This window comes from Schistocerca nitens, chromosome 1 (genome assembly GCF_023898315.1).
Source record: "Schistocerca nitens isolate TAMUIC-IGC-003100 chromosome 1, iqSchNite1.1, whole genome shotgun sequence".
Classification (NCBI taxonomy): Eukaryota; Metazoa; Arthropoda; class Insecta; order Orthoptera; family Acrididae; genus Schistocerca; species Schistocerca nitens.
Window position 1 is genome coordinate 428,723,356 of NC_064614.1, and position 144,179 is coordinate 428,867,534.

At 38.6% G+C, this 144,179-nt stretch overlaps 1 protein-coding gene and 1 non-coding gene across 2 annotated transcripts; both read right to left on the reverse strand.

Annotated features, from left to right (window-relative positions):
• Window positions 1-2,192: 2,192 nt before the first annotated feature.
• LOC126251973 (cilia- and flagella-associated protein 251-like) lies at window positions 2,193-67,679 on the reverse strand. Its single transcript, XM_049952779.1, has 3 exons — window positions 67,457-67,679; window positions 28,787-28,938; window positions 2,193-2,308 (listed from the first exon to the last, which is right to left on the reverse strand). Exons 1-3 carry the CDS (start codon window positions 67,677-67,679, stop codon window positions 2,273-2,275), a joined length of 411 nt encoding a protein of 136 aa, XP_049808736.1. The 3' UTR covers window positions 2,193-2,272.
• Window positions 56,992-57,066, reverse strand: Trnak-uuu (transfer RNA lysine (anticodon UUU)). Its single transcript has one exon. It is a non-coding gene; the product is annotated as a tRNA-Lys (tRNA).
• Window positions 67,680-144,179: the final 76,500 nt, after the last annotated feature.

The following is a 144,179-nucleotide window of genomic DNA, read 5'->3' on the forward strand; positions in this document are numbered from 1 at the left end:
TTTCCCCCATTACTGTCAATTGTTCCATTATGCTCTACCTGAAACTCTGTACAACCTCTGGTTTAGTCAGTTTATCCAGGTCCCATCTCCTTAAATTCCCACCTTTTTGCAGTTTCTTCAGTTTTAATCTACAGTTCATAACCAATAGATTGTGGTCAGAATCCACATCTGCCCCTGGAAATGTCTTACAATTTAAAACTTGGTTCCTGAGTCTCTGTCTTACCATATAGCATAAGTAAACAGAATTATTTACAAATATATTATTTTTTATGTATTAATATTATCTTCTGTTAGTCGTAAGGAAGGTGACATGTTTTTCTTTTTTTCTTCATGAAAAGTGCAGGATAATTCTTGTGGAATTACTTTGTAACAGCAATGATGATGAATTTGTGAGATGTTTCTCTGAGTCTGAACATGATACAGTTGAAAAAAGTGAATATGATACTTATTCAGATATTATTATCACACATTTACTTGGAGCTAAGGTGAACAAGAACACAGATGTGAAAAGCAGCACTGAGCCGCCTGTGTGGCCCGCCAAGGACCTTAGCCTTGATTGCTTGGTGAGCCCCAACTCAGGTTGCCCTGTCAGCTGGTCATGCCACACCAGGGCCCACCAGTCAGTGCAGTGCCCTGCCAGAACCCAGTCCACCCAGGCACTTGTGCGGCTTGACTGCTCGTCAAATCGTGTGCCTGCCAGGCATCACACAGTTGTGGGCACAAAACGAAATCTCTGTGGCCCATTTTGAGGCAGTTGTTTACTTCTTACAGTATTCACCGACACGGTACTTCACCTCTGGTCTTATATTAAAATAACTAACAGCTGTAACATCAGCAACAAGATGGTTACTTAAATCTCCACCATTGCTTCAAATTATAAATCAACTTATTTTAGGTGCATGTGAAAAACCTATTTACCTTATAATGCAGTGAAAATAGTTAATTTTATTAATTAACGAATTTTTGTAATACGAACCTAAGTACTTAAAAGTTTTTATGGACTAAGACAGATGTAAGATTGTTATATCACAGCAGAATTGTTCTCATATTGTATGATGTTTATCTTTTTCTCAACAGGTATACTTTTCCATAGGTAAAGTCTGACTTCTGACTGTAGCTTATTTAACAGAAAATGTGATAGAAAATCAACAGCTGAAATTTATTACTTCACGAACCAAACACAAACCTGTATATGTGCAAGACCATACGAATTGTTTATTAAAAGCCTTTCAGTTTGGGAAATCTCTCTAAATTCCAATAAAATTGAGCACTTCAACACCCTTCATGATTTCCTAGTAGAAATTTATCTCACTTCAGACGAAGATGTCAAGAATAAAATTAAGGAACATTTGAAGGGATGTGGGAAATTTCAAATGCTATTTCCCTGCTGTGTATAGTAATAACAACTGAACGCAATCACTTGGAAAAAGACAATAATTTTGGAATCCAAATGAAGTATAAATTGAAATGAGCAGCTACTCGAAACTCCCAGTGACTAAGTTACAGAAAATAAATCTTTATCACCAATAAGTTTCTTGTCAAGCTTAAAGACAGAGTTTCCAATGCTATCAAATAAAGTGGTAACAAGTCTATTACCTTCCTTGTCCATATATATGTGCAAAAGGTATTTCCTTCTTACATGTATATAAAAAATAAATCCATAAACAAACTTCACAGCAAAAGTAATTTGAAACTGTCTACCTTCTGTTGTTCCTGATTTCAAAGTTATATCACATGAAAAGCAGGTAGATCCTCCTCAACAAATTCTGAGGAAGGGTTGAGCCAGTCAGTTCCATAATGAAAACTTGTAGATTTACAGAAAAGTGTAAGATACTTTAATATTGCATATTCTAGCCATTAAGCAAAAGCTTCATCAGCACTTTTGATGTGGTACAGGTGAAATGTAAAGCATTATAAAAGCATTAGGGCTATTAAACCATTTGCTTTGAATTCAATTACTTCCATGTTACAGTCAGTACTTTTTTGTGTTACATCCAACATTTTTTACACTACGCATTATTTTTCTTTGAAAAGCATCAAGAACACCCTGTTCCTAGCAAATCAATTCTTCACCATTCTCAAAGGAGTGCAGACGATTCAGCAAACAATTCCTCATGTGTGTTGTCTGTCAATCCCTCTTTCTCAGAACTGCCTGTTTCCTGGTTGTACTGAGCCTTGTTGACACCTGAGCTCAGCCAGGTACCCGACGAGGCTCGGGCCTCAACAGCACATTGCAGGTTGCACACTCCTTTGCCAGTACAGTTCAGCTCGACTACCCGTGATGCAGGCAACAGGACGGAGCACTCAGCTGTAACCAGGTTCGGGCAGGAAAATGTAGTGCAATGCAAGGCTCTGGGTACAAATGTGCTATGTTATATTGTTAATGTAAAGATAAGATACTGGAAATTTCAAGAAAATACAGTGTAAGTCAATTATTTAATGCAACAATAATATCTTTAATGCAACAATAATGACAAATAGTGAGGTCACTCAGTATTTACATTTTAAGCGCATGATTATGAGGTAATTGCCTGTTGTTTTATGAATTTCTTATCATTATAGTAAAAGAAAATACACAAAAGTATATACCCCTGCAGAATATCTGACAATTGGTAAGTAAATGATTCCATTTCAGGGGGCATTGTACATTTAAGCATTGTTTGCCTAAAATCCATAGAAATTTGGAATAACGAGTGGTTGTTACATTACGAGGGGCAGTCAAATGAAAACCAGACACACACCACAGCAAGACCATACCCAGTGAGGTGATGCAGTTGTTGCCACACTGGACTCACATTTGGAAGGACGAAAGTTCAAACTCACTTTCAACCATCCTGATTTAGGTTTTTCATGATTTCCCTACATTCCATCAGGCAAATGCCAAGATGGTGCCTTTGAAAGAGCCCAGCCAATTTCCTTCCCCATACTTCTCTGATCCAAACTTGTGCTCAGTCTCTAATGACATTGTTGTCGGCTGGACATTAAACACAAATCTCCTCACAGTAGGATCATGAAATGGTTCCATTTAAAGCTAACGAACACCCCCATTAAGACATTTAGCCCACTGGGCCATGAGACAATCAATTCCTGTTTCATAGAGTGTGGTCAACTGCTGGTGGATCCACAACTGCATCTGCTCTTGCACTTCCTCATGGCAGCCACCCAAAGGGGGAATGGTGGCGACCCAGAGGGGGAATAGTGACTCTCTAGAGGGAGTGGTACTGACATCACATTCATGTTCTGTCAGAGGTATGTGTATGGGCATGTGAATAATGTAATGTGACATCATTTTTTATGCTGCTAACAATGAATATCTTTGATTTTTGAGGATATAATGAATATCTTTGACTTTCAAGTGACGGTTACATAATTTTTACTTCATATCTGGCACATCATTTTAATATTATGCTCTGATTGGTTGGAAATAGGAGAGGAATGTGATATAAAGCACACAATTAGTCTATTTGTGTCATCTTGGATTTTAATACTGCTTCATACTAAACAAATCCACCACAGTTGTAAAACACTTTATTGACCAAAGTCTTAAATAACAAGTCGCTAAACACTACCACAATATTGAGGTCTTAGCCCCATCATCAGGTGTATCTGAAATCTGAAGTAAAACAACAGTTGTAACCTACTACATTGGCTTGTAGCATTACTGCTCAGTCCACTTGCTGTAGCCACATGGTCAACACAGGTGCACTGTATCAGTGTTTGGCAAGTGTTGGCCTTGAATGCAGGTGTGTTTGCTTAGTTTGCAGTGTAGTTATTAAGTTTAACTTTAGTTTAGCACATGATTTCCACCTAATGTTTTGGGACAAGAGGAATTTTCCCAGTCTGCAACTGAAAGTTGGAGTTCACTGCAGCCACAATTTGAGATGTTATTTGATGGTCCACCTGTGGCAGATGTTTGCTTATTAGTTGTTAGGGCATGGGCATAAGGCCATACTACTGCTAGGTAGGCTACTGTTCAATCATTATATCTGTTTTTCAGTTTCTAAATGTCAATCTTTAATTTTTCAAAAATTTCTTAATTGCTTAATGAGTAGTTTACAACTGTTGTTTTACTTCAGATTTCGGATACACCTAATGATGGGGCTAAGACCCTGAAACTGTGTTAATGTATAGCAACATCTATCATGCAAGACTTTGGTCAAAAAGTACTTCACAATGTTGGCAGATATGTTTACCATGAATAGTTGCAGAACAGGTTTGGATGTCCCACAATACTGTGCTATGATTGCCTGGAGATAAGGAGGTGAGGGCATGGGAGAAAGGCAAGGGAGGAGGTGTTCTTTTTTACTTCATTTTATTTTTTTATCAGTAACACAATTGGTCTATTTCTACATCTTGGATTTTCAGTACTGCACTATGACTGGCTGGAGGTATAGAGGGGAGAGGGTTTTTAATTTTATATTAACACAACCGAACCATTTCCACCATTTTGAAAATTTTCACCAGTTGGTTAAAGATAAGGTGGGGAGGAGGAAAAAGTGACATGGTTTCCCACTGATAAGGATGATGATTAGTCACAGGAAAGAGCAATGATATGAGTTCGAGATCCTTAATGATGTCATGCATGACCCTCATGAATATGTGATTATCTTGGAGGTTAAAAGTGTGTCAAAAGTGGCCTGGAGCCACCATAACATTACTACTCATATCAGATATTAGACACTTGTCCTACCATGTGTTGAAATATTAATAGTCGATGACCAGTCAGGTTTCACAGTTCTCCTCCAAATGCAGGTAAAGGAACATTACATACAACACTTACTTAAAGTTCAGTCTATTCAGTGATAGTGTAGTAGAGGTATCCTCAGTGAAACATTTAGCAGTTGTTTAGTGTGGCAAAAGGACAATCAACACAACAACACTTTGTTGGTTGGGTGGCAGAATAACTTCATCAGGATAACACACTGTTTTTCAAGTAGAGCAAAAAATACCATAAAGAAATGAGTTTGCATGGTGAAACTATGTTCACACTAGTTAACACTGTCTGCTGCATAGGACTGTTATCGTAGGAGTATACCATTCTCGAAGTTAATCATGGTCAGTAAAGTTGAAGGAAGATTCACAAAGAAAATTAATTATGAGATATTGTCACTGAGTTAATAAATGACACATAACAGCACATGAGATCTGACTCGAATATGGTACATTTTTTGAACTGTTGCCCCTACTGGATCAACTGCATTGAACTTTCTATACCGACTGACATAAATGTTTCTTCTATGATTTCTGGCTGCAGACTCTGTGGCTCAAATGGTCTTGTAAATGCTGGCATAAGAACAAACCATTATTTTGTAAACTACATCATACCCTGAAATTCAGCTAAGTTGAATTGGCTGTTTTGAATGAACTGCTTGCAGTTAAAATTTGGCTTCCAAAAAAGTTACTGGTTACAAATTTAGAAAAATATATGTCTATGATACTATTTTGCTTTTGCCATGTGATTCCCATTGTTTACAAGTATGAACACCATACTGAATATGATGGTAAATTACATGAAATTATTATTTAGTCAGTTAATTAATATGTGCTTTATGTCATATTGTCCAGAAAAATTAAGGTAACAAAAGTAGTCAAAGGAAAGCATTTAATACTGGGTAACGCAGAATCTGAAATGAAAACTGGTAGTAGCTCAGAACTTCAAGATTAATTATTTCAGAATATAATTAGTTTAAGGTAATTTAAAATACAAACTGCCTGTTGGCTTCTGTTGTGGATTCTTAGGCCGATGCTTGTTTGATCATTTTTCTGGCAGTTCACCAGCAGAAGTGGCTGGCATTGTCAAAGTTTCAACCTCCAATGCTGGTGATGGACTGGAGTTGAGCTCACAGCCGCATATTATATGTACGTGGCATGCCAATGTCCAAGGGCTTCTCCGTGGCCATTTCCAGTGCAGTTCTCCTCTTTCTACCTGCAACGGTCATTCACTGCCACATGGGAATCCAAGATCCATTCACCTTGAGGCCTTCTGTTTTCTTGTTGAACCTATTCTCATGTTTACGTATTTCTATAGCTTCTCTGAATTAGTGGATGTGATAGCTCTTCTCTACAGTTATAATTTCTGTATCAGTGAATTTTACGATGAGGTTGGCCTCACACAGTGTGCGCTCTGCCACAGCCGATTTCTGCAACTGCTCCAACCTGCAGTGCCACTTATGTTCTGTGATCCTGTTGTTGATTGATCATCCAGTCATTCGAGCATAAACTTTTCTGCATGCGCATGGTATTCAATATATTCCCGACATTGTAAGTAGGCCCCTTCTCTACATTGCTGATCTGAGATGCTCTTTGATCTTCTTTGCCTGTTTATAAATAGTCTTTATGCCCTGTATGCACAGTATCTGGCTGATTCTGCCATTGCTCTGGGAATGTATGGCAGAAAGACCGTACCTGACATTTCTTTTTCTGATGTGTCACTTTGTCGAGTGTTTGACTCTGTTACACTTCTTATATAACTGATGGAAACCCATTGCTCCTCAGAATGCTTTCCAGATGTTGCATCTTGCATCTGAGGTGCTGCAGCTCCCATATTCATCTTGCTTGCATTATGCGCATATTAATCGTGCCTCTTTTCTGGTTCGGGTGGTGATCAGACAGTTTGTGCAGATATCAGTCCATGTGTTTTGGTTTCTGATACATGGTGTGCCCCAGGTTTCCAACATCCCTTGTGACCATCACTTCTAGAAAGGGCAGTTGTTTCTCGTTTTCTACTTCCATGGTAAATTTTGCAGATTGTATTGATGCCTTGACCAACAATGGCAGAAAAAAGTGCAACTGATGTCCTCTCTTGCCTTTCTGTCATGGTGCCGGGATGAAGGAGCTACACCTAAGTTTTTGAAATGTAACCACAAATTTACCACTGCCAAAGCTTTTCTTCATGAGCAGACCCATGCAACACGGAGGTACTTGGCAAGAACAGATGAGGAACTTTTGGACATTTTCTATTTACCAAACAGTAGAATGCATTGAGATAACAGGAACATGATCAACAGCATCACTCACAGGAGCATCCAGAACAAACTCAAATGCTGCACTGAGTAACAGTAGAAAGAGTTTGCAAGATGCTGGATGCAGACCAATAAGGTGATTCCAGACATGTCACACACAATGGTCAACCTTACTGAATGACAATTGACCAAAGAGGAACAGTTTGTCCTTCAAAAAGGAGGAAATTTCACTGTCATCTCAAGAACTAATCTGTGAAGCACATCCCTGCTAATTGCAAAATGGCCATTTGGACACTTCCTCATGAAGAGCTGAGGAAATATGCATGGAAACAACCAGCATACTGCACTGAGCAAAACCACCAGCTTGCAACCTGAAGAAAGAAGAGGTACAAGCTATCAAGAGTCTTAATGCTGACAAGAGTATACTGATACTGCCTGCTAATAAGGGAAATAATGCCATCATAATGAAGACTGAAGATTATGGGAAAAATATCCGGGTCCTATTAGATACAATGACATACTGAAAAATAAGCAGAGATCTGATGCAGTGGATTAAATGGAATATGAATCAGTTAATCAAGGCATCTTCTCTCTTGGAAGATGTGCAGAGGAACTTGTGCAACACAGAAACCCTACCAATTTGGCTGTGTGGATTGCCAAAGATCCATAAGAATAATGTTCTATTAAGAATGATTGTTAGAGCTCCTGGCCTACCAACACATAAACTGGCAAAACACTTGGCCTCTCTGCTCCAGCCATATGTGGAGAAGACTGACACATACTGAAATTGCTCAGGACATTTCACTGAGAAGCTGAAGAAACTAAAACTGGCACCAAACAACATCCTGGTCTCCTTTGATGTTATTTCTTATTTGTTTACCAAAATGCCACTAGGTGACTCTCTGGAGCATATTGATTCCATTTTGCAACAAGACATCACCAAGCTCTATCATGCATGTCTCATCATGAGCTGTTTCACGTGGAATGGCAGCTTCTACAAACAACTGGAAGGCATCACCATGTGTAGTCCTCTTAGTTCAGTGGTGGCCAACTTCTTCATGGAACATTTTGAGACATAGGCACTGGACTTGGCACCTTGTAAACCTATTGTTTGGTACAGATACATTGATGATGTCTTCATTGTGTTCATTGTGTGGAGACATGGTGAGGAACAGCTCAGTTGACTTCCTAAAACACTTCATAAAATTTACTGTGGAAGTAGAAAAGAACAAACAGCTACTCGTCTGGGATGTGCTGGTCACAAGGGACGGTGAAAACCTGGGACACAGTGTGTATCAGAACCTGGCACACATGGAGCAATACCTGCAGAAGCTGTCTAATCACCACCTGAGCCAGAGAAGAGGCATGATTAATATGTCTGTGATGCAAGCAAGATGAATATGTGAGCCACAGCACCTCAGTTGTAAGATGCAACATCTGAAAACCATTCTGAAGAGTTATGGGCACCCCAACAGTTATATAAGAAGTGTAACAAAGTCAACAACTTAAAAAAATGACACATCGGAAAAAGAAATGTGACAGACAGAATCAGCCATGTATTACCCAAACATAGCATAAAAACTATTTACAAACAGACAAAGAAGAACAAAGAGTGTCTTAGATCAGCACAGGAGAAAAAAAGGGACCCACTTGCAATTTTGGGAATATGCTGCATACCATGCACACGTGGAAAAATTTATGTCAGAATGACTGGATTACAGAGCGTAAGTGGCATTGCAGGTTGAGGCAGATGGAGAAACTGGCTGCAGCTAACCACATAGTAAAATTTGCCAACACATAAGTTCTGGCTGTAGAGGAGAGCTATCACACCTGCTTGTTCAGAGAAGCTGTAGAAATACACAAACATGAGAATAGGTTCAACAAGAAAGAAGAAAGCCTCAAAGTGAACAGATCCTGGATTCCTGTGATGCAGTGAATGATCACTGCAGGTAGCAAGAGGAGAACTGCACCAGAAATGACCACAGAAAAGCCCTTGGACATTTGCCAGGTACATATCATCTGCAGCCATGAGTCTGATTGCAGTCCACCATCAGCAATGGAAGGTGAAGATTTGACAATGCCAGCCACTCATGCTGGCGAAATGTCCAAAAAATCATCCAAACAAATGTTGGCTGAAGAACCCAAGACAGAGGCCAACAGGCAATTTGTCAACAAGTGGCCAAGAAAGTCTTAATAATTTTAATTTAAAATACATTACTGGAAACTCAGCATGCTCAGTTTAAAATGGCGTTGGTCATTACATTGATTCTGTGAACTAGCTCAAAGGTTTCTTTGACTTATCCAACTGTAGTATCAGCTCCAGTTAACTATACCTTTTGATTAATATAATCTATGGTCAAAGTAATGGTATCAATGGAATAAGTACAATGAGGGAAACAAACTGGATTATAGATTTAAATTAAGCTTTGTCTGATAACTGACTTGCAGATTTTATAAACCTATCATATGCTACATAAACAACTGTATCAGACATACAACAAACTTGAAAAATAAATCTTTGATTATTGGCAGCTGATGACATAACAGATGGGGAGTACTTAGTTGTTATATCTCACACTGCCACCGGGGACTGCTTGCTGTGTCCACTTAACTGTTTGCAAATGTATCATTCTGCTGCCATTCACAGATAAAAGGTGGCTGTACAACTTTGCTCGGTTAGTTGTCGCAGTTGCCTTAGATCAGGAATTGCCCCAGTTGCCGTTGCTGAACAGCTATCTACAGCTGCTGCTATAGCACAGCAGCTATCAACATGTGATCATTAGACAGTGAACACTGAGTACAAAGTGTTTATCTTTATATGAGTGTGATGTATAAACTGTTTACAGCAGACCTAACTGAACAGCTATTAGATTAGTTTGCCACTGGACACAGAGTTAGGCTAGACCAGTTTATCATAAAGGTAAAAGTGGGTAATTTATCTTGTATATGTTTTTAATAAAGGATTGTCAGTTTTTACTTATGGCCTTGTGATGAATCTAGCTGCAAGTGTGCAAGCATGCCACGTAAACAAAGCAAATACATTTCTACATTATGGGGTTCACTTCCTGTTACTTTTATGTTGTGCACCAAACTTATTTGGTGAATACAACACTTAATGAAATTTATCTTTGTTTGATTATTATTGTTGACCTGATGGACACTATGGAGGACTAGCCATTTTCACAGTGGATGATATAGAAGTTACTTATTAGATTAGCTTCCCCCATAAACCATGGACCTTGCCGTTGGTGGGGAGGCTTGCGTGCCTCAGCGATACAGATGGCCGTACCGTAGGTGCAACCACAACGGAGGGGTACTGTTGAGAGGCCAGACAAACATGTGGTTCCTGAACAGGGGCAGCACTCTTTTCAGTAGTTGCAGGGGCAACAGTCTGGATGATTGACTGATCTGGCCTTGTAACATTAACCAAAACGGCCTTGCTGTGCTGGTACTGCGAACGGCTGAAAGCAAGGGGAAACTACAGCTGTAATTTTTCCAGAGGACATGCAGCTTTACTGTATGATTAAATGATGATGGCGTCCTCTTGGGTAAAATATTCCGGAGGTAAAATAGTCCCCCATTCGGATCTCCGGGAGGGGACTACTCAAGAGGACGTCGTTATCAGGAGAAAGAAAACTGGCATTCTACGGATCGGAGTGTGGAATGTCAGATCCCTTAATCGGGCAGGTAGGTTAGAAAATTTAAAAACGGAAATGGATAGGTTAAAGTTAGATATAGCGGGAATTAGTGAAGTTCGGTGGCAGGAGGAACAAGACTTTTGGTCAGGTGATTACAGGGTTATAAATATAAAATCAAATAGCGGTAATGCAGGAGTAGGTTTAATAATGAATAAAAAAATAGGAGTGCGGGTTAGCTACTACAAACAGCATAGTGAACGCATTATTGTGGCCAAGATAGACACAAAGCCCATGCCTACTACAGTAGTACAAGTTTATATGCCAACTAGCTCCGCAGATGATGAAGAAATTGATGAAATGTATGATGAGATAAAAGAAATTATTCGCGTAGTGAAGGGAGACGAAAATTTTGATAGTCATGGGTGACTGGAATTCATCAGTAGGAAAAGGGAGAGAAGGAAACATAGTAGGTGAATATGGATTGGGGGGAAGAAATGAAAGAGGAAGCCGCCTTGTAGAATTTTGCACAGAGCATAACCTAATCATAGCTAACACTTGGTTCAAGAATCATAAAAGAAGGTTGTATACCTGGAAGAATCCTGGAGATACTAAAAGGTATCAAATAGATTATATAATGGTAAGACAGAGATTTAGGAACCAGGTTTTAAATTGTAAGACATTTCCAGGGGCAGATGTGGATTCTGACCACAATCTATTGGTTATGAACTGCAGATTCAAACTGAAGAAACTGCAAAAAGGTGGGAATTTAAGGAGATGGGACCTGGATAAACTGAAAGAACAGAGGTTGTAGAGAGTTTCAGGGAGACCATAAGGTAACAATTGACAGGAATGGGGGAAAGAAATACAGTAGAAGAAGAATGGGTAGCTCTGAGGGATGAAGTAGTGAAGGCAGCAGAGGATCAAGTAGGTAAAAAGATGAGGGCTAATAGAAATCCTTGGGTAACAGAAGAAATATTGAATTTAATTGATGAAAGGAGAAAATATAAAAATGCAGTAAATGAAGCAGGCAAAAAGGAATAGAAACGTCTCAAAAATGAGATCGACAGGAAGTGCAAAATGGCTAAGCAGGGATGGCTAGAGGACAAATGTAAGGATGTAGAGGCTTGTCTCACTTGGGGTAAGATAGATACTGTCTACAGACCTTTGGAGAGAAGAGAACCACTTGTATGAATATCAAGAGCTCAGATGGCAACCCAGTTCTAAGAGGGTTTATACAAGGGCGATGTACTTGAGGACAATATTATGGAAATGGAAGAGGATGTAGATGAAGACGAAATGAGAGATAAGATACTGCGTGAAGAGTTTGACAGAGCACTGAAAGACCTGAATCGAAACAAGGCCCCGGGAGTAGACAACATTCCATTAGAACTACTGATGGCCTTGGGAGAGCCAGTCATGACAAAACTCTACCATCTGGTGAGCAAGATGTATGAGACAGGCGAAATACCCACAGACTTCAAGAAGAATATAATAATTCCAATCCCAAAGAAAGCAGGTGTTGACAGATGTGAAAATTACCGAACTATCAGTTTAATAAGTCACAGCTGCAAAATACTAACGCGAATTCTTTACAGACGAATGGAAAAACTGGTAGAAGCGGACCTCGTGGAAGATCAGTTTGGATTCCGTAGAAATGTTGGAACACGTGAGGCAATACTAACCTTACGATTTATCTTAGAAGAAAGATTAAGAAAAGGCAAACCTACGTTTCTAGAATTTGTAGACCTAGAGAAAGCTTTTGACAATGTTAACAGGAATACTCTCTTTCAAATTCTTAAGGTGGCAGGGGTAAAACACAAGGAGCGAAAGGCTATTTACAATTTGTACAGAAACCAGATGACAGTTATAAGAGTCGAGGGGCATGAAAGGGAAGCAGTGGTTGGGAAAGGAGTGAGACAGGGTTGTAACCTCCACCTGTCCAATGGCCAGCTTCACACGTCCATCCACATCAAACCCACCAACAAACAACAGTACCTCCATTATGACAGCTGCCACCCATTCCACATCAAACGGTCCCTCCCCTACAGCCTAGGTCTTCGTGGCAAACGAATCTGCTCCAGTCCGGAATCCCTGAACCATTACACCAACAACCTGAAAACAGCTTTCGCATCCCGCAACTACCCTCCCGACCTGGTACAGAAGCAAATAACCAGAGCCACTTCCTCATCCCCTCAAACCCAGAACCTCCCACAGAAGAACCCCAAAAGTGCCCCACTTGTGATAGGATACTTTCCGGGACTGGATCAGACTCTGAATGTGGCTCTCCAGCAGGGATACGACTTCCTCAAATCCTGCCCTGAAATGAGATCCATCCTTCATGAAATCCTCCCCACTCCATCAAGAGTGTCTTTCCGCCATCCACCTAACCTTCGTAACCTGTTAGTTCATCCCTATGAAATCCCCAAACCATCTCCCCTACCCTCTGGCTCCTACCCTTGCAACCGCCCCCGGTGTAAAACCTGTCCCATGCACCCTCCCACCACCACCTACCCCAGTCCTGTAACCCTGAAGTTGTACACGATCAAAGGCAGAGCCACGTGTGAAAGCACCCACGTGATTTACCAACTGACCTGCCTACATGGTGAAGCTTTCTATGTGGGAATGACCAGCAACAAACTGTCCATTCGCATGAATGGACACAGGCAGACAGTGTTTGTTGGTGATGAGGATCACCCTGTGGCTAAACATGCCTTGGTGCACAGCCAGCACATCTTGGCACAGTGTTACACCGTCCGGGTTATCTGGATACTTCCCACTAACACCAACCTGTCAGAACTCCAGAGATGGGAATTTGCCCTTTAGTATATCCTCTCTTCTCGTTAATCGCCAGGCCTCAACCTCCGCTAATTTCAAGTTGCCGCCGCTCATACCTCACCTGTCATTCAACAACATCTTTGCCTTTGTACTTCCGCCTCGACTGACATCTCTGCCCAAACTCTTTGCCTTTACAAATGTCTGCTTGTGTCTGTGTATGTGCGGATGGATATGTGTGTGTATGCAAGTGTATACCTGCCCTCCTTTCCTCCTAAGGTAAGTCTTTCTGCTCCAGGGACTGGAATGACTCCTTACACTCTCCCTTAAAACCCACATCCTTTCGTCTTTCCCTCTCCTTCCCTCTTTCCTGATGAAGCAACCATTGGTTGCAAAACCTTGAATTTTGTGTGTATGTTTGTGTTTGTTTGTGTGTCTATCAACCTGCCAGCACTTTCGTTTGGTAAGTCACATCTTCTTTGTTTTTAGATATAAGAAGATAATATGACGTGTGATGTGAAGAAGGTACTGAACAGCATATTTAGTACGCAAATCAGTGTTTTGGGATTGGATGTGAATGCTAGACAGGAAGTTACTTATTCGTTGGAGTGTGTGATGAGAACTCTAGGAAGGGAACTGAAAGATGTGGGTGGATCCACTCCCCCAGCTGCTGTATGGCTGTACCCTGCTGTAGCAGTTGACTTACAAGAGATCATAGGTGCTTGGTAATGTACTTGAAGCGGGAACGTGTTGTATCTCCACTTACAGTTACTCATGTGCAGTGAACCGGCTTTATCGCCGCGCCCACGCACTATGCTCAAGGGAGAGGCTTTCTAGCAATAAACGACTAGAGCGGTTTCGAGACTGGACACATTTATTTTTCCTACAGCTACAATAAATGTCACATAACAATCTTCGCTGATGTTCGTCTATACGGGTGCATTGCACTGGCGGCACGGCTCGGTCACCGATCCCGGAGGGTGTACACTCCAGTGATGAGCCGTGGCGTGACCGCATGGACCGAGCAAGGCAAAAGGCCGCGTCACCGAATGTTCTGCTCCTGGCGCGACAGGAGGCGCCATAACGTCCACGAAGAAACGAAGGACAATTGGACGGCGACTGCGTTTGCGACTAGCATTTGTAGACTTAGAGAAAGCTTTTGACAATGTTGACTGGAATACTCTCTTTCAAATTCTAAAGGTGGCAGGGGTAAAATACAGGGAGCGAAAGGCTATTTACAATTTGTACAGAAACCAGATGGCAGTTATAAGAGTCGAGGGACATGAAAGGGAAGCAGTGGTTGGGAAGGGCGTAAGACAGGGCTGTAGCCTCTCCCCGATGTTATTCAATCTGTATATTGAGCAAGCAGTAAAGGAAACAAAAGAAAAATTCGGAGTAGGTATTAAAATCCATGGAGAAGAAATAAAAACTTTGAGGTTCGCCGATGACATTGTAATTCTGTCAGAGACAGCAAAGGACTTGGAAGAGCAGTTGGACGGAATGGATGGTGTCTTGAAGGGAGGATATAAGATGAACATCAACAAAAGCAAAACGAGGATAATGGAATGTAGTCGAATTAAGTCGGGTGATGTTGAGGGTATTAGATTAGGAAATGAGACACTTAAAGTAGTAAAGGAGTTTTGCTATTTGGGGAGCAAAATAACTGATGATGGTCGAAGTAGAGAGGATATAAAATGTAGACTGGCAATGGCAAGGAAAGCGTTTCTGAAGAAGAGAAATTTGTTAACATCGAGTATAGATTTAAGTGTGAGGAAGTCTTTTCTGAAAGTATTTGTATGGAGTGTAGCCATGTATGGAAGTGAAACATGGACGATAAATAGTTTGGACAAGAAGAGAATAGAAGCTTTCGAAATGTGGTGCTACAGAAGAATGCTGAAGATTAGATGGGTAGATCACATAACTAATGAGGAGGTACTGAATAGGATTGGGGAGAAGAGGAGTTTGTGGCACAACTTGACCAGAAGAAGGGATCGGTTGGTAGGACATGTTCTGAGGCATCAAGGGATCACCAATTTAGTATTGGAGGGCAGCGTGGAGGGTAAAAATCGTAGGGGGAGACCAAGAGATGCATACACTAAGCAGATTCAGAAGGATGTAGGTTGCAGTAGGTACTGGGAGATGAAGAAGCTTGCACAGGATAGAGTAGCATGGAGAGCTGCATCAAACCAGTCTCAGGACTGAAGACCACAACAACAACAACATATGATTATGCTAAAGTAAGCCTGCTCCATAATTTATGTTTCTGTAATTTTTAGTCTATCACATTTTTCTATATCACACTGTCTTTACAATTTCCACTTTAAACCAGAAAATTACATTGTTATTGCCAAACATAAAAACACACCCAATCACATCAGAGGCATGCCCATGACTAACTCATTCTGCAATACTAACTATTTCCCAAAGAGTTTACAAATTTTCTTGACAAATGACTTTCTATTAATCCATACCATTCTTTTATAAATGAATCCAGAAATAAATATATCAGATTGTGCAATTAATAATATGAATTTTAAGTGTACCAGATATTTTGTAATTTCAAATATTTCTAAAAAAAAAGTAATTTTAACTGTACATAAGGGGCTAGTACATATTGATTGTAACAATGAAAATAAAGTAATTTATTTTTAAACATTTTAGCCTGAAACATAATACATTGTATACAAATTCATATGAAATTCTTTTAGAGAAACAGATGAGATAATATTAACCTGTTTAAATGATAGAAAGTATTTTTGGTATTGATAACATCTGTTGCAGAAAGGAGAGTGTTCGTTTACAAGCAAAATGGCAACAATCTGCACAGTGTCAGGTGTGATGTGGCAAGTAGTATTCTGTATCAGCATGGGAACAGGAAAGTGGGGGCTGGTTGATATCACGTGAAAGTCATTGCTCCAGCCGGGTGAAGTGATGTCACAGTCAGAAGTTATCAGGCGAAGTTGATCAGGCTCAGCTGCTGCATGGAAATATGCATGTTGAAGCTGATGCTGCAGTGCATGGCAGTCATTTATCATTAACACTGTGAATACATTTTTGGCGTTCCATGGAATGTTCTTGATGCAACTGTTCATTTGTGATGCCAATTGTTACAAATCTGTCATTGACAAACACAGACCAGGCTTGTCATAAGTCTGGGTGAAATTGATTCTGTCTGAGATCTCTGTGACACTCCAGGGCATGAATGATCAAAATCCTGACAGCCCACAGCAGCAAAGGTGGGTCAAATAAATTCACTTCTATTGTGGCTGATGCGTTGACTGTGGTGAACTAGCATGAATCCCAGCAGCTGGAATGTTGCACTTCAGCTGCTGCATAATATTTCTGCAGGGCTGCATTGGCAATGAGGTATCACAATAGTTTGTTTCTTGCTTTTGATTGTTTGGCATGATTGTCAGAAGTCAGTACACAACACTGAAGCACATCACTTGCAGAATTGATTGCTGTAGGTGGTTGAAGAGTCGGTTCAGAAGCACTGCACTGTCCATAATGGAAAACTTCAGCATGATGTGCAAATTTCAGCACAAGATGTTATGTGTGAATCACATTCTCATAATGTAGTATCCAGTCTGGACATATTTGGTGTAATTCGCAGCTGTCACATGTCACCAGTCTATGGGGTACATGGGATGGTACAATGTAACTGGATATGACATATTACAGAATGATGATAATGCGTTATTGTACAAATATTTATATGGTAAACTCTGTACATATGTTATGCTTAGAAGATAAGAATGCACTACAGTCTGTGGTCAAATTAGAGATATTCCAGTTATCGTATGACAGTGGTGTGTGTTTTGCAGGTAAAAATCCCTACACCATGAATACTCTAGCTTATTACTAGAAGAGCCAAAATGGCACAGGCCAGTGATAAAGGGAAGATGACAAAATTCAATTTTATTTTTTTGAGGTGACAATTAAATCTTTATTACTCCTCCTCATAGCAATAGGACAGAAAGTTGGTGATTGGAATTTCGCGAGAAGATTCCGTCGCAATGAAAAATGCCTTTCTTTCAATGATGTCCAGCCCAAATCCTGTATAATTTCTATGACACTCTCTCCCATATTTCATTATAATACAAAACGTGCTGCCCTTCTTTGAATTTTTTCGATGTACTCCGTCAGTCCTATCTGGTAAGGATCCCACACCGCGCAGTAGTATTCCAAAAGAGGATGGACAAGGGTAGTGTAGGCAGACTCCTTAGTAGGTCTGTTACGTTTTCTAAGTGTCCTGCCAATGCAGTCTTTGGTTAGCCTTCCCCACAACGTTTTCTATGTGTTCCTTCCAATTTAAGTTGTTCATAATTGTAATACCTAGGTATTTAGTTGAATTTATGGCTTTTAGATTAGACCAATTTATCGCATAACCGAAGTTTAACAAATTTCTTTTAGCACTCATGCGGGTGACCTCACATTTTTCATGATTTAGGATCAACTACCAATTTTCACACCATTCAGATATCTTTTCTAAATCATTTTGGGGTGCGTCTTGATCTTCTGATGACTTTATTAGTTGATAAATGACAGTGTCATCTGCAAACAACCTAAGACAACTGCTCAGATTGTCTCCTACATCATTTATATAGATAAGGAACAGCAAAGGGCTTATAACACTACCTTGGGGAACACCAGAAATCACTTCTGTTTTACTCAATGACTTTCCATAAATTATTACGAACTGTGACCTTCCTGACAGGAAATCACAAATCCAGTCACATAACTGAGACGATATTCCATAAGCACGCAATTTCACTACAAGCCGCTTGTGTGGTACAGTGTCAAAAGTCTTCCAGAAATCCAGAATTGATCTGAGATCCCTTGTCAATAGCACTCAACACTTCATGTGAATAAAGAGCTAGTTGTCCTTCACAGGAATGATGTTTTCTAAACCCATGTTGACTGTGTGTCAATAGACCACTTTCTTCGAGGTAATTCATAATGTTCGAACACAATATATGTTCCAGAATCCTGCTGCATATTGATGTTAACGATATGGACCTGTAATTTAGTGGATTACTCCTACTACCCTTCTTGAATATTGATGTGACCTGTGCAACTTTCCAGTCTTTGGGTACCAATCTTTCATCGAGCGAACAGTTATATATGATTATTAAGTATGGAGCTGATGCATCAGCATACTCTGAAAGGAACATAACTGGTATACAGTATGGACCAGAAGACTTGATTTTATTAAGCGATTTAAGTTGCTTCACTACTCTGAGGATATTTACTTCTATGTTACTCATGTTGGCAGCTGTTCTCGATTTGAATTCCGGAATATTTACTACATCTTCTTTACTGAAGGCATTTTGGAAGGCTGTGTTTAGTAACTCTGCTTTGGCAGTACTGTCTTTGATAGTATCTCCATTACTATCATGCAGAAAAGGCATTGATTGTTTCTTGCTGATAACATATTTCACACACAACCAGAATCTCTTTGGGTTTTCTGCCAGGTTTCGAGACAAAGTTTCATTGTGGAAACTGTTATAAGCATCTCGCATTGAAGTCCGTGCTCAATTACAAGCATCTGTAAAAGACTGCCAATCTTTGGGATTTTGCATCTGTTTAAATTTGGGATGTTTGTTTCGTTGTTTCTGCAACAGTGTTCTAACCCATTTTGTGTACCAAGGAGTATCAGCTCTGTCATTTGTTAATTTATTTGGTATAAATCTCTCAATTGCTGCCGATACTATTTGTTTGAATTCAAGCCACATCTGGTCTACACTTATATTATTAATTTGGAATGAGTGGAGATTGTCTCTCAGGAAGGTGTCAAGTGAATTTTTATCTGCTTTTTTGAATAGGTATATATTTTGCTTATTTTTGGAGGATTTGGGGATTACAATATTCAATCTCGCTAAGACAACCCTGTGTTCACTAATCCCTGTATCCGTTTTGATGCTTGTTATTAACTCAGGATTATTTGTTGCTAAGAGGTCAAGTGTGTTTTCACAACCGTTTACTATTCGCGTGAGCTCATGAAATAACTGCTAAGATAAGATAAGATAAGACACTTTATTGTCACATTAACATGTTTTTATACAATCATTTGATTGAGAACATTGGTGACTCGTCAGTCTTTAACCTAAGTTGTTAAAGTATTTTACATACTACAGGAAATACGTCATACATACATTGCTTATTATAATAAAAATACAACATTATATTTTAAATCTTTTTGTAACTCATTGAATCATTACTATAGCCTTCACACATCTATACGAAGTATGGATGTACTGAACGGGATACAAACTGCCATATAATTCTATATATAAACATGAATATACAGTGAACTTGTATACTTTGTATCTATATGGCTTCGAAAGTATACCATTTGTACTTGCATCTTTACTCCCTATTCCTATTTATAAATTTGGGATGTTTGTTTCGTTGTTTCTGCAACAGTGTTCTAACCCATTTTGTGTACCAAGGAGTATCAGCTCCATCATTTGTTAATTTATTTGGTATAAATCTCTCAATATTGACCTTATCTTATTTCTGATCTTCAGAGCCATGCAATATGGAGTATTTTCATATACTGTGAGTCGGTGACAAGGTAGCATGTATTTCAATTTATGTCTAGTTTCATAGGCATGTGTGAATGTATTTCCTTCAAACAGACGTGAGTTTATCTGTTCAAAGAGAAGTATTTCATATATGAAGATGGAAGGGATTGTCATGAAGTCCAGGCTTTTGAATAGTGGTTTGCATGAATGTCTACTATTGGTTCCTGTCATTGCTCTGAATATATATATATATATATATATATATATATATATATATATATATATATATATATATATATATATAAGGTGGGTAGATCACGTAACTAATGAGGAGGTATTGAATAGGATTGGGGAGAAGAGAAGTTTGTGGCACAACTTGACTAGAAGAAGGGATCGGTTGGTAGGACATGTTTTGAGGCATCAAGGGATCACAAATTGAGCATTGGAGGGCAGCGTGGAGGGTAAAAATCGTAGAGGGAGACCAAGAGATCAATACACTAAGCAGATTCAGAAGGATGTAGGTTGCAGTAGGTACTGGGAGATGAAGAAGCTTGCTCAGGATAGAGTAGCATGGAGAGCTGCATCAAACCAGTCTCAGGACTGAAGACCACAACAACAATATATATATATATATATATATATATATATATATATATATATATATATATAAAACAAAGATGATGTGACTTACCAAACGAAAGCGCTGGCACGTCGATAGACACACAAACAAACACAAACATACACACAAAATTCAAGCTTTCGCAACAAACTGTTGCCTCATCAGGAAAGAGGGAAGGAGAGGGAAAGACGAAAGGATGTGGGTTTTAAGGGAGAGGGTAAGGAGTCATTCCAATCCCGGGAGCGGAAAGACTTACCTTAGGGGGAAAAAAGGACGGGTATACACTCGCACACACACACACACACATATCCCTCCACACATATGTGTGGATGGATATGTGTGTGTGTGCGAGTGTATACCCGTCCTTTTTTCCCCCTAAGGTATATATATATATTTTTTTGTGGTTTGAAGATTCGAAGGAGGTTTGTCTTTTCAGCACCCCAAAATATTATTCCATATCTTATAAGTGTTATGAAATACGTGTGGTATACAGTTTTCTTCACTGTTAAATCCGTTACTTTGTGTAGTACCCTGATTGCATAAACTAAACTATTTAATCTCTTCAGTAAACTGTCCACATGGTCGGTCCATTGCAAGTTTTTATTTAAAGTTATCCCAAGAAATTTTACAGAATCAACTGTGGTCAGTTCTTTACCTGAATATTCTATTTGTGATATACATTCAGTGGTTTGTTTGGTCCTAAAGTGTATGATTTGGGTTTTTTCAAGATTTAATTTCACAGCATTATCTTTTATCCATTGTTCAAGTTCTTGTAGAGTTTGTTCAGTGGTCCTTACTAATTCATCAGTGTTTTTGCAGCAGACTACAGCAGTTGAGTCATCTGCGTAAAGTATTGTATCTGTATTTACTTTGCTAGGCATGTCATTTATGAAATATAAGAACAGAAGTGGTCCTAATATCGAGCCCTGGGGCACGCATGCTTGAATTTCTTTCCAGCTAGAGCAAGTTTTCTCTCCCTTTTGATGTATCACCACCTTTTGGTATCTGTTTTTGAGATAAGATGAAAACCATCTTATAGATTTTTTCCATGGAAGCCATAGGTACCCAATTTTTGGAGCAGTAGCTTATGGTTTACTGTGTCAAATGCCTTTGAGAGGTCACAGAAAATACCACATACACTTTGTTTCTTGTCAAGGCATTTACTTACTTTGGAGATTAGTTCATTTACAGCTTGTAAAGTGTTTCATCCCTTCCTAAACCCATATTGGTTATTGAGAATAATATTACCTTCCTTATTGTACTTTTCTAATTGATTACATACTATTTGTTCAACTATTTTAGAGAAAACTGGGAGTATAGACACTGGGCGGAAATTTACTAAATCATCTTGTTTTCCCTTTTTGTAGACTGGACAGACTTCAGCATATTTCAGTCTGTCTGGAAAGCAGCCCTCATCAAATGATTGGTTTATCATTTTACAGAGTTGAGGTGCAATGCTGTCACTTCCTGCCTTTATGATATTTGTTGGAACTTCATCCCATCCCATAGATTTAAGATTTTTTTAGGGATTGTATGATGTTAGCTACTTCATGACATGATACTGCAGTAAATTTAAACTCTCTTGATTCCTGCAGTACTGCATCAGGTCTTATTTGCAGAAGTAAGAAGTTATGAATTTTGTTTGTGGTTATGAAGTACTTATTAAATTCTTCACAGATATGCCGAGTGTTAGTAACAGTATTCCCACCAATTTCTAGTTTGTAATTAAAATGTTTTGTTTCTTCAGTACCTGTTTCTTTCTTGACAACCTGCCATACTGCTTTTGATTTATTTGAGGCATTAGCTATATATTTACTGTTTGCCAATTGTTTTGCTTGTTTAACTACCCAATCAAATATTTTATATCTAAAAACAAAGATGATGTGACTTACCAAATGAAAGTGCTGGCAGGTCGACAGACACACAAACAAACATGAACATACACACAGAATTCAAGCTTTCGCAACAAACTGTTGCCTCATCAGGAAAGAGGGAAGGAGAGGGAAAGACAAAAGGATGTGGGTTTTAAGGGAGAGGATAAGGAGTCATTCCAATCCCGGGAGCAGAAAGACTTACCTTACGGGGAAAAAAGGACGGGTATACACTCGCACACACACACACACACACACACACACACATCCATCCACACATTGCAGACACAAGCAGACATCAAATATTTTTTTGTATTTGATTTTGTACCTAAGAAATTCAGCATCACGGTTGGTTTTTGCTTCCTTATGCATTTCCCTCTTTCTAATACTAGAGATCCTGATACCTTCCTAATCCATGTCTTACTTTTATTGTATTTATCATTTGTTGATATGAGGGGAAAGCATTCATTGAAAATGTTCTTGAATTCAGATATGAAAGTGTTGTAATTATTGTTTACTGTTTGCTGAAGGTCCAATGGGTTTCCTTTAATTTCAAGATAAATGTGTTTATATTTGGCTGGCTGAAATTTCTGACCAATTTCACTGTGAGCCTATATGTTTTGTCTATGTATGGCAATGACATAAAAAGTGCTGAGTGATCAGATATTCCTAAGTCTAATACATGTTTTTGTGTATTCCCATAATTTTTGCTGCTCACTATATTATCAATGCTTGTGGCAGAAGTGGCTGTTACCCTGGTGTACTCAGTAAAATTTAGTGTTAAGCCATTTGTAGCCAACAAATCCTTCAGGGTGGTAACAAATCTGTTTTTGTCTCTTATATCTATATTAAAATCAGAACAAATTACAATCTTTTTATATGGTTTCCCTACCTGCAACCTACTTAGCAGAGTTTCAAATTTCTCTAGAAATGCCCTAGTAGCCCAATATTCCGGGACATGATATATGCTTATGATTAGTAAACCGTATTCAGACAGCTCAATGCAACAGCTTTCGAATACCTGTTCCTCATTTAAACAATCGAATGTCGTTTTGGCTTCGAAGTTTAGTGTCTGTTCAACTAATATACATGGTCCCCCATACCCCTTTTTTCTGCAAAAACTAGATGCTAACTTGTATCCTGAGAGTGAATTTATTAGCTTGACATTGTCCCATTTAAGCCAATGTTCATTCAAACATATGACTTTTACAGAGTTGATTTGCCCTAAGAGTATTTCTAAGTCATATAGTTTGTTCATCAATTCTCCCGACACACCACCTATGTTTAAGTGCATTATGAAGCTATTTTTACCGACTAAAGAATTTACAATATCTATTAAACTGTCGGCAAAGTTTACACCGATGTGAGTTTTTACTGCAAATTTACGGTCCCTCGCTTTGTTAGTTCTTTCGGACCTAATTCCATAGGAATTGGTCCGCTGTATTCGTTTTCCTGTGAAGGAGCTTCCATTGCAATAACAGGTCTGTTTACATTATCATGAGATATCAGTTCAAGTACATCGTCAATATTCGCAGCTAATCTTTCCCTACCATGTTTGTTGTGATGCATTCCATGGCGTGTAAAACAGTTCCTTTCATAAGTATCTATATCTATGAGCTTTACATTTACAAATTTGGCACAAAAACTTTTTAACTTATAATTCGTTCATCGAATTTCTTTTTTAACACACGACCAGTCCGGAAGATCATACCTTTGTGGGAGTGTTGTTACAATTACGTTTGTAAAATGCAGGAACCGCAGCACTGTGATCAGCTTCTTAACAAAGGCCGTGGCTTCATTTCTGTAAACATTGCTTGCACCTCCTACTATCACCACACTGTCTTTTTTTGTGAGTTTTGAGCAATCTTCGTTAACACTTTTAACCACATTGTCAAAACTGGCACCAGGCTTTATAATACCTGAGATTTGAACATCGTTATTTACACTGTTTGTCAAGAGTTCCCGAATGTTGTATCTTCTTTGTAGAATCATTTTTACACAACGCTGAGAAGACTTCTTCCGATGTTTCTTTGTGTCCATAATCTTCCTTTGACGAGAAATCCTCTTCTCTTACCGAGAAGGAGTCTGGTTTGTTAACACTTGTTTCCTTGTATTGAAGATGTACCTTTGTACCACATGTACACTTATTCCTCAGAATAGCGTATTTGTTGTTTAGAGTAAGTAAATCACTTTGAAGTACTCTGATTTTTTCGTCTTTTCCCATGATGGTGTTCCTAAATTTGTTTTCTACAGCATCACTAACACACGTGGAACAAGTCCATATGTAGTCCTCATTTACAAATTTTATGCTTAATTTAGCGCACTTCTCGTGGAACCAGCGGTGGCAGCCTTTACACCGAATACCTTTAATCACTTTTTTGTTGCACATCTTACAATTGTTAACGCTTTTATAGTCACATTTATCGGAGCCGTCCTCATTTACTGTTTTACCGTGCGGCGCCATCTTGGTAGAGATGGTAATTTTCAGAGAATGCATTTAGCACAGTTATGGATGATATTTTATGCATACCTCCGGAATTAAACATGTATTTTCGCCAACATATCTAGGGTAAATTAAAGTCACCACCGACTATTATCGTATGAGTTGGGTATGTGATTGAAATCAAACTCAAGTTTTCTTTGAACCTTTCAGCAACTGTATCATCTGAACTGAGAGGTCTGTAAAAGGATCATTTTATTATTTTATTCTCTTTGCCATTGTTACCATAATTAAAAATAATGGACCTTATCATTCTACATAGGTACCACACAAGGAGGGGGGAAAGAGGAGTCATTTGTGTCTACCCCTCCCTCACACCCAATCTGTGGAATCTGGAGTGCAGAATTTTCATTCATTACATAAGTCTTAATACACTTCTAGAAGAGACTTCCTATGATTCTGCTAAGCCTCTTATTTAACCAATTAAAGCATTACTTGGCTTAATTGCAGTGAAACAATACTATGGCTTTAGCAACACTCTCCCCCTCTTAGAGAAATTTCTGCCCGTGGTTGTCTGACATTTGAAGGAAGTGGTTTTTGTGTTGAACATATAAAAACAATAACAGCAATATATAAAATAAGAAAATGGGAACCACTCCCTTATGTTGGATCAATGAATGAAATACAGAAAAACATAACAGAAAACAGCATTCAAACTAGCCTTCAAGCGTTAGCTCTTTTTTTAACAGTAGTACACACATTCTCACACACAACCACACCTATGGCCATAACAAGCCAGCAAACTGATTGTACTTTGAGCCCTCATTCAAGCTTATTTAAACTAGGTAATACACTTGTTTATACTGTGGGAATGGAACTCTGTGGAGTTGCCTGGAATAATATCACTGCCTTGAGGTAGCTCAGCTAACCTCTCTGGACATGCAGTTAGTTGACTCCAGTGGCAGATACATACGCCCCCCCCCCACCCCCCACCCCCCTTTACTGGGCCACCCGCATTGTCACCTGCACTGCCCCACCAGTCAGCCCACAAGCTATTCATTCATTTCTTTCATCAGTCAACTCAACTGAATCGAGTTATCAAGTAGTTGTACCTTCCTATGTAACACGCGTGTCCATATCATCGTATTTTATACATTTCTGTCTGGCACATAGATAGCTAACACATATCTACGAGAAAAGTTGTGGCCATTCTAGTGATCTTGGTACTGTATTCTGTCTGGCATTTGTTTGAGAAAAGTCACAAATATTCTACTGTTTTCTTGTACAAAGAACCTTCAGTACATAGAGACTAATGGAAGAGATTCTCCAATACAAGCAAATGAACATAAACGCCCTTAATGATCATGATTCTGTTATGTAAGCTTTGTCTCTTTGTCCTAGATCTGACTATCTTACTTTGCACACGATGTACAAAATATTTGCTTGTCTACCTGCATCTATTGCTACAGTAGAAAGAAGTTTTGACCATTGCAGCATACAAAGACATGGCTGAGGTCGACAATGAAGAAAGATTGACTAACTGGCTTAGCTCTGTTGACTCATTCTGACATTGATTGTCCTATTGACAATGTAATTAACCAATTTGCCAGGAAGAATAGGCACAAAGAATCCATCATTTAAGGAAGAGAACCACAAGTGTAAGTTTTTTATATCATAAGATGGCATTGTCTTGTATGTGTGTATAATCAGTTTAAATAAAATTTCCTTAAATTTTGCATGATATCCTTAGCATCCCCTTCTTGAGGTTTCTCTGTATCCACTGCTGGTTTGCTCTGACAGATGTTTGTGACAACAAGCTTTGTACCTGGTAAGACAATAAAATTTTGTTTCTATGGAATTGTACAACCTGTTAGTTGTTTTCAGCACTGATGAAACTGGTGTCATTTATAAATTACTTCCTGCAAAATCATAATTCATTAAGGGAATAAAATGCCATGAATGTAAATAAAGACAAGATGTCAGTGCTTTTGTGTAAATAATGAGAGTGGTGAAAAGAAGGAAAATTTAAAATTCCCTTTTTTGAAAACAAAAACATTAATTTGTACTTATGACTATGTACAACAACAGTCCTTGGATGACATGAGAAATCTTCATGAGACTTTTCAGGAATTTTTATGCCAAGATGGGTGTAGCAGGCAGGGATATTGTACTTATTGTTGACCAGTGCCAATTACATTCTGAGGAAACATAATTTGTAAGCAATGTAAATATTGTGTTCCTTTCTCTAAACTGCACAAGTCAACTGTAGCCTCTGGACCTGAGCATAATACACTCTTTCAGAATAACAAATGTGCAGTAGTCAATTTCATTTCTTAAGGGGAAATAAGTGATGATACATTTCATTTTACAAACTATGCATATGTTTGTTAATTTCATTTCTTGAAAGTGATGATACATTGTGTTTTACAGACTATGCATAAGTTTATTAACATGACAGATTGTGTTAAATTGTTTCACAAAGGCTAGTTGTGGAACATTGGTTGCTGTTCAGGTTGATAATGTTTCTGAAGAAGAATGAAGTATCACTGTTATTTTTTGAAATGTAACATTTCAGGACTTTGTTTGCTGTGGTTATGGCTTCCTGAGTTCCACATCTGAGACTTTTGCAAGTGAAATGTGTGAAATGCTTGTGAAGGAACACTGAGGTAGGAGCTGGTGTTAACAGTGATGACAATGAATGAAGAAGGAGGTTATTGCATCAAGTTTCAGTGCTGCTGTGCAAGAAATTGATACCGTCAGCAATTTACTGTCCTCTTTTAATGTAGATAAATCATTTCTTTTATCAGCCATCTGGAATGACAACTTCTTTCATTACAAACACTGAAAGGACAAAACAAACAAGTCATATATATATATATATATATATATATATATATATATATATATATATATATATATATATATATATATATATAAATTGTTCTGAGAACAGTGTAATAATTATATACTTACTGCATTTAAATTTATAGCACAGAATATTGCTAATGTTGTAATTAAATATCACCTACATCACCAAAACATGCTTGAATTATGATTCTGGGTCCTCCTTCCACACACACAGGCAAAACCCCCATTTCAGGAAAATCCTTGTTTAAGAAAAAAGTATTTGGGCCTCAGAGCTTCATTAAAAAGGGGTTTTCTGTATTCTCTCTACAGTCCAATGACTGTGTAGTTCTTTCTTATGAAGAACAGAATAAAGATGAGTTTTTCAGCAAGGAGAATGTTACAAAATTGTAAGATAATGAGTTCACCTATATATGTGAAGGAATATAGAGTAAATTTGAGGATACTGTCTGTGAGTTAGAAGGATATCATTTTGTAATATTTAAAATAAGTCAGGCAATGAATACAGTTGTTTTTGATAATTTGTCACACTGAGGTCAGTGTATATGACTTTCTCTCACAAATTTATATGGTCTTTTATGTGAAACAATGTAGGTAACTGTTAATTGAAGCAACTAGAATTATGAGCTTAACTACTGCCAAGTTTTTAGTGTTAACAGGAATTTATGTCCCTGTATTCATAGAAATATACATTATGACATATGTATATAAAAACTATGTTCAGGTAAATAAGGAGTCCATCATGGCCAACTTCAGAAAAAGCTACTGTTAATACAAACTATGAAGAGAACATACTGAGATTTTAGTCAGACTTTGTACAGAACTGCTAAGGGTAAAAATGTGGACCACACTTCACTCTATCAGAGAGAGAGAGAGAGAGAGAGAGAGAGAGAGAGAGAGAGAGAGAGAGAGAGAGAGAGAGGTGGAAATTATAACTTGACACTACCACAATTGCTACTAATTTTTTTCTCTTTTTTATGACATGCATTAATGTACTTGAAAGAACAGTGTTGAAATAAAATCATCAAAGTCAGACAAAAATAAAAGATAATTACATATAAATCTGTCACAAGAGTTTTATACGTAGTTTACCTCTGGAATTTCTACAACAGCTGTGTCCGTTGTCTGGTGGGTTGTTTCTGTGATTGAAATGTCCGAATGTGAGAGTTCTGTCATTGGGGGACACTTCTGATGCCACAACACTCTGAGATATTCATGTATCTCATTAACAGACAGACCTTCACCTGGAAATCAAAATAAGTAACAAAGTTGTAACCTGAGTTAATTTCATAAAAGTGACATCAGATAGTTATAAAAATTTATATTATGACATAAATCAAATAATGGAAAATCCAGGATGGAATGTAACAATACCAGAGAAGGAAAGTTGCTACTCACCATACAGCGGAAATGATGAGTTGCGATAGGCACAATAAAAAGATTCACACAATCATAGCTTTTGGCCATTAAGGCCTTTGTCAGCAGTAGACACACAGACACTGCAGTGTAGTTTCAGCTCTCTGAGACTGCAGAGCTCTCTGACACAGCCATGTAGTTTCAGTTCTCTGAGACTGCAGACATGTGTGCAAGTTGCATTCGCGTGAGTGTGCATGTGAGTGTGTATATAGCATCTCTGCTATATGATGAGTAGCAACTTTCCTGCTCTGGTATTATTATATTATGACATATATAGGTGAGAACTGGTGTTCTTCAAAAATGCAATAAAATACAAAATTTATATGGGACTGAACAATCCTGTGTTATGTGATCATTTTTTCAAAGCTGTTCCATACCTAGTATAAAATCAAAATATAAAGACCCATTAGATTGGATTAATTAATCAACACCAAGAAGTGATGGTGAATAGGTAATTATCTTAATGCACATTTTTATTTGGATTTGCATGGTGTGTATAAGTATGAAGCCATCTGGAAGCACTCTGAAATGAGCTGCCAGCCCTTGGGTGAGCAGCAAGGGTCCTTAGCCAGATAGAGGGAGAATCCCCAAGTGAACTCTCAGAAGGGTACACCAGATGGGCCATGGGTCAATGCCAATCGCTTGACCAGGCTTTCCTTTTGAGATGCAAAAACTGGGCACTGGGCTCTCCACAGGCAACATAGATATGACCTGCCATGGTCTAAGGCTTGAAGCAGTGATTGTGTTATAATACGAAGGTGGAAAGAGACAAATTACTGTTTTTTGCCTTCTCCAGGAAACTGAGACGTAACTTTTTTTAAAAATTATTAGGAATGAGTTGATACAAACTTGCTGAAAATGTCTTGTCAAAATTATATGGTTTGTATGAGCATCATTAAAAAATACTTAACTTCTTATTCAGTACCTGGTGATCTTGACAAGAGTAGGTTTGGCAGAATTACCCTCGGTGTGCAATATGGCTTGACCACATTTAAACATTTTTAAAGATATTTTATAACTCAGAGCAACACAGATGGTCCATTGTAAATAACAGCCCAATAGTGAACTTCAAACTTCCCAACAAACATCCTTATGAAACTTCCTGGCAGATTAAAACTGTGTGCCCGACCGAGACTCGAACTCGGGACCTTTGCCTCGAGTCTCGGTCGGGCACACAGTTTTAATCTGCCAGGAAGTTTCATATCAGCACACACTCCGCTGCAGAGTGAAAATCTCATTCTGGACACATCCTTATATACACTTTTAAACAATTACCCAATTGTTGATTTTACAGTTTTCAGTAATTACAACTGAAAAGTATCTCATCAAGTCAATCTGACATGGGAAGCAACAGTATAAACATTACTATGTGTTTCACAGAAACAAATTAGCCAAGAAACAATGATAAATTTTGTTTTTACATCTGATAAGCAGAATTAACAATGATCTGACAATTTCATTAATTACACAATAACAAAATTAAATTCAGTGTTCCTATCATATTTTTGACATACATTTTAACAGACCTTTGAGATAACATTAGAGTAATTTTGTATTTTACACAGAAAGTAACTTTTGACAATTTGTTTACATATGCTAGGTTTTGTTATTTCATTAAACTCACATAATTTTTGAATATCAGTAAAATTTGATATATATGAAGTTTATAAAGATGGGTAATATTAGTTATTATACTATAGTAAACAATGCTTTATGAATTTTGTTCAATAAACAAAAATGAGCAACTGGATACAATAAGTTTTCATTATATGTTGATTAAAACAAAATATAAAAGTTTTAGTTGTTGCTAACAGTTGACTGAGTTTGATGGGTTTGTGATATGTTAGTAATTTACAATCATTTACACATTACATTATCCACTGGGTGGAGATGACTACTTTGGTTGATGTTTCTGAAATTATGATTATTTTGTTATTTGTCTAATTTGGAATGTTTGCATCTGATGTAAATGGCATACTTAAGTAATAAACAAAATAGATACATTACATTCTTAAAACAGTATTTGAATTTGGGTAGTGGCTAGCCCTTAGTGAACTAAGAGTTGTGGTAATGATCAATTGAATATGCTTTCCATTCTGGTCTGTTATGCTTCAATACCCCCTGAAGAGTATTGCACATTGCCAGAATGTGTAAGACTCTTCCAGGCAATTTGTGTAACAGAGAGCTAATAGGGAATAATAATTCTGAGACACAATAAAATTTGTGAACATATGTGTATTCAGGGTGTCCCATTTATCTTGACCATCCTAAATAACTGTTTGTCCAGATGCAAAATACAAAATCCCCCGAAAGGCAAAGGTCCCGAGTTCGAGTCTCGGTCGGGCACACAGTTTTAATCTGCCAGGAAGTTTCATATCAGCGCACACTCCGCTGCAGAGTGAAAATCTCATTCTGGAAACATCCCCCAGGCTGTGGCTAAGCAATGTCTCCGCAGTATCATTTCTTTCAGGAGTGCTAGTTCTGCAAGGTTTGCAGGAGAGCTTCTGTAAAGTTTGGAAGGTAGGAGACGAGATACTAGCAGAAGTAAAGCTGTGAGGACCGGGCGTGAGTCGTGTATCGGTAGCTCAGATGGTAGAGCACTTGCCCGCGAAAGGCAAAGGTCCCGAATTCAAGTCTCGGTCAGGCACACAGTTTTAATCTGCCAGGAAGTTTCATATCAACGCACACTCTGCTGCAGAGTGAAAATCTCATTCTGGAAACATCCCCCAGGCTGTGGCTAAGCCATGTCTCTGCAGTATCCTTTCTTTCAGGAGTGCTAGTTCTGCAAGGTTTGCAGGAGAGCTTCTGTAAAGTTTGGAAGGTAGGAGACGAGATACTTGCAGAAGTAAAGCTGTGAGGAGCAGGTGTGAGTCATGCTTCGGTAGCTCAGATGGTAGAGCACTTGCCCGCGAAAGGCAAAGGTCCCGAGTTCGAGTCTCGGTCAGGCACACAGTTTTAATCTGCCAGGAAGTTTCAAAATACAAAATGTTTCAACAAAGGTTCTTTTGCCATCAGGGGGACAGCATGTTTGCCTTCATTGTAGCTTTGTTTTTTTACAAAGATATGAACAGCGGTATGACTTTTTTAAATGGCACCCTGCATTTTTTATTTGGTTGTTAATTTCCTCTCCTAAAGACATATTAAAACATGTATCACAGTGTGCCATTCACTAAAACAGTGTTATTAATTACATAACACAATATAGACATTGACGCTCCCAGCGCTTAGTGCAGGTACTCGGGGTTATGGAACACATCCACGTGCTGATGTTGACAGAGGACAAATGTAAACATAAGTAGAATGCACACCCGTCATTCTGTCAACCATTGTCAACTGAAGAGTTGTGGTGAGTAGAATGTACATCAACAAAGACAAGGTAGAAATGCTACTCATCTATGGGAAATGTAAGTTAGCAGAACAATAATTGAAATACTGTTTTCTTATGTATGAGGACATTTAGTACAGTACTTTAGTCCTTTTAAATACTGTTGTGTAGTGTAGGCATACAGTAAGGCTGTCCTTCCTACAAACCGCATCAACATAACATTTCTTTTATTGTTGTTGTTGAAGGTAGACAAAATGCTACACAGGCAGCGGAACTGTACAGAGAGTGATATGCTGACAAGAACCCACCTTCCCGACGGATGTTTTTTCATCTTGTTATGATGCTTCAGGAAATGGGAAGTTTCAACCTACGACAATGCAATCATCATAGTACTCGCACAGATGAAGCTGCTGAAGTTACTGTTCTCGCTTCCGTTGGTATGAATCCACATGTTAGCACATGACAGCTTGAACACGAGATTGGCATTCCTAAAACCAGTGTACATCATATTCTTACACGTCACCAGTTCCATCCTTACCATGTACACCTACATCAAGAACTGCATGGGAATGATTTCCAGAATCGTGTACAGTTCTGTCAGTGGGTACTGCAGCAAATCCTCGCCAACCCAAACTTCTTCTCCAATGTTCTGTTTTCCGATGAATTTTCCTTCCCAAACAAAGGGCAGGTAAATACAAGATACATGCATTATTGGTCCAGCTGCAACCCACGATGGCTTAGACAGGTGGAACATCAGTGTCAATTGATAGTTGATGTCTGGTATGGGATGCTTGGTACTACAATTATTGGCCCTTATTTCATCAATGTTAGTCTAAATGGTATAGTGTACGCCAACTTCCTCAGTAGAATTTTTCCTTCTCTTCTGGGTGAAGTGCTGCTAAGAACCAGAATGCCTATATGGTATCGACACGATGGATGTCCAGCATATTATGATGCCTTGCGTGCACATCGTGTTCTGAACCAAAGGTATCTTGCCAGATGGATTGCTCAAGGAGGAACAGTTACTTGGCCTGCTAGGTCTCCTGATTTAAATTCTCTTGACTTTTTTCTTTGGGGATGCATTAAAGACATTGTCTATCACGATATTCCAACAACTCCAGAGGACATGCAGGAACGTATCATGTTTGCTTGTAATTCTTTCATTCAAAGAGACCACCAGTGTATCAGTGTCCAGGGTCACCACTTTGAGCACCTTTGAATCTTCTACTCGTGGGCAATGGTACAGGAGAGTCAAAGTCGATTTTGTGTTATGTTTTTACTTGGTTTTCATTTGTTTTCTGACAACTCCAGCATTTGGATGAGTTTGTGATCCCAGGCTCATAGTCAATGTTTTGTTATGTAAGTAATGACATTTTGTTTCAGTGAATGGTACACTGTGATACATTTTTTGAATAGATCTTTAGGAGAGGAAATGAATTACCAAATAAAAAATACAGGGTGCCATTTAAAAAAGTCATACCACTGTTCATATATTTGTTAAAAACAAAGCTACAATGAAGGCAATCATGCTGATTGATGTCCCCTGATGGCTAAAGAACATTTGCTTGAAATATTTTGTAATTTGCACCTAGACAAACAGTTATTTAGGGAGGTCAAGATACATGGGACACTCTGTCCAAAGAAATGATGTGAAAAGTATTACACAGTTACTTAGTAATGAACATCTTAGTTTTACATTAAATCTGCAAAGAATAATGTATTTTATACATGCATGGCTTTAACGTTTTTCGACAGTCTATCATTCAGAGTAGACTCCTCTTCAATACAGTTTCTTTTCTTTCATAGCACCAGGTATCTGTCTCCTCTAACATATCATTTACTCCTCAAAAAATCACAATGAGAAACTTCAAGTAGAGAACATATAATGAACTGCATAAAGATAAAATGATAAACATCTGTTCAAATTACATTGTACATTAAAGGTAAAATCACTTACTTCCTGACCCAGTACTATTGATGCATTTCCCTTCATACAGTTAGTTAGTTGCATGAGAATATTTACAAGTATATAAATAATGCTTTTTATAATGTACAGTGTTTAGTTTTGCAATATAGAACCAATTTTTTCCTTTTCTCCTGATAAAAGTTCGGTAAAAGTTCAAGACCTTGTATATAGCAATTATGTCCATCAAAGATGAAAAAGTACATATATTTGTTGTAGTTATCTTTCCATCCTTGTCACTTCTTCCTAATGATTTCTGGTGTCATATTGGGTGCAATGACAGGCACAAAATATAGAGTCATACTGGGTACAATCACAAGTACAATACGCAGTGTCAACAAATCAACGATAATCCATCATGCCTTCTTTTCCAAAGCAAGAATATACATATTTTCATCACCAATCATACAAAGTAAGTGTACTAATAAAAAAAAAAAAAAACATAACCACAATGAGACTACATACCAGTAGCAATGCAATTGATAATCTAGAGAACCTTCTGAATAAGCCTGCAAATCAAGGACCTCAAATGATAGTTATAGTTGAGGTGATAAGTTAACAAACATAGTCCAGATTACTCATATATCTGTTCCATGATCATATCAAATGAAAAGTACTATACAACACTGAATTAAAACTTTAAAAAAATTGCTTTTTGGTAATAATACATTATTTACATTGCATGTGAGGATTTCGTATCTTATTAGCTGAACATAAAATGGGTATAAATTTATTTATTTATTCTCCATGGACAAATACAAGGATTTGTTTTGGATGGTTTACACATTGATCATTTCCCCTTATAACATTGTGGGAAATGATTATATACAATAGGCCTACAGATAAAATCTTATGTTGCTTTTATGGTACACGTAAATACTATTTATAAAAATGAAAGTATTCTACTCCTCTGAGAGGAATTCATTAATACTATAAAAACACTTATTGCTGAGGAACTCCTTCAAGGCAATTTCAAAGCAGCTTCCACTTAAGTTTTTTAATTTTTTTGGTACATGTAAATACTATTTATACAAATGAAAGTATACTACTCCTCTGAGAGGAATTCCTTAATACTATAAAAACACTTATTGCTGAGGAACTCCTTCAAGGCAATTTCAAAGCAGCGTCCACTTAAGATTTTTAATTTTTTTGGAAGTTTGTTATAAAATTTGATCCTCATGTAATAGGGGCTCATGTCTGCACTTTTTGTATTATTTCTTTCCAGGTGATAATCATCGTCCCTCCTAGTATTGTACATGTGTACTTCCCTATTTAGATGATTCTACTGCTTGTATTTTAGCATCAGCTGAACAGTTTTATAGATACTGGTATCTAGTGATGGGTGTGTTAGTGGTTTCTTAATTTTGAAAATTGCTTTGCAGGACTCATTATATCTAAGCTTACACACGATCCTAACTGCCTTTTTTTCAACAATGAATACCCTATTTACATGCTTGGCAGCAGCACATCCCTATACTACAATTCCATATATGAGGTATAGATACACTAAAGCATAGTAGATTATACTCATTTGCTCATATTTAAGAAATTGTGACATTGTCCACATTGCATAAATTGATTTGCTTAGTTTTTGTCATAAGAAATCGATATGATGCTCCCAAGAGGGATGCTGATCTAACATTACACCAAGGAAGGAAGTTTCATCTTTCAGTTTTATTTCTGTGCCATCATCAGACACAACACTCCATTGCATTTCATCTTGTGTGTGGTTAACAACGGTTGTGTCATACACATAGTTAAGTATCTTGCTGTTGTGTTCTGTGGGCAGATCATTAACATATACGTAGTATGAACAATAAAGGGCCCAGAACTGACCCTTGGGGCACACCATACTTTACTATAGCTGGACTGGAGTTGTACTTCTTAGTAACGTTGCCCACTTTGTGTGTGACTTGTGTGACCTGATATCTGTCTTGTAGGTATGACTGTATGAGACTTTTGGCTATTCCTCTCATACCATAAGTTTCCAGTTTCTCAAGTATCAGCTCATGAGATACTGTGTCGAATGCATGTGATAAATCTAGGAACAAACATGCCACCCTTTCTTTTTCATCTAATTTCATAAGTATCGTATGTACTACATCACATATGGCAGATGATGTTGAATAACCTTTCCTAAAACCATTTTGGGTTTCTCGTAGCACTTTTTCTTTGACAAGAAAGTTTTCTAACCATAGTGAAATAACCTTTTATAATACTTTACTTAGGATTGGTCGGTAGTTTCTGACTTTGTCGATACTACCTTTTTTGTGCAATGGCTTGACCATTGTATAGTTCAATTCAGATGGAAATACACCTTCATTCCAACTTTCATTGAAGAGGTGGACCAGAACAGGTATGAGTGAATGTTTACATCATTTTAATATAATGGAGGAGATTTCATCCCATCCTGTAGAGAATTTGATTTGCATTTTATTTATGATTTCCTCTACTTCAGCTGTATCAGTTTCATACATAAACACTGGTTTTTGTACCTGGTGAGGATTTCTGTAATCATCAGTGTCAGAGGTCACACACATGTTACCTGAATTTATAAAGTGGGTATTAAAAACATTGCTGATCATATATGGATCTGAAATATTTACATTATCAGTCACTAATTGGATATTGTTGACACTAGGCTTTGGTTTTCTGCTGATTCTCTCATTTACACAGTTCCATACTGATATGCTTATGTTATTTCAGGTAGCAATTTTTTGCTGTATAATTTCCTTTGTGTATACATTCCGTGCTTGTTTATAGGCTTTTCGAGATGTTTTGTAGTTGTCTCTAGTTGATGTGTCTGGGAACTCTTGATATATTTTACAGGTAATAAACATTTTCTTCTTCAGCTGTTTTGCTTCTGAAGGAAGTCTTATACGGTTTTGAGTATATTTCTTTCTGAAAGTAACTGGACATGTTATATTGAAATGGGCAAAGAAAGTGTTATAAAAGTTATTCCATTTGTCTGCAACATTTTCTGCAAAATATATGTCATTCCATGTCTCAGACTGCAGTGCGGACTCCAACTTCTCTAAACATTTTTCATTTGTACATCTTATCTCCATTGTCTCATATGTACTTTGTGAATCATACATATTCAGTATTTCCATTGCCTGGCAAAGATGATCAGAGAGGTGAAGGTTTATTATGTCAACTCTGCAGTTATCTAAGTTGGTGTAAAGGTGATCTATACAGCTAGAGGAGTCTTTAGTTAGTCTGGTTGGCCCATTAACTCTGTCTGACAAATTATAGCTGCACAGAATATCATTTACTTTTTCATAATATTTAGTATACTTTAAGGAATCTATATTAAAATCACCAGCTATAACAATACCTATGTTCTTATATTTATTACATACAATTTCTATCATTTTTTCCATGTTTTGTAAGAAATTGTCCAAATACTACTAGGAGATCTGTACAGACCTATAACAATCGGGGGCACTTTGTTTACCAACAGCGTTAGTGCTGAAATTTCAAATGTAATTTCCACACTAAGTTCTGTGATAAAATCCAGTTTTGTGACATGTAGACAATCTTTACAATATATGGCAACACCCCGCCCCCCTCCCCCCCTTTATGTTCTGTTCGACAGAAATTACTACTCAGAGTATAATTGTCGAATTTAGTCATTGTAATTAAAGTATTAGACAATCCATATTCTGTAAGAATGACTACACCTGCATTTTCTTCACTTAGTGCTTACTGTAATTGTATGCAGTTTTTGCTTAGGTACTGAATGTTTTGATGTAACACTTTGTCACCTGTTTTGTTTTTTGTTTCTTCAGGACGTTCCTTCCAAAAAACTGCATTTTCACAACTTTGTGATGTCTGAGGTGCAGAAATGTTGACATTTTTCTGTTTAAATTGTTTACTATGCCCATCAGGATATATTACTTTCCCTAGTTTATGATTTTGCAGACATCCATATAAATTTTACTTAAAGCTGCAGAGCCTAGTCTGTTCGAATGAAAACCATCCCTCCCTAGACATTTATCATTTAAAAATTTATTAGGATCGATGAATATTGCTCCAAGTCTGTTGCACTGCTTTCGCACACCACTGTTTATTTTGAAAATGTACTTTTCACTTACCGACCTCCTATTTACAATGACACTAATTATTATTTTTGAGGATGGATAAGAACTTTTTGCCAAACAAATCAGGTTTCTGGCTTTGTTGATAAGTTCTTCTTCGCTACTATTTCAAATATAATTCGTCCCAACATGAATGAAAGCGCCTTTGTGATGTCTGCCTTCCGCAGCATTGGTTCCCACATCCTGTTTTGCTGTTGAAATGCTTGTAATATGTTTACTGAGTTGGTAAGTTCTAATTCCAGGACGAACATCGAATTTGCAGTCTGGTACTACTATACATTTTAACAGTGAGTTGCCTGTTATCAGATATTTTTTAGGTCGTATGCTTTCATCACGTTTTTTTTGCTTCTGTATCAACCTTGTTTTTCTTTTTACTATAATTTACTGTCTTCCATTTGTATTTCGAGATTTCCTGACTAGTGCTTCATTTGTCGTCTTCTTGTCGGATACACAGCCTACTATTTGTTTATTGTCACAATCACATGGGTTGGTTCTCTTTCTTTGCAGGCACATGACTTTGATTCAGTTACTAGATTGGCATTTATTTCCTTTAGAGCTGACACTTCTTTATTGTTTCTATGTCGCTCTGCAGTAGTTTTATAATTTCATCTTTTGAATTCACTGCACTTCGTAATTCTGCCGTTTCTCTGTGTAAACAGTCACGGCATGTCCAAGGACAGTTGTCCTTTATGAATTGTAATGTCACTTCTGCACTTTTTTCATATAGCCAGAAATTTCAGATTACACACAATATGTCTTTGATAATATGGTTTTTGCACTTCTTACACAATGAACTGTTAAACTTTTGACTTTTTGAAACAAGCACTGTGTCACTACACTGTTTCCTTGACGCCATCTTACATCAAAGCATTGTTTTGTTTCAGTCTTGGTTACTCTACAGACCTCAAAGTGTATGTACATTTACAGGTAACATAGTTTTGAATTATAGACAGAATTGGTGTGTTTTGTTGTTTATTTATCAGTACCTGTTAATTCATTAAAAGTGAATTTATCAGTCATGTGAAGCCATATTTTCTGACAATGAGTGCAGTCAGTGAATTGCACAGTAGTAATCAGGTACAATTTAGGTTATCCAGAAAAGTCTCAACCACCTCCTCTCATCCATCTCCTTACGCACCCCTGGATCAACAATTTAGTGACAACTCATTGTAGTTCAGTAGTTACATAAAATAAGTAGTACATAGTAAAAATGAATAATAATGTATGGAGCAGAAACTACAAACACCAGCATTTCAAGACAGTTTGGACTACAACCCTCAGGTACAGTTTAGATTGCCAATCAGTCTTCTTGTATAATCTTCTCATAGGTGTACACAAAAAGGTATTTTCAATTGACAAAGAATATAAAGGTATAATAATAATGTTGTGTGATGAGGGCCTCCCGTCAGGTAGACTGCTCGCCTGGTGCAAGTCTTCCGATTTGATGCCACTTCGGCAACTTGCGCGTCAATGGGGGTGAAATTATAATGATTAGGACAACACAACACCCAGTCCCTGAGCAGAGAAAATCTCTGACCCAGCCGGGAATCAAACCCGGGCCCTTAGGATTGACAGTCTGTCGTGCTGACCACTCAGCTACTGGGGGCGGACAATATGATAGTAACATTCATGTATACAATTTGTGAAATGCTGATGTTGGGTGATAGACAAACATAGCTGTCTAAGCATATAAAGACCAAAATATGTGAGTCGTATTTTAAACAGACAAATAATTACACCAGAAAATCTCCCAAGTGACCAGGCATATGAATCTCAGATAGTAATTCATGTAGTGTTTAATGTGATAAGTGAGTAAAACCCACAATGGCACAGAAGTAATGAAAATGCACTGAACCTTCAAAACTCAGATCACCTACTATTCTTTCGCCACCCATAGCGACTCCACTGATTGGTAGTTGTGTAATGATCCTGACTATATAAAATAACAACAAAGATAATCAATTACTGAAAATGTAATAAAAATGGATATACAAAATATCTACCCACCAAGCAGTGGCAGGTAACACACTCACAAAAGGATTTAAATTTTTACAAGCTTTCAGAGAGAGTGTCTCCTTCTTCTGGCAGGAGAGTTGAAAGGGAAGTAAGAGGGGTGAAGGAAAAGGACTGGAGGTGTTTAAAGAAAGGGATACAGTTCAGAAAAGTCACCCAGAACCCCAGGTCAGGGGAGACTTACCGGATGGGATGAGAAAGAAAGACTGATTGTTGGGGACTGCACCAGATGAGATTTGAAAACTTGAGAGCTTAAAGATGGAAGACAGGGTAAAATGCAACACAGAGATTACAACTAAAACATCTTGCATGAGTTAATAAGAGTGAAAAGTCAAGTGCATTGTATGTAACAGAGGAGGGAGGGGGGCCAGCAAAAAATGGACAAGTCAGGAAATGAAAGATGTAGGAAACTAAAATGGATGAGATGGAAGGAATTAATGTAAATTAAGGTCAGGTATATGGTGGGAACTTGGTTCTGAGAAAATGGTATCTGAAGGGGAGAATCAAGATGGTGCCTGTGGTGAAAAAGCAGTGAGGTCATGACTGTCATGTTGTGCAGCATACTCTGAAACAGGATATTGTGCGTTGCCTGTATACACCCTCTGCCTATGCCCATTCATCCTCACTGATAACTGGATGGTAGTCATGCTGATGTAAAAGGCCAAACCATGTTTACACAACAGCTAGTATATGACGTGTCATTTCACATGTGGCTCTCCCTTTGATAGAATATGTTTTGCCAGTTAAAGGGCTGGAATAAGTGGTGGCAGGAGGGTGCAAAGAGCAAGTCTTGCAGCAGAGACAATCACAGAGGTAGGAGCTATAGGGTAGGGAGAAGGGTGCAGAAGGAGCATATTGTCTGAAAAGGATGTTGCGGAGATTTGGAGGGTGACAAAAAGGTATTCTAGGTGTGGTGGGCAAAATCTCAGACAGAATGGATCTCATTTCAGGGTATGATTTTAGAAAGTCATGGCCTTGTTGAAGTAGCTGATTGATACACTCAAGACAAGGATAATACAGGGTGATAAGTGGTGTTCTCTGAATTTGTTTTTTGGTGTGATTAACAGTACCAGAACTGGATATGATGGCCCAGGAAATCTGCTTTTGAACTAGGCTGGTGTGACAACTATTTCCAGTGAAGGCTGAAGTGAGAGTGGTGGTGGATTGTTGTATAAGAGCCTACATCCGAACATATTTGTTTGCCTCGAATGCCAAGGCGGTATGGGAGGGAATGTTTGACATGGCCTTTGGTGAGAATGAGATTAACATCAAGGAAAGTGGCTTGGGATTCAGAATAGGACCATGTGAAGTTTAACTGGGAGAAGGTATTTAAGAGATTAGAGGAATTTTAACAGGTCAGCCTCACCATGAGTCCCTTCAGCAAAGATGTCATTGATCTATCTAAACCAAACCAGGGGCTGAAGGCTTATGGATTCCAGGTAAGCCCACTTCAAGAGATCCAGGAAAAGGTTGACATAGGAAGGATCTATCCTGGTTCCCGTGGCTGTACCCCTGATCTGTTTGTATGTCTGCCCCTCAAAGGAGAAGTAATTGTTGCTAAGTATAAAGTTGATTAAGGTGAGCAAGAAGGATGCCATTAGCTTGGTATCAGGTGTGCATTGACTGCGACCTTGTATGTGGGGGATGATCGTATAGAGGGAGTCGGTATCAATGGTGACAAGCATGGCATGTGGTGGGAGTGGAACAGACTTGGATTTCAGATGATCTATGAAACAGTTTAATATAGGAGGCAAAACTTTGTAATATGGGTTGCAGGTGTTGATCAACACCCTTCTGTCCACATAAAACCTACTAACAAACAACACTACTTACATTTTGACAGTTGCCATCCTTTCCATGCCAAATATTCCCTCCCATACTGCCTAGTCGTTCAAGGCAAACATATTTGTTCAGATCTACACTCCTGGAAATGGAAAAAAGAACACATTGACACCGGTGTGTCAGACCCACCATACTTGCTCCGAACACTGCGAGAGGGCTGTACAAGCAATGATCACACGCACGGCACAGCGGACACACCAGGAACCGCGGTGTTGGCCGTCGAATGGCGCTAGCTGCGCAGCATTTGTGCACCGCCGCCGTCAGTGTCAGCCAGTTTGCCGTGGCATACGGAGCTCCATCGCAGTCTTTAACACTGGTAGCATGCCGCGACAGCGTGGACGTGAACCGTATGTGCAGTTGACGGACTTTGAGCGAGGGCGTATAGTGGTCATGCGGGAGGCCGGGTGGACGTACCGCCGAATTGCTCAAGACGTGGGGCGTGAGGTCTCCACAGTACATCGATGTTGTCGCCAGTGGTCGGCGGAAGGTGCACGTGCCCATCGACCTGGGACCGGACCGCAGCGACGCACGGATGCACGCCAAGACCGTAGGATCCTACGCAGTGCCGTAGGGGACCGCACCGCCACTTCCCAGCAAATTAGGGACACTGTTGCTCCTGGGGTATCGGCGAGGACCATTTGCAACTGTCTCCATGAAGCTGGGCTACGGTCCCGCACACCGTTAGGCCATCTTCCGCTCACGCCCCAACATCGTGCAGCCTGCCTCCAGTGGTGTCGCGACAGGCGTGAATGGAGGGACGAATGGAGACGTGTCGTCTTCAGCGATGAGAGTCGCTTCTGCCTTGGTGCCAATGATGGTCGTATGCGTGTTTGGTGCCGTGCAGGTGAGCGCCACAATCAGGACTGCATACGACCGAGGCACACAGGGCCAACACCCGGCACCATGGTGTGGGGAGCGATCTCCTACACTGGCCGTACACCACTGGTGATCGTCGAGGGGACACTGAATAGTGCACGGTACATACAAACCATCATCGAACCCATCGTTCTACCATTCCTAGACTGGCAAGGGAACTTGATGTTCCAACAGGACAATGCACGTCCGCATGTATCCCGTGCCACCCAACGTGCTCTAGAAGGTGTAAGTCAACTACCCTGGCCAGCAAGATCTCCGGATCTGTCCCCCATTGAGCATGTTTGGGACTGGATGAAGTGTCGTCTCACGCGGTCTGCACATCCAGCACGAACGCTGGTCCAACTGAGGTGCCAGGTGGAAATGGCATGGCAAGCCGTTCCACAGGACTACATCCAGCATCTCCACGATCGTCTCCGTGGGAGAATAGCAGCCTGCATTGCTGCGAAAGGTGGATATACACTGTACTAGTGCCGACATAGTGCATGCTCTGTTGCCTGTGTCTATGTGCCTGTGGTTCTGTCAGTGTGATCATGTGATGTATCTGACCCCAGGAATGTGTCAATAAAGTTTCCCCTTCCTGGGACAATGAATTCACGGTGTTCTTATTTCAATTTCCAGGAGTGTACATCTACATGGATACTCTGCAAATCACATTTAAGTGCCTGGCAGAGGGTTCATCAAACCACCTTCACAATTCTCTATTATTCAAATCTCATATAGCGCGCATAAATAACAAACACCTATATCTTTCTGTATGAGCTCTGATTTCCCTTATTTTACCATGGTGATTGTTTCTCCCTATGTAAGTCGGTGTCAACAAAATATTTTTGCATTTGGAAGAGAATGTTGATGATTAGAATTTCATGAGAATATTCCATCACAATGAAAAACATCTTTCTTTTAATGTTGTCCAGCCCAAATCCTGTATCATTTCAGTGACACTCTCTCCCTTCCATGATAATAATAATAATAGAAGTAATTTTATTGTTATTTGGCCATTACAGCTATAGACAACATCAGGCATATAATAAAATATAACTGTTAATTCAAAGAAAACAAGAGGCATGTCATTAATACTACAAAATTATATTACATTTGAAATAATCATTTATGTCACAGAATGGGTGAGCAACTACCCATTCATACAGTTTCTGTTTGAATGCTTTTCAGGTAGTTCTTGTACATATTGTGGAAGCTTATTAAAGAATTTGTGCCCCATCAGTTCATAGCTGTTAGGTGATTGACAGTCTGTAGTAAGGAGTATAATGCATCTGCTCCTTCTTGTGTTGTAGAAATGTATATTTTCTCTACGTTTTGCTTCCAGTGACTTCTTTTTTGTGTGGAGTAAAACATAGTAAATATATATGAATATAATAGAGGGAAACATTCCACGCGGGAAAATATATCTAAAAACAAAGATGATGTGACTTACCATACAAAAGCGCTGGCAGGTCGATAGATACACAAATAATAAAATATAACTGTTAATTCAAAGGAAACAAGAGGAATGTCATTAATACTACAAAATTATATTACATTTGAAATAATCATTTATGTCACAGAATGGGTGAGCAACTACCCATTCATACAGTTTTTGTTTGAATGCTTTTCAGGTAATTCTTGTACATATTGTGTACAATATGTGTATGATAGATATATAGATGTGTATCTATCGACCTGCCAGCACTTACGTATGGTAAGTCACATCATCTTTGTTTTTAGATATAGTAAATATATAGGTTTATTACAGCCATGATTTTTTGTTCACAGAACAATGGTTTGCAGTGTGTTGTATATGGAGAACCAATAATTATCCTAATGGTTTTCTTTTGTAGTATTAGGATGTCATGCACTGAACTCGAGTTCCCTCATAAAATAATATCATAAATTAGGATGCTTTGGAAAAATGCAAAATACGACATATAATTTTGAGGTACACAGTCAATAAGTTGCCCTAGCAAATACATCACTCTAGACAATTTACCACTAATATGTTGTACATGTTGACCCCAGGATAATTTTTCATCTATATGTACCCCTAAAAACTTAAAACAACTAGGATAACCTGATGGAGGCTTGTCTTTTAGACTAAAAACCATCTGCTGCATTTTGTTATAATTCAGTAGGAAGCCATTTGCTTTAAACAAATTAGATTGGATTAGATTAGATTAATACTAGTTCCATGGATCATGAATATGATATTTCGCAATGATGTGGAACGAGTCAAATTTTCCAATACATGACATAATTAAGTTAATTTAACAACATAATTAAGTTAATATAACAACTTTTTTATTTTGTGTGGAGGATGCTTGAGGCACTGTCTCTGCAACACAAGCTTTGAGGCTACTGAAATCATTAGTAAAATGAAGGAAAGTTGCATCATCTGCATATAGTACTGTAATGGACTCGATGAATGTTGGCACAACATTAGTCATTATTAGGAAACAAAAGGCCCCAGTACAGATCCCTGTGGTACACCTGTTTTAACTAATTCAATACTGGACTTTTCTTTACCTACATAAAACACTTTGCTTACGATCCTGTAGATATGATTTTAATAGTTTAAGTCTGTTACCTCCAATGCTGTAGTACTCTATCTTGTCTAGGAGTATTTTATGTTCTACACAGTCAAAAGCCTTACTTAGATCACAAAAGGTGACTTGAGCAAATCCTTTATCTTCAAACACTTGATGTATGTGTTTGTCTACTGAGTCTATAGCATCAACAGTTGACACGTTTTTCCTAAAATCGCCAATTATTCCTGCAATATTCGAGACAAAGTACACAGATAACTGTTGGTATAAAGTACACAGATAACTGTTGGTATATTACACATTCAAACACTTTAAAGAGAGCTAGGACTTTGGAAATTAGTCTGTAACCTGAAGGTGAGTCAATATCTCCTTTTTTGTGTATTGGGACTACCCTTGACACTTTTAGCTCATAAGGAAAATATCCCTCAGATATACACTTATTTATGCAGTATGTTAAAGGATACACAATACAATCTATTACTTTTTCAGAATGTTACAAGAAATGTCATATATCTCTACAGTCTCAGATGATTTAAGATGTTTAACTATTTTTAGGACGAGACTAGGTGGACCTCAGAGAAGGTAAACATACTTGTATTTACCAGTGGTTTACAGACATTTTTTGAAAGAATCTCAGATGAGCTAATGATAGATTTAGTAATAACATTTCCTACTTCTTGTAGTGATTTAATAAAGAAATAATTGAATTTCTGAGGGAATATACTGATTTTTTTATTTCTTTCATCTTTAGTACAACTATTTATTAGTTTCCATGCAGCTTTGCAGTTGTTTATGTAATTCTCAATACTGTTGATGTTGTATGCTCTTTTGGCTTCCACAATGGCTTTTTGTACTATTAGACTGATTTTGCATGCTCAAGTCTTCAGATTTTTTTGTATACTGTGCAACAACATAACTTGGTTTTTCAGATTTGTTAGTAGTGCAGTATACCATGGGTTTTGTTTGTTTACATCCTTGCCTTTGGAGCCTTGGTCGATTATTTTGGATTGTGTCATAAATGCTTTGGAAAGTTTTTCAAATAGTAGTTTTTCTCACAGATCTTTACAGACTATAATTTGTGTTACCAGACCATTGGCCAAACCAGTCTCTGTTAGTAAGGCACTTACAAAACCTGTCAGTTTTATCATTTGTGACCGATCTAGTGATTAGCATTTTTGGGACAGACTTATCAATGTTACCCTTATCAGCACAGAACCTACTTATGTAATTTAATGATACAGAATCACGATCTGAGAATGGGAATACTGTCACATCACATGATTCTTCTGTAGTATTGAAACTGACAATGATGTTGTCAAGACATGCTTCATCTCTCATGGGTCTATAATTGTTAAAGTGCAGATTGTACTGCCTTAGAAGATTTTTGAGCTCAGTGATGCCCAATCGGTATACAGTCTGGACCAGAAGACTTGCTTTTATTAAGTGATTTAAGTTACTCCAAGGATATTTACATCTACGCTACTCATGTTGGAGACTGTTCTTGATTTGAATTATGGACTATTTACTTCATCTTCTTTTGTGAAGGCATTTCGGAAAGCTGTGTTTAGTAACTCTGCTTTGGCAGTACTGTCTTTGATAGTATCTCCATTGCTATTATGCAGAGAAGGCATTGATTGTTTCTTGCCACTAACATACTTCACATACAACCAGAATCTCTTTGGATTTTCGGCCAGGTTTTGAGACAAAGTTTCATTGTGGAAACTGTTATAAGCATCTCACATTGAAGTCTGTGCTTAGTTACAAGAATCTGTAAAAGACTGCCAATCTTGGGGATTTTGTGTCTGTTTAAATGTGAGATGTTTGTTTCCTTGTTTCTGCAACAGTGTTCTGACCCATTTCGTGTACCAAGGAGGATGAGCTCCGTCGTTTGTTATTTTCTGTGGTGTAACTCTCTCAATTGTTGCCGATACTATTTCACTGAATTCAAGCCACATCTGGTCTACACTTTTATCATTAATTTGGAAAGAGTTGAGATTGTCTCTCACGAAGGTGTCAAGTGAATTTTTATATGCTTTTTTTGAACAGGTATATTTTTAGTTTATTTTTGGAGGATCTGGGGGTTACAATATTCAGTCTTACTATGACAATGTTTGTTCACTAATCCCTGTATCCATTGCTCATTATTAACTCAGGATTATTTGTTGCTAGCAGGTCAAGTGTGTTTTCACAACTGTTTACTATTCGCGTGGGCTCATGAACTAACTGATTGAAATAATTTTCAGAGAATGCATTTAGCACAATTTCAGATGATGTTTTATGTGTACCTCTGGGATTAAACATGTATTTTCACTAACATATCGAGGGTAAATTAAAGTCACCACCAACTATAATCGTATGTGTCAGGTACGTGGTTGAAGTCAAACTTAAGTTTTCTTTGAACCTTTCAGCAACTGTATTATCTGAATTGGGAGGTCAATAAAAGGATCCAATTATTATTTTATTCCGGTTGCCAACAATGACCTCCTCCCATACTAACTCACAGAAACTATCTACTTCAATTTCATGACAGGATAAACTACTTCTAACAGCAACAAACATGCCACTGCCAACTGTGTTTAGCCTATTCTTTTGGAACACCATTAGGTTCTTTGCAAAAATTTTGGCTGAGTTTACCTCCGGCTTTAGCCAGCTTTCAAACGATTTGAGGATCAGTGCTTTCTATTAGCGATTGGTGTTCTGGTACTTTCCCAACACAGCTATGACAATTTACAACTGTTATACTGGTAGTTCCTGTATCTACGTTCTTCCTGTGTTCGGCCTGCACCCTTTTTAACTGAAGCCCTTCTTGTGTTTTCCCAAGACCCTCTACCCTAAAAAATTTCCCAGTCCTCGCCACACAGCCCCTGCTACCACTTTAGCTGCCTTCTGCATATAGTGGACACCTGATCTATTCAGCGGAACCTGAAACCCAACCACGCTTTGGAACAAGTTGAGGAATCTGCAGCCTACACAGTTGCAGAACTGTCTGAGCCTCTGATTCAGACCCTCCACTTGGTTCTGTACCATAGGTCCGCTATCAGTCCTGTCAATGATGCTGCAAATGGTCAGCTCTGTTTTCATCTTGCAAGCAAGACTGGCCACCTTTACCACTTCTGTTAGCCACTTGAATCCAGAGAGAATCACTTTTGATCCGAAGTGACACACATCATTGGTACCGATGTGAGCAACCACCAGCAGTTGGCTGCACCACGTGCTCTTCGTGGCATCTGGGAGGACCCGTTACACATCTGGAATGACTCCACCCAGTATGCACATGGAGTGCACATTGGGTTTCTTTCCCTTCTTGGCAGCCATGTACCTAAGGGGCCTAAAGTTGGAGCTCCCAACTATCAGTAATGCCACCCTCTGTGATTGTCCAGATCTTGCAGGCTGAGAGGCTTCCTCTGAAAGAGGACAGGTGACTGCATCTGGCTCAGCGACAGTGTCAGCCACAGACAGAGCCTAGAACCTTTTTTTCAGACAATTCAGGGAGGTCACATGAGCGGCCACCTGCGAAGTCTTTCGCCACCTGCAACACCCTGGGGCGACCTCCCACTCGACCACAGGTGAGGGGTCAACCTCAGTGCAAGCAGTAACTGGGCTGTCCACTGGTTTGGACCGATAGGAGGACTCAGATGAGATGGATGTCTGTTGGATCCCCACAACTGGCCCACAACAGTGGTGCCCATCCACTGCAGTCTCAGACTGTGTAACCGAAGCCATCAGAGCCTGAAGCTGAGAGCGAAATGTCACCAACTCGGCTTGCATCCGCACACAACAATCGTAGTCCCTGTCCATACTAAAGGCCATGGAAAACTAAACTATGCAGATAAATGGACTATCGGCACATACTGCGCAACTCTACTGTAGACCCTGACAAAAACTCAGCTACCAAAGCATTCAGGTGAAACTAAATAATTCGCCTCTGATTAGGAACTTGTAATATGTCACAAAATTGATTTACTTTCTGACGCAAATGAAAGTGGAAGAACTGTGGCTATTAGATATTAAATAAACATGCAGAAACTAAACTATTAAACCACACAGATGATATTATAAAATTTGCCCCTGGTTAGGAACTCATAACTCATGAATAATGTCTTAGTAGTAATCTCTGTCTTGTATATTACCCTGCCTTCCCCCTTTAAGCTCTCAGGTTTTCAAATATCATCTGATGCATTCCCCAAGAGTCAGTCTTTCCTTCTCATCCCGTCTGGGAAGTCTCCCCTGACCCGGAGTTCTGGGTGACTTTCCTGAACTCTGCCCCTTTCCCTAAACCTCTCTAGTCCTTTTCCTACACCCCTCCTCCTTCCCCTTCAACTCTTCTACCAGAAGGAGGAGCTACTGTCTCCAAAAGCTTGTAAAAATTTAAATCCTTTTGTGTGTGTGTTCACCTGCCACCACTTGGTGAGTAGATTTTTTATCTATCCATTTTTGACTATATAAAGTGTCTGATAAACTTTTATTTGTGACAACAAATTTTGTTTTTTGATCAAAATAGGTAGTTGTTACCAAGTACTGAGTTAATCACAACATGGTATGATCATTTAATTGCCAGTAAGAAGGCTACATAGTGTATCTTGACATAATGTATTGTTGACAAACATGAAATTTTTAAGATGTGATATTGTTTAGCACACAGCTAATAGTTCTTGATTCATAAGGTATAGTATATTATAGCTGAACTTGATAGCACATCGACATGCCAGATAGTTTGCCAGACTGGTCTCTACATCACATCCAGTAAAGTGAGACTTACCCTGGGCATTTATCTATGTATTAATTTCTTTATTTTTGTTGTTTTTCAGCAACTCAACATGTCTAATTACCATTATACTAATTATGACTACTTCACAATTGTAAATAACGCCAGAAACTGGACATTAAAAACATCTTGTGTATATAAAAGGTTTTTTTGTGGATGGAACCCTTCATACATGTAAGATTCTCAGTATTTATAAATTATGTTCAACACCTGGTTAATCATGGCATGACATGTATAAGATTTCATAACTATAAAAAGTAACATCAAAAGATACAAACATCCATATGCAGCATTTCTCTATGTAACATTATGAACTAAGTAAATATTTTCTCTCATTTTCTTTAAACATACTCTGGTACTGCTTTATCCCACTTTGTAATTTTAGTAGTTTATGCACAGTTGAACATGTAAGACAGGTCGATACATAATTATCAGTAAAAGAGTTGCATGAGACTGACAAAAAGATCAGTATGTGACATCAGAAACATGAATAGCAGAAGTAAAGGTCACATGGCTGAGGCCCTTGCATTTGCCACCTGCATGGTACACAATAGACAGTGCATTCCCATGAGAGAGTTCACTAAAGACAGTTGTACAGTCATGTAAAATCCAACAGGTTTATTGTTTTCTACAGTTATGGTGTTTCTCCAATTAAAAAGATGTTTCAGTTATTAGTATTGCTTGTATGCTGGTATGGTTTTTAACGATGTAGCATTTCTAAGTTCATAAATTTTCTTTGATTTTGTATATACTATCTGAAGGCATTTGGATAATGGTTTTCCTGTATCTCAAATGGCCCAATGTAAATGACGAAAAATTGCTTAATTTCATTGTTAATTACTTTAGATTTCTGATAACAGTTTGCTAGAACAAGATCACCAATTTCAAACTGTGTCACCTTCACTTTATTGTCATGCCTCTGCTTTCTCCTACTATGATGTTGTTCCATGGTTTATCTAACTATTTCTTCCCTCTCATATATACTGGGTATTCAATTGATTCGTTGATCAGGTAACCAAATTTCTTATCACAGAGTATTTCATATGGTGAAAAGCCAGTGGTAGAGTGCTGTAAACTGTTTTATCACAGCTTTAAAGCAAATAATGTATTCTGTTCAGTTTCAGTGATCTTTACTATAATCAAGTTCCACACAACTGACCTATCTCTCTCATTTATATCTGAGTTTGGCTACATGACGGAGAATAAACTGATATTAGCAAATGTTTTGTTTTTCTCATTGACAAAATTTTTCCATATTTTTGAAGTGAACTGACTCCAGTTATGAGAAGGAATAACCTTGGTAACACCTAAATTTTTAAAATAATCTTGAATGTTTTTAATATGATTTTCTTATTCATCACCTTCAAAAGAGGATAAAATTTTTAAACTTAGAGAATAAATCCACCTTAGCAAATATACAGCTGTATCTCCCTTTGCTCTGGGTAGGTGCCCAAACAGGTCGATTCCTACTAGATCCATCTGCTTTTCTGGAGTAACACTCTGTAGGTATCCTTTATATGATTAGAATAGAATAGAATATTTTTATTTTCCTTTCAGTATTTTTCATTCAATTGGCTTCGTCAAAGTTTACAACGGAGTACGGTTAAGCACAATAAACACTTACATGCACAGAATTATTTAGCCTATTTTAGAATTGAAAACATTTCTTTATCACTTATTAAAGGCTTATATTATAATGGGCATTTCCTAGAAATTCTTCAGTTGTATAGAATTCACTGCATTTTAACCAATTTTGCAATACACTCTTGAATTTATTAAATGGGGCTGTATGAGCTGAGTATGGTAACTTATTGAAAATAGTTATGCCGAAATGTTTATAGTTATTATGGACAACAGCTAGCCTCGAGAAAGGAAAATCCAACAAGTGACTATTTCTGTTATTGTGTATGTGTACATCACATCTCGTGCTGAATTTGTCCAGATTTTCTTAAGCGTACATTAAACAGTTATATATGTACATGTTAGGTACTGTCATTAGACTGAGACATTTAAAGTGGTTTCTGCAGGAATCTCTGGGTGCTAATCCTAGTATACATCTGATGGCCTTCTTTTTCCATCTGAAAATACATTTAGCCCCTGAGGAATTACCCCAGAGCAAAATTCTGTACTCCAGATGGGAATGGAAGGAAGTAAAATTTGAGTCGAGTAACAGCTGTTTCCTCACACTGTTTCTCAATTTGTACAGTAAAAATAAGTACACAGGCTAGTTTGTGGCACAGGTGATTGGTGTGTTCTTCCCAGGAGAGTTTTTGGTCTATGTGCAATCCCAGTAGTTTCACTGCTTTATTTTTAGCGTTTAGATTAAAAATTATTTCTTCTGTTTTTGTATTGTTTACGCACAGTTGATTGGCCTTACACCAGTGACTAGTCACTTGCATTATTTCTCTGTTGTTATCCAGCACAGTTTGTAAATTGTCACCTGAGGTTATTAGTGTTATGTCATCAGCGTACAGTATATTCTTACGTGGTATATAATTCGAGACATTGTTAATATAGACAATGAACAGGAAAGGCCCAAGAACCGAGCCTTGGGGTATTCCTCTTTTTATAGGGAGTATTGCTGATCTCTGTTTATTTGCATATACAAATTGTAGCCTATTGCTTAAATAATATTTGAATAAGGTGAGTGGCATATCCTCAATGCCATAGTATTCTAACTTTTAAATGATCATGTCATGAGACACTGAATCAAATGCTTTGCTTAAATCAATAAGTGTTCCAGATATATGCAGCCTCTTTTCATATGCTTCATATACTTGTTCACCAAAGCTTCAATTGCTTTTACAGTTGATAGGTGAGACCTGAATCCAAATTGTGGTTCATTTAAACGTTTGTTGCTTTCAAAATAGCTGTATAACTGCATATGCATGGAATTTTCTATTATTTGGGATATGATTGGTACTATTGATATGGGTCTATAGTTGTTTGGGAGGTATTTATCATCTTTTTATACATAGGTAGTGTAACTGTGAGCTTCAGACATTCTGGAAAAATTCCTTCAACCAGTACTCTGTTTGACAGTGAGAGAAGTGGCATTTTGATTTCCTTTGCTATACACTTTATGATGAAATTACTGAGTCCATGATAGTCTTCTGTTCGATTGCTGACTTTTGCAAGTTGTGATCTATCACAGTTAGCTAAACCCTTTCTAAGTCTCCTAGCAGTTTTTTTAAAAATATAAATTTTCCTGGAACTTTTGAATACATTTTAATGACCCATAATGCTCTAAACATTCATGTGTATATTTTATAGGAGTATCAGCATGCTACTCTGGTCAACAAACATTCCTCCTTTTGCTATCTAGGCTATGTGTTCAAAACAGAATTCCCTTAAATACCTGACAATACTGTTGATCTTTTTTATAATTCAGCATTATATGACTTGTAAATATTGCTCTTTCTGTTAATCTCTCATTCCCAGCTGCAGTGCCATGAATTGCACAATATAAACAGTACCCAATATTGCCTAGTTCACAATTAGATCATCAATACAGTTGCGCAACATTTGATAGTATACAGTTGTCTTTTTCATTACTCAAGCATGTCTGTCAGGTCCATTATTTTATGTACTTTTCTTACCTCATTAACTAGAGGAACGCATTCTCAAAAAATATCCCTAATGCATTAAGATCCTAACATTATTCATTATTTTATTATTTCATTATTGCTTCATTAACTAATAAATAAACACCTGCTCTGCTTATCCAATGCAGAATGGACTCTACTGGAAAACACTCAACAGTAACAGTTCCTTATGCTAAGGCAAACTTAACCCTCATTACTGATCAGACAAAATTATCACTCAGAAAAACTGGTACTTCCCTGTATTCCATCAAATTGCTTGAGATTCTAGCCTGAAGGATGATATACATACAAATCTTGCTTATTCTTTCCACACACATTACTCCAGGCAACTATGTCTAAAGTTGGGATTCCTTAATGTTACAAAAGGCTGTACCATGACACACATCGATAGTTATCTCCATAAACTGATTGCATACAACACAACACTTCTGTTATACCATAATCAATATTAAGATCTCATATTTAAGATGGTTTGTACTGCATATTGCCTCTGCTACTGCACTAATGAGCTGATTACTTCAGATTTTAATTATCCTCCACATATGCTGACACCTTTCATTTTCTGTTTACCTTACTTTCTTGTTTGACATAAATTCTTTAACTTTGGTACCACTTTACTTTCTTCCATCCTCTTACTCCCTTACTTAGCACTAACACAACATAATATATACAAATATACACACATAAAAACACTGGAGAAACCTTTTCTAAAATATTCTTATACTAAAGCACCCTACTGCACAAAATAACATGAAAGTCAAAGAAAGAATGTTTCTGATTCGCTTATAAACAACAGATCGGATAGGAGAAGAGTCTGACTGCCTCAGGAAACATGAAAAATGAGACAGACAGCTGGGGCACACATTATCGCCACATAATGAATCCAACACAGAATGTTGAACCCCATACTCACTATTTGCACAGGAAATTAGTCTCAAATATAACATCAAGCTGAGATTTTGAATCACCAAGGAACTGTACTCCAAGAGCTGTCCTGCCAATTTCACAGTTAATACTACTTCTTGTTTCACACTCTTTTGATAGCTTACCAGTACCACCACTAATTTTGATTCCAGAAAATGCATCACTACTCGACCCTCAGTGTTCTTAAAAGATTCAGAAAATGATTGTGACATGCCATTCAAATCACTACCACTGTGTAGTAAACACTTAACATGTATCCCTGGTACACTTGCCGTTATTACAGGGTGTCACACTTCCTTTTTACATACCATAAGATCTTCTTCATACAAGAAATGCTCATTAATCCTTTCCCTGGAAAGAACTATCATCCTGCATACCAAAATGATAATTAATGGTCCTCTTCCTCATTACCACTGTAAAGCTCTAACTATTCATTAGGCCTAATGTTACCCTCCTTTATTCTTTCTTTACTTACCACATCCTCATCATTATTAATGATAAATTTAAATACCTTATCCTCATCATTACTGGATTCGTCATTGCTATCATTACAACTGCTTTCGGAATGGGAACCTCTTTCACTTTCTCTATACTTCCATTTTTTTCACCATTTCAGTCAATTTTGAATCTACATTTTCATTTACTTTTAATGGATTTTTCTCTACCACTACTGCACACTTGCTTTCTATCTCCGTTTGTAAATCATTTTTAATGTGACCGATTTGATTCTCAAGTTTAACTCTACTTTCAGCACAAAATTTCTCGGAAGCCTCCACCCTCTTATTATAGTCATCACAAAGTTTCTCTCTCTCTTATACACATTTACTAATTGATCTTAATGTCTCATTAGTATTATGTACTACTTTCTTTATACTATTTCCCAACCTACTAATATCCTTTTCCATACTATTTTCCAACCTACTAATGTCTTCTTTCATACACATACCACTCAAACAACTCATATTACTCATAATTTGCGTTAACATTGCTTCCACTTTTCCATCTGCCATAAACTTTTGCCCTTGCTGGTTTTCGCTACTAGGTTCCTCCTCCTTAACCTTAATGATTTTATCCACTTCAGTATTATTTTTGTCCATTTTGCTCACATCACCACAAAATGTAGATGACACTTTTATCATTACATCTGCAATAGGACTTTGGTCTCCATCAGTCAAAAGTTACATTCGTGTCTTTATTTATAAGCACTATCATCTACAGAACCAGTCTCCAGTTGTCCCTTGTCTCCCATCACACTGTCTTGTTCGTTAAGGTCACTCATTATGTATGACTTAATATAAAATGGCTTTTGCTATGAAATACCTTATTTTTCAATCACTCTTCTCCTGCTGCTGTTGTTGCTGCTGCTGCGGTTGTCATCTCGGTCGAAAATCTGCATGGCTGCTGCAATTTTTAATTCTCTCAGCATAGTGTCTTGTTTATCTCCACTCTGCTGTGTCCATCTGCTTGCTGATTGGCTGCTCCTGTACTCAATGGCTGCTTCCACAGAATCCACTCTCTGAATGGCTTCTGTCATACTGCGGTCATGAAAGCCAAGCGTTGATTGACTGTTGCATCACTGCACTGTAAACCACTCTTGATTTCACTGTTCAAAGTTCACGAATCCTAGTTTATCGCACTCACATGCAATGTTCCCCCCACGGGCCACCAAATGTGTCATTCACCTTCTTTGCTTTATTTCTTCATTGATTGTCCTCAGTTGACTTACTGAATTGCTACACTGGAAAAAATGAGGTGTGGAAGTACAACATTGACTACTTTAAATGACTATATATGACAGTAATATGTGTTCCCGAAAGAACAGTTACCATTGGTGACCATGCAGCTTTGCTAGTAATTAAATATTAATTAAATGGACACCCTTGCTGCAAACAGGTGTTGATGTACTTATTTGGGGGCATGTTGAAAATGTGTGCCCTGACCGGGACTCAAACCCAGGATCTCCTGCTTAAATGGCAGACGCTCTATCCATCTGAGCCACCAAGGGCACAGAGGATAGTGCACCAGGGACTTATCCCTTGCATGCTCCAAGTGAGACCCACATTCCCAACATGTCCACATCACTACATTCGTAGTGCACCTAATAGATGTTTGCCCATCATACTCGTTACTCATGGTAGATTAATCTACCAAGTCCCGTACGAGTTCGGGCAAATTGCGTGCATTCGCACAAGAAGGTCAGTGGCTGGGAAGCCATATTTATCTATATATGACGGTAGTATCTGTTCCCGAAAGAACAGTTACCGTTGATGACCATGCAGCTTTGCTAGAAATGAAATTATAATTAAATGGACACCCTAGCTGCAAACAGGCATTGATGTACCTTATTGGGGGCATGTTGAAAATGTGTGCCCCGACCAGGACTTGAACCCGGGATCTCCTGCTTACATGGCAGATGCTCTATCCATCTGAGCCACCGAGGGCACAGAGGATTGTGCGCCTGCTTTTTTTACTTCTTTGCTGACACTCTATCTTATCCCTTAAGTCCTTGTATTCCACCAAATACATCACACTGATTGTCAACTTTCTCCCCTAATAATTTGCTATTGCCAGTCTACATTTTATATCCTCTCTACTTTGACTATCATCAGTTATTTTGCTCCCCAAATAGCACAACTCTTTTACTACTTTAAGGGTCTCATATCCTAATCTAATACTCTCAGCATCACCCGATTTAATTCAACTAAATTCCATTATCCTCGTTTTGCTTTTGTTGATGTTCAACTTATATCCTCCTTTCAAGACACTATCCATTCCATTCAACTGCTCTTCCAAGTCGTTTGCTGTCTCTGACAGGATTACAATGTCATCGGTGAACCTCAAAGTTTTTATTTCTTCTCCATGGATTTTAATACCTACTCCAAATTTTTCTTTTGTTTCCTTCACTGCTTGCTCAATATACAGATTGAGTAACATCGGGGAGAGGCTACAGCCCTGTCTCACTCCCTTCCCAACCACTGCTTCCCTTTCATGCCCCTCGACTCTTATAACTGCCATCTGGTTTCTGTACAAATTGTAAATAGCCTTTCACTCCCTGTATTTTACCCCTGCCACCTTCAGAATTTGAAAGAGAGTATTCCAGTCAAAATTGTCAAAAGCTTTCTCTAAGTCTACAAATGCTAGAAACGTAGGTTTGCCCTTCCTTAATCTAGCTTCTAAGATGAGTCGTAGGGTCAGTATTGCCTCAAGTGTTCCAACATTTCTACGGAATCCAAACTGATCTTCCCCGAGGTCCGCTTCTACCAGTTTTTCCATTCTTCTGTAAAGAATTCGCATTAGTATTTTGCAGCAGTGACTTACTAAACTGATAGTTCAGTAATTTTCACATCTGTCAACACCTGCTTTCTTTGGGATTGGAATTATTATATTCTTCTTGAAGTCTGAGGGTATTTCGCCTGTTTCATACATCTTGCTCACCAGATGGTAGAGTTTTGTCAGGACTGGCTCTCCCAAGGCCGTCAGTAGTTCCAATGGAATGTTGTCTACTCCAGGGGCCTTGTTTCAACTCAGGTCTTTCAGTGCTCTGTCAAACTCTTCACGCAGTATAGTATCTCCCATTTCACCTTCATCTACATCCTGTTCCATTTCCATAATATTGTCCTTGAGTACATCGCCCTTGTATAGACCTTCCACCTTTCTGCTTTCCCTTCTTTGCTTTGAACTGGGTTTCCACCTGAGCTCTTGATGTTCGTACAAGTGGTTCTCTTATCTCCAAAGGTCTCTTTAATCTTCCTGTAGGCAGTATCTATCTTACCCCTAGTGAGATAAGCCTATACATCCTTACATTTGTCCTCTAGCATCCCTGTCGATCTCATTTTTGAGACGTTTGTATTCCTTTTTCCCTGCTTCATTTACTGCATTTTTATATTTTCTCCTTTCATCAATTAAATTCAATATATCTTCTGTTACCCATGGATTTCTACCAGCCCTCGTCTTTTTACCTACTTGATCTTCTGCTGCCTTCACTACTTCATCCCTCAAATCTACCCATTCTTCTTCTACTATATTTGTTTCCCCCATTCCTGTCAATTGTTCCCTTATGCTCTACCTGAAACTCTGTACAACCTCTGGTTTAGTCAGTTTATCCAGGTCCCATCTCCTTAAATTCCCACCTTTTTGCAGTTTCTTCAGTTTTAATCTACAGGTCATAACCAATAGATTGTGGTCAGAGTCCACATCTGCCCCTGGAAATGTCTTATAATTTAAAACCTGGTTCCTAAATCTCTGTCTTACCATTAGATAATATATCTGGAACCTGTTAGTATCTCCAGGCTTCTTCTATGTATACAGCCTTCTTTTATGATTCTTGAACCATGTGTTAGCTATGATTAAGTTGTGCTCTGTGCAAAATTCTACCAGGCGGCTTCCTCTTTCATTTCTTAGCCCCAATCCATATTCACATACTACGTTTCCTTCTTTCCCTTTTCCTACTACTGAATTCCAGTCACCCATGACTATTAAATTTTTGTCACCCTTCACTATCTGAATAATTTCTTTTATTTCATCATTCATTTCTTCAATTTCTTCGTCATCTGCAGAGCTAGTTGGCATATAAACTTCTACTACTGTAGTAGGCGTGGGCTTCGTATCTATCTTGGCCACAATAATGCATTCACTATGCTGTTTGTAGTAGCTTACCTGCATTCCTATTTTCCTATTCATTGTTAAACCTACTCCTGCATTACCCATATTTGATTTTGTGTTTACAACCCTGTAGTCACCTGACCAGAAGTCTTGTTCCTCCTGCCACCGAACTTCACTAATTCCAACTATATCTAACTTTAACCTATCCATTTCCCTTTTTAAATTTTCTAACCTACCTGCCCGATTAAGGGATCTGACATTCCACACTCCGATCTGTAGAATGCCAGTTTTCTTTATCCTGATAACAACATCCTCTTGAGTAGTCCCCGTCCGGAGATCTGAATGGGGGACTATTTTACCTCCAGAATATTTTACCCAAGAGGACGCCATCATCATTTAACCATACAGTAAAGCTGCATGCCCTCGGGAAAAATTACGGCCATAGTTTCCCCTTGCTTTCAACCGTTCGCAGTACCAGCACAGCAAGGCCGTTTTGGTTAGTGTTACAAGGCCAGATCAGTCAATCATCCAGACTGTTGCCCTTGCAACTACTGAAAAGGCTGCTGCCCCTCTTCAGGAACCACACGTTTGTCTGTCCTCTCAACAGATACCCCTCCGTTGTGGTTGCACCTACAGTACGGCTATCTGTATCGCTGAGGCATGCAAGCCTCCCCACCAACGGCTAGGTCCATGGTTCATAGGGGGGGGGGGACAAAGAAATAAAGCAGGTGAATGTCGCAAGTTGTGGTAATGATCTGTCCAACTTGCTTTCCATTCTAGTCTGTTACACTTCAAAACACCACTGTGAGCAAAACATAGAATGCTGTGTTTCTTTGGGATATGCTGAATGGCACAGATAACATCTAAAACATGGAGTGAGAATCAGCACTTCAGGTGCTATATGTAAGCCTGGTACATCATCAAAAGTTAGATCCACAGAAATGAAATGTTTATCCAACATAAAAACTGCCAGGGTTATCTAATGAAAATAAACTGGAAGCTGGAGAGAGATACTCGGCTGTGCTGTCAATGTCCCACTTCACATTGTTACAGTCCATCAGTACCATTACCATTGTGATTACACAGTGAAGGTATTGACTGAGTGTTGCTGCCAGTTTACTTTACAAATGACTAGAATCCCTTTGAATTTTCTGCCAGATTTTGAGACTGTTAAGTCATTTTACTTTGAAGTCCACACTAAATTCTGAGCCTCTGTAAAACATCACCAGTGTTGGAGATTTCACATTCTTTTAAATCAGGCATGCTTTTTCATTGCTTCTGCAACAGTGTCTCTTATTAATTTACTTGGAACCAATCTCTGAATTGCCATAAATAATATTTCTTTGAATTTAAGCCACATCAGGTTTATGATTATATAGTTGGTTTGGAAGGAGGTTGTCTCTTGGGAAGTTGTCATGTGAATTTTCATCTGCTTTTTTAAAAAGATATATTTTGTGTTTACTTTTGGTGGATTTGGATGTTAAGGTATTCATTCTTGCTATGACAACCTTGTGCCCATTAGTCCTTGTATCTGCCATGATGGTCTCTATTTACCCAATATTGTTTATTGCCAAAAGGTCTAGTATGTCATCACAGTCATTTACACCATGTGGGCTCATGAATTAATTGCTCAAAATAATACCTGAAGAAACTTATGGATTCTATTCCTCTTCAACCCGAGGTCACTGTCAAGTCTAGTGCTGACATTAAATGGTATTAATGTGATATCACCTGGGATGATTAATGTTTTGTCAGAAGTACTTATGTAACATGAGTGATACATCTCTGTTTTTCCTTTTGGGTTATTTAAGTGTATTATTTGCCTTTTACTACTAAAAGTTTCTACTATTTCCAGATTTTATTGTGGTAATGTAAGAGGTTGACTGCTTCTTGAAAATGCCAGCAGCTTGAGCTAGTACAATTTCAGAGAAACGTTTAAAAAAGGAACATGGCTAGAAGACCCACTATCAGCACATTTAAAGGTCATAAAAATTAAATGTGTATCATTCCCTGAAGTTTTTTTTCTGTTTCATTGCATACAAAATATGATGAATCTGTGGCTATTCCTGATACGCAGAGCGGCGGCAATCATTAAATAACACACCAAAATGCAAGAAGACAACTTTATTATCCGTGAATATGTACAAATTCATACACAGTCAGTGGCACAAAACAGAATGGCAAGCAATATGGTGGCGCACAATAGGTCCCGCATGGGTCAGAGAGCCTGCTATGGCAAAGATATACCACTCGTAGAGTCGATAGTCGCCACAGAGCCCCCCCCCCCCTCCCTCCCCGTCCTTTTGTTGCAGTGTGGAGCACGGTGGTGCATGAAGTCCTATGCCAGCCCGGTGGGGGTGGAACACTTGATGATCACAAAAGCACTTGTCCATGGTGAAATCACACGCACAACTCTTGGGAGTAGGTGTAGCAAGCTCAACTGGAGCTAGGATATAATTACGGTGCCAACGGGGTGGAACCACCGGTCGTCCGGCCCATGATGTAGGATGCAAGGGGTGAGGAAGGGGTGGTGGGCCCATCCAAATCATTATAGGATTCCTGGAAAGGAGGGCAGGTGCTGCGTACGTCGGCGTCACTTGCAGAGTGCTCCTGCAAGGTCCACGCAGGTTTCACCCGGTGGAGCGAAACAGTTACTGGTTTTCCTTTGTTAAGTATCGATACTGTGGAAGGCCCTTGGGACAGGACTTTAAATGGACCAGTGTAGGGAGGCTGCAGGGTTGTCCGTACTGTGTCGTCACGTAACATGATAAATTCACATGTGGCCAGCTCCTTATTCATGAACACATGAAGCCTACAGTGGTCAGAGGGCAAGGGAGGTTGATGAGCGTGACGTGTCCTTGGATGCTCTCGACGAGTGCTCGGAGCTTGGAAGAGCTTGGTAGCGGCGTATCCTCAACAAATTCGGCTGGTAAAAACAGGGGCTCCCCGGCAACAAAGGCCTGAGCCGCAGACTCAGCTGATATATCTTCCAAAGGGACTGCCTCGACCCATCTAGCGGCCCTATCAATAACAGACAGGATATATCGAAAGCCCTTGGAGGGAGGGAGGGGACCTACAATATCAATATGGTCATGTCATAGACGGCCTTTAGGTATGTCGAAGGTGCCTGGTGGAGGAAGTCCATGGCAGCCCACTTTAGCTCTCTGACACAGTATGCAGGTGTGAGCCCACATCCCGCGATCATGTTTAACACCGGGCTAGACGTACCTTTCCGTGACCAATCTGGTGGAGGCTTTGATGCCTGGGTGAGCTAGGTTGTGGAGTGCATCAAAAACAGAGCAGCGGAGAGCTGCGGGTATGAGAGGGCGGGGGCTACCTGTGGAAACATCGCACCAGACTGGTTCTGTAAGGTCGGTAAGGTTAAGTGGGGTAGTGATGAAGTTGACACGAGACAGGTAGTCAGCGACTACATTGTCAGTGTCTCGGATATATTGTGCATCAGTGGAATATTGGGATATGAAATCCATATGGCTGAAGCGTCATGGGGGAGATCACGTGAGGGGTTGTGGATTGCGTCTGCCAAGGGTTTGTGATCTCTATAAGCTGTGAATGGGTGACCCTTGACATCGGCTCTGAAATATTTGACCGCCTCATACAGGGCAAGGAGTTCACGTTTGAAGGCGGACCATTTGGACTGAGATTTGGTTAATTTCTTGGAGAAGAAACGGAGTGGTTGGGGGGTATCCAATACATGTTGCTGAAGGACCGTGCCAATTGCAGTGTCGCTTGCATCACATGTAATAGAAATGGGTGCGTCAGGAGCAGGGTGAGTGAGTGTGACAGCTTTAGAGAGGGCGGTTTTGAGATTTCTGAATGAATCAGCCATCTGCAGTGTCCAAACGAGTTTGCACTTGCCTTTAGTATCCTTACCTGCCAGAGCGTCGGTCGGAGGGATCTGGATAGACGCAGCATGGGGCAGGTGGCACCTGTAGAAGTTCACCATGCCTAGAAAATGGCGAAGTTCACCAAAGTCCTCTGGGGGAGGGAGGCTAAGTATGAGTTCAACCTGAGAGGAAGTAGGGCAGACGCCCACGGCCGTGACTGTGTGACCTAAGAAGGTGACCTCAGGACTGCTAAGCTGAGACTTCTCATGGCTGATCTCCACTCCATTAGCAGCGGACAGTGCAAGCACTCTGGAAAGATGGAGTGTGTGTTCCTCAAGTGAGGGAGAGAAAATCAGTATATCGTCTAAGTAGGCATAGGCGAAAGGGAGGTCAAACAACAGGGAGTCAATGAAGCATTGCCATGTCTGTGCAGCGTTTTTGAGAACATATGGCATGGAACAGTACTCGAAGAGACCAAATGGAGTGGCTGTCTTAGGGATATCGTTGGGGAACATGGGAATCTGATGATATGCTTTGCTACAATCGAGAACAGAGAAGATCTGGGAACCGTGCAACATCTGAGTGAAATCTTGAATATGGGGGATAGGGTAATTATCGATGGTAGTGCATGCGTTAAGAGCATGGTAGTCACCACAGAGGCAGAAAGTACCGTCCTTCGGCACGAGATGGATTGGCGACGACCAGTTACTATCAGATAGACGGAGAATGTTGGAATCCAAAAGATCTTTAACAATGTCTTTAGCACGGCAAAGTTTCTGTGCGTTTAGGTGGCATGCCTTATGCCACACAGGGGGTCCTTCAGTCGTGTTTATTCTGTGGCAGGTGCCATTGACAATTGCACGCAAGGATGTGGGAGAAGCAGAGGGGGTAGGGGCAGGGGGGGTGGGGGCACGGGGGGTAGTGGCAGGTGGGGTAGTGGAAGGGGGGCTATGGGCAGGGGGGTAGGGGCAGGCGGGTAGGGGCAGAGGGAGGAGGGGCAGAGGGAGGAGGGGCAGAGGGGGGAGGGGCAGAGGCCGGCCGAACCGTTAATGGGGTCGCAGCTACAGAACAATGTCCAGGCTGAGGAGGCGTGTCCCTGATTGCAAGAGTGGGTGTGCGGAGTTGCAGAAGCTGCTGTTGTGTCTGCAACAGCTGTGCACAGACTTCATCGATGCGAACATGCACCTCGACATTCTGAGTGGGCAATGCATCGACGTCTGAACGCTCACGCAAGAAAGCTGAGAGAGCAGAGGAAAGGTTTGCAGCATGTGACATACACTCTGAAAGGGCAGAGAGTGACCAGTCAGTAGAAACTTTGAGCTGAGGGGGGGAATGGTGTGACACACCAGGAACACTCGAACCAGAGACGTGAGTCAGACAGCTGGCTTGCAGATTAGGGGAGAGGGCATAGCGATGAAAGAAATCGAGGCCCAGTGCTGGTGCATCAACTTCTGTGATGTAAAATGTCCTGGGGAAAACCTGATCTGGGGCAAATTTGAGCAGGAGCTGTGAGGAACCTAGCACCAGTATCGGGGAATTGTTAGCAGCTATCAGTGGCGGTGCAGATAAGGGATCTATGTTAAGGGCGAGGGAGGGCAGGATAACACTAATGTTGGCTCCAGTGTCCACTAGAAAACAAAGTTCGGTGTTGGTGTCCTCGACGAAGAGGCGTGAAGCAGATGACAGTGCAGCAGGCGTCGGACGAGATGCCGGTAGGCGCCGTGAGGTAGCGTGGCGGGACATGGCGCCTGGACGTGCCTGCCATAAGTGTTTGGGAAAGTGCATGGTGGTTTGCAGTTGCGAGCCGCATCACCAAAGTTAGCGTGGAACCAGCAATAAGGAAAGCCAGCTTGCGGTGCTGGAGCATGGCTGGGCGGTGAGGCGGCCAGCTGCGCGGCCGGAGTTATACTCAGATGCTTGCTCAGCCGTCTCCAGTGACCTTTGGGGGGGCAACGTAGAAGTAGGTAGCGCAGTCGGGTGACCACAGGGTGGCGGGGCCATTGCTTGCACTGACAGCAAGGTGCGTATCTTGCCCCTGGGTAGGCGTGGCTTCTGTTACTGCATAATGTGTGAGGGTGGCGGCAGGGCGGCGGGGACATTGCTTGCACTGACAGCAAGGCGCGTATCTTACCCCTGGGTAGGCGTGGCTTCTGTTACTGCATAATGTGTGGGGGCGGCGGATGCCGGACTCGAATGCTGGAGGTACCGGGGTTGGATGATGCTATAGGCATGGTCGGCGATGTGCAGGTGTGCTCCGAGGGGATCAGAGACATGGGACAGTAGCTGCAGTTGTAGCTCAGAAGGAAGTTTAAGTAGCCAAATTGTCCAAAGTGCAACTTCTGGTAGAAAGTCTGTGTCCACAAGGGCCTGTAACTGGCGCCACAGCTGTGACGGGTACGGTCATCAATGCATTCCTCATGGATAATGCGTTGGATCGACTCAGCAGGAGGATGGGATAGGCATTCAACGATACAAGCTTTAGCAAATTCATACTTATTCTGAATGGGAGGCGAAAGCAGCAGGTCACTAATAAGATCCATGTGATCGTGCAGGTGACTAACAAGGCACACGAATCGAGCTCCGTCATCTAGGATGCCGTGAATGTCCAACATTTTATCCACTAATGCAAACCATGTCTTAGGGTTCTCCATTTGTAGGGCTGGCAGTTTTGGGAATCTACTATGTGCGAGGTACTGAGGAACGGTCAGTGCAGCGAACACACTACTCGGAGGTGCGGGCGGTGTAGCAGTGTAGAGTGGTGCCAAATCAGGATTGAAGGCACCAGGAGACTGGCACACAGTAGCTGTACTAATCTGGTTAATAGAGACAAAACCACACGATTTACAAGCAGCAGGAGTGCAAGAAGAGAGTTCAGTCTTGACATGTGAGTTCAGTTGCATAGTGTAGGCAGGTACAGTTGCTGGGGCCCCAGCTTGTGGGGGCACGGTTGGTTGCGGAAGACTCTCCAGTACCATGGAAACAGGTACAGTGCAGACTGATGAGCACACTACCGGTGTTTGCCAAGCAAAAGAACCCAGCGCGGAAGTAGATGAAACGTTGTGGACTGGCATGGGTGGGGCAGCCAGTGCCACCGCGGGAGCGGGTGGTAGGCATGCAGGAGCTGGTAACAACGGGTGTGAGAGTGTAGCGGGCATGGTTGAAACTGACGCGGCAGAGATGGACAAAACCGTCGGGAAAACGTGCGGAAGATGAACAGGAGCCGAGATGGGGCATGGCTGCATCATACCTGAGCGTTTGTAAGATGTCCTCAGAGAGTTGCGTAGTCTGTGGCTGTAGAGCAGGTGTCCTGTGTCGGTGCAGCAGATGACCAGGAATGTCAGGCGCTGGCAGTGCTGGGGCGTCGATAAGCAGAATGCAGTCCGATGGTCATGAGGCAGCCACAGGTGCAGGAACGTGATGCGGCAGCCAAGCGGGAACCATTGAGGTTATCTTGGGGCCACATAGGTTAGAATCCGGTTGACAGCAGAGTTCACTTTGGCACTAAAACTGTAGCGTGTTTTCCGGTATGGGTTCATTTTCCACTTTGAAAAACTGAGGCTGTAAAGTTGGATCACAGGGACTGAATGGTTGTTGAAACATTGTTCATAGCACAATACAAATCACTGTTAATAACACTCGCAAATAGAATGAAAACAGATCGAGGTCACCAATGTGGCTATTCCTGATACGCGGAGTAGCGGCGATAATTAAATAACACACCAAAATACATGAAGAAAACGTTATTATTCGTGAATATGTACAAAGTCATACACAGTCGGCGGCATAAAACAGAATGGCAAGCAATATGGCGGCGCACAATAGGCCCCGCATGGGTAAGAGAGCCTTCTATGGCAAAGATATATCACTCGTAGAGTCGATAGTCACCACAAATCTATTAACATTTACTTTCAATTGCAAATAAATGGAAACAATACAATTAAAAAATTACCTTTTTCCTCTAGAATCTTTACTAAGTCAGTGGTTCTGACTACTGGTTGGTGGTGACCATCTGATTTTCTAGCAAAGGTAGCAAAGGCACTCTTGAGTTTTTCAGCAGGAACTCCTTTGGCTGGCCGGTGATTGAGATACAGCTTTAAAAGATCACAAAACTTGATTTTGTCTACATTCTTCCCCACAGCACCAGATTCCATGTACTTTACTTCATGCAACATGTTTTCTATCTGTAAAAGTTATCTAGTGTTAAAAGTATACAGGAAAGGGGAAAAACTAAATTCTTAAATATGAACAAATTACACGAGAATTAAAATTGAAAGTGCTGAACCACATTAAGATAAAAAGTCAATACTCATCAACAATAAGAACTGGAAGATTTAGTCTCCTACTGAAGGAGGCACAAAATAGATAAACATGATTTCTGCACTTCTAGAATCAAATACACCTCCATCCTCCTGTTAACACAGAAAGGGAAGAGGGAGAGACACACACAGAGAGAGAGAGAGAGAGAGAGAGAGAGAGAGAGAGAGAGAGAGAGAGAGAGGGAGACCGGTGAAAAGGCTGTAGGGACAGCAGGAGAAAAATAAATTGTTGGATGTGCATAACGTATATTAAAAATGTTTGCATGTACAGAAGAATTTGTGTCACATACACCTAGAATATGTCAAAACTCTATGAAAGGCTACATTCTGGTGTTGGTTTGAGGGTATCATCAAAGATTTTAGATACAGATTTCCACAGAGACTTCAGATTAAGTCTTTGCCTACTGCTTTATATTCTGCTTCAAACTGGAAGTGATGAAATATGTAATCTTACAGTTGTGTCTTCAAGGTATACTTCACTTAAGAATAGGTCTTGTTCAGCATTTGTCATGATACATCAACTATCAGTTCTTAAATTGTGCTGAGCCATGTTGTAGGGATAATTACGTCCAGTGAAGGCTGAAGTGAGAGTGATGATGTATTGCTGTAAAGAGTCTGCATCCAAAAAAATACATTTGCCTCGAATGTCAAGTCATTATGGGAGGGAACATCTGACATCGAAAGGATATCAAATGTATTGTACTTTTGTTTGTTAGTAGGTTTGATGTGGACAGAAGTGTGTAGCCGGCCTTTAGTGAGGATGACATCAACATCAAGGAAAGTGGTGTGGGACTTGGAATACGATCAAGTGAAATTTAATTGGGAGAAGGTAATTTAAGAGATTCCAGGAATTTTATTAGGGCAGCCTCTCCGTGAGTCCACATGGCAAAGATGTCATCAATGTATCTAAATCAAACCATGGGCTGAAGACTTATGGATCCCAGGAAAACCCCCTACAAGTGACCCATGAAAAGGCTGGCATAGGAAGGAGCCATCCTGGTTCCTATGGCCATACCCCTGATCTGATTCTGTCACTCAAAGGTGAAGTAATTGTTGGTAAGTATAAAGTTGATTAAGGTGAGCAAGAATGACGTCATATCCTTGGAATAAGGTGGGCATTTATTGAGGAAATGTTCAGCAGCAGACAGACCATATATTTGTGGGACGTTGGTATAGAGGGGAATGGCATCAGTGGTGACAAGCAAGGTGTGTGGTGGGAGTGGGATGGGCACAGATTTCAGATTATCTAGGAAATTGTTGATATCTATAATATAGGAGGGAAGTCTTTGTACTGTAGGTTGCAGGTGTTGATCAACTGCGGTAGAGATATGTTCAGTGGGTGCTTTGAAGCCAGCATCTATAGGACAACCAGGATGATTGGATTTGTGGGTCTTAGGAAGAAGGTAAAAGGTCGGAGGTGCATGGTTTGGGTGGGGTAAGAAGTCCTATGGATTGTGGTGCAGGTCTTTGTGAGGGGCCTGAGGTTTTTAGGAGGGACTGCAGGTCAGTTTGAATCACAGGAATGGGACCTTGGTGGCAGATACTGTATGTAGAGGTGTCAGACAGCTGGCATAGACCTTCACTAACATACGCCTGACAGTCAAGTACCACAGTGGTAGATCTTTTGTCTGCTGTGATGGGAATGATGGAGTCGCCAGCTTTTAGGGAATGTAGAGCCTGGAGTTCTGCAGAGGATAAGTCAGGGTCGTGTTGTAGGGACCTAAGGAAAGGTTGTGACGCAGTGCTGGATGTGAGGAATTCTTGGAAGGCTTGTAAGGGATGATTCTGAGGTAGTGGTGGTGGATCAAGTTGGGATTGTGGTCAGAACTGTTCAATGTCAGGTTTGCTGTTGGAAAGGTTTGGGGATTGGGTTGCAAAGTGATATTTCCAGTTGACATTACACATAAAGGGAGGTAAGTCCTTCACCAAAGCAGCATGGTTAAATGCAGTTTTAGGGCTGAATGTGAGGCACTTGATAATACAGATAATTCGGGGTGGGGGGGAGAAAGTACTTTGTACGAGGCTGAGAACACTGTACTGTTGTGACTGGTTCTTGTGATTATGAGTTATTACAGTTCCGGGAGGCAATGTTAAAGGCTGTGGGATGTTAAGGAGGTTGACCAAGCTCAGTTCATAGGAGAGGAGTCATGGGTGATGGTGTGGCTGTTTGGGGAGCTGCAGAGCAACAGGAAGGGAAACAACAATGTTGAGGCAGTTTATGAGAAGGTGGGATAGCTTTTTGGGGTGAAGCCTGGCATGTTTCAAGAAACAGAATGTGGGATCTTAATTTTGATAGTGCAAAAGCATGTTTTTGAGAAGAACAGACATAAAATGTGATGGGATTCATCACAACAAGAGAGGGTGGTTTGGAGTGTTAGAAATGGTAGGAGTGACAAAAAAGAGATGTAGAGGATGGAATAAGATAGAAAAATGGAAGAAAAGCAGGGAAAACATTCCGAAAAATAATAATAATAATAATAATAATAATAATAATAATAATAATAATAATAATAAAAAACCGCACGAAACTTCTTCATGGAATATTTCAAAGCACAGGCACTGTATTTGGCGCTTATACACCTTTGCGTTTTTTTGGGTACTTTCATTGTTTAATTCATAAATTTCAGGCGTATTATAGTATTTGAGAGTTGTAGCATCGCATTTTAGTACCTGAATAGTGTAAAATCGCGTAGTCTCCTTCTGCCGCCGAGCAGTCTGTCAGCAGTGCGCAATCAGCAGCATTACTGCATGTACTAGGCAACCTTGTATTTTAATAACCATTTAAATTTTGGGTCAAATTGTTTGTGCTCTCTGTAGATTAGTTCAGATGTTTGCACAACAGTATTTAGCATGGATAGGGACTTCGACTGCTGTGTTCGGATGCAGGCTGAGTTGGCATCCCTTCGCTCCCAGCTTCAGGCAGTGTTGGCTTCAGTCACACAGCTTGAGGCTGTTGCCAATGGGCATCACTGTGGGTGTCCAGAAGGGGGTTTGTCAGGGATGGCCAGCTCGTCCCACGCATCCCCCGATCAGGCTATGGCTGTGGCTCCCCGGGGTACTGCCCACATTGAGGCTGACCCCTCACCCGTGGTAGAGTGGAAGGTCATCTCAAGGTGTGGCAGGGGCTGAAAGACATTCTGGAGGGCTGAACGGAAGGCCTCTCCAGTTTTTCTGACGAACTGGTTTCAGGCTCTGTCTCTGGCTGATACTGATCTTCGGCTGGATATGGCTGCTTGTCCTGTTCCAGAGGTTGCCCCTCAGTCTGCAAAATCTGAGTGGTCACAGAGTGTGGGCTTCCTGGTAGTTGGGAGCTCCAACATCAGGCGGGCAATGGGGCCCCTTAGGGATATGTCTGCAAGACAGGGGAAGAAAACCAATGTGCACTCCATGTGCAAACCGGGGAGGGGGAGTCATTCCAGATGTGGAAAGGGAATCCGGATCCCATGAAGGGTACAGGGTGCACCCATCTGCAGGTTGTCCGCTGGATAGGTCAGGAGCCCACTACACACAGCAGTCAGCTACATGGGTAGCAGGGGCTGTGTGGCGTGGACTGGGCGGTTTTTTAGGTTAGATGGCCTTGGGCAAGTACAGAAAGGGCAACAGCCTCAAAGGGTGCGCGGCAAAGTCAGGACATGTGGGAACCAAGCAGCAATCGGTATTGTAATTGTAAATGTCGAAGCTGCGTTAGTAAAGTACCGGGACTTCAAGTGCAGATAGAAAGCTGAAATCGTTATAGGTACGGAAAACTGGCTGAAGCCAGAGATAAATTCTGCCGAAATTTTTACAAAGGCACAGACAATGTTTAGAAAGGATAGATTGCATGCAACCTGTGGTGGCATGTTTGTCACTGTTAGTAGTAGTTTATCCTGTAGTGAAATAGAAGTGGATACTTCCTGTGAATTATTATGGGTGGAGGTTATACTCAACAACCGAGCTAGGTTAATAATTGGCTCCTTTTACCAACCTCCCAACTCAGCAGCGTTAGTGGCAGAACAACTGAGAGAAAATCTGGAATACATTTCACATAAATTTCCTCAGCATGTTATAGTCTTAGGTGGAGATTTCAATTTACCAGATATAGACTGGGACACTCAGATGTTTACGACGGGTGGTAGGGACAGAGCATCGGGTGACATTATACTGAGTGCACTATCCGAAAATTACCTCGAGCAATTAAACAGAGAACCGACTCATGGAGATAACATCTTGGACCTACTGATAACAAACAGACCCGAACTTTTTGACTCTGTAAGTGCAGAACAGGGAATCAGTGATCATAAGGTCGTTGCAGCATCCCTGAATATGGAAGTAAATAGGAATATAAAAAAGGGAGGAAGGTTTATCTGTTTAGCAAGAGTAATAAGAGGCAGATTTCAGACTACCTAACAGATCAAAACAAAAATTTCTGTTCCGACACTGACAATGTGGAGTGTTAATGGAAAAAGTTCAAGGCAATCATAAAATGCGTTTTAGACAGGTACATGCCGAGTAAAACTGTGAGGGACAGGAAAAACCCACCGTGGTTCAACAACAAAGTTAGGAAACTACTGCAAAAGCAAAGAGAGCTTCACTGCAAGTTTAAACGCAGCCAAAACCTCTCAGACAAACAGAAGCTAAACAATGTCAAAGTTAGCATAAGGAGGGCTATGCGTGAAGCGCTCAGTGAATTTGAAAAGTAAAATTCTATGTAGCGACTTGACAGAAAACCCTAGGAAGTTCTGGTCTTGCGTTAAATCAGTAAGTGGATTGAAACAGCATATCCAGACACTCTGGGATGATGATGGCATTGAAACAGAGGATGACACACGTAAAGCTGATATACTAAACACCTTTTTCCAAAGCTGTTTCACAGAGGAAGACTGCACTGCAGTTCCTTCTCTAAATCCTCGCATGAACGAAAAATGGCTGACATTGAAATAAGTGTTCAAGGAATAGAAAAACAACTGAAATCACTCAACAGAGGAAAGTCCACTGGACCTGACGGGATACCAATTCGATTCTACACAGAGTATGCGAAAGAACTTGCCCCCTTCTAACAGCCGTGTACCGCAAGTCTCTGGAGGAACGGAAGGTTCCAAATGATTGGAAAAGAGCACAGGTAGTCCCAGTTATCAAGAAGGGTCATCAAGCAGATGCACAAAACTATAGGCCTATATCTCTGACATCAATCTGTTGTACAGGGTGAGGCAGTGAAACGGCACGATTTTGTAAAACCACCAAAGATTTATTTACAAGTAAAATCATAATAGTTGAACATGGATCTCAAGTACAAGAGTGGAAATTAAAGATTTAACTTAAAAACAATCATTTTTTAAATATGGTGTCAGTGAGGTGTCATCCTTGGTTTTGCACACATTGTCTAAGCCTGAGATGAAATTGTCCCATGACGTTTCGTAGCATCTGTACTGGAATGTTGTTAATTTCCTGTCGAATTCGCTCCTTCAGGTCTTCTTTTGTTCTTGGTGGATTTTCCTGGAAGACTTTGCACTTGAGGTAGCCCCAAAGAAAAAAGTCTGGTGCCGTCAGATCTGGTGAACGGGCAGGCCAGGGGAAATCGCCATTCCTGCTGATTAGACGTCCTGGAAATGCAAGTCTGAGCAATTCCATTGAGACATTAGCAGTATGGCTTGTTGCACCATCTTGCTGGAAGAGTGTTTCAGCATCTGGATCATGTCGATCAATTCCAGGCAGACCAAAAATGGTCAACATGTCAGCATAACGTCCAGAGTTTACCGTCACTGTGTTGCCATCTTCATCTTCAAAAAAATAGGGCCCCACGATTCCACGAGATGACATTGCGCACCAGACTGTTACTTTTTCAGAATGGAGAGGTTTTTCATGAAGTTTGTGCGGGTTATCTGAGGACCAATATCTGAAGTTTTGCTTATTTATGTGCCCACTAAGATGAAAGTGGGCTTCATCACTCATCCATAAGTTATGCACTCCCTTTCTTCATTTCGTTCAATAACGTTAAGCATTGACTGGCAAAAGCGTATACAGTTATTGTAGTCATTAGGTTTAAGGGCTTGCACTACCTGAATTTTGTATGGATGATAGTGAAGGTCACTCTTCAAAATCCGTCTTACTGATCGATTGCTGAGACCAAGTTCTGCGCTGTGCCGTCTCGCGGATTTTCGCGGACTTCGTCCCAACGCTTCACGCACACGATTAATGTTCTCGGGTGTCCGGATTGTTTTTGTGCTGCCGCCTCTTTTCTTTGTTGTGCTAGCAGTAGCTTCAAAGGTTTTAACCCAAAGGAGAATGGCTTTCCTTGATGGCACGGGAGCCCGTGGCGGCAGGTTGAATTCACGACGAAAGGCGCGTTGAGCACCAACTACACTATCCGCGTTTTTGTAATATGCCTTTACGGCATATGCACGTTGCGCACTCGACCAACGCTCCATGGCTACTGAAACTTCCACCACTCTAGACGCCCAAGGTCACTTCCCCCACTCTTGCAACCCCCCTCCGCGCCCGACAACCACTATCGAAATCGTGCCGTTTCACTGCCTCACCCTGTAGAATTTTAGAACATGTTTTTTTCTCACGTATTATGTTATTTCTGGAAACCCAGAATCTACTCTGTAGGAATCAACATGTATTCCAGAAACAGTGATCATGTGAGACCCAACTCGCTTTATTTGTTCATGAGACCCAGAAAATATTAGATACAGGCTCCCAGGTAGATGCCATTTTCCTTGACATCCAGAAGGTGTTTGATACAGTTCCGCACTGTCGCCTGATAAACAAAGTAAGAGCCTACGGAATATCAGACCAGCTGTGCAGCTGGATTGAAGAGTTTTTATCAAACAGAACACAGTATGTTGTTCTCAAAGGAGAGACGTCTACAGACATTAAAGTAACCTCTGGCGTACCACAGGGGAGGGTTATGGGACCATTGCTTTTCAAAATATATATCAATGACCTAGTAGATAGTGTCGGAAGTTCCATGCGGCTTGTCGCGAATGATGCGGTAGTATACAGAGAAGTTGCAGCATTAGAAAATTGCAGCGAAATGCAGGAAGATCTGCAGCGGATAGGAACTTGGTGCAGGGAGTGGCAACTGACCTTTAACATAGGCAAATGTAATGTATTGCAAATACGTAGAAAGAAGGATCCTTTATTGTATGATTATATGATAGCGGAACAAACATTGGTAGCAATTACTTCTGTAAAATATCTGGGAGTATGCGTATGGAATGATTTGAAGTGGAAGGATCATATAAAATTAATTGTTGGTAATGTGGGTGCCATGTTGAAATTCATTGGGAGAGTCCTTAGAAAATGTAGTCCATCAACAAAGGAGGTGGCTTACAAACACTCGTTCGGCCTATACTTGAGTATTGCTCATCAGTGTAGGATCCGTACCAGGTCGGGTTGACAGAGGAGATAAAGAAGATCCAAAGAAGAGCAGCACGTTTCGTCACAGGGTTATTTGGTAAGCGTGATAGTGTTACGGAGATGTTTAGCAAACTCAAGTGGCAGACTCTTCAAGAGAGGCACGCTGTATCGCGGTGTAGCTTACTGTCCAGGTTTCAAGAGGGTGCGTTTCTGGATGAGGTATCGAATATATTGCTTCCCCCTACTTATACCTCCCGAGGGGATCACGAATATAAAATTACAGAGATTCGAGTGTCTGCGGAGGCTTTCTGGCAGTTGTTATTCCCACGAACCATACGAGAGTGGAACGGGAAAGGGATGTAATGACAGTGGCACGTACAGTATGTAAACTTTTAGATGGCAGACCTCTCCCTAGTCCTGAATCGGTAGAAGTTGGTAAACGTCGGGAGTCTTCGGTAGCCACGCAGTTTCGACTGCTGCCAACATTACGTAGCTGACTGTGTTGTACAAGGTAGCCATTGTCGTCTACTTTGTTATTGTTTAGCACTGTACTGTTCTGCGTGTTTTTATTGTGCAGCTGTGCTAAACATTATCAAAATGAGTGAAGAGGCAGTTGCTGGCCCATCTCGGGAGTCGCCAACAACCCCTACCAGTACGCCTATGGTTAGAAGGAAACCAGTATTACGTAGCGATGCTGGCGAAATTATATTGCGTGTGATTGAATGCTGTGAAAGGGAAAGGGAGCAGAAAAAATTCCTTCACCCCATTTACAAATCTTCAGTGAGAGCTGCTACATACACAGGACAAAGCATGCATAGCATTGGAAGATTCAAACAGTTTTCCAAGGATCATCCTGGCATATCACCACAAACGCCTGGCAAGAAAAGGTGAGTTTCCATTTCAGATATTTTGTTCGCGATCACTTTGAAGGAGCCCCCTATTTTGTCCGAATTACCTTATATTTCATTTTTCCTTGCTGCCGTATTGCTTTGCATGAAAACACCACTGGTTACTGTATTATTTCGAAACACATTCATATTACAGTACATTTCCAAATGGTTTGTGAGTGCATAGTAGACAAACATATATACATTCATTTTTATATACACTCCTGGAAATTGAAATAAGAACACCGTGAATTCATTGTCCCAGGAGGGGAAACTTTATTGACACGTTCCTGGGGTCAGATACATCACATGATCACACTGACAGAACCACAGGCACATAGACACAGGCAACAGAGCATGCACAATGTCGGCACTAGTACAGTGTATATCCACCTTTCGCAGCAATGCAGGCTGCTATTCTCCCATGGAGACGATCGTAGAGATGCTGGATGTAGTCCTGTGGAACGGCTTGCCATGCCATTTCCACCTGGCACCTCAGTTGGACCAGCGTTCGTGCTGGACGTGCAGACCGCGTGAGATGACGCTTCATCCAGTCCCAAACATGCTCAATGGGGGACAGATCCGGAGATCTTGCTGGCCAGGGTAGTTGACTTACACCTTCTAGAGCACTTTGGGTGGCACGGGATACATGCAGACGTGCATTGTCCTGTTGGAACATCAAGTTCCCTTGCCGGTCTAGGAATGGTAGAACGATGGGTTCGATGACGGTTTGGATGTACCGTGCACTATTCAGTGTCCCCTCGACGATCACCAGTGGTGTATGGCCAGTGTAGGAGATCGCTCCCCACACCATGATGCCGGGTGTGCCTCGGTCGTATGCAGTCCTGATTGTGGCGCTCACCTGCACGGCGCCAAACACGCATACGACCATCATTGGCACCAAGGCAGAAGCGACTCTCATCGCTGAAGACGACACGTCTCCATTCGTCCCTCCATTCACGCCTGTCGCGACACCACTGGAGGCGGGCTGCACGATGTTGGGGCGTGAGTGGAAGACGGCCTAACGGTGTGCGGGACCGTAGCCCAGCTTCATGGAGACGGTTGCGAATGGTCCTCGCCAATACCCCAGGAGCAACAGTGTCCCTAATTTGCTGGGAAGTGGCGGTGCGGTCCCCTACGGTACTGCGTAGGATCCTACGGTCTTGGCGTGCATCCGTGCGTCACTGCGGTCCGGTCCCAGGTCGACGGGCACGTGCACCTTCCGCCGACCACTGGCGACAACATCGATGTACTGTGGAAACCTCACGCCCCACGTCTTGAGCAATTCGGCGGTACGTCCACCCGGCCTCCCGCATGCCCACTATACGCCCTCGCTCAAAGTCCGTCAACTGCACATACAGTTCACGTCCACGCTGTCGTGGCATGCTACCAGTGTTAAAGACTGTGATGGAGCTCCGTATGCCACGGCAAACTGGCTGACACTGACGGCGGCGGTGCACAAATGCTGCGCAGCTAGCACCATTCGACGGCCAACACCGCGGTTCCTGGTGTGTCCGCTGTGCCGTGCGTGTGATCATTGCTTGTACAGCCCTCTCGCAGTGTTCGGAGCAAGTATGGTGGGTCTGACACACCGGTGTCAATGTGTTCTTTTTTCCATTTCCAGGAGTGTATATAGATTTTAATGTACATGACGATTTCAGTTTCGTTTACGAACAACATTTAAAGCGAGTTTTACTTCCAAACCTTTCGTCTGCTTTCGTGTAAGCATGACGCGCAATTTGTAGTGCCAGCACTGCAACTGGTAGGCGTGCCTTGGTCCCCCCCAATCGGTTCCTCTCCCCTCGCCAGCCAATGCTTGCTTCCTCCTCTCCCCGCACTCCCTTCACAACTCTGCCGTCTTACAGTTAACACACTGTAAAGTGCCCTCCACCACACACTGTTGGGTGGATTGTGGAGTATAAATGTAGATGTAGATGTAAGGTGTGGTACAGATACATCGATGATATTTTTGTTGAGTGGAGCCATGGTGAAGAACAACTCGGTTACTTCCTAAGACACTTGAACAGCCTCCATGCCAACATAAAATTTACCATGGAAGAAGATAACGACAAAAACTACCATTTCTAGATGTGCTGGACACAAGGGATTTTGAAAACCTGGGACACAGCACGTATCAAAAACTGACACACACGGACTGATACTGGCAAAAACCACCACCCGAGCCAGAAAAGAGACATGATTAATATGCTCGTAATGCGAGCAGGACAAATATGTGAGCCACAGTACCTCAGACGTGAAATGCAACACCTGGAAAGTTTCTGAAGAGCAATGCGTACTCCACAAGTTATATTAGATGTGTAACAGAGCCAAACACATGGCAAAGTGACAAATCAGAAAAAGAAATGCCATGTATGGCCTTTCTCCCATACATTCCCAGAGTGACGGACAGAATTGGCCATATATTGCATAAACTTGGCATAAAGATGATTTTCAAACTGATAAAGAAGATCAAAGAGTGTCTTAGATTGGCAAAGAAAAAAAGGGACCCACTTGCAATGTCAGGAATACATCGCATACTGTGCACATGTGGAAAAGCGTATGTCAGAATGACTGGATGATCAGTCAACACCAGGATCAAGGAACATAAGCAACATTGCAAGTTGGGGCAGGTGGAGAAATCAGCTGTGGCAGAGCATGCACTGTGTGAGACCGACCACATAGTAAAATTCACCGACATGTAAGTTCTGGTGGTAGAGAAGTACCATCACACCTGCTTGTTCAGAGAAGCTATAGAAATACAAAAACATGGAAATAACTTCAACAAGAAAGAAAAAGCCTTAAGGTAAATGGATCCTGGCTTCCCATGCTGCAGTGAACGACCGTCACAGGTAGCAAGAGGAGAACCACACTGGAAGTGACTGCAGAGAAGCCCTTGAACATAGGCACCCCAGTAACACACAGTCACCACAAGCAATGGAGGATGAAGCTTTGACAATGCCTGCCACCTGTATTGGTGAAATGTCAGTAAAATCATCAGAAGAACGTTGGCCAAAGGACCTAAGACAGAAGCCAATAGGCAGTTTGGGAAACAAATTCCTCCATAAACTGGATTATTAAGATCATTCGACTTGTCGACCTGGTTGCAATGAAGTAATTAGTTTCATCAGAAATAATGGCAATCATCAGTTATTGCAAGTATAAAATTTCATACTTCTATAAAAAAAATCTCATGAGCAAATAGGTAAATTCAGAAGGAAAGACCACTTCCAAATTAAAAGACTATTTTTCCTCTGCTTAGTGAAGTATTTACATTAACCCAAACTTAATTAGTTTGAAAGATATTCTTAATTATAGATTTCACATTGTTCAAACTTTCAGTGTAGTTATAAGTAAAGTACTGTAAATATTTGGGTTCTGTTGATTTACCTTTGATCGTCTGATTTTTCTGAATCTATTGTGAGACACACTAATTAGCACAAGATCATAAATAAATATTACGAAAATTTCAATAACTAAATTTTAACATCCAAGATGGTTCCCATAGGCCCTGGACTCCCACTGCATAGGCGTAAATTAATACTGCATATTTTAATGACTGCTGCTTATGATAAATAATGTACTAACAATATGTGGTGACAAAATCAATAGCCAATTAAAAATTAACTTTCTGACTTACAGAACTTGTAAACCATTAAAAATTAATGAAGTTCAGTAATAATCCTGGAGCAAGTCATTATCAGACTAAAGCTCACAAAACTATAAGTTAGTCTTGCTTTAGTCTGCAATACAGTTGTGATTTTGTACAAAACTGTAAATTGATGTAATCAGAATTTTTGAAACTGTTATATGAAGTACGATGTGAGAGCAATGTAGAATCATATTGAGAGGTTGATAGTTAGGTGCGAGAAGAAGAGAGTGGAGATGATTGTCATGTCGTGCATGCACTGCTACACATTGTGCTGGCGGCCAGTAAGAAATGCCAGTGTTTAGACAGTGCTACATTTATGATCTTGGTATATACTGTGACTAATGTCATGTTGCTCATTTGCCGTAACTGCGTTTTGTTCATTAAGCATAATACTTTGATATGCAGACCAGTAAGCTGTGCGCACGATTGTATGCATCACCTAATATTTAGTGCATACCATCGACTGTGGAATGAAACAGAAAGTATGGTAACATTTTTTTGTGCCATATGTTGATACAAAGAACTTTAACTGTAAATGTACAGTGTGCTGATCACCTTGTGATTGTGTAGACAATTGTGCACAGCACTTGTTATACTATTTAAATCATGGAGTAATGATTTAGAGTACAATCAACTTGATTTACTTTGATAGTGCAAACAGCTGTACTGTGCGAAGTGCCGCACTGTGATTGTAAACCTTAAATCTGAAAACTGTGGCTTAAGTGTACAACAAACATTATGATGTCAGAGAATGTCACACATTAATGGAAAGAAGTGTGTTTTATTCTCATCATTGCATACAGATATGTAGATTGGAGTTAATTCTGCAAACACCAAGCATACCTGTTACATTCACAATGGGCACTCATGATCAAGGAGATCAGCAAGATGACATCAATTATTGGATTACATGCTTAAGGATCATGGACTAACAATGTGGATGTTGATGGCATGCCAGCAGTGTCAGCTAAGTGAAAATTGTTTTGAAGGAATGTTGGTTAAGAGACACTATGAACTACATCATTCTAATCAGTGATGTAAAAACTCTTTGTACAGATACAACAGTAACTTTCCCTGGTCATTCACTTTATGAAATTGAAAATTGGCATATTGTAATACTATTCTGGTTTATTTAGAGCAGTAGTTAAAAATTGCATTCACTTATTTAATTATTTCTTTTCACAACCATAATAATTTCACAAACCCATTAGTTTCCAACAAAGTCATTTTTGCAAACAATAATTACTAATACTATTGAGATCAGAGGTAAACGGTTTTGGTTTCTTTTTGTATTCTTTTAATTGCAAATACTTCTTTACGTATGTATTATGGAAGTGTTTATCTACATCTGCATGTTTTGTTGTTCCGCATTTTACCTAATGATTATTGTGCTCTGCCAATGCCTTTTGCATGCTATGCATTAAACACCATTGCATTAGTAGCTAGAAATACATCATGCATTGTTCATTTGTTTTAGGAGAATATGTTATCAGTGGTAATTATCTAATTTGGGCTAATGGGTGATCATTCATGATACTATGGGTTTTGGGAAATTATTTGCATGTGTAAATGCAATGTTCAGCCTTGAAAAAAGTAGAGTTCCCTTGGTTATAGTTAACTTAAAATTTCTGGGCATGGTACATTTAGGGGAGACAGGTCAGGGTATTGTCAGTCTGAGTAGTTAAACATGGTCAGTTCTAGATCAATCAATGTTTGAAGAGGTGCTGTTTTAGACAATATAGTTACATTTTGTAAAACCCTCTGATCTGTTATCATCACATATGTCAACCATGTTGTGACAGGGCAGTGTCATTTTGGTGCTGTCATGATGGAATTTTTGTATCAAAGTTCAAAATTTAGTGGAATGGGTAATTTGTTTTGATATGCCTGTATTCATTGGGCCTACAAAATGATGGTTAAAGAAGATGAACAGGTACTGTGAGGAAGTGAACAAGTGGTAAATAAAGATAGAGAACTTGTTATGGAAAATATAAAAAAAAGGATTTGTCATTAAGCTGGAGCCAAGTGTGAAAGAGAAGTAGATGAGAAGAGAGGAGTAGACACTATGTTTGAATTACTGTTTGCAAAAATAAAAGAAGGGCAGCAGAAAATGGAAGATGGGCAGAAAAAAGTGAGTGGGCAGATAAGAAGATCACAGCATAAAATGGAAGATGGGCAGAAAGAACTGCATGAAGAACTGAGTGGGCGAATAGAAACTGTTAGCAAAAAGTCAGATGAGTTAAAAAAGGTACTAGATCAAAAACTGGAACATGGCTTGAAGGACTTTAAATGGGAATTGGAAAATGGGTTAGAGAAGATGATGACAGAGTTCAAGTTGAAGGGAAATGCAGATTCTGATAAATTCAAAGATGATGAGAAACCTTTAAGGGAACTGAATTGGAATTAAATGAAAAACAAACAAAATCTGAGAGCAACATAAAGGAAAAGGTAAAATGCTCGGATAAAAATGTTGAAGCTCAAGCTGAAAAGTGTGAACAAAGAACAACTCAAGTGAAGGAATATTACAGTTGAGTTTTCCAGGAACATATCAAAAAGACTAAAATGGAGGTGGAAGAAGTTAAAAGGACCATTTCTGTGACTGGGAATATGGTAGGGAGTTCAGAGAGAACTGTACAAGACAGAAGTGGTGCTGCTTCAGATGTGGTAGTACATGTGAGAGACAGTAGTAGTTTTAATAATATAGTGTTTGATCCTAAAGGGGATGTATATCTTATGTCTTTTATAAAAAGTTTGAGGGGAAACTTTTGAGGAATTTGAGTCATATTTTCTTGGAGAGTACTGGTCCAAACAGAAATGAAGTTATGTTATAGAAACTTTTAAAAAAGCTTCATGGTACAATAGGACAAATAGGGAGAGGATGCGAGAATATGCATGAGAAGTGAATAAATAAAATGAAACATTTGGATAACACTTGGAATGTTAGGGATGCTACAGGGAAACTAATGGATAATTTACCTCCTAACAAAAGATGTGGATTGATAGGGCACAATAATAATAATAAAGACTTTTTGAATAGAGTGAGGGATGTAGACAAATGAAAAACAAATTGTTCATTTCATGAAAACAAGAGACTCTGAGTGGTACCAGAAGAACTGAGAACAGATTAATAGAGTGAACCAAGTACATGTGAGAGGCTGAGGAGGAAGAAGTTGAATGAGTTCTGGAGGTAACAGTAGGTGTCATGATAGAAGAGGAGAATTTCACATGGAAAATGTGCCCCACAACAGTGAGGCTGGGTCATGCCAATATTGTGGCTGAAAATAGTGCAAGCTATGGATAAACTTAATAAAGCTGTTAAGTGTCATATATTTGGAGTTTGAATTTTGGGCATAAGTCTGGTCCACTATTTTTTTGCTGTATCTTGTTGAGTGTATATATTATTTTAGGGATAACGTGATTAATGGAATTCAGAGTAGAGATTAATTGTGGAGACAGTTTTATAAATTTTGGTTGTGAAGGGTTAGAAGTAAAAGAAAGTTTCAATGAGATGGTAGTGGATAATAACAATTTCATGGGAGAACTAAAAATAAAAGTGATGCCAATAGTAGATGATGCTGTGGATTTAGATCTGAACCTAGACTATGGTGGTAGTGGAGCCCCAAGACAAGCAATGTACTGAGAAACTGACAGGATGTTGGAGTGTGGTATTATAGAGAGGAGTAAGACTGAATACAGTAGTCCACTGACCTTTGTGGGTAAAAAGAATGGTAGTGTCATTGTGGTCATAGATGTTAGGATGTTGAATACAATAGTGAGTAGAGTGGTTCCATTTGGGTTGACAATTAGTGTGTCAGTGTTCATACAAACACCAGACCAAGTCCAAGGACCGAAGTTGAGTTCCTAAATAATGGTATATGTGGATGAACTACTGGTTGCCACTGAATTTTGGGAAGAGAATTGTGCAAGGCATGAGTCGTGCAAAGTGTAAGTGGAAATTCCAGTACTCATGTGTAAATACAACAAATAAAGTGAAAATCTGGAAATGTAGTGATTGTTTTCATACTGAAAGTGACGATATGGATGAAATCAAAGCAGACTCATTAAAAACATGTGTGCACGGAATGTTAAAAAATGAACTCAGAATAGTAAGAAAGGAACTTAAGTATTCGAAAATAATTATATGTATGCTAACAAACAAACTTCAGAAGCGAGAATCAGCCAAGAAAGAAATGTGTAAAAACTACAGATTTGAGGCATCCAGCATAAAGCATGGTCCACAGCACAGCATGCATACCACAACACAAAACACAGTTTTAAAAGGAAAGCGATCTAAGGGTGCAACAATGAAAATGGAAACCTTTGATCCTGAGAGTCAGTCAGTAGGGAAACTAAAATATTTGTTGCCTCTGATAGCCATGGCAGAGACTGTGCAAGAAACATTTTAAATTCAGCCTCAAATAAATATGACACTGAAGGGAAGGTGATACCAGGTGCACCCATTAGTGTAATATTACAAAAATGCAATGACCTGCATAAGCTGACAAATGAAGATTTTGCAGTTATTTGGGCAGGGTGCTAATCATGTAGCACAGAATGAAGCGACTTGGCAGTTCACTCAGAACATAAAGCACTGTCAGCAATACAAAATACAAATGTGATTGTAGCTGGAGTACCACTCAGGCATGACCTGTCTGAATGGTCTTGTGTAAACCAAGAAATTCAATCCACAAACAGAAACTAAAAAAAAAATTATGAAAGGCTTCCATAACACTTGTTTTATTAATACTCCAAGTAACAATGTGCTATATACAGCACACGGACAGCACCTAAATGCAACTGGTAAAGAACTAATGGCCACAAAGATTCATGAATCAGTGGAAACAAACAGGAAAGTGAACAAAACAGCAATAGAACTTAAATGGAAGGATACTGCAGTCTCAGATGAAGAATCAGTGAGAATGATTACTGACACAAATCCTGTACAAATAACAACAGAATACTTACATGTGAATGCTGTATCTGTGGAATGCACAATTAATCAAGAAATAAACATACCCAAGAGATCAGTGCAAAAGTTAGAAGAAGCAGCAAATGAGGTGGCAGGAAAGAAGACACCATATAAGAAGACAGACATACTTGCAGAAAGAAGAATGGCAACTCAAGCTCAAGGAGTGAGAATACCAAAAGGTGGAATACAGCACTCAACCCAAAGAAAGAAACCACAACAAAGGGACCAGGATTTTTGGTGGGATCAGCAGTGGTTTCACAGAGGGAAGCAGTTAACAAAGTGAGTCAACAAGTGGATGAACAGGTATGTGACTATGATAACACAAATGATCACAGTGCACCAAGAGGACATTAACTGAACCTACAACTTAAAATATAGAGTCAAATTGCTCTCACAGCAATACAGACAGAAACGAACTACTTACCTCTCTACAAGTTGTATTAGAAATAAGATTTTAGAATTAGAACATTTATGTAACACTGAGCATGTAGATGTTATATGTGTATCTGAGCGCAGGTTAACCCAAGAACAAGTGAATATATTTTTTCCCCAAGGATATGCTGTAGGAGACATGATACGTAGAAACAGAGAAAGAATGGTGGGGCTGGAATTTTTCTCAAAGAAGGAATAAAATTTTCCAGAACTGATGTATCTATGTACTCCTTAGAACTACATGGGAAGTTTAGTTGCATAAAACTAATGAATAAAAATATAGTGGTCTATATAGGATGCCAGATGGTGATGTAAATTTGGTTATCGAAAAATGTGAATTAATAGTTAAAATAATATTGAAGAGTTAGACAAGAATTGCTATCTGTGGTGATTTGAACATAGAAATGGCAAACACACAGAGGCAAGTCACTAGGACATTCTTGAATATGATAAGATCATTAGGCCTCTATTGTACAAATAACCGTGCCCCTTGTAAGAATGCTTGCATACACAATATTGTTGTGAATTTCCATAGGGAAGATTTTACAATCAGTCTTGCAGGAAATGGACTTGCAGATCATGAGACACTACTCCTTACACTCTGTAAGAAGCAACCAGTTAAAATTAAAGAACCTAAACTATTAATGTTATGAGGGCAAAAGGAAGAGTACATAAATGTTTGTTGATAGATTAGGAAGTGCAGATTTGGACTTTATATAATTGTCAATCTGGGAACAGGGAAGCTGAAGTTACCTTAGATAATTTTTTCAAAAAGTACACAGATTTATGGTATTCTTGCTCACCAGTAAAAAAAAAAAAATTAGATATCCAAGTGAAATGAAAAAGAAAAGACTGAACTGGTTTACAGAAGAGCTATGATAAATTAGTGGAAACATGCATATGCTGTACCAGATGCATAAGCATCCACTACCCAGTGGGCAGAATGGAGCATGAACATTCATAGGTCATATTTGAAATGCAAAAAATTCTACAAAGCTAAACTTCTTCTGGCAAAAAAGTGAGCAGTGGAAAACTATATAGAAAGGGCTCGCAATAAACACAAGGCAGCATGGGAAATAATAAAACAAGGGAATACATCAAAATGCACAGAAACAACTCTGCTTGAACCTGAGGAATTAAATCAGTATTTTTTAAACTCAGTTAAAGAAATAAGTAACAGTATTAAAGGAACAAATTCATCTGCAATGTGCCTTGTTGGAACACCACTGCCTGTTAACCTGGTATTTCGATGTAGGGCTGTCACACCTGCTGGTGTTATAAAAGCTGTATCCAAATTTTCAGGTTCTAAACGTATGGACTGTTATTGGTTATCGAATAACATCATTAAAAAAACAATAAACTCAATCACCAAACCATTAGTTCTTACGAGGGCAGTTTGCAAAGTTCTCATAATCACCACAAGAGGTCAGTGCTAGTGCAAAGAGTTGTTCATGTGATATTCATTGGACTGTTGCCTGTAAACACGTGCCACATAAGTGCTATTGGCAGAGAGCTGGGGCGGTGATGTGGCACTGTTGTTGTTCTCGCACAGTGATTTGCGAAGATGGAAAAAAATCAAGATTCAAGCAGTGATTAAGTACTTTGTAAAGAAAGGTATGAAAGCAAAGGACATTCATGCTGATTTCCAGAATACACTGGAGGACTCTGGTCCTTTATATTCAACTGTTGCCAAGTGGACAAATGAATTTAAATTTGGTCGGAAGAGCTTAGATGATGATCCATGCAGTGGTCAGCCAAGAGGTGTCACTACGCCAAAAATCATTGCAAAAGTGCACAAAATGGTCATGGAGGATCGCCAATTGAAAGTGTGTGAAACTGCTCATGCTTGCCAGATGTCATCTGAAAGGGTATATCACATTTTAACTGAAGAATTAGAAATGAAAAAATTATCTGCAAGCTTGGTGTCATGATCCTTAATGCTGCACCAAAAACGCATGAGAATGGACATATTGGAAAATGTTTGGTCCATTTTAGGAGTAACGAACAAGATTTTTTGCACCGGTTTGTGACCACAGATGAAACGTGGGTGCACTACTACACCCCAGAGACAAAACAACAGTCAAAGCAGTGTAAACATGCTGATTCTCCGCCACCGAAGAAAGCAGAGACAATTCATTTCGCGGGAAAGGTAATGGCATCAATGTTCTGGGATGCAAAGGGGATTCTGTTTGTAGATTATCTCCCCACTGTGCAAACAATTACTGGAGAATACCATGCTAACTTCGTAGACAAATTGCAACAAAAGATACATGAAAAAAGGTGAGGTTTCGCAGGGAAGAAAGTCCTCTTTCATCAACACAGTGGGCACACACACAGATGTGCCATCACCATGATAAAATTACATGAACTAAGGAATGAATTGTTGCCACACCCACCTTATTCACCTGATTTGGCTCCGTCAGACTTCCATCTCTTACCAAAACTGAAAATTTTTCTTGGTGGATGAAGATTCATTTCGAAAGAAGAATTGATAGCTGGAATTGACAACTATTTTGCAGTCATGGAGGAAAACCATTTTTGAGATGGGATCAAGGCACAGGAACATTGTTGGACCAAGTGCATTGATCTACAAGGAGACTACATTGAAAAATAAAGAAAGTGTCAGTGATGTAAGTACATTTTTTCAACTCCATTCCGAGAACTTTTCAAACCATCCTCATATTTTTAATAAATGTGTATTTGTTTTTGGAGTTTTTCCGATGCACATTAGGTATCAAAAGTTGGCCCAGTTTTTTTAAAAAGAGGACAAACATCTTCCCCAAAGCCAGACCTCAAAGATATGTGAGGCACTGATACATACACAAATAAGCAGCTTCTCTGAAAAATACAATATCCCATGTAGCAATCAGTTTGGTTTTCACAAGGGGAAATGGTGTTATGTGGCCTAAGCAACGCTTTTGATTGCATTCCTGGTGATGTACTACTGAGAAAACTAGAGTTTTATGGGGTGAGAAGGAGCACTTTAGCTATGATAAGTTCTTATTTGAATAACTGAAAACAATTTGTCTCAGTCAGAAATGGAAATTCTTCTATAATGGAAATCAGCACATGTGTACCACAAGGATATATCCTTGGACCCTTCTTCTTCATTGTAGCTATCAATGAATTACCTAATAACACAGCCCACCCTGTCGTATGTTACGCTGATGATACAACACTACTTACCACACATCACAACATTTCAGATTTGAATAGTGTAAGAAAAGAAACACTTGATAAGGCCCTGGACTGGTTTGCAGCCAATAAGCTCCTGAGCAATCCCAATACAACCCAACAACTTGAAATGGGAATATCAAATGAAGTAGGCAATAAGTTAGTAAAACTCTTAAGTGTTCACACTGACTCAAAACTCTATTGGGAGGAACATGTCAATCACGTATGTGAAAAAATATCCCGTCTGGCATACCTTGTCTAGAACCTAAGGGAGATAAGCGTGTTTGGAGTACCTTAGGGTGACATACATTGGACTATTCCAGTCACATATTTCATATGGTATGGTATATGGGGGCACTCCCCTCACATAAAGAACATCTTGAAATTAGAAAAAAAGTATTGCACATAAAATTTAAAAGAGTTCATAGGGAACACTGTCGTCCTCTTTTTTTCAGAAATTTTATATATTTGTGTGTCTTTACTCTATACTAAAAATAATATTTCAGCCACTCAAAATGTTCAATAAACTGCCAATCCATGTTCAGTCTGTGGATATAATTTTTTAAGATTAAGTGATACAGATGTCTGTCAGATCATATATTTTATGACATTAAAGAATTCTTTGAGATGCCTGAGGAAGATATTTTATTATTACATTAGTATTGGCTGTCTGTATTTTACTATACAACATTTGTATTTACTGTTTTGTTAAAGATAGCTAACTTCCTCATTACAAAATAATGTAAAATCAATTTATTAAAAATTACTTGCAAATATGTTCTCTTGACCTATCCAATATCATATGTACAACTGTACAATTCTATGATTTGTATTAACTGTTTTGTTTAAGATAGATAATTTTCTTGCTACAAAATAATGTAAAAATCGACTTGTAAAAATTACTTGTAAATAGCTCTCTTGAGCTGTCCAATATCATATGAACAGATTTACAATACTGCCTGGATCAATAAAAGTACAATACAATACAATGCAATACAATATTAGCATTTAACAGTTTTCTGTAACTAAACATATTATTGTGTGCCATGGTTAGTTCTGTGTAATTACATTGTGTATACAATACACAATACACTATGTACAGGGCATACTATACTATACAATACTATATTATATTATAGTATAGTTTATTGCATTAAATTTTTAGAAACTATCCTGGTGTAATTTGGTACATTACCATGCTTAAAATGTATACTAAAATGTACGGACACTATTTTATTATTATGTATGTACTACTACATCCTGTATGACAAAACTGATCTATGGTGAATAAAATTCTTGATACCCATCAAATGAGTTATTTCAAGCTTTGAGAAAGTGGGCATGACCCTTAAGTTTAAAAAATGTGAATTTATGAGAATGGAAATAAAATCCTTAGGCAGGATCTTATCCACCTTTGACAGTAGAGTTGAACCCAAAAGGATAAAAGCAATTAAGAAATGTCCACCTCCAAACAATTGGAGACAGTTAAATTCTTTTATGAATTGGTGTAATTTTTACAGAAATTTTGTGTCTGGATAAGTATTCAGCAACCCATGTTTGAATAGATTTTTAAGTCCTAAGGCAGCTTTTGCTTAAACAAGTGATTGTCAGGCAGCTTTTAATCATTTTAAGAAGGCCTTGAAAGAGGACAGAATTTCATACAATCTTGACCTTAGTTGACCTATTTGTCTATGAACTAACTCTAGCGAATATGGTGTTAGAGTACAATTGTTTCAAAATTTTGGGGTGATGAGAAGAAAGAGCATATGACAACCGCATTTACAAGCACATCATTGATTAAGTACAAGAGAAATTACAGTGTGACAGAGCGAGAAGCTTTGACAATAATTTGAAGATTCAGAAAGTTCATGGATTATCTGTGGGGAAACATAACTATCATTTACACCGATCACCGAGCCTTTATATTTTTCAAGAAATTTAGACTAATTCATTCACAACTGATGAGGTGGAAAGTGCTTATGCAAAAATCTGAATTTGGATTCAAGTACATCTTGCATTGTTAGCTGCAACAGGCAGAAGACGTGCTCTGTTGGTGCTGCACATTTAGCGATTTTGATTGAGACAGACTTATGCTGCAGTATTATTCTTCAGAACGCCAGTGTAGAAGTGTGCACAGAACCGGCTGAATGAAAAATCCGTACAATATGCATGTTTATTTATTTATAACAGCCGACTTTGGAAATTTCCCCTGTATGAGATTGCATATCTTACTCTCTGCATTGGTTCTGCATAATCTTTCATTGATTGTATCAATACCCATTTGTATTGTGATATATTGTGTAATTTCCAATATTCGTGAGTGTCGCTGCCGTGACAAACTAGTACTGTTATCGTCAATTGTAGACCTTAATTTAATTCTACTGTTTAAAAATTTTTTGAGAACGGTAGGCCTATCTTCGTTCAAAACAGTCGTTCTCTTATTTCATTGTACAGTTCTGAGAAAAATGGTTTAGACTGACAATTTTCGAATGTTTCCAAAACTACAGTATATTTTCATAAGTTACTGGTTCGAGTGTTTTGGATAGGTAATTTATTTCGTAGCAAATAAACGTGCATTTTTGAGAACTGTAGGAAGCTACCATTGTCCTTTGCATAATGTGTGAGCAGTTTGTAGCAAATCGGCATTTGTGATTTAGTTACTACTTTAGCAGATTTTCTAAATGACGTATTGTGTTATATCTAGTTTTCCCTTAAAGAGGGTTGGGTTGTTTTGGGGGAGGAGACCAGACAGCGAGGTCATCGGTCTCATCAGATTAGGGAAGGATGGGGAAGGATGTCAACCATGCCCTTTCAAAGGAACCATCTCTGGAGTGATTTAGGGAAATCAGGGAAAACCTAAATCAGGATGGCCAGATGCGAGATTGAACCGTCGTCCTCCCGAATACGAGTCCAATGTGCTAACCACTGCACCACCTCGCTCGGTACAGAGGAATAGCCCTATACATTATTTGAATCGATCGTAAATTAACTCTGTTTTTGACTATGCAAATGACTATAATTAACATCAAACGTTTTAGAAAACTAGTAATTTTTACAACAGGTTTCTGTGTTGCTTTAATAGAAATCAGGTTTTTGTGTATCTGCTCCAGTTCTTATACAGAATTAGCAGCTTTTTAGCCCAACAGATTAAAAGATAATCAGTGGACTTTATTTAAATTCATTTTTTCACTGTCCTGTAATACACTGCACCAGACAAAATGCACCCACTGTAAATACTGTTCTCAAAGATGGGATGCTATTTGTAAGCAGCTGAAAACTGTCCAAATAATTGGCAGCTGCTGTCAATCAGCGTGTTTGAAGAGCTCCAAAGAGCTGTGTACCCATGACACCCATACCACAGCTACCGGTACCTCAAGTACTGTCCTCTCCTGTGGATCCTGTCTCCTGTGCAGAAAGTACAGGATCTGTCATTACCCATCCACTTGACTGCAAGTGATCTGTCGGTAGTAGATCTAGGCGTGCCTACACAGGGGGGATGGGGACCAGGGAGGACTTGGGGTATCGTACTGATCATCCTCACCAACAAGTTTGAGCCGCTGTCTTTCACTGAAATTGAAACTGAGCCAGTGGGACTGACTTCACCTGGTCTGGGGAAACCTGTTTTAAAACATAAGGTGAATGACGGTAGCCTATGCCCCGGGACAACTGGGAAATCCGGGAAAAATCCAGAATTTTTTCATCTGGGAGAAACCCGGGAATTTTTCGAAATTCCATGTATTTTTCATTGCTTTAGTTAAGTTAAATTTTTGTAATTTTGACTTGTAAGAACTGACACTCTAACAAGGAATGTTACAGTCTCCTGCTACTCTAGGATAATACTGCAGTAATACAACATAAACAAGAGAAAAGAAACCAAAGTAAAACTTAATTGCAAAGGAAACCGTCATTTACAACAACAAAACACGCACAAGCATCTGCAAACAGCAAAAATCTGTCAAAGGCCTTAGGATGAAGACTGTGCAATACTTTGTAACAATAAATTGCTTTCTATGAACGTGACATCACAACTGTTTGCATTAGGTTCATTTGAGCAGTTGTCTGCGGGCTCCGGCACGTGCGAAATTGACTCATGTATGAGCAGTACCATCTCCTGCTTGCGGTTACTTGAAGTGTGGCTGTTATCTGCATCGGTGGTAGCAGCAAGCAGCCAGATCTAACGAGAAAAATTTTTCTGGCGCGCCCAAGCTGCCAGATTCTGTATGTGCAGAGTTGTCTGAGTTGTAGTGGAGAGAGGGTTAGTCTCCACGTGACCCGTGATTACGTTAAATGATTTCACTGTTTATTCTTCGTTTACAGCTCCCACGTCAAATGTAAACAAAATGGATTTCTGTGGCCAGGAGCTAACAAGTGAATTAAAATAATTAACATAATAATGGAAGGCAAAAATATATTAGTACTTTCAGTTTTTTTTAATTTTATTTAAATTTTATAGGCAGTCAAGCACTAATCGCCTCACAGCACAGTGAAGTTATTTTTGTTGGTTTGCTAAAGAAATTTGGCTTGTTTAATTGTTTCTGCTGGGGCGATCAGTTTATTTGAAACGAAGTGTTTTATTCCACAGTATTGGCTAGTTCGATTTGTTCGCTGGATTTCAAGTGTACGGTTTCATTTTCTGCCATGTATGGCATTAAGCCATAATAAAAAAGGAACGTGAGATAGTACAGTACTGGTACTCCAAGAACATTTACATCCCGAAAACTACATTGAAAAGCTTAATATCATGTGGGGCCTACTTCATTGTGAATCTGGACAAACAAATGTGCACTTCAAGCCGAATTATGCATTTTAGTATGGTTTACGAAATTCTGATGCTCTTGGAGTATGCTCTGATGCCCTGTTTCTTTTATGGCATAATGTAAGATCTCTTAATGCTGTAGACATACGAACATGCGGCTTCCTACATCATCGCAGCTGCGCACACGCAATAATGCTTGTTTTCTGGCAACTGCTAAAACGAACCCATTTCTAACAGTCTCGGGGAAAGTACTGCAAATGATGGTTTGAAAAGTATTACTTTCAAAGTAAACAGAGAGTCTGACTCTCGTTTAAAACTTAACACTTTGAGGACCAGCCACTTACAAGAATTTCGAGCCCAGAAGACCAAACATAAATGTCATTATTTTAAATTTACTGGCACATTTGTGTGATGTATCTTAAAATACACACACGCAAGAAAAGACCAATATTACATGTGAAAGCTTAGCTTCTCTTTTAGCTTATTAATCTTAGAGACCAATAATGTGAAAGCTTAGCTTTTCTTGTAGCTACACAATGTATATTAATGTAAACCATTAACTTTTCCTCTTTGTGCATTTGCATTACCAGTGATTGGCTGACTACAACACGTGTCCTATGCTCTGAATATCTGCTGTCATTGGCTGGCAAGATCACGTGGCATGAGATATGATTGGCTTACAAAAGGGTATCGCAATCTCAATTCCAACATTCCAGAAAGTAAGGTGCTGTGTTTGGTGGAATTCGAATTTATACTTTCATAATGCGAAAATATGCAGTGTATATGTTGCTGCACATCAAAGGTCTTTGCAAAACTTCTCCCCTTTTTTTTTGCATGAATGGTCTTTCCAAAGCTTCTCTCCATTTTTTCCCCCATAAAGTGACGGGAAGTTCTACACCAGAGTATGAGATGTTAACCATTCAAAGGATTGATAAGTTTTACAGTTCCAAGGGAAAATCAACAAGAAACCTACTGTCGCTTAGCCCAGGGAAAAGCACATTTTTAACCAGGGCATCTGGGTATTTTTTTTTCCTTGTCTGCATATACACCCTCCTCCTGAGAAATGGCAGCAAAGGTCAGGAAAGGGCACCACATGCACTCAGTGTGTATGCCATGAGGCCTCATTTAGCATGCTGAAGAGGGTATTCTGGCAGCCGCTAAGGGAACAGGGTGTTTAGTTACATATTGTGGGGCACATTGGAAGAAATGACACCTGTCAATTCGGCTCCTAGGTCATTCTTGGATCATTTCAGCGACTGGCAGAGAAGGTTGAGAAGACCAGTCTTTCGCATGGAGTTTCAATGAAGCTCAAAATTTGCAGCATTGTTCATAGAACTGATTGTGGCCTTTTGGTTCTGAGTCAAGTGGAAGGACTGAACCAGACACTTCAAAGGTTGTGACTTACTTGACTTGCGCCATAGGGGTGCAACTGTAGGGCTGCCCTAAATAGATCAGGTGTGCACCACACATCAGAGACTGCTACTCAGGTAGCTGACTACATGTGGAGTAGACACATTGGTTTTTTAGATTAGTTGCCTCTCCATCCAATCCAATTAATGGTAGCTGTAGGAAACCTGGAAGTATCAGTGTAAGATTGAAGGAAATGTCTCCCACAGGTGAGAGTATTAAAATCCTAATGGTAAAGTGCTGAAGCATTTGCAACAAAGTGCCAGAGTTTGAAGCGCTCATGAAAACAATGAAGCTAACATAATACTAGGTACAGAAAGCTGGCCAAAACCGGAATGTGATAGCAGTAGGATTTTTTTGGGAAAACTGAAGTGTATATCAAAAAGATAGGCAAGTGGGAAATGGAGGTGGTGTATTTATTGCAGTAGACTAGAAACTAAGGCAGAAGTTGAAGCTGCATGTGAGATATTTTTGGACAAGACTCATTATCAGGGGAGGACATAAAATGATAATTGGATCCCTCTGTCTCCCATCTGACTCAGCTCCTGATGTGACTGAAAACTTTAGAGAAAACCCCAGTTCACTAGTACATAAGGTCCCCGGTTGTACTGTAATCATCAGTGGAGACATTAATCATCCAACAATTAATTGAGAAAATTACAGTTCTGACAGTGGTAGGCATGATAAGGCATCCTGTGAGACTTTATTAAATGACTCCTCTGAAAACTACCTAGAGCAGATAGTTAGGAACCCATTCATGATGGAAATATATTGGATCTAATAGCAACAAATAGACCTGACTTATTTGAGGTTGTCCACATTGAAACTGGCTGGTTGGTTGGTTGATTCAGGGGAGGGGACCAAACAGCGAGGTCATCGCTCCCATTGGATTACGGAAGGATGGGGAAGGAAACTGGCTGAGCCCTTTCAAAGAAACCATGACGGCATTTGCCGGAAGCGATTTAGGGCAATCACAGAAAATGTAAATCAGGATGGCCGGACACGGGTTTGAACCATCGTCCTCCCCAACAAATGTCCAGTGCGCTAACCACTGCGCCACCGCGCTAACCACTGCGCCACCTTGCTTGAAACTGGTATCAGTGACCATGACATGGTTATGTCAACAATAATTACCAAAGTACAACGGACAACAAAAACAAGCAGAAAGATATATATGTTCAGTAAACTAGATAAAAAATCAATATTAATCAATACTGTCATATATCAGTGAGGAACTTGAAACTTTCAGTATAGGGCAGGAGCAGGTAGAGGAACTCTGGCTCAGGTTTAAAAGAATAGTTAACCATACACTGGACAGATATGTACTCAGAAGAACAGTTCATTATAGGAGGGAACATCCACAGCACACAGTCACTGTAAATAAACTTCTAAAGAAACAAGATTACTGTGTAAAAGGGTATAAAAGAAAGTATAGGGCTATAGTTAGAGAGATACTGAATGAAACCGATTTAGCTGTCAAGAGAGCAATGCATGAAGCCTTCAGTGACTGCTGTAGCAAAATATTATCAAGTGGTCTTTCATAGAACCCAAAGAAATTCTGGTCATATGTAAAGGCTGTTAGTGGCACCAAAGTTAGTGTCCAGTCCCTACCAAATGAGATAGGAACTGAAATTGAGGGTAGCAAAGCAAAAGCCGAAATGCTTAACTCCATTTCAAAATGTTCCTTTACAAAGGAAAATTGAGGAGAATTGCTCCAATTTAATCCTTGTTCCACTGAAAAGATGAACGAAATAAATATTAATGCCAGTGGCATTGAGAAACAGCTGAAATCATTAAAATTGGAAAATGCTCCAGGCCCTGATGAGTCCCGGTCAGATTCTATATTGAATTTGTGGCTGAGTTAGCCCTTTTGTAACTATAATCTATCATCGATCCCTTGAACACAAAACTGAGCCCAGTTCTTGGAATAATGTACAGGTCACATCTATCCACAAGAACTGTAGTAGAAGTGATCCACTACTATCCAATATCCTTGTAGAATCTTGGAACATGTTTGGAGCTCAAACATCATGAGGTATCTCAAACGGAATGATCTCAATGCCAATAAGCGTGGATTTCAAAAACATCAATCCTGTGAACAACTTGCACTTTTATTACATGACATACTGAAAGCTTTGGATCAAGACAACCAGGTAGATGCAGTATTTCTTGATTTCCAAAAAGCATTTGACTCAGTACTGCCCCTACACTTATTGTCAAAAGTGCAGTCATATGGTGTATTAAGTGAAATTTGCGACTGCATTGAGGACTTTTTGATAGGAAGGACACAGTATGTTATGGATGGAGAGTCATTGTCAGATGTAGAAGTAACTTTGGGTGTGTCCCAGGGAAGTTTGTTGGGACCCTTGCTGTTCATGTTGTTGTTGTTGTCGTTGTGGTGGTGGTCTTCAGTCCAGAGACTGGTCTGATGCAGCTCTCCAAGTTACTCTATCCTGTGCAAGCTTCTTCATCTCCAAATAACTACTGCAACCTACAACCTTCTGAATCTGTTTGATGTATTCATGCCTTGGTCTCCCTCTATGATTTTTACCCCCCATGCTTCCCTCCAATACTAAATTGGTGACCCCTTGATGCCTAAGAATGTGTCCTATCAACTGATCCATCCTTCTAGTCAAGTTGTGCCACAAATTCCTCTTCTCCACAATTCTATTCAGTACCTCCTTATTAGTTACGTGATCTACCCACCTAATCTTCAGCATTCTTCTGTAGCACCACATTTCAAAAGCTTCTGTTCTCTTACTGTCTGAACTATTTATCGTTCATGTTTCCCTTCCATACATGGCTGCACTTCATACAAATACTTCTAGAAAATACTTTGTAACTCCATAAATAATACCGTAAATATTTTGCACTGATTAATTCTGTTCAATGTCAAGAATGTTTTTTTCACTATTTAATGTCTTTGGCCTGTTGTAATGAAGTGGTAAGTTGTGTAAAATGTTTTCTCTTTACTATTTAAATTCTTTGTATTAATTGGAGGAAAATGTTATATAAGAGTAAAACAAAAGTAAATGAAGCATGAAACGTCCAGTGGCACGAACCCGTAACACATTAGAAAAAATAAATAACAGAACGTTACCTAAGTTTGAAAGTTAAAGATATAAAAATATAACAATAACTAAGATGGACAAAAAACTGGAAATGAACCAATAACATCAGGATGGGAGTGTACAAAAGTGCTGGCTAGCAGTCGTTTGACAAGTGCACTCATAGATGCTGCCATGCAGCGACAACAAGATGATGTGGAATACCACGTACATGTAAATGACCAAATTCAAACCATGTAGGCTAGATAAGGTAAGATAAGAAAGACGATCTAATTGAAGATAGTGGTTATGCAAATGAGTCAAGGGACATGTTTGACTCACCAAAGGTCAAAAGGGAAGTAACTGAGCTGCGAGAAGCAGCATTCGAATACAAATACATAGCAGAAACGAAAAGCGAAAAGACACTAGATATGACAAATTTGTTCAAAATATTGTCTGCACAGATTGCAGCACAGAGGAGTGACATTAATAAATGGATTAGGACACTCGATCAAACTCAGAGTAAGGAGATCGAAATGCAAGGAACAAACATTAGTAAGCAAATCGAAAAGGTGGACACAAAAGTAGGCATTGTGAGCAATGCAATTAGAGACTTTAAATTTGAAGTTGATGCTATCGACAGTAATGTTGCTAATAAACAAGGACAGATTAATGACATCAATGAATGATTTGATTCAGAAATACTAAAAATTTGAGACCAAGTAGAACCCCTAGTTTTAATGAAGGTTGACGAAAAAATGTTCAGCCTTAAATCTGTAGTACTAACAGAGTGTAACACTGAGTTTGCTCAAATTAAACAATCAGTGACAGAAACAGGCAGGGAATTGTGCAAACAAATTGCTACTTGCAAAAAGAAATGCGAGCACAACACTTCTCAAATCCAAGGTAAAGTGCATGACTTGGAAAGAAAAATAAGAGAAAATCCTAATCATGGTAGTGAGAAAGTAGTTTACAGCAAATTATCAGAGGGCAAAGAAAGGTTTGAACCTGCTGAAAAGCATAATGGGTGGCATCACCTTGACTTTGTGAAAAACTGTGAAAGAAATTTTCCAAACTATCTGACAGACCAGGAAAAAATTAATATAATAATCAGTGCTCTAGCTGGCAATGCTAAAAGATGGGGGTTAAACTTGGACACAAATCATATGTCATTTGAAGAATTCAAACGAAATTTTATTGAAGAATATTGGTCAGAGCACAAACAGGATTACCTATGGAGGGAATTTATTATGCCTAGGATGTATGATGTCAGGGCAAGAAATTCAATGAAGAGTTTTGTGAAGCATGGTATCGAAAGCTAATTCATTTAAAATCGAGACAAACTGAATCCGAAATTGTATGGGAATTTTGGAAAGACTCCTTGAGGATTCAAAAAGATATGTAGGAAGTAATCACAGAAGTTTTTCACCATTTTTAGAAAGGGTTGAGGATGAGGGCCATTGGAAGGGAAATCATTAATTCCATCCAAACAATATTAACCGATTAAGAGAAAACCATGATCATTATGAGCTAACAGAAAATGAAAAGTTTTGAGTTAATATGGTGCAGAGAGGTTGCGTTAGGCGAAGAGGTAATGTCGCATCTTGCGATAGAGGATTCATGATGTGAAATTTTCAAGACAGAGATAAAACGGAAAACTAAAAACCATGTGTGTTAAGGGCCAGATTCAAGAGGATAGTGATTTCAGGTCCAAGGTAAAGAAATCATTCCGATACAATAAGAGTAATGAATGCAAGCAACGAGTTACAGAAATTTAAAAACAAAAAAAAAAAAAAAAAAACAGTGTTAGTCGGGGCACAAGGAGTGACAGACAGAGGCATGCGCAGGTCAGAATCTTGTGACGAGTTAAAGGGCTGGCACTTGCACTCCAGGCAGCACAGTACATTGCACTTGGAGGGGCAGACAAATGGCTGCCGTGCAAACAAGATGGCCTTAGCGGGCGGGGCAGACAGTATCGAAGAATTCAGTAATCCGGTTTCGAGAGTAAATGACTATGAAACTGGGAATAATATGAACATGTTATGTAGCAGAGGTAATCAGAAAGCAGGATTGTGCAAGAAGGCATTGTTAGGGAATGAAATGGAGTTGGAAGATGTAATTGAAAATGGAAATATTTATGCAACCAATGAAGTTAAAAAAGGGGAAGGCGTAGGAGTATAGGAGATTTTTGTAAATAAGAATGAAAGGAAGATAGGAAGTGCCACACAAAGTATGTGTGCAGTAATAGTGGAAGAGAAAAATGAAATAAACACAGGCACCACAGAAAGTAGGCGAGTGACTGTTAATAAAGGAAATAATAGGGAAAATAATGTCATGGCTAGTATAAATAAAATTAGTGTGGAGGAAGAGATCCTCAATAGTACAGATAGGTATCTTCCACAATCACTTGCAAATAATAGTGGGGAGAAAGTTAGAATGAGAATTACTGAAGTACATGACAATTATACAAAATATGAAATTAAAGTTGATGTCATCCAAAGTGATAATGCAGAAGTGCCTGAGAACTTAAATCAAATGCAATACATAAAAGATGATAAGAAAACTGAAATAATTAAAACATCTATTTATGATTTACCTCATTGCTTAAAGGTTGCATTCTTACTCCAATCTGATAATGAAGAGGAACTTCGTGATAGTTGAAGTGAGGAAGAGTACACAGAAACTGACAGGAATGATTACACTTTTACCAAAAATGAATATGGAAAAATAGACAAAGTTTTTTCGAAACCAAATCCAGTAAGTGAGACTGAACTGAAACCGAAAGAGCCACTGGATAAGACAATGCTGTGGCATGAACTGAAAGAGCCTCCAGACGACACAGTAGTGGGGCGAGCTTTACTCAATGTTATGAAGGAATTTAAATTACCAAAACCGAAAAATCCACCTGACAAAACAAAATGATGGCAAGAATTGAATAGTATAGTGAAAGATGTAGAGAGTAGGAGGCCTAAGAAGCCACCAGATTTAGGTGACTGATTAGTGAATAACAAATAACATGTCATTTTAATCTTAAGACTTGGGGCAGGTTTGTCATAGATTTTGAGAACACCATGAATACATTTTATCATGAAACCACAGGTTTTACACCTGAAGAAATTTTGTTAAATTACACAAGTAAATGTGTTATTGAAGAAACTTTGTAATTTCCACCTATTGTAGGGATTAACCTAAAAAAAAGAAAGAGTTGGTTAGAAAAAGAATGAAAGAAAAGGTGGATGGCAGATCTAAAAGACATGATAAGGGACTTAAGATAACTAAATTCAAAACTGGTGACATAGTTTTATTGAAAACTCACGAAAAATCCAGTGAGATTAATAATGAAATTTTTAAATTTAAATATATTTACAATGGCCCATTCGAAGTGCAAGGAACTCCACAAGCAAATGCTTACTTCCTAGTGTACCTGAAGTCAAAGAAAGTGTTAGGAATGCACAACATTGTAGACATAAAACTATATGTCAATAGAAGTGAATGATCTGAGAAACCTTCAGAGGGCATTGCATTCTACACAATGCTAGGTGTTTGACGAACACCAGGTAATCGAGTTGTTGGCAATACTACTTCCTTTTCACCACATGTTCTCAACGTCACTCTTCATCATTCAGAACTTTCACTATCATCTTTCCTTCTTCCCTATTAGAGTAGATGTTTGTAAATAGAGAGGAGGTACCTAAAGTGAATCAGTAGAGACATAAAGAAAACAAATAGTAAAATGACGATCTTCTTCTCTTCTTCCTCAATAAAAAATCTTAGTAACACTTCCTCACAAACGTGTTGTCTTCTTCAGGTGCAAAATCAACTCTATACTGGAATAAATCCAACCAGTGTGAGTTTCAAGCTTGAAGTAATTTTCTTTGTTGGCATGTGATGTTCAAAATTTTCAATAATAAGGCTTTTCCTTAGTATAATATGTATAGGACATAATGAAGAATTGCTGAAGGTGACACATAAATTGGCTTATGTAAAATATTAGTAATTTCAAAAATTTGTATTCTCTTTGAATTTAATATGTGATGTATACGGGTCAAACCCTCAGTGGGCATTGAACTCTATGAAATGCTAGGTGTTTGACGAACACCAGGTACTCGAGTTGTTGGCAATACTATTTCCCTTTCATTTTGTGTTGTCAACCTCACTCTTCATCATTTGGAACTATTTGCTATCATCTTTCTTTCTTCCCTATCATAGTAAGTGATTGAATATAATAAATGAAGAAATGTTTAGAAGTAAAGTGTAAAGTACAGTAGATGTTAGAAATGAGATACATGTGTAAGAAAAATGGGTACAGTAGAAAGAGAGTGAAATGGAATCACAAAGGATAAAAGAGTAATGAAAATAAGACGAAAAGAATACTATGATATGATTAGTTTTAGAAATTTTGGAAAAGAGTAGATACATTGTTTAAAAAAATGGTTGTGTTAAAGGCAGAGGAAATGTGCCTAGATGTGAGATGTTTTACCAGAGCCACTGAAGTTCGCAAAAATCAGTTGCAATGGGTTTAATAATGTTGTACTGATCTTAATGAATGTGATAACTTAAATTTGTGTAAAGTAATAAAGTTTGAATAGCAACTGCAGAGAAATAATTTTGCTGAATGTGGGAGAAAAATTGCAAATTTGGGACTCTTAATGGATAATGACTTCTCTTGTAAACTCATAAAAATGAATTTATCATGAAAGACACCTCATTTGAATATCTATAATGTTTGTACTACCCGATGTTGTCTTGTTGAAAAGAAATGGTTTTTGTTAACAAATGCTAATACCTGTTTGTAAGTTTCAGATTCAAAATAATGAAATATTTTGTACAAAATGTGTAAACTACTGGATGTAACAAAATTAGGATTGCCAGGAAATGTATTACTGGACAGCGAAGAAAAAAATGGCAATAATGATGAGACTGAGAACTGCCTGAACTACTAGGCAGTGAAAAGAACTTTCCAATATGGGGCAAGGATGAAAAAATGATCAATCCCCAGTGCCATACATCCAGGATGGGCAGTGTGTTAAGTCAAATATATTTTTGAGTGTTTTACATATAAATATGTGTAATTATTTGCAACATGGATTACCAAAAACTACTACAGGCAGTGAAGTAACATAATTTTTCTAACTATTGTTATATGTATTTGATATGATGTTACAAAAATGGACTACTGGTAACAAAGTTAGTGAGAAAATTAGTATGGAGACCAAAAATAACTGTAGGTTTTCTTGTGTAATTGGAAAAAATGGACTGTCTAGTTATAAAGTAATGGGCAGTGAAAACTAAAACTAGATTCAAAGTAAATATGTTAGTGTATGTATGTGCTTAACTAAAAAAAATTTTTGAACTACTATTAAGGAAAACAGCCTTGAATAACCTTCCCTTAAAAAACTTGAAAATTGTAATTTCAGAATATGAGGTGTATATTGAAAAATGTTTTCGTGCCAATTTTGGGTATATATTTGTATTTATGTACATATGTAGATGCAATTTGTTTTCAAGTATTACGGCATTTTCTGAATACTGTAAAATGTTCTCTGTATATTCATGTGGTTATGAGTGTTTACATTTTTTGAAATATATGCAAAAATTGTTGAAAGGAACATAATGTATAGTATTTGCTTATTATTGTTTTGTAAAGTAAGGATGAATTATGATAAATGTATTTGAAATGAAAATATTTGATGCTGTACTGCTTAACAATGGACCTATTGTTTCTTAAAATAATATGAAGATGAATTATTCTATTTAGGTAAAAATGGAAATTACTGTAGATGTCTTATTTTGAAAGTGTTATGGAAAAAATGAGTGATTTTTTCTTAGAGTGTTTATTGCATGTTTGTAACATGTATTTTTTTCCCCCAAATGAGGTTGGATGGATAATTTTTTTTTGATAGCTAACACTGTTTAGGTGTTATGGATGTTTCCTTGATGTATCCCTCATGGGAAACCTCAACAAAACATGGGGCATGTGTAACACCATAATTAATACTGTAAATATTTTGTTTGACCTACTGTAATGAAGTGAAAAGTTGTGTAAAATGTTTTCTCTTTACTATTTAAATTCTTTGTATTAATTGGAGGAAAAGGTTATATAATTATGTGCCTTTTGTGTCGACATGTTGATGTATTCAAATATTATGATTTTTTAAAAGATGTTTGCTAACAACTATGTATAAGCTGGTTCATACCTATGGACTTGCACTGTATAAAATGAAAAGCAACAGTACTTCCCATTTGTAATGGAAGTGAGTTGGCACGTGCTAAAATGTGGTTGGTGTGGGCTAAAAGGTGGAATAGGAGTCACTAGTCAGTCGGTAGCTAGCTACTGGACAGTCTGGTCTGAGCAGCAAGTGAGTGAACAGTGCAAGTGCCGAGGGTAGCATCCAGTACCTGTATTAATATGGAAAGGCCTCAGATGTGTGTACAGCTATAAAAATGGTGCTCTATTAATGAAAAAGGCCCTAATGTTGGAAGTATCATTGCCAAGAAGAAGATAATAGAGCAAATTACATCCAGAGGAAAGACCAGGTAGCCACCATGTACTTGCCACCAATAATGCGCCATCACTTCAGCAAATCTGAGAGGTCAGAGTTATGTCAAAGTATGAACCAGGACATTTAAATGTTGTTTAATTTGCAATAATAAGGCAAATTTTGTGAAACTTGTGTGCAATCCATAATTTGGTACCTCTCGTGATACCTTTTAGGATCCACTCCACATAAATACTGACATCCAAGAATCCTGTGTGTTAAAAATTGACGAAAATGAATATTTGTTTATTCACATAATTCTGAATGCAAAATATCTAGAGATACTGTGGTTTCAATTGAAGTTAAGGGAGGTAGTTAGTGTTGCATTTATGAAAACCTCCATAGTGACTGATCTGCTTTATTTCAAAGTGTTTGTGCTTTAAAGATCAACTGCATTAAATTCTGTTAGTTAAAATGACTGGTTATGGCAATAAGACAGCACGTTGTCTTGAAGTTAGTTGGAGTGTAAATGCACCTGAAGGCTTACTTAAAATTTTATAGAGAAAATTGCCAGCATTTACTGTTTCAAATTAGTGAAAGAATAATACCAAAATTTGCGTCTTACAAATTGTCTCAGAAAAGTGTGTTTAGTTTGCTTTATAGTAATGGACAGTTTGAGGGTCCCCAATTTTGGGTTGCTTAAAATAAATAAACCCACTCGAATAATGAATATATAAATTGTAGTTGAAGTAAAATTTGAGTTTTGTGTACTTTGTGTGATGAAAATTGGAAAGTCAGTTTGAGAGCTCCCACCAACAATTTTGCTCATTGAAGATAAAGTTACTGTAATTGCTCTTATCCATAAAAACAAAAAAAAAATATTACTTCTTAATGTGTATAAAAATCCTACTGCAAGTGGCATTTAACTATCTATATTTGTATTATGTGAAAAGTAACTATTGAAACAGGACTATGTCCATGTTCAGTTTTGGTTTAGCAGTGTCTTTCACAACATTTGATGATGAGATAATTTATATATCACAAAGTGTTACTGTTGAGAAGAGATAAAGCTCTTAACTGTTACTGTGAGAGCTTGCATATACCATTTATAACTGCTAGCATCACTGTACCACTTGTCTGATTATGGTAGAGTTCATTGCACTTCTTTGAGAAAGAAGTAATGGTAGCTATCCTTTATCATAACCCTATACAGATTATATAAAAGTAATGTTTCACATTACTATGGCTAATTAGGCTGGAGACCATTTTTATTTCATTTAAGTCAACTTGGTTACTTAAAACATTTTCCAAATTTCAATCTTTGCTATCTGGTTTCTTCTGTAACACTAAATTCAGGTTCGATAAGCTAAACCCATTAGATAATTCACAGTCAATTTACAAAAATCCACCCATAGGGAAACATTAACTGCGTCTTAATACAATAATTGGTAATACACTGTATGTTAATATAACATGTGATGCAGTATAGCGTTATAACTTTCTGACACTTAAATCTATACTCGATGTTAACAAATTTCTCTTCTTCAGAAACTCCTCCCTTGCCATTACGTCTCTTTACTTCAACCATCATTAATTATTTTGCTCCCCAAATAGCAAAACTCACCTACTACTTTAAGTGTCTCATTTCCTAATCTAATTCCCTCAGCATCATCTGATTTAATTCGACTACATTCCATTATCCTCGTTCTACTTTTCTTGATGTTCATCTTGTATCCTCCTTTCAACTCACGCTCCATTCCACATTCAGCTTGTCTTCCATGTCCTTTGCTGTCTCTGACAGAATTACAATGTCACTGGTGAACCTCAAAGTTTTTATTTCTCCTCCATGGATTTTAATTCCTACTCCAAATTTTTCTTTTGTTTCCTTTACTGTTTGCTGAATATACAGATTGAATAACATCAGAAATAGGCTACAATCCTGTCTCACTCCCTTCTTAACCACTGCTTCCCTTTCTTGCCCCTCGACTCTTATAACTGCCATCTGGTTTCTGCGCAAATTGTAAATAGTCTTTCGCTCCCTGTATTTGATCTCTGCCACCTTCAGAATTTGAAAAAGAGTATTCCTGTCAACGTTGCCAAAAGCCTTCTCCAAGTCTACAAATTCTAGAAACATATGTTGGCCTTTCCTTGATCTATCTTCTAAGATGAGACATAGGGTCAGCATTACCTCGTGCGTTCCAACATTTCTACAGAATCCAAACTGATCTTCCCTGAGGTCAGCTTCTACCAATTTTTCCATTCATCTGTAAAGAAGTCATGTTAGTATTTTGCAGTTGTGACTTATTAAACTGATATTTTGGTAATTTTCACACCTGCCAACACTTGCTTTCTTTGGGATTGGAATTCATACATTCTTCTTGAAGTCTGAGGGTTTTCACCTATCTCATATATCTTGCTCACCAGATGATAGAGTTCTGTCAGGGCTGGCTCTTCCAAGGCTATCAGTAGCTCTGATGGAATGTTGTCTACTCCTGGTGCCTTGTTATGACTTAGGTCTTTCAGTGCTCTGTCAAGTTCATCACAGTATCGTACCTCCCATCTCATTTTCGATTACATCCTCCTCCATTTCAATAACACTGCCCTCAAGTGCATCGCCCTTCAGCCTTTCCTTCTTTGTTTGGAACTGATTTTCCATCTAAGCTCTTGATATTCATACAAGTGGTTCTCTTTTCTCCAAAGGTCTCTTTAATTTTCTTGTAGGCAGTCAAGAGGTTAAATTGAGGTTGGTGGTGGTGGAGGCGGTGGGGAGGAGGGGGGGGGGGGTAGTGGAAAAGGAGAAAGTAAAAAAAACTGGTTTGTTGATGGAATAGAGGGCTGCGTAGTGCTGGAATGGGAAGAGGGAAGGGGATACATGGGTAAGAACAATGATTAATGAAGGTTGGGGCCTGGGGGATTACGGGACTGTAGGATGTTTTGCAAGGACAGGCCGTGTGGTTCTAGGCGCTACAATCTGGAGCCGCGGGACCACTACGGTCGCAGGTTCGAATCCTGCCCCGGGCATGGATGTGTGTGTTGTCCTTAGGTTAGTTAGGTTTAAGTAGTTCTAAGTTCTAGGGGACTTATGACCACAGCAGTTGAGTCCCCTAGTGCTCAGAGCCATTTGCACCATTTTTTTGCAAGGAGAGTTCCCACCTGGGCAACTCAGAAAAGCTGGTGTTTGTGGGAAGGAGCCAGATTACATAGGTTGTGAAGCAGTCATTGTAATGAAGAACATCATGTTGGGCAACATGCTCAGCAACAGGGTGGTCCAGTTGTTTCTTGACCACAACTTGTCAGTGACCAAGGGTGGGTAGGCTGTCTGAAAGGGACCTCTGGGCATGGAATGGGTGGCAGCTGTCGAAGTGGAGGTATTGCAGGCAGTTGGTAGGTTTTATATGGACAGAGGTACTGATGTAGCCCTCTTTGAGGTGGAGGTCAACATCAAGCAAGGTACCTTGTTGGGTTGAGTAGGACCAGGTGAAGCAAATGGGGGAGAAGCTGTTGAGGTTCTGGAGGATGCAGTGGCCACAGTTGGGTATGCTGTGTGAAAGGAACCTCTTGGCATGGAATGGGTGGCAGCTGTCGAAGTGAAGGTATTGCTGGTGGTAGGTAGGTCTAATATGGACAGAGGTACTGATGTAGACATCTTTGAGGTGGAGGTCAACATTGAGCAAGGTGGCTTGTTGGGTTGATAGGACTAGGTGACGCAAATGTGGGAGATGTTGTTGAGGCTCTGGAGGAATATGGATAGGGTGTCCTCATTTTCAATCCAGATCACAAAGATGTCATCAGTGAATCTGAACGAGGAGAGGTGTTTGGGATTTTGGGTGTTTAGCAAGGATTCCTCTAATGGCCCATGAATAAGCTGTCATAGGATTGTGCTATGCCCATAGCCGTCCTCTGGATTGGTAGTAAGTAATGTTGTCAAAGGAGAATTAATTGTGGTTGGGGATATAGTTGGTTGTGGTGACTTGGAAGGAGGTTGTCGGTTTGGAATCCATTGGACACTGGGAAAGGTAGTGTTCAATAATGGTAAGGCCATGGGCATTAGGGATGTTAGTGTAAAGGGATGAGCAGGGCACTGTGTGGTAAAGGGACAGGAACTGTGGAGAGTCGGTGGAGGAAATGGTTGCTATTTTTAACATAGGAGGATAGGTTCTGGGTAATAGGTTGAAGGTGTTGTTCTACGAGAGCAGAGATTCTCTCTGTGGGGGCACAGTAACTGGTCACAATGGGGCATCATGGGTGGTTAGGTTTATGGACTTTAGAAAGCATGCGGAAGATATGAGTGTGGGGAGTGGTAGGGGTGAGGAAAGAGATGGATGCTGGGGAGAGGTTCTGGGATGGGCCTAAGGATTTGAGGAGAGACTGGAGGTCTTGCTGGATTTCTGGAATGGGGTCACTATGGCACAGTTTGTAGGTGGATGAATTTGACAGCTGGTGGTGTCCTTCACCGAGGTAATCCTTGTGGTTCAAAACAACAGTGGTAGAGCCTTTGTCAGCATTTAAGATTGTAAGGTAGGGATCAATATTTAGTTGGTGGATTACATTTCTTTCTGTGGATGTAAGTCTAATTTGCATGATGAGTCATTTGGCGGATGATGATCAGGCAAGATTCAAGCCTAAGAAATTCTGAAATGATTTGAGGACATGGGGGGTGGGTCACAGTTGGACGGAGGAGTCAACTGAGTCAGGCAGGGTTCAACAATGGTCATTGGTTGAGTCTGATTGGTAGGGTTGGTGGTGAAAACGTGTTTCCACTGTAGGGACCAGGCAAAAGGAAGATGGTCTTTAACAAGTTCTGCGTGATTGAATTTGGGAGTGGGGCAAAATGTGAGCCTTTGGAAAGAACAGATACTTCTGTGGGGCTAAGGCTTTTGGAGGGAAGTTTTATGACAGTATTATAGGTCTGTTTTGATTGTGGATTCTGTGTGGTGATCGCAGGGAATTTTGGAGGGTGATGTAAATGTAGTCGGTTTGCAAGAAAGGGTTTGTGAGCTGTGAGGACATGTGTGGGAGGTTTGGAGGTTGTTGTAGAGGTGGTGGACAGTCGTAGTCCAAGGTGGGAGTATGAAGTGCAGCCAGTGTACTTTCCAACAACACCAGCTTTTCTGAATTGCACAGGTGGAATCTCTCCCTGCAATATATCCTAAGTTCCCCTAATCCTCCTGGCCTCAACCTTCTTTAGTCATCATCCTTGCCCTTCCAGCACCTTCCCTGTTCCCATTCCAGCACTAGACAGCCCTCTATTCCACCAACATACCCAGTCTTTTTACTTCTCTCCTTTCCTTCTACCTTCCTCCCTCTCTCCCCTACCCTCTGTCTAACCTCCTGACTGCACCTACTTGCTCGACACTCTTTCCACTTCAATCCTGCTCGCTCCCACTAGCAGCATTTTACTGTGCCTCACCCCTATCCTGCTATCCCTCCCACTCCCCACTGCTGTCTACTCCTTACCCCAACACAGTTGCCTCTCCCATCATGCATTACTGCTCACAGTTGCCAGAGACTGTGGTCATGAGTGTGTGTTTGTATGTTGTCTATTTTTGACAAAGGCCTAACTGGCCAAAAGTCTTTTTGTTTTGCCAGTCTGCAACTCAGCATCTCCATTATATGGCATGTAGCAACTATCCTTTTCATAATATTGTTGGAGCAATGAAAAAGTTATTCTTACGTGCATTTCTCATAATGAAAATTTGGGCATGATTTTGGTCTAAGCTCAAAAAATGACAGTAGTATTTAAAGTTATGTTGGCTTAAATGAATACAAATGGTACACAAACTTCGAATTTCATCTGTATTTGAGACATTTTTTCACGAGAGATTCAGGAGAACATGAGATGATAAAATGTGGGATACATATGAAAATAATACTACTTTCTTACATTTTACCATATTTTCTTTTATTTTTTTCCCTGAATCATTTTCATCATACATCGAACACGTTATTTCAGAATGAGTTTTGTGCATTAAATTCAAGGCATAATTTTGTTTCTCTTTACATAATACTGTTGTTATGAATCTGAATGCCAATTTCAATTAGTCTGGTGTTGTACACTTTCTTATTTGTGAACATGTTAATTGAATTCATTTTCTATGGACAGATCAATATGAGAGCTGGTTGAAACCTGAATTCATAGCAGTCAGATTATTGGGGAAAATAGGCTCATGGGAAATGGAGGTGGTGTATTTGTGAGAGTATACAAGAAACTGAAATCTGCTGGGATAAAAATTGAAGCTGCATGTGAGACTGTTTGACCAAGACTTAGTATCAGGGTGGGCTTAAATAGGTAACTGGATCCTTCTGTTGACTACCAGACTTGTCTCCTATTGTAACCGAAAATTCTAGAGAAAACGTCAGTTCACTTGCACATATGTTCCCCAATCACACTGTAATCATTGGTGGAGACTTTGATCAACCAACAATTAATTGGGTAAATTACAGTTTTGTTAGTGGTGAGCTTCATAAGACATCCTGTGAAACATTATTAAATGCCTTCTCTGAAAAGTCTCTAGAACAGATAGTTCAGAACCCCATTCACGATGGAAATATGGTGGATCTAATGGCAACAAATGATGTGACCACTTTGAGGATGTCCACATTGAAACTGGTATCAGTGACAACGATGCAATCATGGCAACAATCATTACCAAACACAAAGACAACTAAAACAAGCAGAAAGACATGTGTGTTCAATAAACTAGATAAACAAATAAGTAGAATCAGTAATGTCACATCTCAATGAGGAACTCAAAACTCTCAGCACAGGGCAGAAGCAAGTAGAGGAACTATGGCTTAAGTTTAAAAGAATAGTTGATCAAGCACTGGATATATAGTTGATCAAGCACTGGATAGATAAGTACCCAGTAGTACAGTTCATAATGATATACAGTCACTGTAAAGAAACTTCTAAAGAAACAAATACTACTGCATAGTAGGTGTTAAACAAATCATAGATAGAGAGATGCTGAATGAAGTGCATTTAGCTGTCAAGAGACCACTGTATGATGCTTTCAATGACAACTGTAGCAGAATATTGTCAACTGAACTTTCACAGAACCCAAAGAAAATTTGGTTGTATGTAAAGGCTGTTAGTGACACCAAAATTAGTGAAGAAGTCACTCGCAAATGAGACAGGAACTAAAATTGAGGGTAGCAAAACAAAAGCTGAAATGCTTAACTTCATATTAAAATGTCCCTTTACAATTGAAAACCCAGGAGAATTGTCCCAGTTTAATTCACATATGACTGAAAAGATGAATGAAATATGTATTAATGTCAGTGGTGTTGAGAAACAGCTGAAATCATTAAAATTGAGCAAAGCTCCACAGCCTGATGGAATCCCTATCAGTTCTACACTGAATTTGTGGCTGAGTTAGCCTCTCTTCTAACTATGATTGACTGTAGATCCCTTGAACCCAATACCATGCCCTGTTCTTGGAAAAAAGCACAAGTCACACCTGTCTACAAGAGGGGTAGTAGAAGTGATCCACAAACCTACCATCCAATATCCTTGACATCAATTTGTTGTAGAATCTTAGAACATATTTTGAGCTCAAACAGAATGAGATACCTTAGACAGAATGACTTCCTGAATGCCAACCAACATGAATTCTGGAAACATCAATCATATTAAATACAGCTCATACTTTTCTCACATGACAGAGTGAAAGCTGAGGGTGAAGGCAGTCAGGTGGATACAGTATTTCTTTGTTTCCGAAAAGCATTTAACTCGGTACCACACCTACACCTATTTTCAAAAGTTCGATCATATGGGGTATAAAGTGATGTTTGTCACTGGATTGAGGACTTTTTGGTAGGGAGGATGCAGTATTTTTTCATGCATGAGATTAGATTAGATTTGATTAGATTTACTTTCATTCCAATTGATCCGCAGTGAGGAGGTCCTCCAGGATGTAGAACATGTCAGAAAAACAACAATACATGACAAATATTTACAACTAAAAAAGATAAGCTAATGTACCATTCCACAGGTCCCAAGTGGAATGAGCATCATGGTTTAATGAACACTGCATGAAAGAATCATTTTACAAATACTAATGCACTGAATTTAAAATAAAAAAGTTTATTTATTTATTTATAAGGTAAAATATATCTAAAAACACAGATGATGTGACTTACCGAACGAAAGTGCTGGCAGGTTGATAGACACACAAACATACACACGAAATTCAAGCTTTCGCAACAAACTGTTGCCTCATCAGGAAAGAGGGAAGGAGAGGGAAAGACAAAAGGATGTGGGTTTTAAGGGAGAGGGTAAGGAGTCATTCCAATCCCGGGAGCGGAAATACTTACCTTAGGGGGAAAAAAGGACAGGTATACACTTGCACGCACACACATATCCATCCGCACATACACAGACACAAGCAGACATTTGTAAAGGCAAAGAGTAATTACTGCACATACACAGGGCATTCAGACAATCGTTCTTCCTGTACTCTATGCAATGGGAAGAAACCCTAATACTTGGTACAATGGGACGGGTCCTATGCCATGCACCTCATGGTGGTTTCCAGAGTATAGATGTTGTAGAAACTGTGATTTTGTATAAAACTGTAAATTGATGTAATCAGAGTCTTTGAAAGTGTTATGTGAAGTAAGCCATATGAGCGATGTAGAATCATATGGATGGGTCAATAGTGATGGCATCAACAAAGAGTCAAGAGTGAGAAGAAGAGAGTGAATGTGGGTGTCGTGCCATTCAGTGTCAGTGTTTGGACAGAGCTACATTTATAATCTCTATCTATACTGTGATTAAAGTACTAGTGACTACAAGAGTCACATTGTTCATATGCTGGAACTGCAGTTTGACTCATTAAGTATAAATCTTGTATGTGCAGACTGCAGACTGGTAAGCTGTGTGTACACCGTAAAGAACTGTTTTTGATTGTAGACAACAAAAACTGTTTAGTGCCTACCACAGACAGTGGAATAAAACAGAAAATATGGTAACACATTTTCCTGTTGTATACTGATATGAAAAACTTTAACTGTGAATGTAGGATGTGCTGATTGCCGCATGATTGAAGTGATTATGTAGACAACTGTGCATGGCACTAATTTTTCAGTGTAAACCATGGACTAGTGATTTACAGTACAATCAATTTGATTTACTTTCATAGTGTAAATGGATATACTGTGAAAAGTGCTGCTCCATGAACATAAACCATAAATCTGGAAACTGTGTAACGCACATTATGAGGTTACATTACATCACACATTAATGGAAAGAAGCATTTTCATCATTGCATGCAGATACCCAGATAGAAGTTAATTCTGCAAACACTGAGCATACCTACTACATCCACAACTGGTGCTCATAATCAAAAAGATCAGCAAGATGATGCCAATTACTGGATTACATACTCAAAGATCATGGATTAACAATGCAGATGGTGACAGCTTGCCAACAGCATCAGCTAAGTGGAAATTGTTTTGCAAGAACACAGCATAAGAGACACCATGAACTACATCATTCTAATCAGTGATGTAAAAACTCTTTAAACAGAAACAACAATAAGTTTTCTTGGTCGTTCACTTTACATAATTGTAAAGTGTCATATTGTAATACTGTTCAGCTTTATTTTCAATAACATTCAGATCAGTAGTTGCTTCATTCATTTATTTATTTCTTTTCATAACCATAATATCTTTGTAAATACACTATTTTCTGGCACAATCATTTCTGCAAACATTAGTTATTAATACTAATGAGATAAGAGGTAAACACTTTTGGTTTCTTTTCATTTGCTTTTAATTGCCAATGTTTCTTTATTTGTGTAGTTTGGAAGTGTTTATCTACAGTTGTGTGTTTGCTGTTCTGCATTTTACATAATATTAATGAATGTGCTCTGCTGATCAGTTTTGCATTCCATACATTAATTTCCATTGCATTTGTTGGTAAAACACATCACAAGTTATTCAGTTTGTTTAACAGAACATTTTATAAGTGGTTAATGGTGATAGAAGCAAGGAAATCGAGTAGAACGAATGCCACAGTCAATCCATTAATTCACAAAGGCTGATGCCACCGTTCACAAACGCCGATACCACCACTCACGAACGCCACTGCCACCGTTTACAACACCAACGCTGCCATCTACAATGCTGATGCCGCCATCTACAAGGCCAGCGCCACTGTCTACAACGCCAACGTCTACAATGCCGATGCCGCCGTCTATAAACGCTGATGCCTCCGCCTACACCAACACTGACGCTGCCGGTAGCAGATCGTCAAGTCACACTGGGTGAGCGAACTTTGACTTTTGTTCAATAGTGCAGTGTAAGACTTGTGAGTAGGGGGTACTGTGAATGTTGACTCGGCTTAAGGCTAAGAAGAATAAGATGGAAGGGGATAATCAACAATCAGAAGAGCATGTTGGGGCTATGGGGGTAGGAAACCGAGGACCTGATTTGGGTGAATTAATGAAGTTTATCAAAACTCAGTTTGAGTCACAGAACACAAGACAAGACGAACTGAAGGCAGAATTAAATTCTAAACTAGATTTACAGAACTCAGAATTAAAAGTCTAAATTAGATTTACAGAACACTCAAATGCAACACCTCAAGGTAGACTTGAAGAAAGAGTTATCTGACTCTCTAAGTGAAAGAGTAAATATTTTGTTTAAAGGCTTAGAGGAGAGACAGGAGAAAAATTTATGGGAAATAGCCCAGAAATTAGAGTATGATGTCAACTGTAAATGTAGTAGCCTAGAAACCAGAGTCAACGAAAATTTTGATTCCTTGAAAGATGTCTGTAAGGGCACATTTGATGTGGTTAAACAGGAATTAAGTAACATTAAAACAAATGTACATAAACAAGATAAATTGCTCCCATTAGTTCAGGAGCAAATTTCAGGAGTTAGCTCACGTTTAGAAACTGTAGAACAAAATGTCAAAGAAAAGTTAACTACAAGTGAGTTGATCAATCTAACCAATATAGAGGAAAAGGTGGATGAGCTAATAGAATGAAAAGTGGAAGAAAAATTAAGCGTTGACATTCCTTCGCCTAGAATGACCTCCAAATTAGATCATACTAAAAAAGACTTAGATAACCTAACAAGGGAATTCAAAATTATTCAGGGGAAACTTGAAAAGAGTACAGTGTCTCAAAATCATGTTCTAAATAAAGAAATAATTAATGATTTGCAATGGGGATCGAATTCAGGCTTTTCCCAACAGTTCCCTAGGTTTAAACCAGATGGGGAGGTACACCCCACCCATTTCCTACAACGATTTAATCAGGCCATGCCTAAACGTTGGGAAGAGGCTAAGAAAATAGAATTTGCGAAAGGTTATTTGGAGGGGGAAGCTTCAGAATGGGGCACAGTAAACATAGAGAATTTCATGTCCTGGGAAGACTTTCAACGAAAATTTAAAAAAATATATTGGTCTTCCAGCGCACAAGAGAAGTTAATTTCAGATTTATGGGACCCGAAATACTACAGAAATGCCCGGGGTTCGATGTGTAAGTATTTTGACTGGCACTTGACAAGGGCCAAGTATTTAGACAAACCAAAAGAGGAGAAAGGAATGTATAATGTTAAATATATAAAGAGATAAGTACAAAATCCCCAGGGACATTGACATTCTGTGTTAACGGGCGGAGTGACGTCCGCCAGTTCCTGAGTTGGATTCAGTGTTGCTTCTACTTTAGTTTTCATGCACTGGATTCCCTTCACTTCTTCAACTATTCTGTCATCTAGCCTCATACTATAAATCTATAACCTGTCGTTTTAACGTCAGCCTGAAATGACTGTACTGACAACTAGGTTCAGGGTATCTCATTTTTGAGTTCTGAAAAGGTAAAACCCGTAGATGTAATCTACAAAGGCTAGGTCCCCCACAGACTTGACATAAATTTGTCAACTTTGAAACTGCATTTGGATCTGGAGATATTCTGCTGAGGAAGCATGCCAAAAACCGAAGGGTAATCTCATATGTGAATTCCGCATCGGTAAAACCGGGGGAGTGTGTTCGTGAGAGTGTTATCTGGTAGTCTCTGTACTTCTAGATAGAACATTATAAACGCCAGTGTTTTTTGAGGGAAATGGCATAATTCAGTGTTACATGATGTTTACATTTTTATAAAATGTTTTGTATCTTTTGTAAAGCATGATGTGATGGGGGAGGGTTTGTACTCAGTTTTGTGTAAGGGATGGTTAGTGTAGGCATAGACACGACCAACACTACAGAAACACCACACCCTTCATACAGCCCTCACAAACAAGTGTGACTGGTTCTTCGTCATTTGCCATTCCATAGGAGTTGCTAAGATCTTTTCTTCAGCGACTTCTAAAGTGACGGTGAGAATGTCCATTCTGTAGGAGATGCTGAACATCATACCTCCTCCGGCTTCTCACCTAAGTACTGGTGAGGTGGGGATCCTGGGGAAGGGGGGAGGGAAGCGTTTCCTGTCTTTGGGGCTATCTTCTTTCTTTCTTTGATCTTAGCAACCAGCTCTTTTATTTCCTTTCTTACTTCTCTTTAGAGTACCAATCTATCTTTCCCTCTATCCACATTCATAAACTTCTATTGCTGAAGTCCTTCTCTTTTCTGTGATTTATATAAATCTTCAACTAAGAACCTTAGCTGGCCGAAGAACCAGGACACATGATCACACTTTATCACTCAGACAATTGAAGACAAACGCGCAGACAAGAAACACCAGATAAGAAGTGACATCCGTCACGTGTAAGAGGGGGAAGTAGTGCTAGTCAAGGACTAGAGCACTTGCTTAAGAGGATGACGGTTGCACTTCTCAGAGGGAATGATGCATTTAGAGTAAGATAAAATAAAATTTTCCTATGATGCGTTTAGAATAAATTAAAATAAAGTGTTCCTAGATGTGGTAGTACCTTGTAGAATAAGTAGAGCTAAGGGAAGATAAAAGTTAAGCCAGAGAAGAAAAACATTACCAGAACCTGTATCAACAGATGGAGTTCATAAGTTTTTGAGGATAAGAATAGGATTGTGCATCCCAAATAGCCTGATAAGAAACAATAGAGTAATAAAAAATAGTTGGAGGATAATTAAATGTTAAAGCTATGGAAGCGAAAGGAAAAGAAATCAAGGAGTACATGTATATTTGACCAGGCAATTTTAAAGAGAATTGCATGAAGAGGTATATGCCAGAGGAGTGACTATGAACACTGTTGAGAGAGGAGAAGGAGGGCGCACCCGATATTGTTGAAATGAGAGAAAGTGACAGGTAGGCAGACCCGGAGGAGGCTGACTTATACTGTGCGGGCAGGGTCACCAGAAGGGGATTGATCTGTACCATAGTTTTAAGTAAGTGGAAGGGGTGTACCTACCTGTATGTGAGGAAGAAAATTATGTTCATAGGATCATACCTTATGTCATTGATAGATACTGTACCCACAGGAAATGGGAGGTATCGTAATTCTAATTTATTGTGGAAAAGTTTCCCCCGGTAACTTTGAATTTTTTTTTCCTTATCTAGAGACAATGCATTCTGAAAGAACAGGTGGTTACTGTTGCAACCATAGAGTAAAGAAGGAAAGAGTTATTTGATGAGAACAACACCTGAAATTTGTGACTGGCTAAGGGGAGGGATTTATTTTGCACGATCCTAAAATAGCCTCGAAGGAAGGCTTATATTTGATTAACTGGTCAAGATTTGTTGTATCTTAAATTTCTTGTACTACCAAGTCTATTGGTAAAATGACTGACCATCTGAGGGAACGATAGCAATGAGACAAATGTATTTTTTATTTCTGTGCTAAAGGTTTTGTGTGAATAATAAGTGCGAAAGATATTCTATGTTGTATGTTAAATAATGAGTGTTCGAGTTAAGGGGAAGGATATATAGTGCCCCCAGAATTTTATGAAAGTCTGGAGTCACTTGTGTTTCAGCCGCTTTGAACACACATTATTTTGTAGTGAGTTGTAGCATGAACAGATACACACTGCCGCAGAACGTTATTTGTGCAGGCTAACCAAGAAAGAAGAGCAAAACCGGGCCAACAAGTGATGCGCTCGGTTGCAGCAAAGAGAAAAGGAAAACTTCCTGCCCAGAATTCCATGGACGAATTTCATGCACGAAAAACATTGGTGATTGTTGTGTGTTGTGGAGAGACAACAGAAGAAAAAAAAAAGATTATTATTAATAGTGACTTGGTCTCGAGCAGCCGGACATGTATATTAGTATTGTATAATTGAGAAAAAATGTTATTTAATTTGGTTGAATTCAGTCGTGTGCGAATGCCATAAGAAAATGTGGGCTTACTGTTTAATGTGGCAGTGGAATGGTGTATTGAATTTTGAATATAGAATATGTTAACAGAAACTGAATTTTGAGAGAGTCTTTATTTGGACTGGATGATAGGACTTTGGAATAGTAGATGAAGCAGAAGATGCCAGAGCTGTGGGGAAGCTGAGCCTGTATCCGGCATTCAAGTAAGTTCACACCGATAGTCCAAGGAGCACGGCTCTAAGTTTTAGAGAAGATACAACGGGGCACCACAAGATCATCTTGCATTTCCAACATCCCTCACAGTGGCCACTTCCAACATTGCTCTGCATTGCACATTGACATTGTTTGTGAAGTGATCTGTCATTTTGTATGTCAGCTATAACTGAGGAGAAGCTGGCAGCTAACATGACAACACTGTATCAGCCACTGACAGATATCAACTATCTAGTAATTTTAATCAGACTATAGTTGTGATTGACATACTGAACCACATACTGAACAACAACATGTAAGATCGTGGCTGGAGTAAAAGTTAAGCAATTGTCTGCCCAGAAAAACATAAATTTTGCCATAAAGAAGAAATTGTGTGAAAACTGTAAGGTCAAAATTATAAAACTGAATGAAAGCATAATGAGTTTACAGTTCATAATCAATAGTTTGAAAATGGATATTTCGAAAATACAATAAGAAAATAGTGAGCTGAACACGCTAAAACTTACGCAAGACAGTTCATCCGTTATGGAAAAGTGGTCAAATGTGAAGTGCAATAACAGCAAGACCAAAGTGCAAAATTGGAAAACCTGTGAAAGTAATGCAAGCTTTGTGCATGAAAACACATTTGAAGTACTTTCAACTGTCAATAGTGAAAATGCAACATGTAGTTGGCATGAACAATGGGAAAAGCAAAAAGGCACTGCGAATATGGTAGGAGAAGAAAATTTATTGACGAAAACAAGCGTGAATGAGGTCAATGTAAATGTGCCGACCAAAAATTGTAGCGAAGTGTTTATTAAAACAATACAAAATGATTCCCACATTGTGACCTCCAATAGCAGCAAACTGTTTGTGCTTTCATACAGCCGTGGTCGTGGACTTATGAGTTAGCTAAAAGAAACAACTAAAACATATTCATGTGGTACAGTGAAACTGGGAGACCTACTTGGTGAAATTTAAAAAATTACTGCATCCGCAGAGGTAAAATCTGCACAATAAAGACTTTGTTGTAGCCTACTTCCAGGAGGCGCAAAAGATCTCTACAAAAAAGAAACAGCGAGTGCTATGCATGATCTTAAACAGTGTCTGAGAAGCTTCACTTACAGAAACATAGTAACGGTCAATATTTCACATCACTATGATCTTGTAATGTGGTCATGTGTTAATATGAAAATAAAAAGTGCCTGAAATCAGTTTGTAAAAATGTGCAGACATTTTAAAAATGTGGAATGTGTTGATACAAGCAATATTGGACATAGATTCCACACACAACACAAACTTCACCTGAATGGCTTGGGAAAAGAATATCTGCCAAGCCTGATAACCAAGGAAATAAAAAAAAAACAACAAAATAAATTCAAAACCAAAATGATAATTGCATCGCCATCACCAGACTCCAAAACGATAGCACTCTGAAAAGAGGTAAAAGCATTACAACCATCATCAGCACCAGCAAGGCATGTAAAAAAAGATGAAGTGTCAACAGAAAGAACAGTGGACAGTGATTTGAAGGACAAGAGAACTACAGTTCTTCATCATTCAGATATTATTTTAGATGAAAACAAAAAGAATGAGAAGACCCCAAGTCCACAAGAAAGCACAGCAGTAGTGGCAGAACCAACATTGGAAGTGTCAGAAACAGCATCACCATCATCGTAATCAACAACAACAACATCAACAACAGAAATGCCAATATTAAGCACATTAGCAGCAGCACCAATTGCGGCAACAAGCAACTCACCACAGCCCAATGTACAAGGTCATCACGAGAGGTGCAGGAAACCTGTCCTTCGCAAGGGTTTTTGGTATCTCACCAGGACACGGGAACAAATATGACAGCACAAAACATAAATAAAACTGTAACCAGTTCTCATCCTAATTACCTGCAGATTTTAAGCCTAAATATTCAGTGCCTTAAAAATAAATCACTAGAACTTGTGGTAGCAATGAATGGCACAAACACTGACTGCATTGGTGCAGAAGTTTTGAACTATTCATCCATATGAGTTGGCAAGTCAGTATTGTAGAAAACATGCCAAAAACAGAGTTGTATGTATCTTTACTAAATCAAGTATCAGGTACAAAAGAAGGTATGAAGCTGAATCATTGGGTGTGGAAAATCATTTTGAAGCAGAAGCTATATAGTTGTATGAAATATAGGGAAAAGTCATAGTCATAACAATATACAGACCACCTACTGGGGATATAGACATATTCATTAATCAATTAGAAACATTGCTTAATATTCTTTTTACTTCATGATAAATGATGACAGCCAAAAAAGTTGCAGGATAAAGATTTATTAAAATTCTTGACCAAGGTTTCATCCGCGAAGTACTGATGCTAAATGTGTCTGCATCGACCCTGTGTCCACAATAATGTTGTATAAATGGAGATGATGTCTTAACTACTGATGATGCCTTTGGCACAATTGTTTTATTAATCTCCATTGCAGGATGCAATTTTAGGTATTTTACTTCTGAAGAAGGTTTATTTATGTATACCGAAACCTTGATCAAGAATTTTAATAAATCTTTATCCTGCAACTGTTTTGGCTGTCATCATTTATCATGAAGAATTTCAACAGTTGCTATTTCAGCCATGTTTAAAATCTTGATTCTTTTTACTGAAAGAGCCACTGTAGTTGTCTATGGGGGTTTCAACATAAATCTTATGAATGAAACTGGGCTAAAAAATCAATTCCTAAATATATTATGTAGTTTCAATCTGTTTTCACATATACACGAACCCACAAGAATAACATATAATACAAACAGTCTCATAGATAATATATTTTCAATTGTACAATCCACAGAATTAGAAGTAACAAATACTGATTTGGGATTATCAGACCATAATGCTCTTGTCCTCAAAATTCCTTCAATGCCACTGCAAGAAAAAAGTACACTTCACCTATAAAAGAAAATTTTCCACTGAAAAGTGTGTAGAATTTACAAATATCCAAACTAGTGAGTCCTGGGCAGAAGTGCTGTCCCTAACAAATAAAAATGATGCATATAACACGTTTCCTTCAATTTCCATGGAATATTTCGAAGTGTGCTTTCCAAAGAAGCTGTCAAGAATCACATCACATCACAATGCAAAGCCAAGTTCTTGGATCTCAGCTGGCAGCAAAACTTCTTGTGGAACTCTAAAGAGACTAAATTCAAAACTGAAGACACATACAGATCCACAGTTCATAGAATATGTTAAGAATTACAAGAGGGTATATCAAAAAGTAATTGCCAAAGCAAAATTTATGAGTATTGACAACTTAATAAGACAGTCTGTTAACAAATCAAAAGCCATTTGGGGTACTGTGAAGACTGAAACAGGAATGAGATGCGAAGACCGGGATATCATTCTCAAAAACTCAGAAAAAGTCAATATTAAAAAAACAAGATTTCCCAAACTACATCAACAATTATTTCATAAATGCAACAAACTCATTAAGCTCAAAATTTACAAACTAAGAAAAACCTGAATTTTCAAAAGCTGCTTGTAGCATGAGGATAGATCCAACATATGAACATGAAGTGTTGAAAGTAATAAAAAGATTGAAACCTAAAATGTCAGCAGGAATTGATAAGGTGCCTGTTTATATCATAACATTGACAGATGCACAAATCACAAGGCCCTTGTCATACATAGCCAACTTATCATTTAGTGAAGGAGTGTTTCCAGAAAGGATGAAAATTTCAAAAGTGAAGCCATTATTCAAAGACGGTGACAAGAATAAGGTAGAAAACTGTTGGCCAATATCCCTCCTTCCAGCAGTTTCCAAAAAAATAGAAAATTAATGAAACACAGAATCAAAAAATATCTAAATGACCATAAGTTACTAAATAGAACTCAGCGTGGCTTCCAGGAATGTGCTACACTGAACAAAAAATCAGAAATCTAGAAAAAGACAACAGCATAGTAGGAATAAATTTAGATATCTCCAAAGCATTTGACACTGTCAGTCATGACATTCTTTTAGAAAAACTAGAATCATTAGGTATTCATGGGACAGGGAAAAAGTGGTTTGAATCATACCTACAAAACAGAACACAGATTGTGGAAATGATGTCAGATTACTCGAATCACAAATAAATTTAGTTTCAGATTCAAAAAAAGTGGAAATAGGAGTGCTGCAAGGCAGTATTCTAGGTCCCTTATTGTTCCTTGTCTATAAGGGACATTCAAAAAGAAATGAGCTGAAGGCATAATTACAGAAACCAGTCCCTGTGTGTTAGAAGTATTGATCCTGGCTGTTGAGAGACTTGTCCCACTGTGACACAAGGTGGTGAATGGCTGTCTCATAACATTCCCGGGGCTGCGATGTTAACCAGTTCTGCACATACAGCTGGACATTGTTGTCTGAGGTGAATTGTTTGCCCCTCAGAGCGTCCATACTTCTAGCATACAGTTACTGTTTTCTATAATTATGTCTCTGGCTCATTTCTTTTTAAATGCCCTTTATACATAAATGACTTTCACACCTCAGATGGAGCAGCAAAAGCCATACTATTTGCAGATGACACTAGTGTGATAATAGGTGCACCAAAGCAAATACTGCAAACAACTGCTTATCAAGTAATGAAAATGTCCACACTTGGTTCAATGCAAGCTGGTTGACATTAAATGCAAATAAAACAAATTATATGCAGTTTGGAAAAATACATCAGAATGTAAATCTTGATCTGTTGTTGGGTGACAAGGCCACAGACTGAGTGGCATCAACAAAATTGTTGGGGATTCATGTAGATGGAAGTCTTAATTTTAATGACCATGTAATGAAACTTGTGTAGAAACTTAACTCAGTATGTTTTGCTCTTAGAATTACTGCAAATCTCTGTAGTGCAGAGGGTGCCAGGATGGTATATTTTGGCTACTTTCTGTCTCTTGCAATATATGGAATAATATTTTGGGGTTCCACCACTTGCCGTCTAAAACAAATCTTTCTGTTACAGAAGAGGGCTTTCCAAATAATAACAGACAGGTGAACAAAATGAACACACACACAAAGGCATGTGAGGCATATTGGTACAAAACTCTACAACATACTGTCAGCCAACATCATAAGATGAAAACAGATTTAAAGTAAAATTTAAAGAATTTGTACTCAAACAATGTTTTTAGTCAGTAAATGACCATTTACGCCAATAAATAGTTCTGATAATGTTTATATTAAGGTGAAACTGAAAACACTGCCTTTCATCCCCTAAAGTTTCTGTTAATTTTATATATCTGATGGACAGCTGCTGTGTGTGGTAAAATCTTAACTGAATTATTGTAGTGAATATAAGGGCTTCCTGTTTAGGGAAGAAAAAAGTAAAGCCTTAGTGCAAGCAGACTATGCAGTTACAATACTGTTAGTATACATGTATAAAAAGTTATATTATTGTGTCTTGTATGACCAAGTATTATTCTTTGTACTTTTTTGTACAATTTTGTATGTATTATTCTTTGTACTACTTAATGTAAAATTTTGTTTGTTCCTTTTGCACAAATAGTTTCCCATAAATTTACATGTACTTTTGGATGACATCATTAAAATATTTATTGTGTATGGATGGATAAATAAATAAATCAATAAAAATGGCTCTTGAAGTTTCTTGTGTGTGAATGCGTTTTGGCCTATTAAATTTATTGTCAAAACCATATGAATAGACATGGGGGGTGGAAACAGAATAATGGTTTTTACTGTGATCAGTGATTATTCTGTAATGCAGCAGATCCACTGTCAAATGTATTGGAAATAACTGGTCTTGGTGTAAAATATCCCATTCATACTTTGAGGTATTATTCATTAAGTAATGGAAAAAAATGAGAAGTTTTGTTTATAGTAAGATCTTGCAGCTTTGCAGATCTTCTCACATGCACTGTTGATAATGTTGGAAGGTTTAATGCTTACAGTGAAGTTTTCATTACATGAATAATGATACACTATTTTCATATATGGTAGGAAGAGGACAGATGACTGCGGAATGGATGTAATCATGAGTTATTATGAGATAATGTAATTATGATATGCTAGCTTTCTTTATGGAATATTATGATTATGTTGATGATAATGTTAAAAATGATGATTATTCATTGTTAAAGGAGATTATGAAGATTTTTGTGAGGAATATGATGATGTTATGGTTAGAGATTAACTGTCATGAAACAAAGTGGAATTATATTCATGGAATCATATGGTAACCAATTTGTAATGAAGTATGAGTAATTTTGAAGATTAATTAAAATTATAGCTGACAAAAAGATGAAATGAAATGTTATATTTATCATCTGTTGTTGTTGTGAAAGACAATGAGTAGAAATACTTAATTTAGATAGATGTCATAGTGATTCTAAATTAAACAAATAATTAATCTGTGTACATTGAGATGTCATAATTACTATTAACAGTAATCCATTCCGAACATAGTAAAAAAAAAAACTGCTGCTATGCTGGGAGGTTAATACCAGTATTCATTATGTAACTTCATTATTGAAATAGTTATGTTTTACTTTTGCCGTATTTACATTGTTTCCTGTGTCTTTGTAGTTATATCAGTTTCTTTCAATTTCAAATGATATGTGTGTGTGTGTGTGCATATAAAAAACTTTTGAACTCTTTAAATGACCTCCATATGTCCAGAAATCTGTCAAAAATCTACTTCAACCCAAATATGACTTAATTTCAGATGTAAAAATTTACATCCTTAATTTTATACCATTACTCTGAATACTAATTTTATGGTGTTTCTTGTAGCAAGGGTCAAACAGACAAGCAGCTAGTATAAATGAGAGTATACAAAATGATGGACTCTAATTCAAGAGATGATGGACTCAACTACAAATGATGGAAAGACTGAACTGAAGTAGTGAAACATTAACATTTGAAATGTGAGAGGGAATGGATCATAGAACAAGAAGGCTTACTGAACAGTTGACTGTCATACATGTCTGATAGAAATTCATGTGTTTGTCAAAAATAACTGATCAGATCCAAACTGCATCATAAATCAACAATTTTTTAAAAATTTAAATGATTTAGATTAACACCAGTGCGCAAGAATTAAATATTTCAATAACCAGAAAAATTGATTTTGAATAAAATTTTTTCATTTATATCTTTTTAAACATCAAATTTGAGGGACTTATTATAATGCAACTGATTAGTGGCACACTTTTATTTTCTAGTATACTGCATGGTACATACATTAAATTCACATCACAGTTCTTGAATAATATAATGTTTCGCTTTTATTTGTGTTAATACAGATGTTGGCATATTTGCTTATGTACTAATCTGAAAGAGCTATTTTCATGGCAAACATAGTTATCAGACATACTTTGAACTTTTTTGAAAAACCTGAATGTTTATTATTATATTACTGTGGATAGGCCATCCAGTTCTTTGTTCTTTCCCTTCCTTTCATCTGCCCACTACATTTCTTCTTACTGTCTTGAGACCCTTTTGAACCAATCTCTATAGTTACCCTGCCTTGGAATCCTTCCAATTTCAATACTTTTTCCTAAAAGGCTTCTCTGTTGTGTGTATCTTCTATTTTTATATTGTTTCTTTCTAAATGCTTTTCTACTTCATTCACCCAGCCTGTTGTGAAAATCTTATTAGTTAATCAACTGTCTTGCATTCAAAATAAATGTCTAAAAAACATGTCTTCTTTTTCTCACTATGTTTAAAATATTTTGGTTTATTTCAGATTTACTTTGTAATTTCCATTTACTAGTATTATTGTTATTATTATTATTATTCATAATTATTATCAACATCAATAGTGACTTTAAAAAAAATTAAATCAAATTACTAAACTATAAATGAAAAACATACAAAGATAAGTTTACCATATCCATCAATATTATTTTCGAGTAATCTCTTTGTATAAGTCATACAACTTTGTCTGCTTTTTATATATATACTGACAAATTTGATAAGATCATCTTATTGATTTTGGTAACGTGCCATCGTTGATAAACTACAATACAGTAAAGGCCGAAACATTGCAGATTATGGGATCTATCTAATTTCTAGCTAAACTGTCACTAGTAAAGTTGGAATGGAGTGGCTACAATATGTCCAGTGCACAAACATATGGCTAATGTTATCAGCACTGTGTACATTAACGAAAATAGGCTAGTGTATTATCAGTTTAAGTGTTTAGGACCATACCTCTGTATGCTAATAAAGTCACCTACCCATCTCTCAAAATTTTGTCATTGAACTGGGGACGCGTTTGATAGCAGGTAAATCAGTGGTAGTGTAATTATAATTATAAACATAACATTTAGCAAACATTTTATTTTTTTGTGCCCTTCAGTTAGTTTACAATTGGGTATTAAGTGTGCACATTTACACATACAAACATTTTGAGCAGATAGTAATTCGTGTAGTCACTGGCAATAGTAGTTGTGAACCTGGTATGCTGCTTAATTTCACCTATGTATCTTTACAGTATTACACACATATTGCTACCCGCCCTCTAAAATGAGCCAAGCTGATGTCTGCTTTTCATTTATGCCAACGAGTATGGTATGTGATCCGATACTGTCAAATCTTGTGATCTCATCTTGAATGGAAGGGATAAAATTATTAATTTTGAAAGTGAAGTTAACAGAAGATAGTGAGATACTTTCTCTTTCCACACCACAGGATTTACATACACAATACATTTCTGCTGAAAAAGTCCTGTAAGAGAATAAAAGTACACTAGGATGTATTAAATTTTCAAAATATTAAGAAGTACTGTAAAAGGCTAGCAGGGGCTAAGTAGTCATTTTCTTCAGTAAGAAGGCTACGAGACTGAACACAATAAGCTATGTGCATGTAAGAGCTTATCTCTTTGGGCCAATGCTTGTGTAAATGCTTTGGAATCACCAGGAGTGAGTCCTGCGACCAGTGGAGACTAGTAATGACCATCTACTGGTCAGCTCTCAAACAGAATTTGCTTAGACATGACTGACTGGCACTGGAAAATACCTCAACTGAAAGCATTTGCATGATCATGGCTGGTCCCTCTCAATTACTTGAATGAACCTTTAGCTGTTGTGTGCTTGGGACTGAAACATTTGTTGAATAGTTATGATACTTATATCCAAAGTACATTGTGAGCTTGTATACATAGTAATTCATTAAAACTGATGTAATTCACTGAAAAAGGATGCTCAGCATTTCATTTATAATGAAACTTTGCACCACTTTGAAATCTTATCAAGATCTGACTGAATGTTTATGCACCTCTTTCAGACAGTACTTCATTATAGATGACTGCATCAATAAGATGATCGACGTTTTTGGAATCCAAGTTAGTTGGCATGGAGGAGTTCAGTATGATGAAGATACCTCATTAAGTTTGAGCACAGAATCTGTTCTGAGTTTTTCAACAAAGCAGTGTCAAAGATATTTTACAGTATTTTGTGGATCACTACTACTACCCTTCTTGTAGACAGGTGTGACCTGACTGCAAATTTGTATGTCAATTTGGTAATTTGACCCATTGTGCTGCCAGTCATGAATAGCATTCCAATTTCCAAAAGGATAACGGTAACCTATATACAGCTGTTGTAACTCAGTTCTCTTTACATAGTGTTGACATACTGCATTGGGCTGCTCGATCACTAGATCTATCTCCAGTCGAGCACATATGGGACATAATCGGACGACAACTCCAGGTTCATGCACAACCAGCATTAACTGAACATTTGTTGACCAATCAAGCGCAACAGACATGGAACTTCATCCCAAAAACTGACATCCAACACTTCTACAGCACACTGCACGTATGTTTGCATGGTTACATCTGTTACTAACGTACTAGCATTTCACATGTGCAATGGCTTATCTCATGCTTACATTAGCCTGTGATCTTACAATGTTAATCACTTACATATGTTACCAAGACAAACGTATCGAAATAAGTGTCCAAGGAATAGAAAAGCAACTGGAATCACTCAACAGAGGAAAGTCCACTGGACCTGACGGGATACCAATTCGATTCTACACAGAGTATGCGAAAGAACTTGCCCCCTTCTAACAGCAGTGTACCGCAAGTCTCTGGAGGAACAGAAGGTTTCAAATGATTGGAAAAGAGCACAGGTAGTCCCAGTTATCAAGAAGGGTCATCAAGCAGATGCACAAAACTATAGGCCTATATCTCTGACATCGATCTGTTGTAGAATTTTAGAACATGTTTTTTTCTCACGTATTATGTTATTTCTGGAAACCCAGAATCTACTCTGTAGGAATCAACATGGATTCCAGAAACAGTGATCATGTGAGACCCAACTCGCTTTATTTGTTCATGAGACCCAGAAAATATTAGATACAGGCTCCCAGGTAGATGCCATTTTCCTTGACATCCAGAAGGTGTTTGATACAGTTCCGCACTGTCGCCTGATAAACAAAGTAAGAGCCTACGGAATATCAGACCAGCTGTGTGGCTGGATTGAAGAGTTTTTAGCAAACAGAAAACAGCATGTTGTTATCAATGGAGAGACGTCTACAGACGTTAAAGTAACCTCTGGCGTGCTGCAGGGGAGTGTTATGGGACCATTACTTTTCACAATATATATAAATGACCTAGTAGATAGTGTCGGAAGTTCCATGTGGCTTTTCGCAGATGATGCTGTAGTATACAGAGAAGTTGCAGCATTAGAAAATTGTAGCGAAATGCAGGAAGATCTGCAGCGGATAGGCACTTGGTGCAGAGAGTGGCAACTGACCCCTAACATAGACAAATGTAATGTATTGCGAATACATAGAAAGAAGGATCCTTTATTGTATGATTACATGATAGCGGAACAAACACTGGTAGCAGTTACTTCTGTAAAATATCTGGGAGTATGCGTACGGAACGATTTGAAGTGGAATGATCATATAAAATTAATAGTTGGTAAGGCGGGTTCCAGGTTGAGATTCATTAGGAGAGTCCTTAGAAAATGTAGTCCATCAACAAAGGAGGTGGCTTACAAAACACTCGTTTGACCAATACTTGAGTATTGCTCATCAGTGTGGGATCCATACCAGATCGAGTTGACGGAAGAGATAGAGAAGATCCAAAGAAGAGCGGCGCATTTCATCACAGGGTTATTTGGTAACCGTGATAGCGTTACGGAGATGTTTAGCAAACTCAAGTGGCAGACTCTTCAAGAGAGGCGCTCTGCATCGCGGTATAGCTTGCTCGCCAGGTATCGAGAGGGTGCGTTTCTGGATGAGATATCGAATATATTGCTTCCCCCTACTTATATCTCCCGAGGGGATCACGAATGTAAAATTAGAGAGATTTGAGCGTGCACGGAGGCTTTCAGACAGTCGTTCTTCCCATGAACCATACGCGACTGGAACAGAAAAGGGAGGTAATGACAGTGGCACATAAAGTGCCCTCCGCCACACACTGTTGGGTGGCTTGCGGAGTATAAATGTAGATGTAGATGTATTCCTAAAATTTTAATACTCGAGATTAATTATTTTTTGGTGTTGATTTTTTTTTGTTAGTAGACCGAACACACACTTTAATTGATGTTCACACAATGTTAAATAATAACCTTCATTCCTGTGACTCCTCAATTATCTGTTTTGAATACTTTAATATTTGACAGTCCATACAAAATTTCTTCTCAACTGCTCTGGATGCTTTAGGACATTGCCCAAAGACTTCATTCATTATTCTATGTGGTCACAGGATTGCGGCCAGATGATGTTGACATCTTGCCATGATATTTCGCCTGAGAACCAATCAGCCATCTTCAGGTGTCTGTTTCAATGCTGACCTGAAGATGGCTGAAAGTTTATTACCCAAAATATCATGGCAAGATGTCGACATGATCTGGCTGCAATCCTGAAACCTCGTGGAATACTCGTAACTCTGGAAATCCTTCATATGTTTTTCCTAGCAGCTCTCGTTTTTTTTTTAACATCAATTAATTCTGAATGCTCTTCTCAAGCACAGCATGTAAATGCTTCTAGCTTCGTCTTTTCCCATTTTTCCGTAGACCACCACGTTTCTTTTGCAAACAGTACTGAGTTTTAGGTTCACAGTTTCTGGGACCTCAGAATCAATCTGTCAGAATAACTTCCTTTGTAGTAGTGTGCTTTCTTCTCCTGCACCATACTGTTTAAGCTGTCTTCCTGACTTTTGTAATTTCTACTACCTAGCTGCATAATATTTCTTCTTCTCCTTCAACCACAACACCACACCATCACCACTGCCACCACCACCACTACCACCACCACCACAACTACTACTAGTAATGTTCCTTTCCCAGTTATGATGTTTAGCACATCATTAACTTGTATTACTTTACCAAGTTCGGTTTTGCTTTATTCTTGTACTTGTGATAACTAGATTGTGCATTCCATCCAACAGTTTTAAGTCTCCCTTACTAGGCTTAGGAGAGCTATGTCATCTGCGCATCTTATCATTGGAACTTGCTCCCTTTGTGTTTCATTCAGCAACTCTCTATCTACAGCCCTATGTTTTCTTTTACTCCTGTTATCCAGTAGTCTCTGTCTATTCAGAAGTTTCTTTACAATGACTATATACCATGAACTATTCTACTGGGTACATATCTGTCCAGTACATGGTCAACTGTTCTTTTAAACTTAAGGCATAGTGCCCCTATGTTCTCCTGCCCTGTACTGAAAGTTTCAAGTTCCTCAATGAGATAAAATATTACCGATTTTTTTTATATATACCTTTTTCCTTGTTTTAGTTGTCCTTCATACTTCAGTAATCATGCATTTTGGATATTGATACAAGTTTTGGTGTGGACATCCTCAAAGAGATCAAGTCATTTGTTGCCATTAGATCCAATATATATTCATCATGAGTGGGGTTCCTAACTATCTGTTCCAGAAAGTTTTCAGAGAAGGCATTTAGTAATGTTTCATAGAATGTCTTATCATGCTTGCCACTAAGCTGTAATTTTCCTGATTGACTGTTGGGTGATTAAAATCTGTACTTATGATTACAATATGATTGGGGAACTTACATACAGGTGAACAGAAGTTTTCTCTAAAGTTTTCAGTTACATCAGGGGGCGAGTCTGGAAGTCAATAGAAGGATCCAGTTACCATTTTATGCCCACCCCTGATACTGAGTCTTGCCCAAACAGTCTCAAATGCAGTTTCAATTTTTATCTTGGTGGGTTTTACAGGGTGTAGACGGGGACAAGGAAAAAAAATTCCTGGATTATTCCCGGATATCCCGTTTAAAAAATATGCTTTTTCCCAGGCAAAAATACCCTTCTTCCGTGCTAAGTGACAGTAGGTTTTCCATAGATTTTCCCTCGGAACTGTAAAACTTATCAATCCTTTGAATGGTCAATGTTTTATACACTCACATAGAACTTCCCAGAAAAAAAGTAAAGACGGGGGAGAGAAGTTTTGGAAAGACCTTTGATTTGCAGCATATTTTTGTAATACGAAAGTATAAACTGGAACTGAACCAAACACAGTTTCCGGAGCGCTGAAACCAAGCTAGCGATCTACGATAGCAGAAGCAGCAGCACGCAAATGGACCGTCCAAAAAACAGTAGCAACAGAGGAACCTACTACTGGACCAACATTAGCAGCAGCAGAACTAACAACAGAAGCAATAGTTACAGCATCAAAAACCACCCAACCAGAATAATTAGCAGTCACAGCAACATCAGAAGTAGTACTTCCAACACCAATAACCAAGCAACCAGAATCACTGACATACACTGCAACAGCACACAGCAGCATCAGTGGAAATAGGAGCAGTCATCACACCAGAAGAAGGCAGCCACCCTTGAGAAGCCAGGATTTTTGCTGGGGCAAAACAGTGAACAACAGCACATAACAGGGAAATAGGGAAATGTTTGCAAGCAGAGGAATCTACAACAAGGTATGAAATCTTGTAACAGCGTAAGAGAAAATGCATCAACAGAGTGTAAAGTCACAGGTCAGTCGGATTGTTCAAATCAGTTAAGAATTATGAGTCTGAACATTCAGTGTCTTAAAAACAAGTACCTTGAACTTGAGGTAGCAGCAAATAGTGAACATATTGATTGTTTATGTGTTATGGAACATTGGTGCAGGGACAGTGAACTAAACAGCATAAACTTAAGCCAATATAAACTTGCCAGTCAGTACTGTAGGCAAAATGCCAAAGGTGGTGGTGTATGCATTTATCTAAATCCCAAGCTTAAATTTAAGTTAAGATACGAGGCTAAACCATTAATCATAGAAAAGGATTTTGAGGCAGTAGCCATTCAGTTATATAGTTAAAAGAAGAAAATAATTGTTGCAGCAATTTTCAGGTCACCATCTGGAGAGACTCAAGTCTTTCTTAAGAATTTGGAAGAAATGCTCAACATTTTCTCAAATGAGAACTCTACCATAATTCTTTGTGGTGACTTTAATATTAATCTATTGGTCCAGAGTCCAGTAAAAAACAAGTTTTTAGACATACTAAACAGCTTCAACATATCAGCTCGCACTAGAACAACAGATTCCAGTGAAAGCCTAATAGATAACATCTTCTCAAATGTGGACACACATGAAGTTGCAGTTACAAATGTGAATATAGGATTACCAGATCATAATGCACTATCCTTTAATCTCACTGCAACTCCCAAGGAGGAGGAAAATAAAAAGGAGTACAAACGATTTTTCTCTACTGAAAATTGTAATCAGTTCACAAATAATTTTAAAAATGCAGTTTGGTCAGAGGTCCTGGCACAAACAAACACAAATGATGCTTACAATATATTCGCTTCCACTTTTATGACATACTTTGAAATGTGTTTCCCAAAAAAGCTTTTGAGTTATAGATCATCTGGATCCAAAGGGACCTGGATTACACCTAGAATTAAAAAGTCAAGTGAAACCATGAAATTACTAAGTTTAAAGTTAAAAACATGTCATGATCAGGAGTTTCTTGAGTATGCGAGGACATACAAAAAGACTTACCGCAAAGTAATAGCAAAATCAAAATTATTAAGTAATGATAGATTAATAAGATAGGCTAGTAACAAGTCCAGAATGATGTGGAAAATGGTAAAAAAAGAAACTGGGGGTCAAACTAAAGAACAGGAAATCAATCTTAAAAATAATGAAAATATTCCCATAGAAAAAGATGCCATGGCAAACCTTGTAAACAATTATTTTGTAAATATTCCCCTTACTTTAAGTAGTAAATTTAAGCAACAACCAACAGTGACAACCCCAGTGGTAAATACCAGCATGATGGCAATGCCAACAGATGAGCATGAAGTTCTAAAAGTCATTAAATGCTTGAAATCCAAAATGTCCTCTGAGTTGGATGATGTACCTGTATCAATAATTAAGAAAATTGCTCCATGTGTTGTCAAACCTATAGTGCACATAGCAAACTTGTCCCTTAGTGAACGGATATTTCTAGACAAACTTAAAATCTCCAAAGTGATACCTCTATACAAAAATGGTGACAGACATAAAATAGAAAATTACTGACCTATATCTCTCCTCCCAGCCTTCTCCAAAATACTTGAGGAATTAATGAAAATCAGGGTTACAAAATATCTAGAAAAACATAAACTAATAAATAACAAAAAAATGGTTCAAATGGCTCTGAGCACTATGGGACTCAACTGCTGTGGTCATAAGTCACCTAGAACTTAGAACTACTTAAACCTAACTAACCTAAGGACAGCACACAACACCCAGCCATCATGAGGCAGAGAAAATCCCTGACCCCGCCGGGAATCGAACCCGGGAACCCAGGCGTGGGAAGCGAGAACGCTACCGCACGACCACGAGATGCGGGCAATAAATAACAGTCAACATGGTTTTCGAGCAGGGCACAGTACAGGAACAGCCATACTGGACTACACAACAGAAATAGTAAGAAATTTGGAGTAAAATAAACAGGTTGTTGGAATTAATCTAGATTTATCCAAAGCCTTCGATACTGTGAACCATGTAATATTACTAGAGAAACTTGAAGCAATAGGCATCAGGGGTACTGTTAAAAAATGGTTTGAATCTTATCTGCAAAACAGGTCACAAGTTGTTGAGCTGAGGTCATCCAACAATCTTCACAATTTTAAACTCATATCTGAACCAAAACAAATTGAAATAGGTGTTCCACAGGGCAGCATTCTGGGCCCATTGTTATTTCTAATTTATATCAATGATATACAGGCTCCAGACAGCTCAGCCAAAATTCTACTATTTGCAGATGACACGAGTATCATAATTATATCTAAAAACAAAGATGATGTGACTTACCGAACGAAAGTGCTGGCAGGTCGATAGACACACAAACAAACACAAACATACACACAAAATTCAAGCTTTCGCAACAAACGGTTGCTTCATCAGGAAAGAGGGAAGGAGAGGGAAAGACGAAAGGATGTGGGTTTTAAGGGAGAGGGTAAGGAGTCATTCCAATCCCGGGAGTGGAAAGACTTACCTTAGGGGGAAAAAAGGACAGGTATACACTCGCACACACACACATATCCATCCGCACATACACAGACACAAGCAGACATTTGTAAAGGCAAAGAGAAAGTATCATAATTAGTGATATAAAAGAATCCTTGTGTACTACAGCAGAGAAAACGCTCTCATACATACAGTCATGGTTTTATTCAAATAAGCTGACATTAAATACAAAGAAAACAAACTTTATACAATATGGAAGCAAGTGTCAAGGGGAAAATATGTGCCTTATGCTGGATAGCAAACAAATAGAAAAAGTGTGCACCACAAAGTTTCTGGGAATGCGAATTGACCAAGATTTAAACTGGAATGAACACAGTGTATATCTTACTCAGAAACGTAGCTCAGCATGTTTTGCCTTGAGAATAATATCCAAGGTATGCAGCAAAGAATGTATTAGAGCAGTGTATTTCAGTTATTTCCAATCAGTTGCAAGCTATGGCATAAGTTTTTGGGAAAAAACCAGGTCAAGACTAAATGACATTTTTATTATGCAAAAAAGAGCTATTCGTATCATGACAGACAGCCCACCACAAACTCACTGTAGACCCCTATTCAGACAACTAAAGATACTTACAATACCATCAATATATATTTTTAAATGCCTGGAAATGATAAGTAAAAATAACTGCGATCTCCAAACCAACTCAAGCTACCATGATCACAATACAAGGCATTGAAAAGACTTCCACATTCCCTATGTAGCAAAAACTAGAAGTCAGAAACATGTTAGCCACTTAGGAATAAAGGTTTTAAATGCACTTCCATCTGAAGTAAAACAATACTTGATGGAAAAATGCTACTACAGTGTAAATGAATACCTGTCTCAGACTGTGGATTGAAACCTGTAGCCTACTTGTTTTTTAAAAATTCAGACTAATTTAATGATGTTTTCAACTTCGTAATTATGATACTTAGGAAAAATCTGTTAAATATCCGTAATACGTTTTGTGTATATCCGTAACACGTTTTGTGTATAAGGCATAGTTCATTATCTAAAATTGTTTATCGTGAGCACGTATTTTTGTTTTTTGGGTAATAAGTTCTTGTACACTACTTATGTACTATGTGTATGTAATTTGTTTGCTGTTTGTATATGTTTGTCAATTTATTATGTGTATGTGTTGTTATGTGTTACGTGTAATCAAATGACAACTCCCATATCACATGTGTGATCTATTGGATGCTAAATAAATAAATAAATAAAAATAAATAAATAAAGCCGATCATATCTCATGCCACGTGATCTGGCCAGCCGATGACAGCAGATATTCAGAGCATAGGACACGTGTTATCGTCAGCCAATAGCAAGATCACTGGTACATAGCGCAAACACGCAAAGAGGAAAAGTTAACGGTTTAAATTAATATACATAGTATAGCTAAAAGAAAAGCTAGGCTTTCACATATAATATTGGTTTCTAAGATTAACAAGCTGCAACAAAGCTAAGATTTCACATGTAATATTGATCTTTTTTGCATGTGTTATAATTTAAGAAACATCAAATATATGTGCCAGTAAATTTAAAATTATGACATAAATTCTGGGCTTGAAATTCTTGTAAGTGGCTGGTCCTCAAAGAATTCAGTTTTAAACGCTCTGTGATTTAGAAATTCATCCACTTTCTCACACGTAACATAATTCATCTTGTGTAAAAAGAAATTTACTTTGAAAGTAACGCTTTTCGAACCATCTTTTGCAATACTATCCGGCGACTGTTAGAAATTGGTTCAATTTACTAAGTTGCCAGAGAGTGCCAGTAAACAGGCATTATTTCGCATAAGTAGCTGCAGTGGTGTAGGAAGCCCGCATGTTCAAATGTATAAAGCACTAAGAGAGCTTACATTAAACCATAAAAGAAACAGGGCATCAGAGGATACTCCCAAGAACATCGGAATTTCATAAACCATACTAAAATGCATAATTCGGCTTGAAGTGCACACTGGTCTTTTCCAGATTTACAATGAAATAGGTCCCATCTGTTATTAAGTTTTTCAGTGTGGTTTTTGCAATGTAAAGTTTCTTGGAGTACCAGTACTGTACTATCTCATATTTGGTTCTTTATTGTGGCATAATGCCACACATGGCAGAAGATGATAATGTGTACTTGAAATTCAGCAAACAGTTGGAATGGGCCAATACTGTGGAATGAAACACTTCGTTTCAAATAAACTGATTGCCTCAGCGGAAAGATTAACAAAGCCAAATTTCTTTAGCAAACTTGCAAAAATAACTTCATTGTTATGCAAAGCTGCTAATAACTTGGAAATAAAATAAAATCAGAAAACTGAAACTAATAATATATTTTTGCCCTCCGTAATTATGTGAATGTATTTTAATTCACTTCACAGCTCCCGGAAACAGAAATCCGTTTTGTTTTCATTTGAATCTGTAAACGAAGAGAGGCTGCGAAATCACTTAACGCAAACACGGGTCACATGGAAACTAGGATGCACTAGAAAAATGTTTTTCATTAGCATCCAGCCACTTGCTGCTACTGCCGATACACTACAGCCACACTTCAAGTAGCGGGAAGCGAGAGAAGATACTGATCATATGCGAGTCAACTTCGCATGCGCATGAGCCCGCTGGTAACTGGTCAAACAGTTGTGACATCATGCTCATAGAAAGCAGTTTATTGTTATGAAGAATTACATAGTGTTCGCCCTGTGGCCTTTGACATATTTCTGCTATTTGTACACGCTTGGGCGTGCTCGGTGTTTTGTTGCTGTAAATTGTGCATTTCCTCTGCCACTAAAGTTTTATTTTTTTCCCTCTCATTTATATTTTATTCTGGAGTATCATTCTCCAGTAGCAGGATACAGTAACATTCTTTGCTAGAGAATCAATTCTTACCAGTCAAAATTACAAAAATTTAACTGAAAGCTAAAACAATGAAAAATTCTCGGAATTCCGAAAAAGTCCTAGGTTTTCTCCCGGATGAAAAAATTCCTGGGTTTTCCCTGGATTTCCCAGTTGTCCTGGGTCGTATAAACCCTGGTTTTAGTTTCTTGTCTACAGTGACAAACCACCACTTCTATTCCCCATTAGCCTATCCTTTTAACATACAATTAAATTTTCCCCAAATATCTCACTCCTATCACATTCCTAGATATTTCTTCTTAATGCAGAAATATCATACCTCAAGGTGTGCTATGCTAATTAGAAAGATCAATTATTAATGAAGAGCAGAAAAAGATGAGCAGAGAAACAACTATTAAAATTTTTTGAGATACTTTTACCAAGAAGCACATAACTGTTTCTCCTTTATATTCTCAAGATACTGAGAATTATTTCAGCAAATCACAGCAGTATTTCACTGAGGTTTCCTGAACATTATTAAATCTGATTACTTTTGCGCTTATACAACAGAGAATATTAGAAGGTACAGCTCAATCTGTAGTTGATCTTAAATTTTTTGTCACTTATTGCTTCTTTCACCCTATCAATGATTTATTAATGGTAAAAAGACAAGTTGCTACAGAAATTGCAGTCTACAGGAATCTATAGATCCCCCTGATACCGGAAGGTGGTAAGGCAATGACACACTGTCTGCAACAGAACAATGGTACGCAAAGCACTGCAGAATTCAAATCATCCTTTGGTTCAGGGACAGTTGTGCTACTAACTTACAAGTTGAATACGTGTACTTGTAATACTATCGCCAAAAATCTAAACTGCTTTGGAAATAAAAACTTGTTCTCACCAACCACTAAAATATTGCAGTAATTTACCTCATATTCTGTAGGATAATATCCTATGGCTCTCATGAAGTTGGGCAGCTCACACAGTGGTATATGATCAGAGATCTTGTGCAATATGGGCAATTTATCACCCTGATGCAATAGTTGTGCATAGTAAAAGAAGTCTTCCATTTGCCTCATTAGCCAGCCTCCTTTGCCACCTTCCATCAGTGAATAGTATGGCATCATATCTTCTCCACCGATATGAACCATAGCATCGGCAGCTCTGGAGGAATCATAAACATTCTTAATCTTCCAAGGATAAACAATTCAAATAACAGTGTCATATTAAAAATGGCATTTTGTAGGCAGCTTGCTGATTAGTTCCTAGGCCACTATCCTTAAATGTCTAATCAGTATTTATTGTTTTAAATGCTGAAGCGTGATACATTGTTTTTGATTTAGGTCATAATTGAAATTAATTCTCTTTACTCCTGCACAGAATTACTGAAAGGCAAACATCCTACTAGTAACAGAAAATAATTATAATTCTCCTATAGATTAAAAATTAAAATCGTTATGACTATGGAAAATCTAGGTAAATAAGAAATGAAAAAGAGGAGACAGATCAGGAACTTGTTCTATCTCCAGAACTTTTGCTGTTTTTCTAATATTACATTACATTACATTTTTATTGGTCCTTTTGATCATTTGTTGTACAAGGTATACAATATGATATTGGACAAGTCATTGTGATTTACGGTACACGTTTTTAAATCATACAAGAATACTTATATTGATTTAGGCTTAATATTATCACAACTGAAGGTTCAGCTTCCATACAATATATTTAACCTTGGTAATAAAATTTTATGTTTCGAGATATTCATCTATACTACAATAACATTTTTTCAATAAATATTTATGGACATCAGTTTTAAATTTTGAAGTGTCTTTTATTATTTTAAAGTTTGTAGGTAGCTTATTGTATAGTCTGTTTCCTGTTTGCAGTGGTCCATTCTGTTTTAGTGTTGTGTGTGCATGTTGAACATGTACGTCCTGCTTTCTCCTTGTGTTATACAGGTGGATACTCTGGTTGGTTGACACAAGATTGTTGCTATTTTCTAAGATTTTCCGTACAAATACGATTACTTGTAAAATGTACAGACATGGTAGTGGAAGGATATGTAGTTTCTTGAATAAGGGCTTCTTGATGCAGCATTTTCTATTGCTCTTACAATTCTCTTTTGGTATATAAAACAACTTTTGGTAGCAGATGTGTTTCCCCAAAAGATTATGCCATATCACAGTAAGGATTCTGCCTGGATGAAGTATACATCTTTTAGTGTCTCTTTCAATGTGCAATCAGAAAGAATTTTGATAGTATAGCAAATGGTATTTAATTTATTTGTAATGTATTTTGTATGTTGGACCCATCTTAGATCTTCTTGGATCCATATCCCAAGAACTTTTGTAGAACTTACATTATCGAGGGTTCTAGTCAACAACTCTGTCTGGTGCTAGTGGACATTTATTTTGCACTGTGTGTATATGCATTGAAACTGTTTTTTCTGTGTTTATTACTATGTTGTTATCAGAAAACCAGTCTGTAATGTGGGTGGTGCAATTTTTAATCTCATGTAGTAATTCTTCTTTGGTCCTTCCTTTTATCATCACATTTGTGTCATCCACAAATTTTATGTAATTATGGCATGGGCTACACGGTTCCAAGTCATTTAGAAAGAGTAGAAACAGAACTGGTCCTAGAATGGAGCCTTGTGGTACACCATACTTGATGCTCTGCTTTTCTGAGCAATAGGTCTTTATCTTGTTCCCTTCTTGGATAGTAAGCTCAACTATTTGCTCTCTGTTTTGCAGATATGATTTTATCCATTCATAGGCCAGGCCCCTAATACCTACAGATTCAAGTTTCTGAAGCAAGATGTTGTGCGGAATCCATGTTGACTATTTGAGAAATAATTATTTTTTTCTATGGAACTGATTAGTCTTTTATAATAGATTTTTTAATTATTTTGAAAAAAGCAGATAATAGTGAGATTGGCCTGTAGTTTGATACTTCTGTTTTTATCCCTTTCTTGAACAGGGGTTTTACTTTTGCTATCTTCAATTTTTCCGGGAACACCCCTTCTGATAGAGACCAGTTACAGATGTTGCCAAGTGGCTATGAAGGGAGCACATTTCTTCAAGATAAAGTCAGGGATATTGTCAGTACCAAAAGAGAATTTGGGCTTCAGTTCTTTGATTATATTAAGTATTTCCTTTTCATTAGTGGTGTATAGAAAAATAGATTTGTTATTTATAGTACATATGGATTGATTTATAGGAGCACACTGTAAATTATGATTTATAAGATGTTCAGCTATCTGTGTAAACTAGGAATTAAATTTATTTGCAGTTTCTGTAGGTTGAGTTATCACAGTTGTAGATTAGTGGTGATAACAATCACACAACTTTGATGCGTAGAGAGAAAGGGATGGGGAGAGTGCAGGAGGCATGGAAGCAGAAAGGCAGTGAGGAATGAGAAAATGACAGAAGATGGGTTTGCTCAGAATATGTCTACAACACCACTACAGTGTTTTAATTGTTATGTTGTTATTGTTATGAAAGCTAACCAGTTGTCCTGTAGCAACAAAATTAAATTAAGGTTAATTATCAGACATACTAATTTGCAGCTACCTAACAACTGGTGGGCAAGCAAACAACCATTTAATATATTTAGTGGCTTGACTTCCAGTCAATTAGGACAAGGATGTGGCTTGATACTGATTTAGATCTACATTTAGCCCTACTGGGAAAAAAGAAAAAGAAAGGAAGAAACAAAAAGAAGAAGAAGAACAAAGAAGAAGAAATAAACTATATTTCATGGAATGGTGGTCCTACAGAGGCTAATATTCTCAAAAGTTATACATGATTTAATCTGGCAATGCATTCAAAGGAACTGGGTCCTATACAGGTCGCATTTTATTTGTACCAGTGACATTGTTCAGAACACTAATTCATTGATGTAAATTATTTCTCCACATTTAATCATTTCACTCTGTCCATTAAATAACTGACTCATAAAAACAAAGATACAAATTTTCATTTTAATACACAATTTTAAAAAAAAGACATTTCCAGAAATGCAAACTGTTGCACTGAAGTGATTAAGTTAAAACTATTTGCCCACCATGTTATTACAAGCTGACATTAGTGACTCAATCAGAATCAGAATTTTATTGTCTCATAACATACAAGTTAAATAACTGATTTTATGTACATGGGACTTGTCAGCTTATAACTATGATAAATTATACATGGAATACAATATTTTTATATAATCACAATAAAATCTGAACATTATTTATTATTATTGTTTTTATCCTGCTCAGATGGTCAGATCATTAAAAAATTCAACAAAGTAATAACATTTCTGCACCACGGTGCTATACAATTCTCTTTTTACTGCCTCAATTTGGACCTTTCTAAAATTTGTGTCTCTCAGTTTACTGTATACTTTCATTTCAATATATTGTGGAGTCTGTGCAAAAAGATTAAGCTTGTGTGTAGGCAGCATGAATCTTTCCATGTTTCTAGTTTCATAACTATGCTGGAAATTATTTGACAAAAAGTGTTTAGGGTAATTACTTGTAAAAAGAACTATTTCATACAGATACAATGAGGGAATGTTTAGTATCTTAAGATCTCTTAATAATGGCTGACAAGATTCTCTTGGCTTTGCACTGCATATGTTTCTGATAATTTTTTTCTGCAAAGTTAATATTTTTGGCATGTTGCTAGCATTCCCCTAGAAGACAATACCATATCTCACTACTGACTCAAAAGTAACTATGGTATACTAATTTTTTTGTGTGTATACTAGTGACATTGGATAAGATTGTCATAGCAAACACCAGGCTGTTTAGTTAATTTTTTAGATAATCTATGTGTGGGGACTATGATAGGTTTCTGTCCAATTGCATTCCCGAGAATTTAACATGCTCTGCTTTATTTAGCTCCTGGTATCTGTGCATAATGTGAATATCATTTATTCGAGACTGTTTTGTCTTAAATTTCATCAGCTGTGTTTTTTAAATATTCAGCTTTAGGCCATTTAGATGGAACCAAACATCTAGGTTTTCTAGAGTTTCTATGACATTTTCAGGAATTTCTTCTGTGTTTTTATTTTCTACCAGTACTGATGTGTCATCCGCAAATAAAACTGAATGATATTTTATATTTATGGGTAAGTCATTTACACAAAAAATAAAGACGACTGGGCCCAGAATTCAGCCTTGTGGTACTCCACTCCGAGGAGTATTTCTCTTTGCTTGATGTTATGACAACCCTTTGCTTTCTCTCCATTAGATATGACTTACACCACTGTAAGGTGTTACCCATAATTCCATATCTTTTTATTTTATATAATAGTAAGGAGTGATTCACATAGTCCAAAGCTTTGGACAAGTCACAGAAGATTCCTGCAGCTTTTTGTGACTTGTCCAAAGTGGAACTAACTTTAGTCACAAATTCATTGATTGCATGAATTGTACTTTTGCCTTTCTGGAATACAAATTGATTTTTTGAGATTACATTGTATTTGTAGCACAAATTTTGAATCTGAATTGCAACAATCATTTCAAATATCATAGAAAACACAGGAAGAAGGGAAATTGGATGGTAATTTCCCATATGATCTATGGAGCCTTTCTTAAATACTGGTTTGACTACTGTATATTTTAGAAATTCTTGAAAGTACCCTTCTTCAAGTGATAGAGTAATTATTTTGCGTAGTGGGTGTGCTATTATATTTGTTGCTGCTTTAATATCTTTGGCAGGTATTTCATCCCATCCCACAGAATTTTATTTTTTAGGTTTAGTATAGTTTTTTCTACATCTTTTGCTGTTGCTTTGTTACATTTAATTAGGCTCTCTTTCCTGCTCTGACTTGAGCCAAACAAATGTACATTATCTTGATAAGAGTGTACATCAACATCAGATTTTGCTACATTTAGGAAGGATTTATTAAAAATTTCTGATATCTGAGCAGGATGTACAATTATTTCGTTTTGTACCTATATTTTAGAGTATTCTTGGTTGCTGGGATTGAGTCCAAGTTCAGATTTGACTACTGTCCATACTGCCTGATTTATTTGTGTGTTTTTTTAATGAATTTAGTGTTTTCCATTACTTTGCTGCTTTTACAACCTTCTTAAATAGTTTTTTATATGCTTCAACATAGTTCATGAACTTAGGGCTCTTATTTGATTTCAGCTCAGCATGTAGCTCTCTCATTCTATTGCTAGATATTTTTATGCCAGTGGTAATCCACTTTAGTTTATTTGTTTCCCTTCTTGGGCAATTCTGATTTCAGAAACAGACAAAAGACCTCTGAAAATGCACTGCTCTCTTTCTCCTCATGCTCATGCTCATGTGACCACTACTGTAGCCAGTCATATGTTAAACAGCTTCTTCAGAATGAATCTCCTGAAAAGCTATGTTATTATTGTGTAAGGAGTGTTCAAAAAGAAATGAGCTGGAGGCACAATTACAGAAATCAGTACCTGTATGTTAGAAGTATGGACCCTGGCTGTTGAGACACTTGTCCCACTGTGACACAAGGCAGTGAATGGCTGTCTCATAA

What these genes read in the sequence shown, in the direction of transcription:
- LOC126251973 (XM_049952779.1), bottom strand. Translation starts at nt 67,679, where the DNA reads ATGTTGCATGAAGTAAAGTACATGGAATCTGGTGCTGTGGGGAAGAAT. An exon ending in AAAGATTCTAGAGGAAAAAG is followed by an intron (nt 28,939 to 67,456) that starts GTAATTTTTTAA and finishes TTTGATTTCCAG; the next exon opens with GTGAAGGTCTGTCTGTTAAT. An exon ending in CTGTTGTAGAAATTCCAGAG is followed by an intron (nt 2,309 to 28,786) that starts GTAAACTACGTA and finishes ACCTGGTTACAG; the next exon opens with CTGAGTGCTCCGTCCTGTTG.